This window comes from Mangifera indica, chromosome 2 (assembly GCF_011075055.1).
Source record: "Mangifera indica cultivar Alphonso chromosome 2, CATAS_Mindica_2.1, whole genome shotgun sequence".
NCBI classification, from domain to species: Eukaryota; Viridiplantae; Streptophyta; class Magnoliopsida; order Sapindales; family Anacardiaceae; genus Mangifera; species Mangifera indica.
In genome coordinates this window covers 3779687-3923428 of record NC_058138.1, presented here as the reverse complement: position 1 = coordinate 3923428, position 143742 = coordinate 3779687, and the positions used below count along the sequence as shown (strand labels likewise).

The window sequence follows — 143742 nt, the reverse complement described above, 5'->3', positions numbered from 1 at the left end:
CGGATGCTCATAAAGTATTTGCCACTGTCATACCATCAGGTACTTCTCCAACTTAGTGAGAGAATTGGCAGAGACTTAATGTGTTATTCTTACATTATTTCTTCTTTTTCTTCATCCTAAATCTAGGACCAGGGTGGTCCATTGGCAATAATGTTAAAGTCAACGTGGATGCTGGACTTCTAACAGAAAAAGTTGCTTGCCTATTTGACTCTCTCCTTGAGTACAGGTTGGCATGTGAGCATGACTGTTGATCTTCATAAAATCTATTTAATCTTGCTGTATGGTCTATAATTTCGAGTACTCAATTAAAATCCTCTATTAATATTCCTTTAATCTGTTCCAGCTCATAAGAGTGCTGATATTCTAACATGTATGTAAAAATATTGAGGACCTTAACATAATGAAGATCTGGAGATGTTTTTCACAACAATTCTTTTGTCTGATTATCTATACAAATGACATAGACAGTGGAAATAGAACAGATAACGGAAAACCAAGAAGTGATAGGTGCACAATGCATGCTCTAAATTGGTAATTTGAGTCAACTTGGGGTGAATCCTAGTTGTTGCCAAGTCTCACCTCAGGAATTAAAAATTTAATGAAGATATTGCAATTTTTCTGGTAAGTCTTTTCCAAGAGTGTTAAAATTTTTGGTCTGTTGTTTATTTCAAGTTGAGGCAAGAAAAAAATTAAGTGACATTCTGTTGGAGAACCATATGAAAGCACCTCTAAAAGTATACATGCTAACTAAATCTATGCTGTGTAGGAATTCTTTTCGGAACAACCCTGGAAGTTTTTTTGTTTACTGTTTCCTTTGCTAGGAAAAATGCTATATTACATTTGGCATGGTAGAGTGTTGACCTGATGATTGTGTGTCTCAATGCCTTTATTAGATTGCTTGACCAAGTTTACTAAACCTGTATTATTTAAGTTGTAAAATTTGCAATATGTTAGCAATCTTGAAGTCATTCTGGATGATTGAAATGATTGGATATGATATAATTTTTTCTTTTTGTGTAAAGGAGAATGCGTTGCTGAGGTTGCTTATCTCTAATATAAATGCAGGGCTTTGCAGGACATAAGATGCATAATTTTTGTGCAAAGGGTCATTACAGCTATTGTGCTTGAACCTCTACTAAATGAGTTGCTTCCACAATACTGCAGCTGGAAGACAAAATATATTGCTGGAAATAATTCTGGGCTGCAATGCCAATCCAAGAAAAAACAAAATGAAATTGTGGAAGAATTCCGTCAAGGCCTTGTATGTTAATATGTAATTTCGTTCAAAGTATTCTTTGTTATGCATGTTTTGAATGTGAGAATGACTTGTTTGTAGGTGAACATCATTATTGCAACATCAATACTTGAAGAGGGTTTAGATGTTCAAAGCTGCAACTTGGTTATTAGATTCGACCCTTCAGCTACTGTATGCAGTTTCATACAGTCCCGAGGTCGTGCTAGAATGCAAAATTCAGATTATTTATTAATGGTGAAGAGGTAAGACATTTATTTATTTCATTTCTCGTAGAAACCGAGATATATAATACTGCTGTCGGAAGAGTTTGATGGTGCCCCTAAATGTTTTATATATTGAATTTATCCACCGATGATAGATTAGTATGTTTCTGACTTGCCATAATTTTATAGTGGGGATCATACTACTCGTTCCCGGCTGGAGAATTATCTTGCCAGTGGAGAAATAATGAGAAAAGAGTCCCTGCATCATGCTTCGCATCTTTGCTCTCATCTTGGAAATGGTAAGCATGATGAGGACTATTATTGTGTTGAAAGCACTGGAGCAATCGTGACACTCAGTTCAAGTGTTGGTTTGATACACTTCTATTGCTCACGACTTCCTTCTGATGGGTTAGTCATTTCTAGTTCATATTGCAAATGCTCCTAAACTCTTCATTTATGAGCTTATTGTTAAAAAAAACTGGTATTATGGCTTAATGCAGTAATTTGTATCTCTTTGTTGGCTTTATTTTTCTGTAGATATTTTAAACCTTCTCCAAGGTTTGTTATAGACAAGGAGATGGAGATTTGCACACTGTATCTTCCCAAGAGCTGCCCTATACAGATTGTTCAAGTTCGAGGTAACGTTAAAACTCTAAAGCAAACTGCATGTCTCAAAGCGTGCAAGCAACTCCATCAAATTGGTGAGTTAACAGGTAATCTTGTTCCTGAAATGGTTGTGGAAGAAGCCGAGGCACAAAAATCTGGTAATTTTTGTTGCAACCTATAATATGAGTAACTTTAAACTTCATTATTTCCTTTATTTAACTTTTTAATCTACAGAGAACGATCCATATAATGACAAGCAACCCATTTACTTCCCACCTGAACTTGTCAATGAGCAAGCTTACATAGCCAAGACAATGTATCAGTGCTACTTAATTGAGTTGAAACAGAACTTCAATTATGATGTTCCACTTCATGATATTATCCTTGCCATGAGGACTGAGCTTGAGGATGATATTTTGAATGTGAATTTTGATATGGAAGTTGATAGGGGTACATTGACAGTCAGCTTGAAGTATGTTGGATTTATTGAGCTTACCAGAGAGCAGGTGTGGTATCTGGTTTTATTCAATTAAGCATGTAAATGTGTCCTTTTTCTTTTGTCTTTTGTTTTGTAAATTTAATCTTCCCTTTTTTTGTTTGCAGGTCCTTAATTGTAGGAGGTTTCAGATTACTATTTTCAGAGTTCTTCTGGATCATAATGTAAAAAAATTGGCAAAAATTTTGGATGGATTTCAACTAGGGAAGAGTCCTGAGGCAGATTATCTTCTGCTCCCATCCACTAACTCACATCAGCCGTTGATTGATTGGACCTCTGTCGCTTCTGTTTTATTTCCTTGTAACTATGGTCCAAAGGATCACACAAACTGTCCATCGGAGGGAAATGCTCATTTTGTGGAGACCAAAAGTGGCCGATTTTGCGTTTGTATGATTCGAAATTCTTTGGTCTACACCCCGCACAATGGTTACATCTATTGTATCACGGGTATTTTAGATCATTTGAATGCAAATTCACTTCTAACAATGAAAGATGGAGCTGTTATCACATACAAGGAGTACTATAAACAAAAGTATGTAGTTATTAAATGTGGGAATATGCAATAGTCTATTCTCTTTTCATTCCACATTTTAATGTAGATACGCAACCTGAATCTTACACAATACATTGCAGGCATGGTGTCCATTTATGTTTTAACGAAGCAATATTGCTGAACGGGAGACACCTTTTTACTGTGAAGAACTACCTTAATAACAACAGAAACAAAGAGAGAGGTATAATTTTTTCACTTTTGGGTTTTATAGAGGTAAAGTGTGCATGAAATGATCTGGATTTTCTGACATACTCAATCTCTGAGTTACATTACTTGTAGTCAAATCTTTTTTTGTCAGAAAGTATGGTTTTCCTTGTTTGATCGACATTAGATTGATGAGTGTCAGTCTTTTTGGTTTCGTGAGTTTGCTGTCCAAATGTCTTAGAAAAATAAACCCTCTTTGTTCATTTTTTTCTTGCAAAGCATAAGTATGCTTTTCTGGATAGGCAAGGTTGACCCCCGAGTTTTGTTCAGGATTTGACTAGGGTAAATTTTGTTCTATATTGCTCACTCTAAGTATTATCTACCAGATGTTTGTCTGGTACTAAACCAAAATTATAATCTTCAGGAGTTTTTAGTGATTCCAAAAAACATGAATTGCCTGGATTGCACTTCAAACCTGTCTGGAATAAATTAAAATTTGAATCGCATTATTGGGATTGGAAATCTTTGGTTTATGTGCTTTTGATACACTAAAAACTACTGCAGAGAAATGTGCTTGATGAGTTTACTTGAACAGTCAGCGCACCGGATAACACAGTTGATCCTAGATATTTTTGGCATGTTCAGAACGATAATATCACTTGTGGAGTCAAGTTAAATCTTATTGACCAACCTACTATTTTATCTATTACTTTTCAAAATATCAATTTATTTTATGTAATTAATTCTTGTGTATGATGTCTTAGCAGAACTAATAGAGCTATCAAAATTTTGGAATAATCATATTTGTTGACATAAATTGATCCTTTGTTTGTTGTCTTTGCAGATCCAAGTCATTTAACTGTTGAATTGCCTCCTGAACTATGTAAAGTAATCATGTCTCCTATATCCTGGAGTACATTTTATTCTTTCAATTTTGTTCCGTCTATTATGCATCGTTTTCAGTCTTTGCTCCTCGCTATCAACTTGAAGAAGATGCTTTTGGATGATTGTGTGCAAAATGTTACTATTCCAACTATGAAGGTACTTTGCTCTACTTATGTGTACAAAATTTGTGGCATATACAAAATCTTGGGTAGAATTAACTCAATTATGTGGCCTTCTAAGAAAAAATGCAATTCAACGAAGTTATTCTTAAAATCATTGATGACGAATTCATATTGATATTGAGAAGCCCTTTGTTGACTATCTGTACGAGTTGAGTACTCCATTTTAGAACTTACTATAATATGAATCATATTTCAGCATGGATGTTTTACAATTTTTGGTTGGTATAGGCACTGCAAAACTAAACCACTATCCATTAACATCAAACCGAAGACTGTCTATTCAATAATCTAATGTGTGTGGATTGAATAAATTTATGTTGTTTATTGAATCTCTATATGAAATATTTTATTTATAGACTCTTGTTTCAGCTGGGCTAACTCTGGTGTTGTTTCAAATTTTTGTTTGAATTTGTGCTAACCCAACTCTGCATGGTAGGTTTTGGAAGCAATCACAACCAAAAAGTGCGTAGAGAGTTTTCATCTAGAATCACTTGAAACTCTTGGAGACTCCTTTTTGAAATATGCGGCTAGTAATTATTTATTCATAAAACATCAAAATAATCATGAAGGCCTTCTGAGTGTTAAAAAGGACAGGATAATTTCGAATGCATCATTGTGCAAGCTAGGGTGTGACCACAAAATTCCGGTAATTTTTTCCTCAGATTTGTCCAAAGTTTTCATGTGCATCGATGTTAGCTATTTTCTTATTGCTTTTTTCCATGTGAGCTGTATATGCCCCAATTATAATAAGCTGTGGCTCCCTGAGCTAGCCCAAAAGCTTTGTAGGGTTTATTTGAACATAGACCGCGAATTTTATATTGGGTGTTAAGGGTTTGGATGGCTGTGAGCTTGAGAAGTTTGATAATTATTGTGTTTATTTTCATTTATAGTTGATTTGATTTGCATCTCCTCCATACACATGGATTCTTCATGGAATGCAGGGATTTATTCGCACTGAACCCTTTGATCCGAAGAGTTGGATAATTCCTGGTGATAATTCTGGGAGTTATTCATTACAGGAGGAGTTACTTTCTGATGCAAGAAAAATTTACGTAAGCAGTAAAAAGACGGTAAAAGGTAAGACTATAGCTGATGCAGTGGAGGCACTAATTGGTGCATTCATCAGCACGGCCGGTGAAAGTGCAGGAATACTATTTCTTAGTAGAATAGGCATAGATGTAGATTTTGTAAATAGACCATATCAGAGACATTTCCAAATTCGGGCAGAGAAGCTTATTAATCGCGCCCATTTAGAGTCTCTGCTGAACTACAAATTCCATGATTCATCTCTATTGGTGGAAGCCCTAACCCATGGTTCTTACATGCTTCCTGAGATCCCAAGTTGTTATCAGGTACTTCTACATCACAGTAACTTTTCTACCTCTCATACATAAGAGTGCGACTGCTTTTGTGAACAATATTTTGTTTTCTGATGAATGTTTTGTTTTCTTAGATAACTTTGGGCTTAACTACTTGTATTATCTTCTCTGCAGCGGCTGGAGTTTCTTGGAGATGCTGTGTTGGACTATATTATTACGATTCATTTATACAACAAATATCCAGGAATGCGTCCTGGTTTAATTACTGACATGAGATCTGCTTCTGTAAATAATGATTGTTATGCACAATCGTCGGTGAAGCATGGATTACATAAACATATTCTCCATTGTTCACATGAACTGCACAAGCAAATACATGCAACAGTGGAGAGTTTTGAGAAATCACCTTTAGGGTCTACATTCGGCTGGGAATCTGAATCGTCTTTTCCCAAGGTTAGTCATTTGCACTGATATGTAATTTTTTTGTTCATTTTTATTCTGCAATTTTGTTCATCTTTGTTTGTGTTATCATGGATGTTTGAACCGTAGAGCTTTAACATTGATCGGTGGAGTCTTAACAAAACAGGTTGTAACATAGACTGCCAAATTGTATACCGAGTCAGCTATGTATTTTCTACTGTACTTTTGACGTTCATCGAACAATTTTCATAATTGTTAATAGGTACTCGGAGATGTCATTGAATCTCTGGCGGGGGCAATATATATTGATTCGGGGTACGACAAGGAGAAGGTCTTTGAGAGTGTAAGACCACTTTTGGAGCCTTTGGTTACTCCTGAGACGGTGAGGCTTCAGCCAGCAAGGGAGTTGAATGAACTCTGTCAAAAACAACATTTTGACTTGAAAAAACTCATCCATACTGGAATTAACGTTGTCGCTACTGTCACTGTAGAGGTTGAAGCCAATGGGAGAGTATTTAAATATACTTCTACTGCTGATGACAAGAAGACATCTAAGAAATTAGCTTGCAAAGAAGTTTTAAAGTCATTAAAGGAAAACATTTCCATAATGTAAAGTCATGGAAATGGTTTTGGGTGATTGTTACTAGAATAGAAGAACAAAATATTGATGTATAGCACAAGAACAGGTTAAATTCCCAAATGAGAGTTACTTGTTTTCTTTTGCTTTAATGAAAACAACACCCTTGAACATTTTTTCGCATGGGCACCAATATGCGAAGAACGTATGAGGGTGTTGGTTTCTTGGTGAAATCAAGGGTGAAGAGTTGTTGAACACTTTTTTCATGTCGGTGTCCATGTTATGATGATTTTGCATTGAGCAGTGAAAATATAATAAATAATGTTGTTGGAAGAACAAATGATTCGATTTTATATCGAACAATCAATTTAAAGCTCTAATTTGAGATTGCCTCTTTTGAGTTGATTCGTGAATTCTAGTTAGACTATAATTAGATCCATCTTTGTTGATAACTCTTGAGCAAACATAACTCATCAAAGAAAGTTCAAACCAATTTGCCGAATCATGATCACTAAAAAATTTATAAGTTACCTAACGTTAAATCGAGTAATAATATTTCCCACAATAATAGTTGGGCACTAATGGATTAACGAGTATAAACATTTGAGTGATTTTAAATTAAATATTTAAACCATCAAATCATATAATGATATGTTAATTTTTTATATTCATTATATTATACTCTATGGTTTTAAATAGTAGATCTAACCGGTCAGTTTGATCTATTTAACTCTTTCCTATTAGTAAGAACGGTTTTGATTTGTTTAAAAATAGTTTTTTTAGTTAGATCACATTGAGCTAGATAGTTTGAACAATATAAAAACCAATTTAAAAAAATTAATTATTGGGACTTGAAGAAGATCTTATTTATCAATTTTGAATATGCCTACCATTAAAGTAAGTGTATATTAATGTTAAAATAATTCAAATTATATATTTAATAATAAATTATATAAAATTGTTTTGAATTTTATTTTTAACCCGTCAATTGATCCGACCACCAATTAATTAGTTCCATCAATTGAATAATAAATTATACAAAATTATCTTAAATATTATATTTAAACGATTAACCAATTTAACCATCGATCATGTAGTTTGATTGTCGATTAGATCAAACCACCCTCTCCAGCAGATTGACATTCAATCCAGCTCAAAAACCATTGTTATACCCTACATTCTAATTAACTTCACTTTAAGTACAATGTATGTTAGGTACATCATACATTACCACGTAACTTGCCTAACAAACTTACGGTTGTTTAGTTGGAGTATTTTAAAATTAATTTGATAACCTATTTAAATAAATAATAAAATTATGTACGTAAATAATAATATATCACTATATGATTGAATGTTGTTCGATCTCTAATTTAAAATTATCCAATCATATAATGATATGTTATAATTTACGTATATAATAGTACTCTTAAGTAAAACCATATGTTAATAATTTTTTATTAAATCTAATTCAACAAAGTAATTATTTATATTTATAAATTTTTTTAATTATAATAATAATAATTTATTAACTATAATCTTCTATATAATTTTATGATAATTTTTCGTAATAAAATATTATCTGAACAAAGACAGCCTTGGGGTTAACTTTACAAACTCATCCAGTTACAATTTGGCGGGTAAATCTTTGTTTCACCTCAATGCTCAATCCCACCGCTTTTCTTTCTTTTCTATCCATTTGGGTGTTGTTTTTTGTGGGCTAAAAAGCAAAGGCCATGGACGTTCTTGCACGACCTTTCTTCAATTTAACCTCCATAGTAACTGCTTCCAAAACTTCTCACACCCATTTCAATAATAGATCAATTTTTCTCCTTCCTCAATTCTCAGCTCTCCCCTCCTTCACTTTCTCCACTTCTTCTCGTTCCCTTTCTCCTGGTACGTCAACTTCAAACTCAAACCTTTATGTTTTGGCTTAAGCTTTGCTTGTTCTTTCTAATTCATCTTTAACGTGGTTAATTGTTTATCCTTTTGCTTTTTTTTTTTTTTTTTGGTGGATTCGAGTTTGGGTTTTTTTAGTTTGTGCAAATTATTACTGTGTTCTAGTTTTGTTTTCCTTTGAGTTTTGGCTTAAGATTTGTAGGTTCTTTGCAATTTACCTTTAGCTTCAGCGGATTGTTTTAATTTTTTGATTTTATATATCTAATTTTTTGGTGTATGAAATTTTGGGTTTTGTTTGATTGAGATAATTACTAATGGGTTCTTTTTGTTTTGTTTCGGTGTTGAACTAGTTAGACATGCAACGCCAGAGAGCCAATTGAGTTCTGATACAAGAGAATGGGTAATGCAAGGTATGTTATGAAAGTTCGAAGTAATGTTCTTGCTGCTAAACATTTTAAAAGTAATTAGATTGTGTTAGGTTTTAAACTTATGGAAAGGAGAGTTATTATTGCGCATACTGCACAGGGATGCATTTTGGTAGGAGTGAACTTGTTACCATGTCAATTCTGAGATCCATTTAAAGATTTTGGGACTGAAATGAGTGCTTACTGGGGCTTCAAGTTTAGTTTTTGTCTGCCTTATTTTTTGAGGACAGTCCAAATGCAATAACTTTGAGGTGATTCATTGCTCCAATGCTGTGTAGAATAGGATTCCGTGGAATTCTTTTTTTTTTTTTAAAAAGAGACTGTCACATGGCCTTTTTGGCTTTTTCCTTCTTAAAAAATCATGTTAAGCAATAAAATATTGGTTTTTAATCTAATAAGACTTGTGTAGAGCAGTCTTTGACTATCTTATCTGGTTATAATTTTCTCATCTTCTGGTATTGCTGACAGATTTTTATAACTTAAGAAGGGATGTAGAGGCTGTCTCAGCACGTGTTGAAGAGATTAGAGCTTCTGCTGGTTTGCAGCAGTTAGAACGAGAACTTGCAGATTTGGAGTTGAGGACAGCTGATAGTTCATTTTGGGATGATCGTGCTAAAGCTCAAGAAACCCTGCAGGCCTTGACTGATGTCAAAGACAGGATAAACTTGCTAACTGAGTTCAAAACCAAGGTCCCATGAGTTTTTTTATTTGTGCTTTGGTTTATTGTTCCATCCTTTTTCTAACTTCATCACTTTTATTGCTTTTAGACTTGTTGAGATTCAGTATGATTTCATTTGTTTTGCACTACAAGGAAAGGCTAATAATTGAAATAAGAGTTGTGACAGGGGAACTGGATTCTTTTCTAAAAGGAGATAATTTAGTTTTGCCTGGTATTTAATTTTAAGTTGGTAGCAAATTGACCATAATGAAGAGTCTTTGTTTTGGTATTCTCAAGTCCCTGCTGGTCAATTGATCAACTGGGGTAATGAGAATGCTACTTCTACTCAGATTAGATCTTGTTGCGTAGCCGATATTTATTTATGATTTTGCATGCAGTTTTGTTTTAGTTGCAGATATTTTTCTATGATTGTATGAAAATGAATCTTCCATATCAATTCACTGAATTCTCTTCCCTTCATGCACATTTTGGATATGACATTTAGATATTATGCAATAAATGCAGGTTGATGATGCTGTAACTATTGTTAATCTAACAGAGGAGATGGACTCAATAGATGCTGGACTTCTTGAAGAAGCAGCTGGTATCATTGAAGAATTGAGCAAGGCTTTGGACCGATTTGAGTTGACCCAACTTCTTTCCAGCCCCTATGACAAAGAAGGTGCTGTTATCTCTATCACTGCTGGTGCTGGGGGAACTGATGCACAGGTAAATAGTTTTTGATCTTTGCGGTAATTACCAAATCTATTTTGTCATTTTTTTATGTCAGATGGAAGTATTAATCTGTGTGCAACGCAGCACATGGGGGCTTGAGCATTGCCCCTAATTTCTTTCAGTTTGTCATTAGTCAATTGGGGTCCCTTCTCAGAATTTTAGAAACTTGAAAGGCTAAAAATATGATTTAAACTTCTCCCTTTTTGGTTACCACCTACGTTTTGAATTGGTTCTTTTAATTTTCAAGAAATCTGAATAGTTGAGGGTTTTGTTTTTTTTCTTGTGTAAAAATATTTGATTATTTTCAGTGCAGGATTGGGCTGATATGCTTCTCAGGATGTATGTGAGGTGGGGTGAGAAGCAACGATATAAGACAAGGGTAGTTGAGAAATCTCCTGGAGAAGAAGCTGGGATTAAGTCAGCTACAGTTGAAGTGGAAGGCCGCTATGCTTATGGTTATCTGTCTGGGGAGAAAGGAACGCATCGGATTGTCCGGCAGTCTCCTTTCAATGCTAAAGGTCTTCGTCAGGTAGTTTAATCATGTAAAGTTTCTTTTGGTTTTATCTACTCAACAAAATAACGGAAGCTTGAAATGATACATGCTTTTTAGGATTCACTAGTGTTTGAAATTGAACTTCTATTAGAAACTGACTGCCATTGGTTGGGAGTTGGCATGTATTATTAGTACCTTGCAGCGGATTTAGAATTGGCTGTTTTGGCTTCTATCTCAATTTTCATTGAGAAGGAATTTGGCTGAGTAACATTAATTACCGGTCTGCAAATCTAATTTAAAATTGGCTGTTTTTGGCTTCCTCATACTGGACTAAATCATACTTTTACCAGTTTTGCCTTCTCTTCTTCAAGGGTTACTTTTAGTTATAGCCCTGAGACCCTGTCTGTGTATGCATACTTTTCATGGTCTTGTTGAAACCTTGAATTGTTTTCACTGTGAAGTATCCCAGAAAATAATCATATTTCTGCATGATGGAGGTGTATATAGTTCAACACTCTATAAAAGGATTATCATTCAAGGGATCAATGTTTCATCGTATGTTTCAACCTGAACTTACACGCAGACAAGCTTCTCTGGCGTTGAAGTAATGCCTCTTCTTCGTGAAGAGTCGCTTGATGTTGAAATTCCTGAGGAGGACCTAGAAATTAGTTTTTCAAGGGCGGGTGGGAAGGGGGGTCAGAATGTGAACAAGGTTGAAACTGCTGTTCGGATTACACACATTCCCACTGGCGTTAATGTTCGCTGCACAGGTATTCTTTGCTATGACCCCCTCTTTTTTATGCCATATTTTAGAAACTTTTCATGCTTTGATTTTTCCTTCTTAAATTTCCCAGGCACCATTTAAATTTTTAAGTTTATATGAACAATGTGAGATATTCATTGTTTGTATTTATATTCTTAACATCGTTGCAGAGGAGAGATCCCAGTTAGCAAACAAGATAAAGGCTCTCAGTAGGTTGAAGGCGAAGCTGTTGGTCATAGCCGAGGAGCAACGAGCATCTGAAATCAAGCAAATAAGGGGAGACACAGTGAAGGCTGAATGGGGGCAGCAAATAAGGAACTATGTGTTTCATCCATACAAACTTGTCAAAGATGTACGGACCGGTTTTGAGACATCGGATATATCTTCTGTAATGGATGGTGAATTGGATTCCTTCATCAAAGCATACCTCAAACACAAATACAGTATGTCAGTTTCTCTCACCGCTAGTGATGGTAACTAACATTTTACTGATTCTCAGTTGCTCATTTCGCTCATCTTTATATCGGCGCAAATTGTTTAGGCGATAGTAAATTTAGTAAATTTCATTGTTATTCTAAGTTGTTTTCATCTCTCTGATGCTATCAAGTAAATTCTTTAGCTGCATTTTCGAAGGGTTTGAAATTATGAATTACTCTTCAGAAATTCTAATATCTCTAAGGTTATGTTCTTATGTAAGGATGTAGACTCCTTTCTGTAAGTTGTTGCATATGTTAAACTGTAAGTAGAGGTGGATTTAAGCTGAACAAAGCTCAAGTAGGCCCATAAGGGTAGTTGAGCTCAATCTTGATGAGTTTTGAAGGACATGCTATTAAGTTGCTTGGGTGCGCATAACATTGTTTTAAGATTTATTTATACAATCAGTTAATTATAGGACAGAGTTCTGAATTAAACTTGATGCAATGAGTGAATTGCCAAACAAATAACAAGAAAATCAAGTTTCATGTCGAAAATACTTCACGATTCATAAGATGTATCTGTTTATGACTTGTTTCTGAATTTTTATCGGATTCAATAGATGAGAAACTTGAGAATAATTCTCTTGTTGAAATATTTCCTGGGAAGATTCTGAGACAAGTTCAAGCCTTAAATTATCGTCATGTGAAATTATTTGTTCATCCAAGAAACGTGAGGAAGTGGGGGGTGGGGGGGGGGAGGGGAAGAGGGAGAGGGAGAGAGAAAGGCTTTTTTTTTTTTTATGTGAAATTATTTGTTCATCCAAGAAACGTGAGGCCAAGAGGGGGGGGGGGGGGGGGGGGGGGGGGGGGGGTGGGGGGGGGGAGAGAGAGAGATAGAGAGGCATTTTTTTTGGCGCGAGTGACAATCCAAAGTCTAAGTTCCGCCTGGGTTTCTGTTCCAGGACAAGTAAGCTGGATCCCCAAGTGGCCTGCACAACAAAGGAAAACATCTCATTACAATCAATAGATGCGGTCTTCTAGCAAGAAGAAAGTAGAAGGGGTGGATTTGGTCCAAGTTGGCTTGACTTGAATACGCAACTTAGTCTGAAAGAGTTGATCTCGAGCTAGAATGTCAATTAGGCAGCTCGGATCGATATCAATTTTTATCTATTGAGTGATACTATTTCATTTTGCAGATGATATTATTAACCCTTATAACAATATTGTTATTGACCCTATCAATAACCCTATGAAGATATTATACATCAACTCGATTGAGCTTAATCATAATACCTCTAGTATTATGATTTCAATCCGAGCTCAAGTTATAGCTCTAAACTAGATGTTGCTCGGTTTGGAGCGAAATCACCCCACTTATATCGTCATTCTATTACACTGACTTATTATGACATAATACAACAATCTTACCTAGAGGTAACAATGGGTTGGCATGACCCAAATTTGGTATGGTTCGCAAATTTGTGAGTCGTGCCAAGACCTTGTGAATAAAGTGGGTCATGTTGGGCCCTCCTGTAGACCCATTGGTCGGCATGATATGGCCCACAAAAATTAAATAATATGAAAATATTAATAACAATTGAAAAAATTATTTTTGTAGGGTCATTGTAGAAAAAGGCTAACACAATCAATTTTGTCATGGATCTTGAGATTTGATGGGTCAATACAAACATACACGACACAGTCCATAACATGTTGAGTCTTTCCATTTTTAGTTCAGCATGATTTGACCCAACTCACTTTCACCTCAAGTCATACCCAAGATTTTCTCCTTAAAAAAGGATTTAGATGAACCTTAAAAACCATTTGGACATACTTTGTTTTCACCAAAACACAAATGAAAGCAGTAACTAAGAGTCAAAGAAGAAAAAAGCTCACCTTGGCTTGATAACATACAAAAGAATGAAGAATATAGCCAAGAGCAAGCAAATTGCCCCCACGGTAATATAAGCCAAGCCGATGAAATTGTTTTTCCCACCAATCCAACTTGTAGTTGAGAGCACAAGGCTCTTTGTGCCTTTAAAACCATATGTGTTATAATTGTTTTCTATCACAACAGTAACCATGTCGTTAGCTTGAAGGTCCTGCTCTATTCTCCCGTACAGTTTTCTGAATGTCGGTAATGTTGCCGTGCGCATCCAGACAATAAGATCCTCTTGCTCACTCAACTGTTATGAGAAAAATAGTCATTAAGAACTTAAAAAAAATATATATATAAAATTTAGCAATTTACGGTTGGTTGGACCCAACCAAGTTGGCTCGGTTTGGTTTAAATTTGAACTGAGAGCATTGGTTCGTTTTTTAAACTAAGCCTAATTCAAGATAAAGAGAGTTCGGTTCAATTTGACTTGCAAACTAAGTGGATGACTTGATTTAGTTTGAGTTTGACTTATGGTTTGATTGGAATCATGTCAAATAATTGTCAAAACGACATCGTTTTACTCATTATTAGATAAAACAATGTTATTTTATTAATAAATCGCAAACTTGAGTTATGAATCTAAGCTATAAATTCAAATTACAAATTTAAGCTCTCTTGTGACATTGTGTGCCAGTTCAAATTGAGTTCGAACTCGACATTATGACTTCAATCCGAGCATGAATCAACCCCAGACTCAAGTTTGAATCCCCCCCTACATGTTACTTTATTCTCGATAATAATGAATTATGCCCGATAAAGAAACAAGAGTACTTACAGGTTTGCTTGAATCAAGTTTGGCACCTCCAACCTGATCGGTTTTCTGGAAATTTTCAGGAAACACATTGTGTCCGAATTTATAATTCTTGTCACTTCCCCAAGCAATGTCCTTTTTGTTAACTTGTAAGGACTTGCCTTTCACTGAGAAGCCATAAGTGTCATTGAACAGACTCCAAGCTACCAGGCCACAGGGAACAATCGGAGATTTATCAGTCGATTGGGCTACCGGTGCGCAAGCTGATATCGCGTTCTTGTCTCCATAGTGCAACTGCTTGTCGCTTCGGCTTTTCACAAATCTGTCAGCAGTTAAAACATCGATTTGATCTCAAACAGTTCAAATCGAATCTGCCCTTATAATGGTCCTTTTTACAAGTAGAACTTACCGGCGATGATTTTGGTAGAAGTTTTCAAGCTGATAATAGATGAAAACAGGACTTTTCATCTGCTTAGGAACCTGGAAATATCTACTTAATCTAGGTTAGCAGAAATAAATCATACTGGATTAGAATAAATAATATTTTGCAATGCTATTTACACTTAGAGAGTATCCAGATGATGTTTTATTATATAATTAGATATTACGTTATCCTTAATTCAAAATCAAATAATCACATGATAATACATCATCTGAATACCCAATTGGGTACCTAAAACTTGGTGTACATAGTTTTATTGAACTTGAAATTGGAGAAATGATTATAGAATGTTGAAGACTAATACTATTTGTACTAACGGATGAACACTGACAACTGATGTATCATTATGTGATTGAGTGATCTAATTGTTTATTCATTTTTAATTCAAAAATATTTAATCACATGATAAGGGGTGGATTCAATCTAAGCTGAGCCTGGGCTAGCTCGAGCTTGCTTCAAAGCCATAATACCCAAGTTGAGCTCGCTTGAGTTGATGCATAATGTCGTTAAATGGCTATCGACTGGTTCAACAGTATCGTTAGAGGGGTAAACAATGGTACCGATATGATAAACACCGTATCACTAGATAAATAAACGAGTTAATCTAGAATTGAGCTGCCAAATTAAAGCTCCAACTTAAAGATCGACTAGTTTGAGCTAAGCCAGCCCGGATTATATTTATCTCTACACATGATAACATGTCATCTCATTAATACTCGTCTGTTAGTATATGAAGTATTACTTGAAGCAGAAGTTTTTAGGATTAGATTAATAAATTAAAGAAAATTTATTTGAATGTCTTACAGTTAAACTCTTAGTACAGGTCTTCTTAGTTGAGCTACTTTGAATGAATTCAACCATTTTGTTCTGGTATTCTGAAGGAAGACAATCAACATCATATCTGTGGATAATTTCCACCACCTGAAAGTAAAAGGAGAGCAGTTTTATTAAAAGAAGACATAACTATGATTCATTCATACTTTGTATACAAATATAAGTAAAAATATTAATATATTATTATGTGTTTGACTTATTTTAAATTAAAGATAAAATAATATCTAACTATATAATGACTAGTCAATATTTATACCCATATTTGCTAAATTATTGTTCTTTTACAAACGTTTAGCCAACTTTCTTAAGGTATATTTTAAGACCATACAGGTTAGCACTAAAATTGTGAAACTACTTGATGTCAGAAAGTGTAAGACTATATGCGCTACAATGAGTACTAATTTACGTACAACTAATGACGTATCACTATGTGTTGAGTTTTATTTTATCCATAATTCAAAATTATATAATCACACAGTTACGTTTTACACATTATTGGTGCACATAATTTGATTGTGTCAGAAAACATAAAATTTCATTTTTTTTTATTGATCTTGACTCAAATAAATTAATTTGGCTTACGCTATCTGACACAAACAATGAAACACGACCTAGAGGGAAGACGACTAATCCCACAATGACACTTTCGTTACATTCCATCAAGTTCTATTAGTGACACTTACATTCTATTAGGGTTTTTTGTACACTAACAACAAGTACAAACACTAACATATTTTTTATGTGATTGAATTTCTTTAAATGATTAATAAATTAACATCTAATCACGTAATGACACATCAGTATTTATACCTGTGTTTATACCTATTCTAACATGAAAAAGCAAATATTATTGTACTTTCACAAACCTTTAGTCAACCTTTCTTAAGGTAAATTTTAAAAGCACATATGTTACTGCCAAAATTATGAAACAACATTACGTCTAAAATAGTAAGACTATATATACTACAATAACAAAAAAATTTATGTACAGACAATAATATGTTAATATGTGATTGTGTGCATGTCGATAAAATATCTAATTTGGCTTACGCTATCGGATGCAAACAAAGAAACAAGGCCAAGAGGGATAAAGATTAATCCCACAGCGATAAATGCTGTGATAATCTGAAACCATAAAAGACATAAATTAGAAAAAAAAAAAGAATTAAGAATTAAATACCACAAATTAAGGAAAAAGGGCGATGTTGATTATATTATTAAAAAAATTAATTTTGAAGCTACATACAGATGCTGGCGTTAGAATTAGCCTGTTTGCAGGAAGCTCTTGCTGGGAAAACCTTGAATCTGCAATAAATTATGGAACATTTGTTCATAATTTGTTTGTTAAATCTCAAAAAATCTCGAAGTATTATATCTTATGATTCTTCTGAATATATGTTACAACCAGAAACAATCCTTCAATATCTTCGTATTTGTTTATTACATGTAAATCAAACAAGGGAAGAAAATTCGAAGAATTTGATCTGAGAATTGTGTTAATTTCAGAGAAAAATTTTATGATACCTTTGAAATTTATTCCAGGAAAAAGAAACACACATTGTAATAAATATATATTGTGAATTGTTATTAGAAAAAATAAAGGAAAAAAAAAAATTAAATAAGAGACTTACATACTGGTTTCTTGGATTTGGCTGCAGAAGAAGAAGAAGATGAATCAGTGCTCGTGGCTCCTTTCATCTTCGAGATCGCCACCCTGATCTCTCCTCTGGGGAAACAGAATATATATTTTATGGAAAATTATTATATTTTTTAGAAGACAAAGTCAAGAAACAAAAAGAAAAGAAAAAATAAAAAAGATATTTAAGGGAATGTTTGCTTCTAATTTGGTTCTGTTATTTTAAATTAGGACTTTCCAAAATAGTAACTAAAAGCATATAATAAAACAATTCCAAATTAATAATAGAATAAATAATAAGGAATTAAGGATCGAGGAAGTTTTATCAAAAAAAAAAAATGAGAACGATATTTCTCACCTGTTTTTTGTTCCAATGACACTTTCACACCTTTGAATTTTAAAATTGACACTTTCCCATATTTAGTTAGATTTTATTAGTGAAATTCATTAATTTTTAAGATAGACAATAAAAGGACGCAAATATACTTTTTATAACCTTTGACCATTATTAAAGCTGTAAAACACATTGTCCTTAAAACTTTATTAAAAAATGAATGTAAAATTGTAAAACAGTCGACAAGGATGTATGTTGCCAACGACAGTTAAGATAGTATGATTACAGTCAGAATCGCATCATGTCAATGCAAGTATGATTAAAATCGAATAATGCCAATGTGATTCTTTTTGAATTGTGCCATGTCAATGCAATTCTAGTTGAATTGCACCATCTCGTTGCAATAGTTAGAATTGCGTTGACATAGTGCGATATCAATCAGAATCACATGAGAAATGCATCAAGATGGTGTAAATTCAATTGGAATCGCACCATCCAGATGTGATTTTGATTGAATCACATCATTTAGTGTGATTGTAATCGTAAGTTCAACGATAATCTGTGTGATTATGTGTTTGGGACTGGTTTGAATTATAAGTAGGGTTTGGATGTTTTTAATTGGAGAGGGGTATAAGTGATATTTTTCTAAGTCAGTAAACATGTAATTTGTTTGCATTTTAAGGGTGTAAATGATATTAATTATATAATATTTATATATTTTACAAATTAATGAAAATAACTTTAACTATCAAAGCTAACGCTCGACTTTTGATGAGACATGAAAGGTATAAAAGTGTTGTTTTTGAAGTTTCAGAGTGGGAAAGTGTCATTGAGACAAAAAAGCAGGTGGGAAATTGTCCAATCCCCAACCAAAAAAAAAAAGAAAAGAATTACATTCCTTTAAAATTAGGCAAAAATTTAATATCTCGGATGGAATTTAAAATTATATTTTTCATGATTTAAGAATATATTTATTTTCTTAAAATATAAAGGGGCAATCTGACGGTTCGATTTGAACTTGCCAGTTTTTTGGAAGGAAAGATTTTCTAATGTTGTTCGATCTGACTGTTGAAATAATAGTTTTAGGATTTATCTTAGAAATAACAATTTTTAATTGTTCATTTTACGGTTTTGCCGTGAAATAATTTTCTTGTTTATGTTGGAACTGACGACCATTTCGTCTATAGGAGTGGGTTGGGGATATAGAGTGCCAATCTATAAGAGGTTTAGGCTCAACCCCATTTTAAGTTTTCTTTTACAAACAAGAATTTATTATGGTGTTTTTTTTTTTTTTTAATATAGGGTTTGTGAAGAAATAATTGTCTTATCTCAGTTTGAAATGATGATCATTTCTATTATAAGAGCGGGTGAAGGTGTCAGCCCGTAAGCTGTTTGGACTTAACCCTGCTTTATGATTTCTCTTAGAAAAAGAAAAAAAGTCCTGATAAGTTGCTTCTGGCATTTGTGTTAAGGATAAAAATCCGAGTATATTGCAATAATATTGATCTTAGCGGACATAGTTTTGTTTGTTTTGGGTGAATCATAGTTAAAAAACGCTTTCTTTCTTCTTGTTTTATATTGATTTGAGTGCAGTTGTTTACTTTATTGATTCCACATTATCTCTTATTCATCGAATCTTTGTATAGACAAATTTTGTGTTTTCAAGTTCAGAATACGATCATTATCATTTTGATTTTCCGAGTTTAGGGCGAAACGATTTTTTGATTATGGTGTAGGGAATAGATGAGCAAATACTGGCCTTGGATTACCAGAATTATTTGACAGAGATAGTGACTGTTGATCCTCAAAGTTCCTATGGGAGGAGTGATTGTTTTGGTCACCGGATATTTGATTGGAAAGGATTCCGATAAGAGAACATTTGCTCAGTCATTTTTTCTAGCTCCACAGGAGAATGGTTTCTTTGTTTTAAATGATGTTTTAGGTATGTTGATGACAAGGAACCATTAGGGATGGCCATAACCGTTGCCATTGACGATATTGTTGCTGAAAATACTGCCTCTCATCTTGGTAATCATCTCATCCTATCCTTTTGTGTTCATTTTAATTTATTTCGAAAAATGGGTCATTTGTATGTGCACTTATAATGGATGTAATGATGTAAAACTATGTGGTTTAGTATTACTTTATTTTTAGTTCAAAATCACTCAAATACCCAATTACATAGTAATATGTCATTATGGTACCCAATTTAGTACTTATTATATAAGTGCACATAATTTTATTGAACAAATTAAGATACAATATGAAATGAGTAGTATTATAAAACCCAAAAAATGTAAACAATAAAAATGCACAAAATATTCAAAATAGGAACACAAGTGATTACACGGGAAACCCAATACAAAAAAAACTACGGGCAACTGATGGATAAAATTTACTCTATAAGTAAAGATGATAAGATAAAGAAGAGAATACTTTGTTATCTCTAGCTAAGCTCCTAATATTTTAGCTTACTCTATTTTGTGGCATACACTCTTTCTTTACATTCACTTTAATACAACAAGTCCAGCAGCAGGTGTGATTAAAGAGGTAATGCTAAAATGTCTATTCTTATTACTTTTCTAGCTTTTTGCAGAGTGGTTACTTTTTCCCCCATCTCTGCTGTGATTAGATTTATTAATGTTGATGCTAGCTTCTGTGTTTTAATTTCTTGTAGCTTGTAGCCAAAGAAAGAGAAACTGTGGAACCAGGTTTCAAAATTGCTATCGTTTCAAAGTCTGGTGAAGGTGTAGCTTATGTGGCTCCTTTGGAGAAAATACCAGAGGGGGCTGCTCCTAAGCCATCTCTTGCTGAAAAAATAGAAGAGGAGAAGCCGGAACTGGTCAGTTCCTCAAAATTAGAATTGGAACCTACCCAAGTTTGAGTATTCTTCCAGGATTTTGAGTACATAAATAGATAAAGTAACATTTAATCACATGATGACATATCGTATGTATACTCATTTATGTATACAAAAGTGGATACACATAACATTGCTCTAAAATGAATAATACTACATTTACAAAATTTTACATTCATACCAATTTTTGTTTTCAAATTGATTTGATATAAAATAAACAAGGCCAAAAGACTATGCCCCATCCAAGGTTTGTTGACATGACTAAAATCTACTTTTAAGTTTCAAAAAGTCACATTCCCACCTGTGATCTTCAATTTCGTTAAATAAAATTGTAAGAAGTTCATTTTGCATGGACTTTTTCTATTTTATTTTTCCTTTTCAAAATAAAATATATTTGAGGTAAAATGTAATTTTAAAAAATATTAGGATTTTTAATAAAAAATTTCAGGAGTTTTCTGAAAATTTGAAAAAACATTCTGCGGTGTTTTTAAAATTTCAATATGTCGATTATTTGGCCAATAAATAAATATAAAAGGTTAATGCTAACATGAATCAGTGAAAAAACAACAACAGAGTAATGAGTAACGAGAAGAGACATAAATTCTGCAAATGTTAAATCATTAATCCGATTTAAAAGTATGTAAATGCTTTCCTTAATTTCAAAGATTTCGCTGATTAATGGAACCTCCGCTTTCCTCAATTTCAAAGATTTCGCTGATTAACAGAACCTCTGCTCTCAAGTCTTATAAATCCATGATTGTAGCCACATGGGAGTCGAATCTGATAAATTTGCATTTAACACAACAAAACCTTTGTCTTCATCATAGCATTGACGACTGTCGACAGGAACTCATCTTCTCTCTGGCATCTCTCCCATCCTGTGTTCGTCTTTGACTCTTTTATGATTTTCAGTTTTTCACTTTATACTGAAGTTATTTCGTTATTGTCCATAGAAGTTATTTTGCCTAAGTGGCGTTGCTTCTCCCCTGGATTGAAAAAATAAGTATAATGAAAAGAATTGGAGTGTTTACATCTCAAACTTCCTCAACTTAGTTGATAAAAAATCAGAGCTTTTGTTTTTGCTAGAGTGGTTTTGCTTATCCTGTTGCAGTTCCTCTTTGTGTTTTTGCTTGGAACGGAATGGTTTGTGGCTGCTGGGTTGGCTTCTCCCGGCCTTGAGTTTTTTCAGTGTCTATAACATTCTTTTTGCAGTGTGTTTGCTTTTGTAAGTTGCATTTCTCTGTATTTTTTTGGCTTAGTGTTCCATTTATTGTGACTCTTTGTTACAGGCCTAACGTGTGTATGGCTTATTTTTAGCATGTTTTGACTCATTCAATAACTAGTTTACTTAAATCTTGGCTAGTTAGGATAATAATAAGCTAGATAAGTTGAGTAGTCTTCGGATAGCTTAGTCTACGTGTGCTATTAACATGCATTACAGTTGTGATGAAAGCTATACAAAGGCTAATTGATCAGGAAATAAGACATCATATTCTCATTTATCAATCCATTGTAGAGTCTATTTTTGCTTTTATTAATCTTTAATTGGTCTCCTTGAGAGCTTCTCCATTTCGACAACAATTCCGCGAAAAGGCAGAGGCCGAGCGAGAGCTCAACATCATCCAGAACCTAACACTCTCCCTCTCTCTTTTTGTGAAATATTTCAGATTTTAACTCATTTTTTAATCTTAAATTTTCAGCCAGCAAAAAATCTTTATTGAGTACATCATACTGGATAAGGTGAATGATGAAGAGCCACATGCTCACCAGCTTGGCAAACTGCTAGAGACATCTCAACTGGTAAGCTCTTAAATTTTAAAGTTGGAGCATGGGGAATAATTTTGTTATTTTGTCCTTGTAACAGCCTTTTTTACATCTGTGCTAATCTATGGATAAACTTCGTTGGTGATTTTGGAAGGCCTGGAAATTTCCTTGTTTTTCTTGGGAGAAGTTGTTTCATTGGCATTTCATTTTCTTCCAATAACCTTTGTGGTTTGATTCTTTTCATATCTACTAGGCTTTAGTTTGAGTTAGTCTGTGCTCAGGGTGAATGAATTTTTTAATCCCTTCCATGGAGGTTGAATTCTGTGGTAATGTTTGTTTGCTGCTTCTTGCAGTAGATTGTTGAAAGTTGAATTGTAATGGTTTGTCAAGCCAAGACCTGGTTTTGTGCGTCTGATCTAGGATTTCCTTTGCCTTTTAGCAGTGAATTAGAAAACTGGGATATTTCTGAACACTTGTAATGTTAATCTCCTGTCAGGTAACAATTAATGTTGCAAGCAAGGTTTTCAAAACCGGATCGGGATAAAAACCGTTTTAAGTACTGGTTTGGATTAGACTGGTTGGACCGTTTAGACTGGTCAGTTGGACCGGAATTATAGTTTTATGTAAAAACATAAAAAAAATTATGTTTAATTAGTAATTACTTATGCTTTACACAATAAATTTTATATTGTGCATACTTTTCAATTTTTACAATTAACAAAATATATGCATTATTGAACATAAATATAATAAGTAATAATAATTAATTTTGCATCAAAAGAAAACATATACATAAAACAAATCCAATTCCACAAACACATGCACTATTAATTACTGAACACTAAAATAAATCAGAAATATAATATATACATTAAATAAAATATAAAATCAACCAATCAACATAACCATTATTAAACAAATAATATTCAATTCAACATTTAACAAAATATATCAAAAATATAATTTGTTTAACATAAAGTTTAATAAACGAATAATTACTTATTCTTTATTATCACTAATGATAAAAGATCCTGTCATTGTTTCTGTTGCACTCTCTATCAATTGTTTATCTTCTATACCATTTTCTTCAATAGTATTATCTACAAAATTTATAATTGAACATTTTATTTTCTTTCAGCCTAAAAAATCAATCATTTATATAAGTGTGTAAATATTTGTGTAAGTACTAAAAAAATGTTTTTACCTGAGAAATTATGTGACAAATCATAAATTGTTGAATCATTATTGATAGGAATAGATCCCTTTCCATAAAGCATTTGATCCAATTCATCTGCATTAAATTCACCGAACTCCTCTTCCTCATCTACTATCTAGAAGTCTGTTTTATCGATACTTTCATAATCAATTGGATCAAAATTTGATTTCTTATAACATAACCTAAATATGATAAAAAGTAAAGATTAAAGAGCATTAAGTAGGGTACATGTAAAGTTGGAAATAATCATTAAACATGATAAAATAGTTTAAATAAAAATATTTATAAATGTAATGATGCATAATTATAATTGTGTTTACCTATTTTGCAACCGTAAGTTATGTTGAATAAAAACAAGATCATTTACACATTGATGCTTCAATCTATTTCTCTTCTTAGTATGTATGAGTTCAAAAACACTCCAATTACGCTCACAGCCTGAAGATGTTGAAGTTTGACTAAAAATTTTAATTGCAAACTTCTGTAAATTGGGAGTATTGTATCCATAAGTTCTCCACCATTCATATAATACAAAATAACATGTAAATAATAATGTAATAGAATTTTATATATTAGAAAAAGAATCGAGACATAAGAAACATATAAATTAAATTCATATCAGATTGTGTAGTTTTGCATGTTTCAATAGCAAATTGACGTGGAAAACAACACGAAACATTCTACTCTCTTCTTCTAACTTCGCCTTACTAACATTAAACATACATATTTTACTCTCATCAACATCCAGAAAACCTTGTAATACCTCTGGTTTTGTGCAAAAAGATTCATGATCATATTGAAATGCAAGATTCAAGTAATACGCAACTGCATGAATACCTCGACGCAATGTCCTATCCCACCTCAACTTGATTATTTGAGTATAAGGCTTGTAGAATTTCTATTTATTCTTAAACAACTTCTTTATCCCTAACCTAACTCTATACATTCCATCATAGACATATCCCAATAAAGGTCTTTCATCTGAATCTACAATACGAAGCAAATGCATCAATGGTCCCACAACTTTTACAATTATACCTATTTCGTTCTAAAAATCATTATTCAGAATCATGATCACAACTTTTTTGCCTTGATTACTCTTTGCATATCTAGAATCAATAAAAAACATGTCAGTGACTATTGCTTGTAAGTCATGCTTATGCTCAAAAAGACTTTGCAATGTGATAAAAGTCGTAGCAAATCGGGTTGCACCAGGCCGTATAATTTCTCTCCATCATTCTCTCTTCCTCAACCAAGCTATCAATAATGTATGATTATAAATAAACTTTGTCACAAGAGATGCACATTTGGAAATTCTAATAATGTGATCCATTTTACCAATATTTTTCAAAATCAAATTGATACAATATGCTGCACAAGGTGACCAAGCAATATTTTTATATTTTTCAGACAATAATCCTCCAACTGCTTTATAATTAGCTCCATTATTAGTCACAAAATGGACAATGCTCTTAGGCCCAACCCATAATACTATTTCCTCAAACAACCCAAATAATGTGTCCGCCCCCTTTACAACACCAGATGCATCCACTGATTTGATAAAACAAATCCCTTTTGGACAATATACTAAAAAATTTATTAGCGACCTACTAGAAATGTCTGTCCAACCATCAGCCATAAGTGTACAACCAACTTCTTACCAATTTTTTTTGTAACTATCAATAAATAATTGCACTTTCTTTTTTGAATTGTTCAACAAATTCACTCGTGCTTCATAATATGTCGATTGTTTATATCTAGACCCAATTGCAGTAATGACATCTAACATAGGTTGGAAATAAATAGAATTTGATGCATTAAGAGGGATGCAAGCATCATATAAGAACCTCACAACAACCATGTCAACTCTCCATTTGGCTTCTTTTCCAGCCAAAACACTTTTTATTAAAGGTTGAGCCCTACTAGTAGTCCTTGGAGCAAAAAAATCCCCAACCCCAATCGGTCTTTTTCTTTTTGAATCATTTGTAAGTCTAATTTGTTTTCTAGAAGACCCAATACCAATATTGCCTTCAGTCATATTCATAGGAGGAGACAACCCTTCAAATTCTTCAACTGTAATATCACCTTCAAATTGAGGTATAGTAGCACCAAAAGGAGTTGCATGCCTACGAAATTCTTGTTTTTCTTTATTTTTTGCTGTAATCTCATCTAATGCATTCACCATTTGATATCTAACATCATGAGGAACTTTAGTGCATGGACCAACATCCTTTTTTTTCCAGCCAAATATTGTTTCATTTTATAAACACCATCTCCTTTAGTTGTTTTACCACAATATAAACACTTCAACATATTCCTCCCATTCTCATCTACACTCTTAGAAATATGTGCCCAAGTAATATCACCTTTTACTCGACATGGTGTTGAAGAAACCCCAGATCCAGATGAAGACATACTTCCATTTTATTTATCTGTTGCATATAAGAATAACAATAAAATCAGAATACCAATTAATATATATATATTCATTAAATATATATTGAACATTAAAAATAAAAATGTTTATAATTAGGTTTTTAAAGTATAACTTTCAATTTTAAAATTTAATATCATCAATACTTGTTATGTGAAAGTCAAAGACTCAAAAACTCATAATCAATTTTATTATTTAATTCAACTATGGAATTTCAACATGCATAACTCCATACATTCATTATAAATAACAATATTCATAATTTGGGCACAATACATAACTTCATACATTCATAATCCAAATTTCAATATTCTTTATTTACATCAATATTTGTTATAAATTGTCATATATTGAGTTATTATATGTAAATAGGGTATCATAGAAAATTGATATTTAACTTTCAAATTCTTAGAAATTAATCACGTTACGAATGAAATACATTCAATCTAGACATTCAATATAGATACATAATAAAATTACAAATTAATAATAAATCAATTAATATTTACTAATCTATATATTTTCAAATTAAGAATTGTTATTTGTTTATATAAATTGACATATTATTTATATATTTTCTAATTTGTTTAAACTTTGAAGTTTCAATAAATACGGTTTCAAATTCAAGTGATAATATACTGTTTCAATATTGTTAATTCAAACAAACAAAACATCGTTTTTTCCAAACATTGGTGAATAGTAATTCAAAAAATCGAGAATAGTTCATTTGAATTGTTTTTTTCCAAGCATTGTTTATTTATGTAATATACTGTTTCAATATTATTTTTTCAATGCTGTTTCAAAGCCTTGGATACACACTAGCTTTCTGTCATTGCCTAAAAAGTCGTCGGTCATAACAGCAACGAAACCTTGTTGTCGTCAACGACTGTCTAAGCCTAAGAAGTCGTCATGAAACTGCTGTCTTGTGAGCCTACAAACCCCTTTTGCGTCTGCGTGCACTGCAAGAAACAGGAAAGAAATAATAAAACTGTTACTTTTATACATAGCTTTTGAAATGAGGACTGCTTTGACCGGGTTGGACCGTCGTTCAACCGTAGTCCAACTCGATTTTAATCTTATAACAATTCTGTGTAATAGCAGCCGACTACAGTACCGGTTCACGGTCCGATCGGTCCAACCGACTGGTCTGGTCTGACTTTAAATCCTTGGTTGCAAGTCTAGAAGCAATTGTGATTAAAGAGGTAACAATTGATGTTCCTCAAAATTGGAACCAGAACCTACCCAGGGTAGGCCAGTTCCGTGTAGGAACTGGAACCGAAAGCTGGTTATCCGATAGTTCCAATTCTGGATCAGTTTTTTGCTCATCCCTCCGTATATATATTTGTTAAATACTAACCAAATTGTAATCACTTTTATGAGTTTATCTACTTTTCAAGAATCAGGGATAAAATGTTCAATTTCTTGTGAATTCAACTGAAATGCGTACGGAAGGGGTAGAAACATGTAAAATAATATATAAATTTAATAAAACACTATAACATCATTTAAATACTCAAATCTAGTTGCATATAATATAAGAATAAGTATAAACATAAATTAAATGTGCAACAACAATTATTTAAAAGGTCAGTTACATGATAAAATGAACAATAAAGTTATATATATAGTTATTTTAAATACACAAATGAGTATATATTTTATATATGTCATCAAATAATTAGGTGATTTTGAATTAAAAATAAAATAATATTTAATCATACGATGATATATCATATATGTGTTTATTTATGTATACAAAAATTGATACATATAATGTTGCTCTAAAACTAAAATGAATAATACTACATCTACAAAATTTTACATTCATACCAATTTATGTTTTCAAATTGATTTGATATAAAATAAACAAGGCCTAGAGGATATTTCCCATCCAAGGTTTGTTGAAATGACTAAAATATACTTTTAAGTTTCAAAAAGTCACGTTCCCACCTGTTGTCCACTTTTATTAGTCAATTTTATTAAATAAAATTGTAAGAAGTTTATTTTGCATAGACTTTTTCTATTTTATTTTTCCTTTTCAAAATGAAATATATTTAGTGTTAATTATAAATTTTAAAAATATTAGGATTATTAATAAAAAATTTCAACGGTTTTCTAAAAATTTGAAAAAACGTTCTACGCTGTTTTTAAAATTTCGTTTTGTCAATAGATATAATTATTTGGCCAATAAATAAATATAAAAGGTTAATGCTTACATGAATCAGTTAAAAAAACAACAACAGAGTAATGAGTAACGAGAAGAGACATAAATTCTGCAAACGTTAAACCTCTGCTTTCCTCAATTTCAAAGATTTCGCTGGTTAATAGAACCTCTGCTCTCAAGTCTTATAAATCCATGATTGTAGCCACATGGGAGTCAAATCTGATAAATTTGCATTAAACCCAACAAAAACTTGCGTTTACAACATCAATGGCGATTCTCGAGATTTTGTTTTGTTACAGTGTTGATTTACACTGTTTCATCATGTCTACTCCAGTCTGCAACTGGGTTGGAGTCTCTTATGATGGCCGCCATGGAAGAGTCACAGCATTGGGCCTTTCATCAATGCATCTTCGAGGCACCATTTCTCCACACCTGGGAAACCTCTCTTTTCTATCATATCTCAATCTCAGAGACAATAACTTCCATGGCAATCTGCCAAATGAACTTGGAAAATTACACTATTTGGACTCGAAAGAGCACAATTAGGTTGACAAAACAGCTATTACTGCTTCCATAAGTGAAATACCAACACTACGAAAATAAGGCACTGAGTTAGCAAGAAGAGATATGATGCCAATTTCTGATCTCTTAATTAATTGTGAGAATTATTAATTAATATAGTTTTTGCTCTAGGAAAATCCCATTGACAACAGAATTAGACAAAGATCTTCAATGCACAGCTCCAATACTGTGAAATTAGAGTGGAAGATTGCCTCATAATTCATTTCCACAAATTCCACCTCCAAGTCGTGAGCCCGCTTCAATACTTGGATGCAATTACTTTTGCAGTTTTCCTTGGATGATTTGATTAATTCATTTTAACTGATTAATTGATTAATTCAAAAGGAATTTTATATTTAATATATATATGCATGATCTTTTGGAATGATATTGAAAATAAAATTCCCTAGATATTCTATAGGTAATCACTTTTTTTTGTTGATAACGAGAAATTCCACCCAAGCTGAACTGCTTTCAAAAGGGTGGAACCAACCACACTGAATAGATTAAGCCTCGAATCTAATGAAATGAGTTTCATTTATGAAGTTTCTCATTAAGTGGTTGATTAATAATATCAATAGCAACAATAATAATAATATTATTGTGTGGGTAAACCTTATCCCTCGATAATTGTATTATAAACAACATATATTAGCGTATGACAAGTATCCTTGCAGGTTTATTGGAATATTTCTCAAAACCAACTATCATTTTGAAGGGGAAGCGTATTTTTTATTGTGAAATCTGTTGATTTAACTTTCTGTGCGTTTCCTTAGGGAATCAGACTAGGATTCGTCGGCGTCTTTCAGGTAATTGATAAGAATGATGATTTCTTTTTAGTCTGATCACTATCAAATTAATTGGAATTTGGGTAAATCACTGTATCAAACTAATGGTATTGTAGCTGGGTCAAATTAGACTCTTCCTTCTTTCACGCCTAATTAGACTAGGTTGCTTGACTTTTGGTGTTTTCCACTTATGTTTTAATCAAATTGGTAGCTACAACAAATTAGCAAATGTAGCTTCGGCCCTACCATTAACTATTGTTGGAAGGAGCATGTTTGTGGGTTCTTGTCTGTCCTTGAGCTGTGTTTGTTCTCAGTCTTCCTGATGGAATAATTTTGGAAAGACTTGAGAAAAGAGGAAGAAGTGGCAGAAATTTACGTAGGAAATGAAAGTCGCCTGCTCTCTTTTCATGAACTTATGGAGTTAAGACTAATTTTGTGCCTAATTTCTCTGTTTCTATCTAGTCATAGCTACGCTGAATTTTCGTCGTTATAAGTTCTTATCCCTTTCTTTTATCCCACTTCATACTTCTACCTCACAATTAAATGGGCAATATGTTGTGCATCTATTTGTTTTTGCATTACTGTTTCATGGCTACCTTGTCTATGACAGCCAAAAATTTAACAACCGATCAATCTGCCTTCTTCAATTCAAAGCACATATCATTTCCGATCCTTACAGTGTACTGGCGTATAACTGGTCCATTTCTAATCCAATTTGCAGCTAGGTTGGAATTTCCTGTGGTGCTCGCCATGAAAGAGTCACGGCCTTGAACCTTTCATTCATGGATCTCGGTGGCAACATCTCTCCCCACTTGGGCAATCCCTCATTCCTGGTGAATCTTGATCTTAGTTACAACCATTTCCATGGCTATCTGTCGAATGAACTGGGGCAATTACGCCGATTGAGAGTCTTTTCTGTCGGTAACAATAGAATAAGTGGAGGCATTCTAGGATTTATCGGTCTCTTATCCAAACTCCAAATCCTTAAACTTGAATTTAATAATTTCTCAGGTACCATCCCAGATGCTCTCTACAATGTAACTACGCTAGAGTCTTTGTGGTCACGCGACAATAAAATCCAAGGAAGCATTTCACCAAAGATCGCGAAGCTCACCAGGCTGAAAATTTTTCATATGGCAAATAACTTCCTCTCGGGCTCCATACCTTGGAGCAGCATCTACAACAGTTCGTCACTACAACAGTTTCGTTTAGCCAACAATTTTATGTCTGGCAGTCTGCCGGATGATCTCTGTAATTGCCTTCCAAAACTTGAATGGCTAACTCTATCTTTTAATAGACTTTTCGGCCAGCTTCCAAGAAGTTTAGGCAACTGCAGCGAGGCTAATATTTATTCAATGTCGTACAATAAATTCACAGGGCTCATACCACAAAATATTGGAAATTCGAGTAAGATTACGTGGTTGACTCTTAGTGGTAACAACTTAGAAGGTATGATTCCACCATATTTTCTAAGCATAATTTACTTTTAACAAGCATGTGTATTCATTATTAATAAATCTATGTGGATATATTTTTTAGTATACATATGTTGTGTTATGATTCATCCTGGCATAATTTGGCTGTCAATAAGGCTATAAAATCTAATCTCCATGTTTATTTTATTTAATCTCTAATAACTATATGTTTTTGCAAATTGTTGTTGTTAGGATTGAGACACTTGTCATCAATCCAATGATTCATTTTTATTATAAATGTATGTTTTGAGTTTTGAAAAAAGGGGAGAGAAGAAAAATATTAGTGTTTGGGTTTGAGGGCAGCCACCTTTGGCTGATTTAGGGAGGTCTCCGACGCCTCGAATGGCTGGAAAATGGGAGGTCTCCGGCGCCTCGAATGGCCGGAAAATGGGAGGTCTCCGGCGCCTCGAATGGCCGGAAAATGGGAGGTCCCGAACTCCTCGAATTGTTCGGTTTATCTTGTAATGTTTTAATTAATGAAATATTTTAGTTTATTATGTTTTTGTGTTTTGATTTTGTGTTTTGGTTGAATAAGAGCTGGGTTCCTAACAAATGGTATCAGAGCGCGTTCGATCCAACGGAGAAGATAGATGATGGTCGGAAAAGTGATGAATCGCCGGAAAATGTTCATGGAGGAGGCTGACTTGAAGAAAAATCATCACAGGGAGAAATGAGTCCGAAAGCGCAAAAATAGAAGAAGAAGAAGAAAATGAAACGCCGGCGGAAGCGAAAAAAAAAAAAACAAAAACAGAGAAAGCAGAAGGAAGAAGAAAGAAGGACGAAGGAGAAGGAGAAGAAAGAAGAAAGGAAAAAGACAAGTAGAAGGAAAGAGAAAGGAGAGAAAAAATAAATAAAAAAAAATAGAAAAAAAGGTGGAGGCCAGGCGTTGGTTTATTGGAAAAAGGGAAAGAGAAATGTGGTTGAGTTGCAGGGGAATAAAAAAGAAGGCAGTAGCTTTGGGAAGAGAAACGCAGAAAAGAGAAGGCAAAACTTTTTGGGAAGAGAAAAGAAAGATCTGGCGCGTTTGAAAAAAAAAATAAAAAAAAAATTTAAAAAAAAAAATCAGAAAAGGAAAATTTAAAAAAAAAATCATCTTGAGGACAAGATGATTTTGAAGGGGAGGGAAATGTTAGGATTGAGACACTTGTCATCAATCCAATGATTCATTTTTATTATAAATGTATGTTTTGAGTTTTGAAAAAAGGGGAGAGAAGAAAAATATTAGTGTTTGGGTTTGAGGGCAGCCACCTTTGGCTGATTTAGGGAGGTCTCCGGCGCCTCGAATGGCCGGAAAATGGGAGGTCTCCGGCACCTCGAATGACCGGAAAATGGGAGGTCCCGAACTCCTCGAATTGTTCGATTTATCTTGTAATGTTTTAATTAATGAAATATTTTAGTTTATTATGTTTTTGTGTTTTGATTTTGTGTTTTGGTTGAATAAGAGCTGGGTTCCTAACAGTTGTCCTCAAGCAGGTGACATTCCACAAGGGATTGGCAAGTTGAAGAATCTACAGATTTTAGCTCTTGGTTACAATAATTTAGCTGGTATAATCCCTTCTAAAATTCAATAAATCTTTAGCAATAAAACTATGTGTATATACTTTTGAGTATACAATTAGGTTTAGTGATTTTAAATTAAAGATAAAGTAACACGTAATTACATAATGACAAATTATGTGTGATCCAATTGTGTATTTAAAAATATGTATACATAACATATATTGATATGCCATGTGGCACTAAAAGTAAAATGTGAATATTACTTGAAGAGGTCAAGATTTGGTGCTAAAAATAGTTACGAATATTACTTGATGAGGACAAGATTGCCTACTAACTCTGCATCTTTGTTGAAAAAAAAAAAAAAATAGCCCTTCTGTAACTTTTATCCTGTTGGAATTACATTATCAATGTTTGAAATTTTAATGTATTTACACGTTTTCGTTTCTTATATTTTTTTTAAGAAAATATGTTTCAACATTTCTGTTTTGGCAGGCAAAATTCCAGAGGAGTTAGGCAATTTGCAAAATCTACAAGGTCTATATCTAAGTTTCAGTAGCTTGAGTGGTGTAATTCCAGATCCAGTCTCAATATTCAATGTTTCAACCATAATAAATATTAGTCTAGTTGGGAATAACCTTTCAGGCTATCTACCATCAACCATTGGCCAGGGGGTTGCCAACTTGAAAAATCTTGTCTTAGGGTCAAATGAACTTACCGGAACAATCCCCACCTCCATCACCAATGCTTCCAAGCTCGCTATGCTAGATCTGGCTGTGAACTCATTTTCTGGGCTTGTTCCAAATATGTTTGGCAACTTGAAGTTCCTTGAATCGCTTAACCTTGGGTCCAATAACTTCACCACTGAATCACCTTCTGCTAAATGGAGCTTTCTGTCTTCTTTGACAAATTGCAGGAAACTAAAGAGTCTATATTTGGATCATAATCCACTGTATGGCGTCATACCACTTTCAATCGGCAATTTATCTGCAAATCTTGAGGACTTTGTTGCAAGTAATTGCAAGATCAGGGGCAGCATTCCTACGAAGGTGGGTAACTTGCATAGCTTGATAAGGTTAGATCTTTTGGAAAATGATTTGAACGGATTTATTCCAACATCGATGGGAAATTTGCGGAATCTACAAGGTCTGTGGCTAAATAAAAATAATTTTTTGGGATTCATTCCTTACGAGCTTTGCCAATTACACAAGTTAAATAAACTGCTGTTGAATGATAATATGCTCTCTGGGGCAATACCAACATGTTTGGCGAATTTGACTTCTGTGAGAGATCTACAGTTAGGCTCCAACAAATTTAACTCTAGCATACCCCCATCTTTATGGACTCTTCAGTATATCTTGCAGTTAAACTTGTCATCGAATTCATTGAGTGGTTTTTTATCTCCAGGTATATAGAGTTTGAAGGTCTTGAGAGATCTAGATTTGTCAAAAAATCTATTGTCAAGAAACATTCCCACCACCCTTGGGGGCCTTCAATCTCTTGAAACTCTATCTTTGGCAGACAATAGATTTGAAGATGCCATCCCCAACACATTTGGGGCACTGATAAGCTTGGTATCCTTGGATCTCTCAAACAATAGTCTTTTAGGTGAAATTCCCAAATCATTAGAGGCGCTCACCTATCTCAAAAACTTTAATGTCTTTGTAAATAATTTACAAGGGGAAATTCCTAGCAATGGTCTTTTCAAAACATTTTTTGCTCAATCCTTTTTGTTAAATCATGCATTGTGTGGTTTGCCTAGGCAAGAGGTTCCTCGTTGCAAGGCTGACATGACCAAACGATCAAAAGTACTGGTAATGAAATACATTTTTCCTTCAGTTATGCCAATTTTAATTCTAAATCTCAAATGGAATATTATTATTTGTTATGATGAATTTAATGTAAATTTGTAGAGTATGGATCAATGAGAATTGTGTCCACAAGGGGAGATGTCTACAGTTTTGGGATTTTATTGATGGAAACTTTCACAAGAAAGAAGCCCACTGATGAGATTTTCTCTGGGGAGATGAGTTTAAAGAGCTTGGTGAAGGCATCACTGCCTGATGCAGTAACTGAAGTTGTGGATGGTAATTTGTTAAGAGAGGAAGATGGTTTTGCTACAAAAGTGAATTGCATGTTAAGCATCATGAATTTGGCTTTGAATTGTTCCATGGAGTCACCGGAACAGAGGATCAATATGAAAGATGCCTTGACAGAACTCAAGAAGATCAAATTGCAGTTTCAACAAGATGTGGGAGGTCCCTAAATAAATGGTGTTGTGATGTATGTTATTTATGCTCTTAGTTTGTTGTTTATGATCTTTCTAGTTGATGATTATTTATCTAGTCAAACTTTGAATAATGGATTCGACAGATAACAGTATTACTTACAAAAAGAAATACAAAAGAAGGCTTCATCTTTTTTATTTAAACAACGTCAATGAAGAAACATGAACAAGATATATATAATCCCTTACTGTTAAATCTACTAAAGCTATACCATAACATAAATGAAAAATAAAAATAAACCCTAAATAATTAGATTATTTATATTCTCGTTAAAACTAAACAAAACTATACTTTTCATAATAGATTTTTGAATTTCTTGTTAAAAAACTTATAAACCTATCATTATTAGTTTTATAGGTTTATAAAAAACTAGGAATGAATACGAATTGAACTGAATTTGAGCACCCCATGATTCAAGTTTAATAGTTTGAATAAAAAATAGTTTATATTGAGTTTGTCGAGCTAAAACTAAGGTTGACTTGAGTTTAATTTAAATAAAAAATAGTTTGACTTAAATTCATAATTTGAATAGATATGTCAAGTTTATATCTCATTAATAAACGATGTTGTTTTACTTAAATAATCAGTAAAATGTTATCGTTTTGTAAACAAGTTACGAACTTAAAGAATTTAAACCACCAATTTGTGTAATAAATTATAACTAAACTCAAGTTATGAATCTAAATTATAAATTCAAATAGAAGTTTAGTAATGCGTTGAACATCCCATAACTTAAATTTGACTCAGTTTTAAAACTTTTTATCTAAATTTGGCTTGAATTAAAACTAAACAAATTTGAGCTTAGTCTAACCAAACTGAGTCGGCTTTTGAGACTTAACCAACTCGGTTCAGATCCACTTCAACAAAAAATATCCAAACTATAAAATTGACCCAAATATTTTTATCAAAATTAAATAATATTTAATAGAAAATAAAATTTAATACTCAAATTCTCTGGGACTTGTCAAAATCCCTAACCCAAGGAACTGGTCAAATGTTGGCTTCTTCTGTTCATGAGTCCGACGTCAAAAGTCGTCCCCTTTCTGGCGTCTCAAATTTCTCCTGTCCAACATCTCAAATGTCTCCTCTCCGGTGCCCAAAATCTTGGCGAACTCTCTAGAACTCATCTTCGAATTGTTAGTGCATCGAACTATTTGTCTTCATCATTGCATTGACAATGGTCCACACGAACTCTTCTTCTCTCCGGCGTCTCTTGTATCTTGTGTTCGTCTTCGGCTCTTTTATGATTTTCCATTTTTCAATTTATACTGAAGTTATTTCATTATTGTCAATAGAAGTTATTCTGCTTGAATGGAGTTGCTTCTCCTCCCCTGGATTGAAACATAAGTATAATGAAAAGCACTGGAGTGTTTACATCTTAAACTTCCTCAAATTAGTTGATAAAAACCTTTTTTTTTGCTAGAGTGGTGTTGCTGCTCCTGTTGTAGTTCCTCATTGTGTTTTTCCCCTGCTGGGTTGGATTCTCCTGGCCTTGAGGTTTTCAGTGTCTATAACATTCTTTTTGTAGTGTGTTTGTTTTTGTAAGTTGCTTTCTCTGTATTTTTTTTGGCTTAGTGTTCCATTTATTGTGGCTTATTTGATGGACAAGATACTGCAGGTGAATTTTGTCAATAGCTTTTTGTTTTTTTTCCCATATTTATTAACAACACAATCTTTGATTTGAATCCTATGTGATCATAATGTTTAATTATATGCCATTGTCTTGAGTTTACTTGACTCGGGTAATATCACTTCACTAGTTTGTTACTTGAATTGATCGCTCAATATTCATTAATATTACCACTTAGATTAATTTAGTTAATTATGTCAGGCTTAATTTGTACGTATACATGAATTTCAAGTGATTAGTTTTTAATGTTGTATTCATTTTAGGCTAGTGTTAGAGAATGTTTGTCGAGTTCATTAGAGGAGGACATTATTCCATCACTGTCTGGAGCTACTGTCAAAGCTTATCTCTAAGAAATATTACATTATGTTAAAATGGCGTGATGGCTTATGAATGCAGGATACACTTGACTTACAAGCCTACCAATTGCATCTAATCTTTCAGCATTGTTCAAGCTATCAATAAGCTTCATAATGATCTACCAGCTTGAACTTAGCTGTATCCCTTTGTGGACCAGTTCAAGAGTTTGTTGCCAGATAATGCCTGCAGCTCGAGCTTTTCCTCTGGAAAAACTTATGAATGCACTTCATTTATATCAAAAGAATAGGTAGCAATTGATTCACAATGTTTCTTGAAAAATAATTTGCAATTCTCTCTTGGTGACTCTCTCCCTCTCTTTTTGCTAAATATTTCAGATTTTAACTCATTTTTTAATCTTAAACTTTCAGTCTGCAAAAAATATTTATTGAGTACATCATGCTGGATATGGTGAATGATGAAGAGCCACATGCTTACCAGCTTGGCACACTGCTAGAGACATCTCAAGTGGTAAGCTCTTAAATTTTAAAGTTGGAGCATGGGGAATAATTTTGTTATTTTGTCCTGATAACAGCCTTTTTTACATCTGTGCTAATCTATGGATAAACTTCATTGGTGATTTTGGAAGGCCTAGAAATTTCCTTTTATTTCTTGGGAAAAGTTGTTTCATTGGTATTTAATTTTCTTCCAATAACCTTTGTGGTTTGATTCTTTTCATATCTACTAGGCTTTAGTTTGAGTTTGTTTGTGCTCAGGGGGAATGAATTTTTTAATCGCTTCCATGGAGGTTGACTTCTGTGGTAACGTTTGTTTGCTGCTTCTTGCATAAGATTGGTGAAAGTTGAATTGCAATGGTTTGTAATGGTTCGTCAAGCCAGGACTTGGTTTTGTGCATCTGATCTTGGATTTCCTTTGCCTTTTACCAGTGAATTAGAAAACTGGGATATTTCTTAATACTTGTAATGTTAAACTCCTGCTAGGTAACAATTGACGTTGCAAGTCCAGAAGCAGGTGTGATTAAAGAGGGAATGCTGAAATGTCTATTCTTATTACTTTTCTAGTTCTTTGCACAATGGTTATTTTTTCCCCCATCTCTGCTGTGATTAGATTTATTAATGTTGATGCTAGCTTCTGTGTTTTAATTTCTCGTAGCTTGTAGCCAAAGTAGAAACTGTGGAACGAGGTTTCAAAATTGCTATCATTTCAATGTCTGGTGAAGGTGTAGCTCAGGTAGCTTCCTTGGGGAAAATACCAGAGAGGGCTGCTCCTAAGCCATCTCTTGCTGAAAAGATAGAAGAGGAGGAGCCAAAACCTAAAGTTGCAACAGCAACTGTCTTGGATAAGCAGCCTAAAGCACTCTCTCTGCCACCTCATATTTATACTACTCAGATATTATGATTTTCTTTTTTCTCATTTTGTACATCTGGTGTGCATGTCTTCTTGCCAACAAATGTAGAAGGCTGTCTTAATTTTTATATTCATGCAAACATATTACCCTTGTTTTTCTGATCCAACACCACCTTGTAATTAGATATATCACTTACCTTGTGCTTCTACTGCTATATAAATTCATCTATGTCTCTTGCAATTTCTAGATGATTTCTTTTATTATGCTTTTAATCTTTTTTCCAAATTAAAACAAAGAGAAGCTCTCCATACGTCCATGTATTCCCTGTTTTTTAAGCTCTGCTGTCTTGCACAGGGCATGGCATCTTGTTAGGAGTGTTTCTGCAACATCAATTGCAATGGTTTGTAATTCAGGCTGAAAGGTTCTATTATTTTTTCCTTTGGTTAAAAAAAAAGAAATACAAAAATAGAAACTCTCAGTTGAAATAGTTCAATAGCCCTTAAATTTGGTGGAACATTATTCAGTTGCAGCTCTGCAAATAGTTTCCTTGCATATTGATCTTTACATGTAAGAAAAAGACTTAATAACAATGTGTTATGAGTAGGGTTGGATTCGAGCTTGAACTTGAGTTCGGCTTGGTTTGTATATAGTAGAGCTCGAGCTCATGGAAACTAAGTTTGAACTAGGCTTGAATTCAGTTCAGCTTGTTTCGAATTCGAGCTTTTAACTAACTCGTTATTAAAACGATGTCGTTTTAATATATATTGGTCAAAATGATGTCGTTTTGTATCAAAATTTTTAATTCACAAATTTGATGAGTAACTCAAGCTTGAACTCATTCGAGCTCGTATAAGGCTGAGTTGAGCTCGAACTTCAACTCGAATGGACTTAGTTTGAATCTAGCTGTAGTTATGAGTAACAATATGTGGCCTGGCCGATTCCCTTTTGAATAAAGACTCATAGCTAGCATAACTTTTCGATTCTTGCAATACCAATTCATTAAAGTAGTACATATAGCTATATTCATTAGGCCTGCATTCTTTACTTATCATTGCATCAAACAACTCCTTTCAACCCATTGACTTCCTCATCTTGCAAAGCTCATTTAGAAGCACACTAAATGTCAAGACATCAAGACACACGCCTTCATCCAACATGTCAATAAACAATGTTTTCTTCTTTTATTTTTGATTCATTGGTTACATTAGGCCAAGATTTTTGGTTTAAGAGTCAGTGAGCTTCTTATAGGTCATAATTCCAAGAAGCAGGGATAAGAAGAGTGATTTACTTGTTACAAGTCGTGACGGGAACTCCTTCAAATCTTTCGAAAAATGACTTGAACAGATTTATTCCAACAACAATGGGAAATTTGTGGCATCTCCAAGGTCTGTGGCTAAATAAAAATATTTTTTTGGGATCCCTTCCTTACAAGCTTTGCCAATTACACATGTTAAATAAACTATTGTTGAATGATAATATGCTCTCTAGAGCAATACCAACATGCATGGCGAGTTTGACTTCTTTGAGAGATCTGTAGTTAGGCTCCAACAAATTTAACTCTAGCATACCCCCATCCTTACGGACTCTTCAGTATATCTTGCAGGTAAACTTGTCATCGAACTCATTGAGTGGTAAAATTTGCTAAAATTTTTATTTTTTTACAAAACATTTGTCGTGTTCGGTTTATGAAAAGCCAACCCAAACACAACCTCATTCACAGATAAGCTGATCTAAACACGATTCGAATTAGAACTCGTGTGAAAAATACTCAACAAGTATGTGTCATGTCAGGTTAATGGATTATATGGAAAATCGTTAGCTCTAAGTTCATTCAAATTTAGGATAAAAGACAAATTTCTTTTATTTATAGTTTCACAAATTTATCATTTTTTTTATTCTTTTGATATTAGGTAGTTTCTAAATTAGATGAATCCCCTTACAAAGGCGTGCTGGAACAATCCCCACCTCCATTACCAATGCTTCCAAGCTTGCTGTGCTGGATCTGTACTTCAACTCATTTTTTGGGCTTGTTCCAAATACATTTGGCAACTTGAAATTCCTCAAAAGGCTTAACCTTGGGTTCAATGACTTCACCACTGAATGACCTACTGCAGAATGGAGTTTTCTGTCTTCTTTGACAAACTGCAGGAAACTAAAGGCTCTAATCTTGGATTATAATCCACTGTATGGCGTCAAACCACATTCAATTGGCAATTTATGTGCAACTCTTTAGAGTTTTGTTGCAAGTAATTGCAAGATCAAGGGCAGAATTCCTACTGAGGTGGGTAACTTGCATAGCTTGAAATTTCCAACAAAGGTCCTTTTAAAACATTTTATGCTCAATCTTTTTTGTTAAATCATGCATTGTGCAGTTTGCTAAGGCATGGGGTTCTTCTTTGCCATAAGAATCCCAATGTTGTTTTACCTAAAAAATCGGTAAAAAGATGTCTTTTGTAAATAAGTTGTGAACTTGAAGAATCTGAGCCATGAATTTAAATCGGCGATTTGAGTAATAAATTATAACTGAACTTGAGCTATAAATCCAAACTATAAATTCGAATCAAAGTTGGTAATGTGCTGAACATCTCATAGTTTGAATTTGGCTTAGTTTCAAAACTTTTTATTCAAATTTAGCTCGAATTGAAACTAAACGAATTTTAGCTTAGTCGAACCAAAGAGAGGTTGCTTATGAGACTTAACCTACTTGGTTTGGATCCACTCTTACAAAAAAAAATATATAAACTACAAGACTGACCCAAATATAAATAATATTTAACAGAAAATAAAATTTAATATTGAAATTTCTACAGAACTTGTCAAAATCCCTAACCTACAGAACTTGTCGAATGTTGGCTTCCTCTGTTCATGAGTCCACTGTCGAAAGTCGTCTCCTCTCCAGCATCTCAAATTTCTCCTCTCCAACGTCTGAAATGTCTCCTCTCTGGCGCTCAAAATCTCAGTGAACTCTCCAGAAGTCGTCTTCGAATCGTTAGTGCATCGAACTTTTTGTCTTCATAATTTAATTGACGACGGTCGATGGGAACTTGGAAAATTACACCATTTGGACTTGAAAGAGCACATCTAGGTTGACAAAACAGCCATTGCTGCTTCCTTAAGTGAAATACCAACACTACGAAAATAAGGCAATGAGTTAGAAAGAAGAGATATGATGCCAATTTCTGATCTCTTAATTAATTGTGAGAATTATTAATTAATATAGTTTTTGCTCTAGGAAAATCACATTGACAATAGAATTAGACAAAGATCTTCAATGCACAGCTCCAATACTGTGAAATTAGAGTGGAAGATTACCTTATAATCCATTTCCACAAATTCCACCTCCAAGTCCTGTAAGTGGAAGTAAAGACAAATTTGCAGACAATGATAAAAATAAAATTCATGTACAAATATAATCATATGGCGAAATATAAATTTCTTATATATTTTCCTGTAAGATGGCCTGTGTCTTATATATTTTCCTCACCTCTTATTTATTGCCACGGGAAGCCATGGCGAAAGGGCTGCTTTGCTCATATAAAACTACTATACAAGAGTGCCATCCTTGCACCAGAAAATAGTTTGAGTGATAAGAATAGAGACACTCAAATAAAAGAGTTTATCTTCAAAATTCTTTAAAAAAATTTTAAAATTAAATTTTTGGCTTAAGTAATATAATGATTGTAAAGTTTTCTTTTATTTGGTATAATAATTGAGATCTGATTAAAAATGATCCAACTTTATAAGTATTTGTTTGTATTATGCACTATTTTTTTTTTGGGTTATGGACCACCAAATTTCTTTACATTTTTATCTTCCTCTTTATATATTATTTAATTTTCTTTAAGAAATATAAATTTCTAAGAGAATCATAAAAGCTCAAACACTTCATTCTTCTGTTAGCTCAGCCTCTGTGATGGGAAAGCATATCAAGATAAAGAACATTGATGCTGATGGCCATAATCATCAACACAGTTTATTTATCTCATCTTCCTCCTCCACTTCTTGCTCACCCACCATTACTTCTTCCCTCTCCAAACACAATTCAAAAGCTCCTTCTTGGACTTGTATTGCTAAAAAACCTTCAAGAAAAGCAGAAGATGATGAAACCAGATATGAAGCTGACCAGAAACTACTCAAGAGTGATGACAATGTGAGACGCCCGCCCACCTACAGAGGAGTACGTATGCGTAGTTGGAGCAAATGGGTTTCTGAAATAAGGGAACCAAGAATAAAATCCAGAATATGGCTTGGAACTTACCCTACTGCCGAAATGGCAGCTCGAGCTCACGATGTTGCCGCTCTAACTATCAAAGGCCGCTCAGCTTTTCTCAATTTCCCTGAATTTGTCCATCAACTTCCTCGCCCGCTCACCACCTGTCCCAAAGACATCCAAGCTGCCGCCGCCAAAGCAGCCGCTCTCACATTTCAAGACTCAGTGACCCCTTCATGTACTCAAACTGAAGCTCGAGGTGAAGCCCGACCGAGCCAACCTCAGGTTCCTTCTGTTTCTCCTTCCATTGATATCGATGACGACACGTTGTTTGACCTGCCTGATCTCTTCATCAATGGCGCCTCTGATCGAAGCGACGATGGATTTGGCAATTACTTATCATCAACATGGCAACTTTGTGCAGTCGATACAGGGTTCCGTCTTGACGAGCCATTCTTGTGGGAGTATCAGTAGAGAACCAGAAAAAAGATTGAACCCTAGTTGGAATCATATTTGGTTTGTCAATTTCTACCTTTTTAATATTATGAAATAATTTTCGATCATCATCTGGCCGTATATATACATAGTAACTCATTCCTTTTTACAATTATATATTTTCTTTGAATTTATTTTACAGGGTTTTCATGGGGTATTGACTTAAAGTTAAAAAGCTTGCCAAATTACTAAATCTAGCTTAGATAGCCACCACATTTTGATGAAACAATCTCTATTGTGATATGATTGACCTTCAGATATAAAGCCAGCTCTTTGGCCCTCCGGTGATATTGGGATACAAGTTTCTTTCACTTTATTTGTATGTCTACCTGCAGGTAAAAAGAAGTTACTTCTGGTGCATTGCATGCAGGGTTGGACTTCATTTGAATTCGAATATAAAAGAATCTATTTTAACTTAACTTTGAACAAGCTTGAACTCACATGTTTAGATTTGATCAACTTAGGTTGTTTCATGAAAACAAACCCAATCATTGGTTCCAATTTGATTAGAGTTTGAATTCAAACTAAAACAGCTTGGATCGAATGGTGGAATATTTTCGGCAATATCGTCACTCTGTCTAGTGACTCCCATATGATTGAATAACTTTATTCCATAGCAGCTTGGATCGAATGGTGGAATATAATCTTTTGGAATGATATTGAAAATAAAATTCCTTAGATATTCTATAGGTAATTGCTTATTATTATTATTTTTTTAATAATAAGAAACTAGACCTGTGCTGAACCGCTTCCAAAGGGGTGGAACCAACCATACCGAATAAGTTAAATCTCGAATCTAGTAAAACAACATACATTTATCGTATGATGAGTATCTGCTAACCACCGACTACTATCCTAACAACTTGGCATATTATAGGGGTATGTAAACAACTCACATCAAAGACGTGACGATAACTTTTCACGGGGGAGTGTAAACAACGTATATTTTCTTAAAAGAACGGCTCAAAACCAAATTCCCACAAGTTTGTTGTTTGGCTTCTCCAACTTCAATCCTACAAATTCATCTTCTCCAACTTCAATCTTTAACCTTTTTAATCAAATTTCTATTCTCTCAAGGTTCAATTGAAATCATTCTTATTTTTTTTGCCAAATTTTCTCAATTTTTAATAAGAAATATGTTTTTCTTTTTAATTTGATTAGTATCAAATTAATCAATTCTCTTCTTTGAGCCTCATTCCCTCCATTGCTGATTTTTCTTCACACCTTCTTTCCATGGCCAATTTGACTATTTTTGACCTCGATCGATGATTGTAATATGTTTATAAAGATTTAAATGATAAGTGTTTTAAGTTACTATTTTGATTAGCACCGGATTTGGACTGAGCGAAATTTGAGCTTGACTGAGCGTGAGTTTGACTCAAATTCAGCTAAAATATTGAGCCGACTTGGGTATCGTAGCTGTGTGAAATTAGACTAGATTAATTCTTCTTTCACACTTAATTAGATTTGGTTACTTGACTTTTGGTGTTTTCCACTTATGTTTCAATCAAATTGGTAGCTACAAAAACTTAGCAAATGGAGCTAGGCCCCTACCTTTACTTGGAAGGAGCACGTTTGTGGGTCCTTGTCCATTCTTGAGCTTCATTTGTTCTCAGTCTTCCTGATGGAAAAATTGTGTAAAGAAGTGAGAATATTTGTGAGTCTTTGTCTATCTTTGACCTGCGTATTTTCTTAGTCTTCCTGATGGAAAAATTGTGTAAAGAAGTGAGAACATTTGTGGGTCCTTGTTTATCTTTGACCTGCGTCTTTTCTTAGTCTTCCTAATGGAAAAATTGTGTAAAGAGATGAGAACGTTTGTAGGTCCTTATCTATCCTTGAGTTGCCTCTGTACTTAGTCTTCCTGATGGAAAAATTATATAAATAAGTGAGAACGTTTGTAGGTCCTTGTTTATCTTTGACCTATGTCTTTTCTTAGTCTTCCTGATGAAAAATTGTGTATAGAAGTGAAAATGTTTGTGGGTCCTTGTCTATCCTTGACTTGTGTCTTTTCCCAATCTTCCTGATGGAAAAATTTTGTAAAGATCTGAGACAAGGGGAAGAGTTGAAGAAATTTATGTAAGAAACGGAAGTGGAATGAAAGTGTATGGTCCCTCTCTTTTGTCCCACTTCATACTCATACATAAGTTCACTTTGATACACAGTCATATATAAGTTCATTTTCTACAATATCCCAATCTCAGAGACAATAACTTCCATGGCAATCTGCCAAATGAACTTGGAAAATTACACTATTTGGACTTGAAAGAGCACATTTAGGTTGACAAAACAGAGACAGGCCTTAGCTAGTGGATGGACTTCATCACAGCATGCCATTGCTGCTTCCTTATGTGGAATACCAAAACTACAAAAATAAGGCAATGAGTTAGAAAGAAGAGATGCCAATTTCTGATCTCCTAATTAACTGTGAGAATTATTAATATAGTTTTTGCCCCAGAAAAATCACATTGACAATGAACCATTTCCACAAATTCGACCTCCAAGTCGAGAGCCCGCTTCAATACTTGGATGCAATTACTATTGCAGTCTCCCTTGGATGATTTGAGCCTGCCAATTGCATTTAGATTTATTACTATCAATCCATTGCATGTTTTCTTTTTAAGTGCCTACGCATCAACTTATTAAAAACCCATTTTTAATTGATTAATTTAAAAAGATTTTTATATTAAATAATAAGTTTAAAAGTGATTAAAAATATAATTGCATGGAATAATCAACATTTTTGGAATTTTTTATATGCATAATCTTTTGGAATAATATTGAAAATAAAATTCCCTAGATATTCTATAGGTAATCTCTTTTTTTTTTTTTTTATAACAAAAAACTCCGTCCAAGTTGTTCACCTGAGCTGAACCACTTATAAAAAGGCAAAACCAACTACACCAAATAGGTCAAAGCTCGAATCTAGTACAATGAGTTTTGTTCACAAAGTTTCTCATTAGGTGGTGGAATAATAATAATAATAATAATAATATTATTATTATTATTATTGTGTGGGTGAACCTTATACCTTGATAATTGTATTATAAACAACATATATTTGTCTGACACTAAAAAAACATATAATTAACAATTAAGTTTTAATTACTAATTAAAAATAGTAGCAAAAATTGATTTATAGCCAAAAATTAATTCCATTTTTCAATCCACACTTTTTCGTTGGAAGGAAATTATGGGCAGCTAAAATTAATTTTATGCAATTAACATTTTAGTTGTGAGTAATTTTGTTTTGGCAAGTGTTTAGTTGTAAAACAAAATGAAATTTTTGGTGCCAAAATGAAATTTTTAGCAATTAAATTGTTATTTTGACGACTTAAGTTTTAGTTCTAGATAAATTTGTTTGACAACATCTCATTAGTAGTCAAAATTTCTTTGGAGTCTATTTTCCTTGAAAGCAGTGGCCTATTCGGCAGTCTCCCAGCGGATATCTGCAAACACATTCCAACACTTGAGGAGATTAATCTTCATGGCAATGTGATAAGTGGCAATATTCCTAAGAATATCAAGAATTGTGCTTTTCTTAGAGAGTTGGAGCTCGGGTATAACAACTTCACAGGTATTTACACTTCTGAAGACTTGCAATTTTAATAGAGCAATATTATAATTTGAATCTGTGACTCGAATTCAGCTCAAATAAAAATGATTTAACTCGAGCATGCCTTGGGCTTATAATTTGAATCTGTGACTCGAATTTATAGTTTAAATTTATGACCCGTTAATAAAACGTTGTCGTTTTATGTAATAATAGATAAAACTATATCGTTTTAATAATTTTTTAATATAATTCAAATCGAATCACAAACCAAGTTTGAATCAAATCAAATCATCTATCCGAATCCAACTTTTTTTTAGATGAAATTCGATTTGAATTTGAGTTAAATAAATTTAAACCAAATTGAACTGAAATAAGCTGATTTTCAAAGCGGCTGGAATCCAACCATACCCTTTAGTATTTAAGGGACTGATTCTAAACATTGTCATATTAATTATTTATCAAACTATGATTTATAAAATAACTCACATTTATTAAGTAATGGAACTAAAATTCACTTAAAAAATACCTAAATCGAAATTTTTTTAAAAGCACTACTCAAAACCAAATTCCCAGAATTTTTTTCTCTCTCTAGATTCTTCTTCCTCTATTTCATTGCTAGCTTGCTTCTCACTCCGAAACACATCACAATCTTTAACCTTCTTAATCAAATATCGATTCTCTCAAGGTTCAATCGAAATCGTTCTTATTTTCCTGGTCGATTTTTCTCAGTTGTGGTATTTTCAATTGAATGATATTCGTATATTATTAATTATTATCATAAATTTATAATAATTATACATACATACGAATTGAAAGGTTTTGAAATATCAGAAAATAATCAGTGTCTTTGTAGGTTTATTGGAATATTGCTCAAAACCAACTATCGTTTTGAAGGGGAAGCGTTTTTTTTATTGTGAAATCTGTTGATTTAACTTTCTGTGCGTTTCCTTAGGGAATCAGACTAAGATTCGTAGGCGTCTTTCAGGTAATTAATAAGAATTATGATTTCTTTTTATTCTGATCACTATCAAATTAATTGGAATTTGGGTGAATCGCTGTATCAAACTAATGGTATCGTAGCTGGGTCAAATTAGACTCTTCCTTCTTTCACGCCTAATTAGACTAGGTTGCTTGACTTTTGATGTTTTCCACTTATGTTTCAATCAAATTGGTAGCTACAACAAATTAGCAAATGTAGCTTCGGCCCTACCATTAACTATTGTTGGAAGGAGCATGTTTGTGGGTTCTTGCCTGTCCTTGAGCTGTGTTTGTTCTCAGTCTTCCTGATGGAATAATTGTGGAAAGACTTGAGAAAAGTGGAAGAAGTGGCAGAAATTTACGTAGGAAATGAAAGTCGCCTGTTCTTTTTTCACGAACTTATGGAGTTGACTAATTTTGCGCCTAATTTCTCTGTTTCTATCTAGTCATAGCTACGCTGAATTTTTGTCGTTATAAGTTCTTATCCCTTTCTTTTATCCCACTTCATACTTCTGCCTCACAATTAAATGGGCAATATGTTGTGCATCTATTTGTTTTTGCATTACTGTTTCATGGCTACCTTGTCTATGACAGCCAAAAATTTAACAACCGATCAATCTGCCCTTCTTCAATTCAAAGCACATATCACTTCCGATCCTTACAGTGTACTGGCGTATAACTGGTCCATTTCTAATCCAATTTGCAGCTGGGTTGGTATTTCTTGTGGTGCTCGCCATGAAAGAGTCAGAGCCTTGAACCTTTCATTCATGGATCTCGGTGGTACCGTCTCTCCACACCTGGGCAATCTCTCATTCCTAGTGAATCTCGATCTTAGTTACAACAATTTCCATGGCCATCTGCCAAATGAACTGGGACAATTACGCCGATTGAGAGTCTTTTCTGTCGGTAATAATAGAATAAGTGGAGGTATTCCGGGATTTATCGGTCTCTTATCCAGACTCCAAATCCTGAAACTCGAATATAATAATTTCACAGGTACCATCCCGGATGTTCTCTTCAATGTAACTACGCTAGAGGTCTTGTGGGCAATCGACAATAATATTCAAGGAAGCATTTCACCAGAGATTGCAAAGCTCACCAGGCTGAGAGTTTTCTATATGGCAATTAACTTCCTCTCGGGCTCCATACCTTGGAGTAGCATCTTCAACAGTTCCTCGCTACAAGGGTTTAGTTTAACCTACAATTTTATGTCTGGCAGTGTGCCGGATGGTCTCTGTAATCGTCTTCCAAAACTTGAATGGCTAACTCTATCTTATAATGGACTTTCTGGCCAGCTTCCAAGAAGTTTAGGCAACTGCAGCGAGGCTAATGGTTATTCATTGTCGTACAATAAATTCACAGGGCTCATACCACAAAATATTGGAAATTTGAGTAAGATTATGTGGTTGCTTCTTAATGATAACAACTTAGAAGGTATGATTCCATCATATTTTATAAACATAGTTTACTTTTAACAGGCATGTGTATCCATTATCAATAAAACTATGTGGATATATTTTTTAAAATATATATATTATATTATCACGTGATTAGGTATGATTCTCATTTTAGCATAATTTGGCTGTCAAGAAGGTTGTAAAATGTAATCTCGATGCCATTTTATTTAATCTCTAATAACTACTTGTTTTGGCAAATTTTTGCCCTCAAGCAGGTGGCATTCCACAAGGGATTGGCAAGCTGAAGAATCTACAACATTTAGCTCTTGGTCACAATAATTTAGATGGTATAATTCCTTCCAAAATTCAATATATAATTAGCAATAAAACTATGTATACATACTTTTGTATACACAATTGGGTATAAAGATGATTTATAATTATGTGGTTCAGTGATTTTATATGAATGATAAAATAACACGTAATCACATAATCAAATATCATGTATATACCTGATTGTGTACATAGAAGTGTGTACACATAACATTTCTCTTTATTTAGATTGAGGAGGAATATTATATGTAAACACTTTTGGTACATACTTAGGGTATACAGATGATGTGTCATTATATGAATGAGTGTTACTTTAAATTTAATTCAAAATAATCTAATCACATGATGACACATCATTAATATATTTAAATTATGTATCAAAGTTGTATATACATAATATATTGTATAGCAAGTGGTCTTGTTAGAAAATGCGCATCAACATACCTTGAGTTGAAAAAGTTAAAAGCGTGTTAATTTAGCTGATGCCAAAACCAAATATCAAAATAATTAAAGTAACACTAAATAATCAATACAAGAGTAAAAAAATACAAGAATTTACGAGGATAGCCCAAAATAAGATGACAAAGAATGTAAAACTCATGAACATAAAGAATTTTTATCCACAACAGAACATTCACTCTGAGACTTTAAGTTGTGGCTGGTAAAAAAAGAATGAGACCATTCTTCTAATTGTTTGACATTCTACCATGATTAAAAGTTTCATATCAAGTGCCCATGCTTCAAATTGGAACACCAGTTCTATTATTAGAACTCTCATTTTACACCTGGAATGCCAATTTTAGATTTCGAGCCACATATCCAACAATCTTCACCTTGACACGAAATGACAAACTTGCTAGTAGGCAAAGGATTGGTGAGCATGCTAGCTGGCTTGTTTGCAATATTGATCTTTTTGATAAAAACATCTCCTTTTGCACCTGATATTTGGTTAAATGAATCGCATTTTGATTGCCAAAATGAACAACGATAAAAGTAGACTCGTCAATGAAGGCGAGTTTGTATCTAGCTTTACCTCCTTTAGAAGGAATTTAAGATAACCCTTATAGGTCTGAATGGAGGTAGTCTAGACTTCCTCTGGTCTTATGTATGGTTGTGCTGAAACTTTATATCATTTGTTTCCTAAACACACAATGCTCATAAAATTCTAGCTACCTTGTATGTTGTCCACACAACAAACCACTTTTCTTCAATTCTAGAATTTGTTTAACTCGTGAAAGAGTTCAGATCACCCCATCATGCATTTTACTTTATATCTTGCCTATTCAAACCACCTTACATACGTAATCAGTGCCCAAAAGCACACCACCATTAAACAATTCATGAGTGTTAAACTAATCTCTATTAGGAGTTATATGTTGTGAGGCTTCTTATCCATAACCTAACTCATCCCAAATTTGTGCTTAACATCACTAACACAAATAGTTTACTAATTTCATCATTTGTAATGTTTGCTTCCTCTCACTTAACTTCTTCAAAGAAAAGTTCACCTCTTCCATATATCAAGTGTCTTTAAAATTCTTATAGGAAGAAAGAAATGAACACAACAATAAAAGCACTTGATCGTTATCCTCAATTTTCAGATCAGTCTTACTCAAATATGTAATAATTGAAGAAAATTCTACTAGTTGTGAATTTAGTAATATACTTTCTGACTTTCGTATAACATAGAGGCATTGCATCAATTGTTGCTTGGTGGTGAGAGATTTATTCATATATTTATCCTCCAATTTCGTGTATGCTCTTGCAACAGTCTCTTCCTTCATAATTTATAGGAGTTTGTTGGTGCTCAAAGTCAACTGGATCCATAAAAGGGCTTTCTCATCCATATCGCCCCATTTGATCATATCATCGTCTATAATCTCAGGTTGCTTTGCTTTTCCATGCAGCCTGTTCTTGGTGCCTACCTTGGCCAAGACTCTCATCATTTTGACTTGCCAGATGACAAAGCTTGTTGTACCATCAAACAATTAACGCAGCACGAAACAATTAATGAAAGAGCAAAAGAGCACAAGGATTTATGTGGAAAACACAAAACAGAAGAAGAACCATGGATAGAGAAAAGAGAAATCACTAATGTTGAAATTTTAGTATAAGGAGAGTAAGAGACATAAAAAAACTCTCTAATATCAAGTGCTGAAAACATAAAAACCTATCCTCTTTCTTAAGCCTCTAACAAACCATGTAAAACCCACAAATATAACGAATTTATATCCGCAATGTAACAACCTTTTCATTCGATGAAACACCTGTAATGGGACTTTAAGTCCTGGTCGTTCAAAAGGAAATGAGACGGTTCCATTGGTCGTTCGATATTCTACTACAATTCAGAGTTTCAGGTGTAGTGCCTTTGCTTCAAATTGGAAGATATGTTATTCTACCGGAACTCCCAATCTATTCTCAGGACACCCAATATTGAATTTGGGTCACTGTATCCAACCGTTAACAATCCCAAACTTAAAACATATATGTCCCAACCCAACATTACGAATAATTGGCAGTATATATAAAGAGTTACCCTGTCACACTCTTAAAAATAGCCAGCAGTACAAGTTTTCGCTGTATCTCAAAACGATGTTCAAAATTACATATCATTTAGGCAATTTAGTAGTCAAAATTTCACGATAAATTAGTGAACTAAAATTTTTTGTTAGTCTATTTTGATTGGATCTTGAATTTACAGTTGGTCTCTTCCCGTCAAGCATCTTAAACATATCTTCTCTGGAGTCTATTTTCCTTGAAAGCAGTGGCCTATTCGGCAATCTCCCAGCGGATATCTGCAAATACATTCCAACACTTGAACAGATTAATCTTGATGGCAATGCGATAAGCGGCAATATTCCTAAGAATATCAAGAACTGTACTTCTCTTACAGCGTTATCTCTCAGGTTTAACAGCTTAACAGGTATTTACACTTTTGAAGACTTGCGATTTTAATGGAGAAATGGTCTGCTCACGCACTTTTTAGTATATAGTTAGATAAACAAATGATATTTTTATCATGTGACTGGACGTATTATTCTTTATTTAAAATCATCTAATCACATCTGTATATCAAATTGTATATTTTAACGTGTATAAAAATAGTTTTATTAATTTTAAAATTATATTGTAGGTGCACACTTTGATTTGTTTGACATATCAACTTGATTGCTTAACTTGTGTATTATATAGCCTTGTCTTCATTTCAGTTTTATGCATGAATGTTTGCCTTGGAAGCACATAAACACACCATGGGGTGAGTCTCTACGTGTCTGAAATATTTCGGTTTCTAAAACACCTTGAAATTGGTACGAAATATTTTGGGGGCATTTAAGATATTTTAAAAAAAATTGAAACTCTTTTTAGATTTTAAAACAGGTTTCTTTGGTAGAAAGATCGAAATCTATAAACAACTTTTTACAAATACTCTAGATGTTTACAAACAATTTATTATACATGTTTTATTATACAACTCATATTCTTGTCTTTGACTGAACCAAATTACGATGTTAAAGCTACATGTATCGTATCATGCTAAAAATAAATTGTGAATATTACCTGATGAGGATAAGATTGTCTACTAACTCTGTAATTTTTATCCCGTTGGAATCACATTGTCAATGTTTAAAATTTTAATATATTTTCACATTTCTGTTTCTTATATTTTTGAGAATGTGTTTCAGCGTTTCTGTTTCCATTTTACTTAGATGTTTGCCTTTTGGCAGGTGAAATTGTAGAGGAGATAGGCCATTTGCAAAATCTTCAGATCCTAATTCTAGATTCCAATAGCTTAAGTGGTGTAATTCCAGCCTCAATCTTCAATATTTCAAGCATGGTAAATATTAGTTTAACTGGCAATAAACTTTCAGGCTATCTACCATCAACCATTGGCAATGGGGTTCCCAACTTGATGGGTCTTGCCGTAGGGAATAATAAACTTACTGGAACAATCCCCACCTCCATTACCAATGCTTCCAAGCTTGCTGTGCTAGATCTGGCCGTCAACTCATTTTCTGGGCCTGTTCCAAATACATTAGGCAACTTGAAATTCCTTGAACGGCTTAACCTTAAGACCAATAACTTCACCACAGAATCTCCCTCTGCAGAATGGAGCTTTCTGTCTTCTTTGACAAAGTGCAGGAAACTGAAGAGTCTATTCTTGGATCTTAATCCACTGTATGGAGTCATACCACTTTCAATTGGCAATTTATCTGAAACTCTTGAAATTTTTGTTGCAAGTAATTGCAAGATCAAGGGCAGCATTCCTACAGAGGTGGGTAACTTGCATAGCTTGATAAGGTTAGATCTTTCGGAAAATGATTTGAGTGGATTTATTCCAACATCGATGGGAAATTTGCAGAATCTCCAAGGTCTGTGGCTAAATAAAAATAATTTTTTGGGATTCATTCCTTACGAGCTTTGCCAATTACACATGTTAAATAAACTGCTGTTGAATGATAATATGCTCTTTGGGGCAATACCAACATGTTTGGCGAATTTGACTTCTCTGAGAGATCTGCAGTTAGGCTCCAACAAATTTAACTCTAGCATTCCCCCATCATTATGGACTCTTCAGTATATATTGCAGGTAAACTTGTCATCGAATTCATTGAGTGGCCTTTTATCTCCAAGTATACAGAGTTTGAAGGTCTTGAGAGATCTAGATTTGTCAAAAAATCTCTTGTCAGGAAACATTCCCACTACTGTTGGGGGCCTTCAAGCTCTTGAAACTCTATCTTTGGAAGACAATAGATTTGAAGGTGTCATCCCCAACACATTTGGGGCATTGATAAGCTTGGTATCCTTGGATCTTTCAAACAACAGTCTTTCCGGTGAAATTCCCAAATCATTGGAGGCGCTCACCTATCTCAAAAACTTCAATGTCTCTGTAAATAATTTACAAGGGGAAATTCCAAGCAAAGGTCCTTTCAAAACATTTTCTGCTCGATCCTTTTTATTAAATCATGCATTGTGCGGTTTGCCAAGGCAAGGGGTTCCTCTTTGCAATGTTGACACCATTAACCAATCAAAAATACTAGTAATGAAATACATTTTGCCTTCAGTCCTACCAATTTTATTGGTAGTGATTGTAACTTTTGTCTTCATAAGGTATCATTATAAAAGAAAACATTCTCCAGTTGATCAAGTTGATTCGTTACCTTTAGCAACATGGAGAAGAACATCATATCTAGAAATTCAACGAGCCACCGATGATTTTAGTGAGTGTAACCTGCTTGGTTTTGGCAGCTTCGGTTCAGTATTCAAAGGGATACTTTCAGATGGAACTATAGTTGCAATAAAGGTCTTTAATTTGCAAGTAGAAAGAGTACTTAAAAGCTTTGATTCTGAATGTGAAGTATTGCGCAACATTCGTCATCGAAATCTCATAAAAATCGTGAGCAGTTGTTGTAATACCGATTTTAAGGCCTTGATACTTGAATTCATGCCCAATGGTAGTCTTGAGAAGTGGTTGTATTCTCACAACTATTTTCTGGATATGCTACAAAGGTTGAACATAATGATAGATGTTGCATCGGCTCTTGAATATCTCCATCATGATTATTCAACACCAGTCATCCATTGTGATTTGAAGCCTCAGAACATCTTATTGGATGAAGATATGGTTGCCCATGTGGGTGATTTTGGCATTGCCAAGCTCTTAGACGAAGGAGATTCGAAGACACAAACCCTTACACTAGCGACTATGGGGTATATGGCACCAGGTGAAGTTTCAATTATAAATCTTGGTTAGAATGTTATTTACTTTTAATGATGAATATAATGTAAATTTGCAGAGTATGGATCAACGGGGATTGTGTCCACAAGAGGAGATGTCTACAGTTTTGGGATTTTGTTGATGGAAGCTTTCACAAGAAAGAAGCCCACAGATGAGATGTTTGCTAGAGAAATAAGTTTAAAGAGCTCGGTGGAGGCATCATTGCCTGATGCAGTAACAGAAGTTGTGGATGCTAATCTATTAAGAGATGAGAATGGTTTTGGTGCCAAAGTGAATTGCATGTTAAGCATCATGAATTTGGCTTTGAATTGTTCCATGGAGTCACCCGAACAGAGGATCAATATGAAAGATGCCTTGGCAAAACTCAAAAAGATCAAATTGCAATTTCAGCAAGATATTTGAGGCACCTAAATAAAAGGTGTAGTGATGTGTGTTATTTATGCTCTTAGTTTGTTGTTTATGATCTTTCTAATTGATGATTATCTATCTAGTTAAGCTGTGAATAATGGATTCTGCACAAGATACAGAAGAATGACTTTTATCTTTTTTATTTAAACAACATCAATGATAAAGCAAGAACCACACACACACACACACACACACACACACACACACATATATATATATATATATATATATATATATATATATATATATATATATATATATATATATATATATATATATATATATATATAATCCCTTATTGGTAAATCTACTAAAGCTATGCCATAACATAAATGAAAAATTAAAATAAACAAATTTATATTATTTACAAAACTAAACAAATTTATACTTTCACTGACGTATTTTTTAATTTCTTACTAAAAAATTCATAAATTCATTGTTATTGGTTTAATAGGTTTATAAAAACTAGGGATAAATATGAATTAAACTGAGTCTGAACACCTCATAGTTTGAGTTAACTTAAATAAAAAATAATTTAGCTTGAGTTCATCGAGCCAAAATTGACATTGGTTTGAGTTAGATTCAAATAAAAAATAATTCAGATTGAATTCATAATTTGAATATATAGTTCGAGTTTGTAGCTCATTAACAAATGATGTTTTTTACCAAAATAATTGATAAAATGATATCGTTTTGAAAACAAGTTCTAAACTTAAAGAATCTGAATCATAAATTCAAACTATCGATTCGAGTAATAAATTATAGGTGAACTCGAACTATAAATTCAAATCGAAGTCTAATAATAATCTGAACATCCCGTAGCTTGAATTCGACTCAATTTTGAAAACTTCTTATACAAATTTGGCTCAAACTGAAACTAAACGAATGTACGCTTAGTTGAACCAAATCGAATGGGTTTTGAGGCTAAACCAATTCAAGAATCCACTGCTAGAAAAATATCTAAACTATAAAACCGAAGCAAATATTTTTATCAAAATTAAATAATATTTAAGGGAAATTATTAAAAATAGGCAAAATTAAAGGGGTCTAAGCGAAATTACCCAAAAAATTCAGGTTTAAGCAAAAATGCCCAGGTTTTGTGAAATGACGAAACTGCCCCCGTATATAAACACAGTAAATTTTCACTGTGCAATTCAAAGAAAATTCCAAATCTTCCCACCTCCCACGGCAATCCCACGGTGAACGTTATTTCCGTCGATTTTCTTGCTTTCTGGCAACCGCAAATGGAAAAGAAGGTTAGTATATCTCCCGTAATCTTGTTTGGATCAAGTTATTGCTCATATTATTGAGATTTGATTGAGATTTTTGGGTTTGAAATTTTAGGGTTTACGGTTTGAATAATGCTTAAAATGTTTTGATTCTTGGTTGTTTTCGTTGAATTGATTGAGGGGTTTTGTGATATACAACGTGTAGATTTGATTTTTGTGAAAATCAGAGGCCGAAACGACCAAAATTTGGCCGAAAATGGCTGCCGAAAGGATCGGTAGTCTTGCCGTGGGAACAGCGTTTCCCACAGCAAACGATTTATCCCACGGCAGCTGCATTGACCATGGGTTGGGGGGGTAAAGTGGCTTTTTTAACATATTGGGGTGTCGGGGAAATCCTTAGCCCACATTGGGTTTTTATAAAATTTTACACGTGGTCGTGGGAAAGGAGAAATTACGAAACTGCCCCTCTTTATAAGCACAACAAAATTTCCACGGCAATCTTGCGTTTTCACTGTGCATTTCAAAGAAAATTCCAAAGCTTCCCATGTCCCACGTCAATCCCACGGCGAACGTCATTTCCACCGATTTTCTTGCTTTCCGGCAATCGCAAATGGCAAAGAAGGTTAGTATATCTCTCGTAATCTTGTTTGGATCAAGTTATTGCTCATATTATTGAGATTTGATTGAGATTTTTGGGTTTGAAATTTTAGGATTTACGGTTTGAACAATGCTTAAAATATTTCGATTTTTGGTTGTTTTCGTTGAATTGATCGAGGGGTTTTCTGTTATACAATGTGTAGATTTGATTTATGTGAAAATCGGAGGTCGAAACGACCAAAATTTAACCGAAAATGGTTGTCGAATGGATCAGCAGTCTTGCCATGGGAACAACGTTTCCCACGGCAAACGAATTATCCCACGGCAGCGTATTAAGCATGGGTTAGTGGGGGGGGGGGGGGGGGGGGGGTAAAGTGGCTTTTTTAAAATGTTGGGGAGCCGCATGAGATTCATTAGAACACAACGGTTTTTTTGGAATTTTGTCATATAACAGTGGACCTTTTGAATTAAGGAATTTTCATGAGGGGGTAAATTGAGAATTTTCTTATCTAGGGTTTCTGATCGTGTAGTTTTCGAATTTTATATCTGTTTTTTTTGTTTTAGGGTTTTTCCATATGTATTTTTCAAATTTGAAATTCGAGTTTTCGAATTTTGGTGCTTTTTGACACAATTTACAATGTAATGACGTAATTTCAACTAATAGTTTGATTTTTTCGTTTATAGGATATATTGATTCGTGTTTTTGAATTTCAGTTGCGTTTTTCCATATTTTGTCTTTTTATGATATATCGATTTGTTTTTTTCAATGTATAGAATTCGAATTTTAGTTTCGTTTTTTCGAATTTCACCATTTTAGGATATGTCAATTCGTATTTTCAAGATTTCTGATCGATTTTTCGATTATCGTCACTTTAAGGTATTTCAACGTATAGAATTCGAATTTCAGTTTCGTTTTTTCGAATTTCACCATTTTAGGATATATCGATTTGTATTTTTAAGATTTTCGAACGATTTTTCAATTATCGTCACTTTAAGGTATTTCAACGTATAGAATTCAAATTTCAATTCTGTTTTTCTGAATTTCACCATTTCAAGATATATCGATTCGTATTTTCAAGATCTCCGAATGATTTTTCCATTATCATCATTTTAAGGTATTTCAACGTATAGAATTCGAATTTCAGTTCCGTTTTTTCGAATTTCACTATTTTAGAATATATCGATTCGTATTTTCAAGATTTCCAAGCGATTTTTTGATTATCGTCACTTTAAGGTATTTCAACGTATAGAATTCGAATCTTAGTTTCGTTTTTCTGAATTTCACCATTTTAGGATATATCGATTCGTATTTTCAAGATTTCCATCAGGGATTTTCCGATTATCATCACTTTAAGGTATTTCAACGTATAGAATTCGAATTTCAGTTTCGTTTCTTCAAATTTCACCATTTTAGGATATATCGATTCATATTTTGTTATTTTCGATCGATTTTTTGATTGTTAACATTTTAGGGTATTTGAACGTATAGAACTCGAATTTCAGTTCTTATTTGTTAAGTTTTGTCATTTCCTTTTTGATTATTTGATATTTCTCATCTTTTTATGTTTTTTCCACTAATACATTTGTTTACATATTTATTTTTATGAATGTCTAACAAATTTTTAAAATTGTTACAGGATATTTCTAACAAAAGAAGACGGGTTGATAGCGAGCTGCGCATTCCCGATGAGTCCAGACACTTCCGGGCAGATGCGATATCTCGTGCACAGCGTACCGTATTATCTCGGATTTCTTCTACATTGACCCCGGGTCAGCTGCCACTATTTGAGAGGACATGTCTACAATTATTTCTTTAGGTCGATAAATTCGATTAATCATCACAAACTTTGATCTCATTAATTGACCTAAAGCTCGAGCCCCAGCTTGTCTGTGATGTGGCATGATTTGATCAACTAAACATGTGTGGGTAGGATTCATAGAGTTGATCCCCCACACATCACTGACAGTGGACTTGGTTGCATGTATGTACCACTTACAATTTTTAGCCTTGTACTTAATTTCCCACCGTTTCTTGTCAGACTTTTTAACACCAAATTGAAATCCTTTTAGTAAGGCGAATTGCATCATGGCGTCTTTCAGTTGGACTTTATTATGAAAAATATCACCAATCTTGACACCATTCTCCTCTCGGATCGATCTAGAACCACTTGATGATGTTGATGGCTGTGGAGGAAAATCAGGAAGCCACCTAAATGGATCAGTGGGGACATTGTCAAAAAATGGCCCAGAATAATTTCCACCACCGGAAATAGGATCTTCAAGCTGTAAACTATTCATACCCTCGGTAACTGATGCCAAATACTCAAGCTCTACATCTTCTGAAGGAATGTCGGGCATATCATTTCCATTAAAGTCACCCCAATAGGGAACTATATCTTTTTCTCCATGAGCCCATGAGTTTGCAATATACAACGGGTCATTACTGAAATCAATCAATTTTTCCAAATCGTATTCTTTTTTGACCCAACTACTTTCTTTTTCATCTTCATCTTCATCTTCTTCCTCCTGCCCTTCAATTGGGGTACATGTAACAAAAACAGGAATACATTCCTGAAAGTACTGGGACATATCAAGAAGACCCTGGACATCTTCATCATTTTGGATCTGGATGGGGCAGTCCAGCTCAATTTTTCTTGGCTTCATTGAAACTTGAATATAGTTTTTCATTGGATCAATACTACAAGACTCCGTCAAAAGCTCAATAAATCTCTCGAATGTTGTTCCATAAGAGATTTTAATCAATTGTTTGGCTCCTCCAACATATTTCATTGTGTTGTTGCCACCTTGAATCCATTCTCCCTGGTAACGAACCGATGCATAACCATCCATTTTAATTATCAATCCTGCAATGACCAGTTTTTGAAGATAATTATTCATTTATAATAAAAAAATCAATAATAATTATGTAAAACAGTCGTACAATTATTAATAATTAAAAAAAAACTCATCATATTTTTCTAATATTTTATTTATCCCCCTATAATTATTTAACAATTTATATAACACTTTCGTATGTTATCTTATATCAAAATGCATCTATCTGTTTGTAATGTTCCATTTAAAACATTTTTGTAATATCTATACTTTGAAATAGATATTCAAATTCTATACTTTGAAATACTTTAAAATGTCAATAATAAAAAATTATTCAAAAATCTGGAAAATACTAACGGATATAACCTAAAACGATAAAATTCAAAAAAACAAAACTGAAATTCGAATTCTAAAAGTTGAAATACCCTAGAATAGTAATAATCGAACAATTCTTCGAAAATCTGAAAAATACGAGTTAATATATCCTAAAACGGTGAAATTCAAAAAAACAGAACTGAAATTTAAATTCTAAAAGTTGAAATACCCTAGAATGACAATAATCGAAAAATTCTTCAGAAATATGAAAAATACGAATTGATATATCCTAAAGCAGTGAAATTCGAAAAAACGGAACTGAAATTCGGAATCTAAAAGTTGAAATACCCTAGTATGACAACAATCGAAAAATTCTTCAGAAATCTGAAAAATACGAGTCGATATATCCTAAAACGGTGAAATTTGAAAAAACCTAAAATTTCATTTATAATACTCCTACAATGTTTACTATCAAAATGCCTGCCAATTTTAATAATATTTCATTTGATCCCTCAATTATCTCTTTCTTTATTTAACACCTTTGTATGTTGTCTTGTATCAAAGCAATACCTATCTATTTTTAACATGTTATATAAATTCTGTATATATTGTAAAATATCTAAAAACCCCCCATATTTATCTAAAATTATTTAACCCCCCATATTTATCCTAAATTACTTTAACCCCCCATACTAGTCAATCATTGCATTTAACCCCCATATTATGACATAAAAACTATACTTAACAAATAAAATTAAGTTTTAGGCTAAGATTGACATAAATACCTTTTTTTGATGAATAGTATTTTTTCGAGTCGAATTTAGAAATGTGAACTTCTTCCGTCCGAACGAATCCCTACTAATTGATCTCGAATAAAAATGAAAGTGAGAGTGAGTGTAATAAAAGTAAGTGAGGAGGGTTTATATAGATGAGGGGAGAGGTAATTTTGACATTTTAGAAAAAGTAATGAAATAAATAAATAAATATGAAAATGCCTTTACAATGTAAAATATATAAAAACCCCCACATTTATCCTAAATTTTATTTAACCCCCCATACTAGTCAATCATTGCATTTAACCCCCATATTATGACATAAAAACTATACTTAACAAATAAAATTAAGTTTTCGGCTAAGATTGACATAAATACCTTTTTTTGATAAATAGTATTTTTTAAAGTCGAATTTAGAAATGTGAACTTCTTCCGTCCGAACGAATCCCTACTAATTGATCTTGAATAATAATGAAAGTGAGAGTGAGTGTTTGAGTGATATGAGAAGTGTGTATAATAAAATTGAGTGAGGAGAGTTTATATAGATGAGGGGAAGGGTAATTTTGACATTTTAGAAAAAGTAATGAAATAAATAAATAAATATGAAAATGCCTTTACAATGTAAAATATCCAAAAACTCCCCATATTTATCCTAAATTTCATTTAACCCCCCATAGTGAGTGAGGAGAGTTATATAAATGAGGGGAATGGTAATTTTGACATTTTAGAAAAAGTTTGAAATAAATAAATAAATATCAAAATGCCTTTACAATGTAAAATATCTAAAAACCCCTCATATTTATCTAAAATTACATTTAACCCCTATAGTGAGTGAGAAGAGTTATATAAATGAGGGGAAGGATAATTTTGGTATTTTAAAAAAAGTCATGGGCATTTTTGTTTAAGAATAGTGAATTTGGGCATTTTGGCTTGGAAATAGTGATTTTGGTCATTTTTGCTTAATGGGAGGATATTTTGGCCATGTTTTAAAGTTTCCCAATATTTAATAGAAAATAAAATTCCATACTCAAATTTGTAGAGAACTTGTCAAAATCCCTAACCCACAGAATTTGTCAAATGTTGGCTTCCTCTGTTGATGAGTCCGCCGTCTCAAATTTCTCCCCTCCAACGTCTCAAATGTCACCTCACCGGCGCTCAAAATCTCGGTGAACTCTTCTTCGAATCGTTTGTGCATCGAACTGTTTGTCTTCATCATTGCATTGACGACGGTCGACGGGAACTCGTCTTCTCTCCGGCGTCTCTCCTATCATGTGTTCGTCTTTGACTCTTTTATGATTTTCCATTTTTCAGTTTATACTGAAGTTATTTCATTATTGTCAATAGCAGTTATTTTGCTTTAGTGGTGTAGCTTCTCCTCCCCTGGATTGAAAAATAAGTATTATGAAAAGAACTGGTGTGTTTACATCTCAAACTTCCTCAAATTAGTTGATAAAAAACCCTTTTTTTTTTTTTGGCTAGAGTGGTGTTGCTTCTCCTGTTGTAGTTCCTCATTGTGTTTTTGCCTGGAAGGGAATAGTTTGTTGCTGCTGGGTTGGCTCCTCCCGGCCTTGAGTTTTTCAGTGTCTATAACATTCTTTTTGTAGTGTGTTTGTTTTTGTAAGTTGCCTTTCTCTGTATTTTTTTGGCTTAGTGTTGTTCGTTCCATTTATTGTGGCTTATTTGATGGACAAGATATTGCAGGTGAATTTTGTTTTTTTTTTTTTCCATTGTTGTTAACAACCCAATCTTTGATTTGAATCCTATGTGATCATAATGTTTAATTATAGGCGATTGTCTTGAATTTACTTGACTTGGGTAATATCATTTCACTAGTTTGTTACTTGCATTAATCGCACAATATTCATTAATATTACTACTTAGATTAATTTAGTTAATTACGTAATGTTTAATTTGTACGTATACATGAACTTCAAGGGATTAGTTTTTCATGTCTTATTCATTTTAGGCTAGTGTTAGAGAATGTTTCTCGAGTTCATTAGAGGAGGACATTATTCCATCACTGTCCATTGCTAGGAGTAATTGGCTGTTGCTACTGTCAAAGCCTATCTCTAAGAAATATTACATTGATTATGTTAAAATGGCGTAATGGCTTATGAATGCAGGAGACACTTGACTTACAAGCCTGCCAATTGCATCTAACCTTTGTGTAGGTTGGCATTGTTCATGCTATCAATAAGCTTCATAGTGATCCACCAGGTTTGAACTTAGCTGTATCCCTTCACGCACCAGTTCGAGAGTTTGCTGCCAGATAATGCCTGCAGCTCGAGCTTTTCCTCTGGAAAATCTTATGAATGCACTTCATGTATATCAAAAGAATAAGTTGCAATTGATTCACAAATGTTTCTTGAAAATTAATTTGCAATTCTCTCTCTGTGACTCCCCCTGTCTTTTTGTGAAATATTTCAGATTTTAGCTCATTTTTTAATCTTAAACTTTCAGTCAGCAGAAAATATTTATTGAGTACATCATGGTGGATAAGGTGAATGATGAAGAGCCACATGCTCACCAGCTTGGCAAACTGCTAGAGACATATCAAGTGGTAAGCTCTTAAATTTCAAAGTTGGAGCATGGGGAATAATTTTGTTATTTTGTCCTTGTAACAGCCTTTTTTACATCTGTGCTAACCTATGGATAATTTAATTGGTGATTTTGGAAGGCTCAGAAATTTCCTTGTATTTCTTGGGAAAATTGTTTTCATTGGTATTTCATTTTCTTCCAGTAACCTCTGTGGTTTGATTCTTTTCATATCTACTAGGTTTTAGTTTGAATTTGTTTGTGCTCAGGTTGAATGAATTTTTTTAATTGCTTCCTTGGACTTGAAGAAGATGACCCCAAGGATGAAGTAGTTTCTAGAACTGGTGAATCTGACATAGAATAGTGCACATCATGCGCCACATTTTTCACCTCTCTGTTGTGATTGGCCTCAGGTTGAGACTCCAAATCATTGTCACTATCAAGATTCAGTAAGCAATCCATGGTGGTGTCAGAAAGCCTTCTTGGAAATAGCACAGAGCGATTGAGAACATCAACAAACCAAGTTTCTGATTTTGCATCATCAAGAAGCAATCCCATAGAGGCTGCTGTTTCAGGCTTGTTGAAGAAAAGAAACAAACAAATCAGTGTAGAAGATAAAGAAGTTGACGCTGATGTTATCCGGTCATATTCTTTGAGACAAGAGAATCAAGGTCTTCATTAGCAAGCTGGTATTTTATTGAGAAGCTTCGGCCATGGAGAAGAGAGAGAGGTGGGTGCAAAGAGAGGATCGTGATGAGTGGCGGTGAACCACCACAAGACTGTTAGCCCAAATGGTAATTATAAAACAATAATTTTATTAATACTCAAGAATTACAAAACCACACCTACATGCATCACAATACTTCTCTACACGTTTGCCATATTTAAAACACTCAAACACACACACTCACTAACCTTGAGCTCTCTATTTAATTTACACTAGCTCACAGCACAACACCTAAGCACTCATACCATTCACTATCACTGGCCCTCTTTATTTTTTGCACTCACACCTTTTATATTTGTGCACACTTGCAACTCCTTATCAAACATTCACTCCCAAACTCTTCAACTCACACACTCACAGCTCTTGCACACACTCACTCTACTAATTTTTGCGCACACATATTGCTGGGCATCAAGCCTATGTATAGTTGTTGATGTTGGTTAGTTAGCTGACTTTAATTTTTCTTCATCCTTCTTTTGAGTAGTGGTTTGCTGCGAGTTTAGAAGGAGAATTTTAGATAGGCGGTGTGCATGTTTTTTGATTCTTAGAGAGGCGGCTGCAACTTGTATAAGGCTGGAGCAAAATTGTGGAATCTTTTGGAGGTAGATTTCTAGAGAGATAGACGGTGCATTTACTCAACAGAGATGTGTGTTGCTGACTATGTAGCTGAGGGATTTGTCGTGGGGGCCGGGGATAATATGATCGCCAAAGCTGCACATTAGTAGGAGTTTGGCACCAGGGACTGGTGGCAAAGGGTCATCCCTTGCCTGCCCTTTGCCATCTCTAGTTCCACTCTGCTCACATAATCTGCCTTTTTGGAAGACTGATGATAACTGCTAGAGAAGCTTGGAGGGCATGTTGCCTGCAAATTATATCCTAATAACTGCAAGAGATCTCTCCTCTTGGGTTCTGGGATTTAGCAACAAGCCTTTATGCTCCAAAACCTTTATTCAGAGTGAAATAGCATCAGCTTGTGCTTTATTTGCTGCATCTGAAAGTCAGAGTGAAACCAATGAAAGGCTGTTGAAAATAATGAAAGTCAGAGTAAAATAACATTCACAGAATGAACAAGAAATAAATAATAATAAAAATAAGTGAAATTTTACAGAAGAAGGGAAGATCAAGGAAATGAATAAGAAAATCGGAAGAAAGTGGAGGAAACGTTCAAGTACATAAAGTAAAATAGTTAATCAAATAAAAGTCAGACCTATAAATAAAAAAGGTCAAAGTTTTCTATTAGACTTGCCCAGTACAATTTCCGCCAAACAATTCATATTAATTAATTTAGACGTATTAACCTGATAATATGTAATTAAGTAATGAATAATGCTACATACATAAAATTTTACATTCATACCAATTTTTATTTTCAAATTGATTTGATATAAAATAAATAAGGCCAAAAGACTATTTTCCACCCAAGCTTTGTTGAAATGATTACTTTCTAAAGTTTCAAAAAGCCATGTTCTCACTTATTATTCACTTTTATTAGTGAATTCTGTTAAATAAACTGTATGAAGTTCAGTTTGCATAAACTTTTTCTATTATATTTTTCCTTTTTAAAATGAAGTATATTTGGGGGGTAAATTATAATTTTTAAAAATGTTAGGAGTTTTACTAAAAACTTTATAAGATTCTTTGAAAATTTGAAAAAAGTTCTAGGGTGTTTTTAAGTTTTAATATGTTGATTGATAGCTTAAAAAATAACATACCCTTAGAGAATTGAATAAAACACATTATTTTAAAGTTAATTAAAGTTTCAATATTTTTAAGGATCTAACTGATAAACTTTTAAATTAGTAATAATAAATTAATAATTTAATATTTATATTAAATGTTAATGATAGTTTTGTGATTTTAATAAAAGAGTAAGATAATCATATCTACTTATCTACGAAAACTAAAAAATAAAGAGCAATGTTATGTGTACCTATTTTTTGTATATAATTCATGTACACAGTGATATATCATGATGTAATTAGGTAATTTTAAAACATGTGTCATCATATGATAAAGAAACATCCAATTACATGATAATATCTTATCTGTATACATAAATTGTGTATCAAAAATGGGTATATATAGTTTTATTGAAAAATAAATTTACTAACGGTAATAACATTCACCAAACCCTGGGTGGGAAACAGTTATTTGGCCAATAAATAAGTATAAAAGGTTAATGCTTAGATGAATAAGTGAAAAAAACAAGAGAGTAATGAGTAAGGAGAAGAGACATAAATTTTGCAAATGTTAAACCATTAATCCGATTTAAAAGTATGTAAATGCTTTCCTCAATTTCAAAGATTTCACTAATTAATGGAAGCTCTGCTTTCCTCAATTTCAAATATCTCGCTGATTAATGGAAGCTCTGTTCTCAAGTCTTATAAATCCATGATTGTAGCCACATGGAAGTCCAATCTGATAAATTTGCATTAAACTCAACAAAACCTTTCGTTTACAACATCAATGGCGATTCTCAAGAGATTTTGTTTTGTTTCAGTGTTCCTTGTACACTGTTTCGTCATGTCAAGCCCCGCTATCTGTGCCAGAAACTTAACAACCGATCAATCTGCGCTTCTTCAGTTCAAAGCACACATCACTTCCCGATCCTCAGAGTCTCCTGTCATATAGCTGGTCCATCTCTACTCCAGTCCGCAACTGGGTTGGAGTCTCTTGTGATGGCCACATGGAAGAGTCACAGCGTTGGACCTTTCATCCATGCATCTTCGAGGCACCATTTGTCCACACCTGGGAAATCTCTCTTTTCTACCATATCTCAATCTCAGAGAAAACAACTTCCATGGCAATCTGTCAAATGAACTTGGAAAATTACACCATTTGGACTTGAAAGAGTACATTTAGGTTGACAAAACAGAGACAGACCTTAGCCAGTGGATGGACTTCATCACAGCATGCCATTGCTGCTTCCTTTTGTGGAATACCAACATTACAAAAATAAGGCAATGAGTTAGAAAGAAGAGATATGATGCCAATTTCTGATCTCTTAATTAATAGTGAGAATTATTAATATAGTTTTTGCTCCAGTAAAATCACATTGACAATAAAATTCGACAAAGATCTTCAATGCACAGCTCCAATACTGTGAAATTAGAATGGAAGATTACCTCATAATCCATTTCCACAAACTCCACTCCAGGTGGAGAGCCTGCTTCAATACTTGGATGCAATTACTTTTGCAGTCTCTCTTGGATGAATTGAGCCTGCCAATTGCATTTAGATTTATTATCATCAATCCATTGCATGGTTTTTTTTTTTTAAGTGCCTACGCATCAACTTATTAAAAACCCATTTTTAGTTTATTAATTCAAAAGGAATTTTATATTAAATGAAGTTTAAAAGTGATTATAAATATCATTGCATGGAATAATCAAAATTTTTGGAATTTTATAGACGCTTCATCTTTTGGAGTAATACTGAAAATAAAATTCCCTAGAAAATAAAATTCCCTGTACACTAAAAAAAATATACAATTAACAACTAAGTTTTAATTACTGATTAAAAATAGAAGTAAAAATTGATTTATAACAACAAAAATAAATTTAATTGCTAAAAATTAATTCCATTTTTTCAATCCATACTTTTTCCCTGGATGGAAATAATGGGTGATTAAAATTAATTTTATGCAAGTAACATTTAGTTGCAAGTAAATTTTCTTTTTTTTTTTGCAAGTGTTTAATTACAAAATAAAGGTAAATTTATTCCACCATTTTGGAGCCCCATATTCCTGCCAAAATGCAATTTTTAATAATTAAATTGTCATATTCCTGCCAATTTATTCTTATTTGACAATACAATTCATCTTACTAGATAGGATTGGATTTGAACCGAACTGACTCAGTCTTGAAATTTAGTTCAACTTAGTTTGATTCAACTCAAATTCGTTTAACTCAAATTTGATCTAAGTGGGTTAGTTCATTTTAAAAAAATTAATATACTTTTCATGATAAGTTTTTTAAATTTCTCACTATAAACAAATAAGTTTGTCGTCAGTAGATTGTCAAAATTGGCTCTATTAAATAATAGTTCGATTTGAGCTCAGCTTGAGTTTATCAAGCTAAAATTAAGAGTGATTTGAGTTCAGCACGAATGAAAATGATTCAATTAGAGTATGACTTAAGTTTATAATTTGAATCTGTAGCTTGGACTGTAGATTCAAATTTGTAACTCATTGATGAAATTATATCATTTTATCTAACATTTGACAAAATGATATTGTTTTAACATTTTTAATATAATTTGATTCGAGTCACAAACTAATTTTGAACCAAATCAAATCATCCACCTGAATTACAAGTCAGACCGAGTTAAACTCTCTCTAGCTTGAACTCGACACAAATTTGAGCTAAGTAAATTCAAATCAAATTGAATTGAACTAAGCCGACTTTCGAACCTGAGCTAGCTTAGTTCTAATCCAACCCTACCCTTTAGTATTTAAGGGACTATTTTTAAAAATTGTTATATTAATTATTTATCAAATTATTATTTTTAAAATAAATCACATTTATTAAATAATGAAACTAAAATTCACTAAACAAATAGCTAAAGAGCAATGCTATGCATACCAATTTTTTAGTGTACAAATGAGTACACATTTGATGTGTCATAATGTAATTAAATATTATTATATCTTTTATTCAAGATACCTATCACACACATTAAGTGTATACTCATTTGTATACTCAAAGTAATTATGCATAGTTTCATTGATACCTAAGTTGAAATTTCTTAAAAATATGACTCAAAAGCAAATTCCCACAAGTTCCTAGTTCAACTGCTTCAACTTCAATCTTGCAAATTCATCTTCTCCGACTTCAATCTTGAACCTTTTTTTTTTTAAATCAAATTTATTCTCACTAATTTATGATTTTGTACAAAAATATTATAATTGTTCTTAGAGGTGTCAATAGGTGGTGCCTAGGCTTGTTACAGTGCAATCCTAGCAGGGTGGTCTAAACCACTAGCAGATGAAGGCTCACACATAGCCTAACGCTAATTGGATCGTGTTGTATCAAGCCCTTGACGGGCTAACCTCAATGCTTTTGGTGAGCTAGTACACAAAATAAAATTTTCTATTTTCAAAATATGTAAAATTAATTATATAGTTTTATTGGTTACATTTCTTATTCGAATCAAAAGAAATTCTAGAATTTTATTGAAAAAACTTCACTTATGGTAGAGATAAGAATAATACTATGTGTATACATTTTTTATACAAAAGTTAGATACACAAATAATGTATCATTATATGATTATATGTTATTTTATTTTTAATTTAAAATTATCTAATTATCTAATTATATAATGACATATCATCTGTGTATATAAATTATGTGCATTATTGTTACATGATAAAAAAATAGCATAAATCAAATATAACATATATTAAGAGCAATACTATATGTACCCACTTTGGATACACAAATGTATACACACTCATATGTGTCATCATATGATTGGTTATTGTTTTATTTTTAATTTAAAATCATTCAATCACATGATGACACATATAAATGTGTATAACTTTGTGTACCCAAAATGGGTACACATAGTTTTATTGTAATATTAAAGTATTAAAATATCAATCTATGATACTTTTTTACTCATTTTCAACATCACATTCTTTATCAATTTCATTATATTTTAAATTTAAAAAAAGTCAAATAATTGAAATGAATTTATTTTTATAGGCTCAAATGAGAAGAAAATGACTCACTATAAATATTGTAAAAGAGACCTTATAAGAATAAGTAATAGTAAAATTATACTTTTTATTCTCATATATCATTTTAAAGATGTGCTAGTTCGAGAAATCTAAATGAAATAACAAATAAAGCAAAAGAGAACAATGTCACTTTCCACTCTTGTTTAATCTGTCATTCTACCTGAATTTTTTAAACCATAACATCTTTATAACGGTATATGAGAATAAGAGTTTTGACTTCACTTTTGCTTATTCTTACAAAGTTTCTTTTAAACCATAACATCTTTATAATGCTATTGGGACACGTCGGTCAAACACGAGTCTTGTTGGTTTTTTTTTTAGATTTTTTTTTGAACTGTTAGAGTAACGAACAATGTTAGTCGGACTCACTATAAGCCAAGTCTTAGGCCGACACATGCCTCTTCTAATTCTCTCACTTGATAGGATGACCATTCTGTGACATATGATATGGCCTATGACTTCTCTTTGTAGCAGCCCAAAAATTTTCAAATTTGTGTTCATATACTTGTGTTAGAACTGATCAATTTTACCTTCGGTAGTAAATATAAGAATTAAAAAAATGATATGAGAATTATATAGGTATAATATGATAAATAATAAAAAATTATATTTATATAATTTTAATATTAAATGTGTATATATATATTTAATACGATATACCATCAATAATATATTTTTAAAAATATAACAATATTAATAATAATTTTAAAATTTTTTATATATCTCTTTATTAAAATCAATATAACAATTTGAATATAAAATATATAATTGACTATTAAATCAAATATAACATAATATATAATTAAGATTCAATAATTATAAAAAATATATCATTTTATAAATTTTTTTTATCAAATATAAAATATCTACTCAACTATTAAACAAACTTTAAATTATCATTTTGTAAATTTTTTATCAAATCATTATTAAAATATTATGATTTATTAATGTTTGAGCTAAACAAATTAAACATTTATGAGAGCTCTATGGAATACCTTCGTAATGTCATTAAAAATGTAAAATGCACATTAGAGATTTGGATGATAACAGTTTGAATTTTTTTTTAATATAATTATGGTATAATAATAATTAATTAAAAATATAAAAAATATCTTTGTACTTTAAAAATTTATAAAAAAACTAAAAATGTATAAAATAATAAAAATACACATTTAATATGAAAAATATATAAAATACATATTTGATATGTTTTAAATATACTTTTGCAATTTTAAATATACTTTTGCAATTTAAGCCATTAATCACATTCACCATCACAATCAACAATTTGATCAAAAATTAAGGGATGGATAAGATCTTTTTTCCATAAATAAAAAAAAGAGGACACCGCTCAAAACCCTGTTTCAAAGTCCAACAGAGCGGGACAAAGATTTCTCAATAATCCGAGGTGGCAAGAATTCAGATATCTGGGACCCGCAAGTTTGGAGATACTCCGAGGGAGCATGTGGATGTCCGACAAGACACATGTTCGACCGACGTGTCTATTGCTACTGCTGCTGTTCTGTCTCTTCCAATCTCGCTGTGTAGACCATCAACACTAAAAAGGTTTTTACTTTGTCTTTTTTTATTGGTTTGTTTAAATGGGTAGTTTTTATTCTCGGAGAAGAACGTAGTTTTGGTGGTTAATTTGTTAGTTGAATTCGCTGCTTGTTAAGGTGTTCAACGTTAAAAAGATGTATGTCTGTTTTTATTTGTTTGTGGCTTTCTGGTGATTTTCTTTTCTAATCTGGGTAGTTTGGAGAGGAACTTAGTTTGGGCGTCCAATATGATAGTTGAATTCGCTGCTTGCTTTTTGGTGTTGAAAGTCAAAAGATTCGAATTTGATTTGTTTACATGATAGGTTTATCTAGGTTGCTGCTAGATTTGTTGGAATGTAACTAGACCATAGTATAATGCAGTCTTGATAGGTTTACTTGCTGGTTTTTATTTGGCCATTTGTTGAATCTGGACCAAGGTTAAGCTTATTGAATAGTTGTTCCAGTTGTGGCTTAGAAGTGGCACAATATTGGAAACGTATGAATCCCTCCTTTTGCTCTTGCTGTTATTCTATTAAGTTATATGCATTATTGCGAGTCCTAAAGATGCTTATGTTTTTGAGCAAATCATGCATTTATCAAAAAGAGAAAGGAGCTCTCAAAATTTTATTAGCTTAAAGTTTACCATAATAAGAGAAATCTCTATGTTTGCTGATAGAGTTCCTATGCGGTTACTGGAAATAACATTTTTTGTTTGCTTATATTAAAATTGGTGTGGGTTTATAGTTTGTTCAAGAGGATTCAGGGTATTAGCTGTAATTGGGGAGGACAGTGGTTTAGTAGATAATAAGAATGGATGGAGCACATTCTTTGATGCGGAGGATCCAAGGTCTAAAGTCCCTCAATGTAACCGAAAGTTTTTGCATGTGAACCAATTGCTTGAAGTTGCTAGGTACGATATTCAATACTGTGATTGGAAGGCTCGACAAGATGTGCTCACAATTATGCTTCTCCATCAGAAGGTCTCTGCTATTCTTGGCCTTTCTTGACTAATTAGAGTTTTTCTATTTCTGTTTGATTCTTAACATTATGCGGGCATTATATTTCTTCATCATCGTAAATTATGGATATAAGCATTACATCTGAATGATCTAGACAAACAAAAGCAGCATATTATCAGAACGAGAATAACAGTGATCGCTGGGCTGATTTTGTCCTGACACTGTAATGAACATTTGGGAGTTCTGATTACTTCCTTCAGATGATATGCACTTTCATTGACAATGATGTAGGTTGTTGAAGTTCTAAATCCTTTAGCACGTGATTACAAGTCCATTGGCACAATGAGGAAAGAGCTTGCTGAGTCACAGGAAGAATTATCTCTGGCTCATAATCAGGTCTTGAAAGTTAGCAATTGCTGATATGCCATGTGACTTAAATATACTCTCTATTAATCTAAATTCTGTGATTTTGGTAGATTGAAATTCTTTCGATTTATTAATCAAGATCTAGATGAAACAATTAAAGACTAAAATACACCCAATATATATGGAATTTATAACTGCCATCTCATAGCCAATTTTCCATGAACAAAAACAGGTTCATTTATCTGAAGCAAAGGCTGCCACTGCTTTGGATAAACTAGCTCACATGGAAGCATTAGTTAATGATAGGCTGTTACAAGATTGTAACACCTCGGACTCTGATCAAAGTTGCTCGTCTGCTTGTACTTCTACGCGGTCACTGGATACCATTAATGCTAAGTTGCCCCGGAAAAGCTTGAATGTCTCCGGTCCAGTTCAATCATATCACCCCCAATTGAAAAACTTCTGGTATCCAGTTGCTTTCTCCTTCGATCTTAAGGATGATACCATGGTAAGTCCTTCAAAATTATTATTTTAAGGGAATTAAATACTTGATCTGCAAATTTCATGTGCTAAAACTACCAAGATTGTCTTCTAGTGAACTGAAGCAAGTTGAATAACTGGGGTTCCACTGTCTCTGTTTTATTTCATTAAAAATTTAATTTTTACAGCAGCAGTGTTACTTCACTATCAAATATATTGATGTGCTTTCACAAATTTCATACTTGATGCTTTTGAACTGGGGCAGGGTGGTTGTGATGTATCATCCAAAACTTCTACCTGCGGATATTTTGACATGTATCTTACCATCTCTTTTTCAGATTCCAATTGAATGTTTTGAGGAACCGTGGGTTATCTTTCGTGGCAAAGATGGGAAACCTGGTTGTATCCAGGATACATGTGCGCATAGAGCATGACCTCTTCACCTTGGTTCACTAAATGAGGGTCGCATTCAATGTCCATACCATGGTTAGTTAGATCTATTAAAGATACTCAAATATTATGCACAGTTTTTATTATGGACTTTATGTGCCTATAGTGACTGATACAGCTAGAAAATGAATATTGCTGACTCTTGAAAAAATGTTTTGCTAGTAAATATCAGGGTGGCAATACACGATAGATGGAAAATGTGAGAAAATGCCATCTACAAGATTGCTTAATTTGAAGATAAAATCAGTGCCATGTTCCAAAAAAGAGGGAATGATATGGATTTGGCCTGGTGATGATGCTCCAACAGCCAGCCTTAATTCTTTATTACCTCCTTCAGGATTTGAAATTCATGCCGAGGTATGCTTTAATGGGATTGAAATTGTTTCATATATTGTGGTTAAAAGATTTACATCAATCATGCTTGCATGATCTTTTATAACAGTTTGAATCTTCTATTATCTCTCATGTCCTTCAATGACAGATTGTTATGGAACTTCCAATTGAATACGGGCTACTTCTGGATAACCTTTTAGATCTAGCACATGCTTCATTTACCCACACTTCTACCTTTGCCAAGGGTTGAAGTGTTCCCAGGTTAGTTCTTTTAAATTTAAATCAAATGATCTTCAATTTAACAAAAAAAAAAGTTTATTCATTTGGAGATATATGCCCAAATTTCTGAACTTTGTAAGGACGGAGTAACAGATAGTGTTCAACACTTCTTCATCATCTTCATGTTTGCTTACCTTCATCAACGAAGAAAATAAGGTTGTTATATAGAATGTCACTGGACTACGGTTCTGTTTTAAAGCACATTCCCTTACTGCAATACTTGTGGAGTGTAAGCGAAAATAACACAAATCTAGGATTATAGGAAAAACATACATGATTTAGAAATCTGACAATGTGATGATGATTGGTGATTTAATACACTCCTGGGAGTATCTACAACACACTTTGCTCGATTTACTTCTTTGTTTCTACAAAATTTTTTTTAGAGTATTGATGAGAAAAGTGTACTGTAAATTCTTTTTAGCATGAGTGTTATTCGTCCCCAATGGGAGTTACGATAATTTAAATAAAGAGGGAGAGTGACAGTTATCTTTAATAACTGTCAAAGGCAAAATTGGAATTATCGCATATTATGGGTTAACATTGCTTTTATAGCCCTAATAGATCGGGTCAACCCATCATGGATAGACCAGATTCAATATCTCTCACTCACATATGATAGGGTGATCTGAATCACAATACTCTTCCACAAAAATCTTATAAACAGAGCAATGCATATTGGTAAATGTGTCGTGCAACCTTGCGAGCAACCTACACTTGGGAGCTAATTTACTATGCATCTGTTAGGAATAACATAGTCACTTCAACCCAAAATAAAAACAAAGCATTAGTCTCGCAATACCCCAGACTTACTCGATAACACTAGCTAGCTTTAATCCCTCATTTATTATTATGTTATATTTCTATGTATCCATGATCAAGTCCAATCTCCTATATGAGTGACATGATTGGCCGGCCAATGAACACACGTAATATATAAGTCTTCCTCTTCTACTAAAAATTTTTAATTTAAACTTAGCTGTTTTTCTAGTCATGTTCCATAGACCGAATCATTCATGGTCATATGTTCCAAGCTAAGATAGCAACACTAAGAATAAACATCAAATAATAGCAAAAAGTCAAAGGGTACCATCATGAGGTAATCATCATAAAGTCTCACACAATGAAGGAACAACGATTTATCCTTCCACTACTTTAAACGATTGTTTTATTTATGCACACATAATATGAATCATGTGCTACAATGTGTATCTTTTCAAAATGTCATTACCAACATTGTACAGATCTTAGTTCAGTCGTTGCACTCAGCGCCTAACCTGAGTTCTTAATCATTTTTCTAATCTTGCAGGTATCTTTATCAATTAAGAACTCATATCTGACATTCATAAGTTATTTGGATGTGGGGAATCCAAATCGGTCATTTTCAAATTTATCAAAACATGACCTCATCTTGATTAATCATCAAGGCAACATATCTAATAACTTGTTTCTTGAGCAATTCTTATATTCTAAGTACACTCTTTTAGCGGCATCAATCTCAAGAAACATGTCTCATCTTTTCACGCTCTCCTTAGCATCAAAGGTAATTGCTCGTGTGAGAGAGCCAATCAAACTTATGTGGCATTATCATCTTGTTGAGTTTTTCAAAAATAATGTGTATATCTATAAACACCAAGAATTCAAACACATAAATACAATAAATTCAAATTTTTTGATGTTTTAACGTTGTGTCACAAATACAATATATATTCAACAAGTCATTTATTATATTCTACGCAAGCCAAGAGACTTAACATGTGCAAGATATACATCTCTTGAGATCAGTTTAGTTAGAGGATCAGTAATCATGTTACGCATAGAAATATATTGTACCATCATTTCCTTCTTCGAAATGATGTCTTTGACAAAGTTATATCTAGTGTCGATATATTTGGTTCTATTGTGAAATTTGAGATCTTTTGTGAAAGCTATCGCAGTTTAATTATCACAATGCATAACTATAGGGCCACCTGTTGCATCCAATACACCCAAATTCTTAATAAATCTTTTCAACCAAACTTTTTGTGGTGCAGCAGAACATGCTATAAATTTTGCTTCCATTGTAGATAAGCCTATGCACGTTTGTTTCTTACTGCTCTAAGATATGACCCCATTTTGGAGTAAGAAAACATAACCAGAAGTTGATTTGCGTTGGTCCAAATCACCACCCCAGTTGGCATCCGAATATCCAACAATACGTAAATCTTTTCCTTGATAACATAAACAATAATCCACAATGTCTTTCATATATCTCAATATCCTTTTGACAGTCTTCTAGTGTTCCCTTCTTGGATTCGATTGATATCGACTAACCAGTCCGATAGCGAAGCATATATCGGAGCGAGTACACATCATTGCATATATGAGACTTCCAACTGCACTTGAATAAGTTACTAGGGACATTTCATTTATTTCGTTTTGAGTCTTTGGACACAAATCTTGGTTCAACAAATCGCCTTTTGACATAGGATTATCCATGTAGATTTCTTCGTCAAGCTCTCCATTAAGAAAAACAATTTTGACATCCATCTGATACAATTCTAGATCTAAGTGTGCTACTATAGCTAGAATGACATAGATTGAAGTAAACCTCATAATAGGCGAAAATGTTTATTCATAATTTATACCTTCTTATTGGGTATAGTCTTTTGCCACTAGACGAGCTTTGTATCTATCTATTGAACCATCCGCCTTTTGTTTAATTTTAAGAATCCATTTATTCGCAATGGGTTTTCAATCCGTCAGTAAGTCCACTAGACTCCAAACTCGGTTAAGTTCCATGGATTTTATTTCTTCCTCTAACATTTTTTGCCACTTTTCCTTATTGAGGGATGATAGAGCTTCTTTGATATTTTTAGGCTCATCGTCTTCAGAAGGAATAGTTATGAAAACTTCATTTTCAATTTCAAAACATCTCTTAGGGATTTGAGAACGTTCGCTCCTACGCAATTGAGGATCTTCTCTCCCATATATTCAAAATAGGTTAGAACATAACCTCATTGCTCTCACTATCTGTAATATGTAAAAACATCATCTCTTGTGACACAACTAATGGTCGTTGAGATGAACCTTCTCCATATTCCTGTTCTGTCTCATACAGATGAAGACTTTGATCAATATCACCATTTTTAGGAAATTCATCTTCTATGAATGTCACATCTTTAGATTCTCTATTTCAGTTATTTTCTCATCAGAGTCCTCTCTTATGAATACATACATTTGGAATGTCCAGAGTATCTTATAAAGATACATTTCTTACCTCTTGGTCATAATTTTTTGAATTTATGGAATATGTCATGGATATATGCAGTAGACCCCAAAGGGTGCATCATATTCAATTCAGGTTTCCTATCTGTTCATAACTCATAAGGTGTGAAAATTACTGACTTAGTGGACACACGGTTAAGTATATAAGTCGCAACCAATAAAACATCTCCTAAATATAAAATTGGAAGATTCGTTTGCCCTATCATAGACCTAACTATTTCCAATAGAGTTTGATTCCATCTCTTCGCTACACCATTTTGTTGCGGAGTTCTAGGAATTGTTAATTGCCTCATAATTCCTTTTTCACTACATTATTCCTTAAATTCGGTAGATAAATATTCACAACCTTGATCAGCTCTCAAAACTTTTATTCTTTTGTCTAACTAATTCTCAATCTCATTCATATAATGTCTAAAGCAATTTATTGCTTCTGACTTATAAGAGATCAAATAAACATAATCAAAATGTGAATAATCATTTATGAAAGTGATGAAATAGAATGCTCTTTTTCTAACTCTAACATTCATAGGGCCACAAATATCTGAATGTACAAGTTGCAGAGGAACTTCAACTTTAACAACTTTGCCAAAAAGTTTTCTAGTAGTTTTTCCTGTTAGACAATGCTCACAAATAGGTAGATCTAATTTAGTGATAGGTCATAATAAACCTTCACAGGCCAATTTGTTCATTCTCTCTTGGCCAATATGCCCTAGTCTAACATGTCATTTATTTGCATCCACATCTAGACTATTGGGAGTCACAAATAACGAAAAACTAACAAAATTATCATTAATACAATACAAGGTGTCCAACATCATAAAACCTTCAGATAGAAATTCAGATCCATAAAACACATTATCATAATAAAGTTTAACCAAGTTTTCAGAGAAAATAAAACAATATCATAGTTTTAACAGAACCATTGCAGAGACCAAATTTCGTCAAATTTTTAGAGCATATAAAACATCATGTAGGTACAAGGTTTGACCACTGCGCAAAACCAATTTGCTTGTGCCCATTCCTTTTACTTCAATTTTGATATTATTATCTACATATATCCACTGTGTTTCCCTTAGTGTTTGATGAAATTCTACAAAAGGGTCTCTGTTACAAGCTACATAGTTTGTGGCTCCTAAGTTTACAATTCACATATGATGAGATTCAGTTAAGAAAACGGTATTGGAAACATAAATCTCACCATTTGAGACAAAATAAGGTAATACTTTTTTCAACTTCGTGCATTCACGAACGAAATGACCCTTGTTACCACAGTTATAACAGGCCAGTTTTGATTTATCTCTGTTCCTAGAGTGCTTGCCTCTTTTGCGCTTAAACCGTTCATACTTGTTTACAGGTCCTTGAACGATCTCTTTTCCTTTTTTTGATTTTGTCGTTTTCTTTTATAATCAGAAAACTTCTTTGAACTGACCTCAACAACATATGCATGAGCATTTAGTCTAGTAGCCTCTAGGGGCTCCACTTCTAGTTCAAGATGGCAAGCAATGTCATCAAAATTCCTAATGTTGTCGTTATAAGTCATTTATTTTCATGTGCCCCCAACTATCAGACATAGATCATATAACAGTCTGCATTTTCTATTCATCAGTCAGTTCATGCCCAACTTTCTTCAGCTCAGTTATCATATTCGACATTTCCCTCAGATGTGAATTTGATGTAATTTTTCCACTGAAACATGGGCCACTGAAATTTGTCCAATTTCATGCGAATTTGATGTAATTTTTTCTAATTATACATGCATCTCATATCCAGAATTTATCCTAACATGATTCTAGACATTAATTTCACAAAATTGCAAGGAATTCATTAATAATCAAAATACGTCCATACGCATTATTTAAAAAAAAAATTACTGTTTACGCAAATTAATTTCTAAACATGCTTCCTAATCATGTTTATATCACCAACATCACAATTGCACAGATATAATAAGGCTCTGATATCAATGTAAGTGAAAATAACACAAATCCAAGATCATAGGAAAAACATACCCAACTTAAAAATCTAACAATTTGATGATGATTGGTGATTTGATGCATTCTTGAGAGTATTCACAACATACTTTACTGGATTTGCTTCCTTGTTTCTATAAAATTTCTTCCAGAGTATTGATGAGAAAAGTGTATTGTAAATTCTTTTTAGCGTGAGTGTTATTCGTCCCTAATGGAAGTTATGCTAATTTAAATAAAGAGAGAGAGTGACAGTTATTTTAATATCTGTCAAGGGCAAAATTAGAATTATCACATATTATAGGTTAACATTATTTTTGTTACCCTAATGGATCGGATCAACCCATCATGGGTGGACCGGATCCAGTATGGAGGAATCTGGCAGAACAGGTAAAAACTTGCTTTTTGTGGCCTATCCTGTCGCCCTCAAGAATGAAAAGATAAAAAATAAAAACAATATATATATATATATATATATATATATATATATATATATATATATATATATATATATATATATATATATATATGTGTGTGTGTGTGTGTGTGTGCGTGTGTGTGTGAAAAGAAAAACTAATTTGTTCCTGAAACGGAAGTGACAGGAAGGGGGAAGAAGAGAGAGCGGTATTAACAAAGAGAGGGTTCCGAGAGACCGCAAATCGGACGACCCAGTTGGACAATTGGAAAAGCAAGCACCATAGACGGTCCAGAGAAGCTCTTTGCGCTTGTTGAACACTATTTCGAACAAAATGGAGACCATCCACAGAAGCACAGTGGCCAAAAAGAAGACACCAGCCTTGTTGTTATGACTTTGATTATAGCTCGTTCTTGCCATTGAAAAACCTCTCCAATCTAACCAAAATTAAGAAAGGGAACACCTGATAGTTAATGGTGGCTTTTATTCGAATCTGTTGGGAAGGGATGGGAGTTATGGTGAGAAGACGAGCGTTGGAAGATGGATTAATTTTTTTCTTATTTTGACCTCTGGTCTGTTAGTCGCCCGTAAAGTTACACCCACCTGTGATTTATGATGGATCCGACCCGAATGTATGAGAATCCGTTTTGATCCGGAGAGAAATTTTATTTCTTAAGAAAAGCATAACTCAAAAGATAATATTTGTTTATTCTTTTCTTGCGGCGAAAAGGGCCTCAAAGATAAAATTTTTGTGTAATGGTTTCCGTTTTCGAAAAACAATATTTGAAAATAATAACAGTAAAAAATGTGTTTATTATTATTTTTTATAATAAATATGAAATATTGTGGTATAATAGACAATCATAATATATAAATTTTATAGTTTTAAAAATTAAATTAGATTAATCGATCTAATCAGTTAAACTATTAATTGTTAACCGAACTAATTAGAGCATGTATAAAATAAAGTTTGAGTCGGTCAATATTAAAAATTAATTTTTTTCAAAAATTCATTATAAAAGCTTGAACCAAAACTTTATTTATCATATTTGAATATATATACCATCAAAATAAACTTATTTTAATGTTAAATAAGTTAAATTATATAATTAATTTGAAGTTATATAAATTTTTTTAATATTATTTTTAAATAGTTAACCGATATAATCACCGATTAATTGATTCAATCATGGATTGGACTAAATCGTCTTCTCTACCAGAGACATACCCAATCCAGTTTTAAAAACATTGACCTATTTTTTTTATATTTTATGTTTTTAAGTATTAGTTATTTATGAGATTTTTGGTTGTTTTAATTGTATTAAAAAATAAAAATAATGTGAATAAGTATTACATATTTTTACAAAATGAAATAGAATAAAAACTTTAGGTGAACAACATATCGTAAATGAATTGAAATCATTTAGTACTCAAATTTTAGTTTTGGTTTTTACCTTAAACCAATTAACTTAAGTTACGTTCTGACTCTAATTTTTGTGGTAAATAATCCAAGGGTTGTTGAAACACATTTAATTAATATTCCTCATGACAAGGTCTTATACTCCAACACCAAAATAAAAATTTTGAGTACTTAAGATTGTTATCAACTAAGAAGCACGAAAACATTAGTAGGGGATGGTTTTCAGGTTTTTGAAAGATTTCATAAACGAAAACGCACCAACACTTGTACAAAACATGTTGGGCATGTTTCCAAAAATATATAAAATTTTGAAGCGTGTTTCTTTGAAATGAAAAAGAAAACTAGAACATTTTTCTTTTCCAATATATGTTATCTTTTCTAATTCTTTGCAATTTTCTTTACAATTTCTTGGATTTCCACTTCTTTCAAGATCATTTCGTTGAATTTCATAGGTATTTTGTTAAACCCCTTTTTACGAACATTTTAGGGACGTTTGGTTCAAATACTCAAAAATTTCTTTAATACTCTATCTTTTATTATTGATATTACTTTTGTTTGATTTATTAGATAATAAAAATAATGTGACGGTTAATATAATGAATAATCTTATTTTATTATAATTTTATCTAAATTTATTAATTTTTAGGATAAAAGTACTTTAACTCTCACTTAATATAACAGTAAATATAATGAATATTTTAGAATAATTATACTCAAAATATTTAAGAAAAATAATAATTTAGTATTTTTTTCATTAAGTCAAACAAAACAAAATAGTTATTTATATCAAATATAATAATAATTTATACCCAATAATATTTTAAATAATCTATTTTTATGATAATATTTTATTTTTTATATATTGATAAAGTTTTACATGCTAAATTTCGACCCAAATATCCACCCTGAGCTATTATTGTTAGTTTAGAGTTTAAATGACCGATTTACCCTTTTTAGTGTAATAACTAAAATACCCTCATTAATTAATTTAGTTAAAAGTATTAATTTCAACTATTTAATTTAGTAATTGAGTGTAAATTACTGATTTACCATTAATAATGTAATGTCCAAATTATATAAAGGGACTCAGCATTATGTTATTTTCTTAAATTCATTATCCCAAGTGATTTTTGAAATCAAGTGAGCAGAACACCAGGCGAAATAAGCTAACAAGAAACACAACAGTAGCATGTAAATGCTTCTGTGCATAATCTATAAATTAAAACATTATATATGTACTTACCACAACAAAACCAAACTATGGGAAATGTTGTGCTTTGATGCAGCGGAATTGATTTTGATTTGGAAGGGAATTTGAAAGGGTTTTGGATTTGGTACGAAAGTTGGTGGGAGATTTGATTTTGATTCAGAAATAAAAATTTTAAATTTTAAATTTTGAAAGGTAATGAGATTTGTATTATAATAATATATATTAAAAATTATATTTTTATTATTGTATAACTTATCTATTTTACCCTTATTTCTAACGAAAATTATTGATAATAACAATTTACGGATAAATATTTGAGTTTTTAAAATTTAGCAAGTGAAATTTTATTAATACATCAAACCTTGTGAGAATAAGTCTTTATGGCCAACTTTTTATGATAAAAGATTTTTCAAATCAATCTCACCCTTAATCTATAAAAAAAAAAAAAAAATGCTACTTCCTTTGATGAGGAAGTTGGTGTAGAGAGGTGGTGGGGGTTACATAAGATTACAGGCGAACCCTCCATTTCTTCTTGCTGGACCTTCAATTCCTCCTGCATGTGTTTACATATTCAGGCAGCTGTAAAATTCTTCACAAATATGAGTGTCTGATTTTATTTATTTTTTAATTAAATTTTTATACTTAAGTTTATTTCTGTATCTTTATAGATATATTTATGTCAAATTACTCATCATGTTTTTTTTAAAATTAATTTAATAATTAATATAAAAGATCACATGCGTGTGAAAATATGAAGTGGACAATTTCAAGTCTCCCAATCTTTTCAAAAGAAAACAAGTCATCTGAAAGAGTCTCTTTACCACTCAGAGCCCTAACTTATTCTTGGTGAACTAAGTTAACATGAACTTTACTTTACATATTAAAGTCACATTTTCCATCAAATCTTTCAATATAAATCCTTGTTTGACCCATTGTTTCAATCATAATAATATATAAGTTCTTTTCTAAAAGCAAAAAAACCAAGATAACAAAGAAAACAAGAAATGACATAATAACAAAAAAAGAAAATATCCACAATTGTTATGGTACCATTTGTTGGTTTCTTTAAAGATCAATAAATTCATATTCTAGTAATTACATCATGCAAAAATTTATTTAAATCATAAAGAAATATTGCACAAAGGATATTTAGTTAGTTCAAAATTTTTAAACAAAGTCCTACATCCAAGACATAGGAGATCTTTTAATTGAATCTACTAGAAAAACAAAATATTATAATTTATAGTATAAGAAAACATAAAATTTTCTAATAAGTAAACAATTGGTAGAATTCTATCTTATTGAAATTTTAGTGCAAGATTTGGTGAATCAAACAACTTTAATAAGATAATAACACAAATCAAAACACAACAGTATTTATTTGGTTTAGATTTCGTAAATGAAATCCTACATCTAAGACAGAGATATTTCTTTGGTCAATCCACTAATATAATGTCCAAGTACAAAGTTTTATATAATAGTTTATCTAAATCGACAAGATTACTAAGCCATTAACCCTTATAAAGAAGGAACTAGTAAAGAGAAGTCAGAAATTTCTCATCAAAGAAACCAAAATCAACAAGCCGAAAAACCAAACAAAACTCTAACAACACCTTGAGAGATAACTAAACTCAAAAGAAAAGATCTTATCGAATGCACAAAAAGCAAAATACTTAAGGTAAAACGTTACTTTTATATACTTGGTTAAAAATATCATAATCGAGAATGTCCATGACTTATTCACAATATTACAAGACCGCCATTAAAGCCAAAAGGACTCATTTACCCTCAAAATGTCTCAAACAATACACCTAACATATCAAAATCCATTGACTCAAACAACTCTGGTTTTTTAATACTCAAGGTTAGAAAAATATCTAAGCCACTAAATGACTATTTTGACCCCACCAAGAAATGAAATATCAACCCTATTCTAATGAATTACGATTATGCCCTTCAAGTAAAAGTTTAAGACATACAAATCCCACATATGTGTTGGATAGTGGAATTAAGGTCACCCTTCCAAATATATTTTGCATCAATAATCTCTGTTAGTTGTACCTTCTTCAATTTTGGTGTGCTTAAACCTCCATGAGAAAAAATCTTCAAATTGGGGCATTGACTCACAATCACTTGTTCTAAGCATGGGAATCGAAAAGTGTAACTGGCAGAGCAGAAGCATGTGAGGCTTTTTAAACAATGAAATTCTAACATTTCCAATTGGTTAAAAACAATCTCCTCTTCTGTTGTCTCTATCTCAGACTCAGTTGCTATAACCTCTGTTACCGACTCACATTCTCTGATTTTGATTATTGTGATTTGGACAAGAGTTCTTGCTGTTGAACATGCTAGTATATTTGCCAATCCGTTACAACGTTCAACTTCCAAATGTTTTATGTTTTTGAAGCAAATGTATGAGAATGACATCAAAGATGTTAAACGATGACATTCGTCTACCATCAAAGTTTGAAGATTTTGGAGAAACGTTTTCATCTGAGAATTTTCTTTCCTTGTACATCCTTCATATGGGAGTAGTTCTTGGAATGTACAATCATATAGATAGAGTCCTTCCAAATTGTGCAATTTTTGAAGGAGACCAAACTGAAATCCTATTGAATAATCATCCAAGCTTTGCAGTCCAAGAACTTTAAGTTTCCCAAAGCTCCTAGCTGGAATACGATCAAGACATGAGGATATTTCGTTATCGACATTTAAACCCAATGTTTCCAAATTGGGTATGACCTGAAAATCGATGAACAAGTAAATACAAGTGACCAATAAGTAGCGGTCTGTTTCATTAGTTACTTTAAATAAAATCATAAGCACATGAAATTAACAATTTGAAAAGCTATGAAATGAAAAAATATGAGGCAACAAATCCTATCTACTCTTAAAGAAGAAAGGTGACACTTCTACCCATTTATCTTTTTTCAATTAATTATATATATGTTTTCAATAAATTTAATTTGCAATTTGACTGTAAACATGACAAATTGCCACTCTATTAATAATTAACAAAAATAAATTATTTTTCAATGAAACATGACAAATTTCAACTCGACTAATTTAAAGAGAAAAGAAAAAACTTAAACAAATTAAACTTAAATGACTATGCTGCAGTTTTCAGGGGCGACAGGAGAAGTCATACCTTTTCAAACCAAAATAGGGCAGGTTGGCTCTTTCCCTCTAAAGCATATACTTTTATCTTCTTACAACCGTACACAAGCAATTCCTTAAGCATTGGCCACTCTGCCGTATAGGACCCCATGTAGAAGTATTTGAGCTCTGGTAACATGGAAAGTTTAAGCCGCGTTAATTGAGGAAACAAAAATCTTGGAGTGCCTTCTACTTCCTGCTTGCCAACAATTTCCTCCAGGCCACAATAGCGTAGCGTGAGTCGTTTGAGTTGCAAAAGACTAGTAGCTATGGAAACTGGAAACAGACTTTTTATATTCCAACAGTTGTCAACAGTTAATGTTTCTAGATTCTGAAAGGTAAGAAGTCCTTGAGTACTACTAGATGGACCAATAGTCACCAAATTTTCACAGAATTCAACTCTCACTTCTTTTAATTTGCAAAAGGAGTCTCCACGGAGTTCATTGTGCCAGATCAACTGTAAGTTATCCAAGTGTAAGAGTATCAGCTTCTCCAAGCCTGGCAAATCAGCCTACAAAAAAGGCAATGAATCTAATAATAATTATACTGATAATGATAATTACAATTATAGTTTTAAGACAAGTATTGGTAATTAAATGCATATAATGGTCACCCTAATATCTATAAAGAATGTTAAAAGTTTGACAATGACAGGCCACAAAAATTTCAATAAGAAATTAATTCACCTTTTCATCAAACAAGGGCTCTATGTTAGTAGCAAGAATGTTCTCCAAGCTCACTTCTACACTAGAGGAATTGGGGAAGAATGTCTTTAAACTAGAGCAACTCTCAATGTGAAGTTCATTCAAGGTAGGGAATTGAACTAGATTTCCAATACCAAATCTTGTGAGTTTTGGAAGCCCTTGTAGCTTCAGGTAGAATAGTTTAGGAAAATTCATTTGAATTATCTTATCTGCTCCTTCTAATTCTCCTGACTCAAACATCACTGCTTCCATTGACTTGCAGTTGCATATCACAAGCTTTTGGAGTTGCACAAAACTTTTGACCATAGAAGATGAAAACAAAAACTTCAAACCGTTACACTCTTCCACTGTTAAGCTTTTTAAGCACTGAATATTGGAAGACATTGGTTGGAGTAGATTAACCCATATGTTCTCAATCTTAATTGAGGACAGTTTCAAGTTCTCCAATCTTGGTAACACAACCTGTAGACACAAATATTATTCCTCCATAAACAACTTATATATTAAAAGAAAATAAACTAAAAAAGAAAAAAAAAGGCAAAGAGATACAGACCTCCAAGCCAAATCTTATGAGCTCCGGCAGGCCTTGTAGTATTACGGAGTGCAATTGTTTAAACTCAATCTTACAAACCTTTTTGTTTTCATCAGCATGGCGTTCACTTTCTTCACCAAAAATCTCCTTTAGCATCTTGCAATTAGTTACATCGATTTCTTCAAGCAGCGGTATGTTTTTGGCCATGGAGGATGAGAAGAGATACCTCAAATTGTCACAATCAGCTACTTTTAATATTCTTAATTGGCTGAAAGATTTTTCATTATCTAGGCCGCAACATATCTTCTCCATATGACCTAGATTAATAAGAAACATTGATTCTAAGATTGGAAAGGCATCATCAGAATGAATGCACTCCATCGAGTTGACAATATACAAAATTTCAGAACTATTTTGTACAGAGAGATGCTTTAATTCTGGGAAACCTTCTCTGTCGAGTTCCCAAAGTATATCCTTAACACCATCCAGCTGATCTAGATAGAGATATTTTGCTTTCTCCATCAAAATTTCGATCCCATACCTCATATGACTGCTTCCATTGAACTTTAGCCTCAAAGTTCTCGAGGTTTCATATTCATAAGACCAGTCCCATACATCTCCAATATGTACTTTATACTTTTCTAAGTTCACTGGAATGAAGTCTTGCTGTATCATCTGCACATTCGGAATATGCATGCATAAAGTGTTCAATTGAGGCAATTCCTTCAACTCTGCAAGACTAGCGTTATTTTGTCCTTCAACTTCCCATTGATCAAAGCTATTAATTATATATAGCTCTTCTAATCGATGCAAGCTGGCTATGACATTTGGTGGGATTACTTTAAGCTTTGGACAATCTCTCAATTGTAATAACTTAAGTACCGTCAGTTGTTTAAATCTTTCAGGCAACTGTTCAAAATCACAACTTAGAAATTCAAGAGTCTCTAATTTCCTTAGCTCCCCCAAAATTGTTATATCTCCCAAAGAGCAATTCCACAGATACAATCTTTTAAGGTTTATAAGGCAAACAAATGATGGTGGTGGTGGCAATAAATGAACTCCTCCCAATTCTAGTACTTTGAGTTCTTTCATTCCTTCAAAAAAGTGATCTGGGATTTGTAAACAAAGATCTTTTTTAATATAGTAAGTAAATAACTTTAGTTTTGGACACTCTACCCTTTCAGGAAGCTCATGAATGTCTGTAATAGACAGAGAAATTGCAATTGAATCTTTGTACATTCTGTTCATCAACACCTCTTCAATGCCCTCGACATCCCGAATATCAAACATACATTTCTCTTTGGCAATTGATACAACAACAGTATGAACAACATCATGCATTTTGACCATCTCTTTGTCGCTACCTTTCAACAACAAACACGAATCTCCGAGATAATCAATCAGCGACTTTATTCTATTCCTTCCATCATTAACTGAGTAAACATTTTCAAACAAACCCAACCCCATACCTCTGAACAAGAAGTGAGCGACATGGGTATCATTATATAGAGCACAAAGTAGAAGTATCCATTTGGCTTCTTCACTGTTCAACAATTTGTAACTCAATTCAATAGTTGAGTATAAAGTGTTATCCATTTCTGGAATGCATCTATGATTATAACTTTTTAACTGATGTAGGGCATCCTTCCAAACATAATTACTTTTACCTTTCAAAGCATTTGCAATTGTTGTAATTGCAAGTGGTAAGCCTGCACATTTTTCTACTATTTCCGCTGCTATACCACATTTTTCTGATAAATCACCAACGATTTTCCCAAACAAACTTCTTGCATCATCACCGGCTAAAGGCTCAACTGATATATTCTTCTCAGTATTCATTTTATTTAAGACAGCTAATGTTCTAGCTGTTAACAATATTGCACACCGCTCTTGCTCATTTTTGCTTTCTTTCCTGTCTTGCGGGATGCCACCTTTATCATCATAGCTTAAAGGAATTCCAACCTTCTTCAGGTCAAGCTTCTCCCAGATATTATCCACTATTACAAGGATTCTCTTGGAAATCTTTAACCTGTGGCGTAATTGATCAGCTCTTCCAGATAGACTTTCCTGGTCCTTAAATACCATGCCCAATTGACCCGCAATCTCGGCTTGAATTTGTATAAGATCTGGAGTTTGTGTTACCTCAGCAATAACCACCTCATCAAATATCTTATCTTCCTTGGCTTTCCAAGCAACTTTTTTGACCAGTGCGGTTTTACCCACACCACCCATCCCGTGCACGCCAATCATATTAACAGTAGAATCTTTCAATGCATCCATAAGATCCTGGAAATTTGACTCTCTAGAGTCAAAGTGTTCGTACTCCTTACCGACGAATATGGATTCCGTCCTCCGTAGAAGGGTCGGGTGTGAAATTCTACTGAATTTTCCTTTTTCCAAGACCTTGACACACGCATCCGCGACCTCCTCTGCTTCTTTGCTGAGGATGTAACGTTTAATCAAATCAGGACACAACCCTTTGAAACAGCGCTTCTTTGCTTTATCTTCATCATCAACGAGCTTTGCTACCCGTTCCATGAACTCTTCCACACTCTTCAGCCACTCGGTAACTTCATTATAAATCTGTTCACCTTGTCTTTCAGCCATTTCTACATCTTCTTTCACATCTTCTCTTCTAATTTCAAGCTCCTTAACTTGCTCCTTCAGCTTCTTCATGTAGCTCTGGTACTTAAACACATAGTTAATCTGCCGACAACCGAATTCACACACTGTCTCTGTAACTCTCTCTGCTGCTTTGGAAACAACAGCAGTAGCAGTAGCAGCAGCCAGTTCAGCCATTACGTATCTCTTGCAATTTACTTTTTATCTTTTCCTTCTTTTTGGTTTAAAGAAGTAAAGCCACTGACAAACTCTCAATGAACAAAATCTACCGACCAGAGAACTTCAGGATTAATTCTTGGATAATTAAAACTAGACATAAGAGAAACAATAAGATCAAAACCTAATTGAGGACATGTTTTTCTTTTTTTTTTCTAACAATAAGATACAAAACAGACCTTTTTTTTTTTTGGATTTTTGGTTTAAAGCTGAATATATGAGAGAAAAAGCTTTAAGGAAACAGAGAAGAAAAGGGAGTGATTTTTGGATAATTAAAATGGGGAAAAAGGCTTCTTTTTTTTTCTTTTTGGGTTTGAAGAAGTAACTCTGGATAAGCAAATATATAAGAGAAAAAGCTGAACGATAAAAAATCTAGTTTCCAGTAAACAGATAAATGATAGAAATAGGAGGAATAACAATTAAAGCAAAGCTAATTAAATACTAGAAAATTAAGAGACTGAAAATGAAAACAATAGGAAGTGATGATTATGGAAGGCTTAGAACAAGTGCACCTGAATCGCTATCTTTCTGAGACTTGTTTTGGAGAACCAGAGAGCTGTAATGGCTTTTCTTCTGCTTGAGGAAGATTGACCCAACAATTATTAGTGTGTTTGACTGCAAACGAGAAAGAAAGCGTGTGTTCCCCGCTAAGCTCAATCATGTTGTCGCTCTCAATAATGCAAAGAAGGCCTATATTCCCCACTAAGCAAAGAAGCCTGTATTCCCCACTAAGCTCAATCATGCTTTCGTCCTCGATAATGCGATATCTGTGCATAGAACAAATTATAGAGTAAAAAAAATGAGACGGTATATTAATTAAAATCAGTAAAATTTTTTCCGAGTAAACTTTGCTAGGCAAATATACAATGGTTTTACTTTTATAAACAAATTTATTTGTAGTTCTAAAAATACCCTCCTGACTTATTACGTTACTTTCAACAATTCCGTGTGTGGGATGTGAAGGGCCGTACAGGGTGCATAGGTGCGCATAAGATGCATGAGTGCATTGACAGTGTGTGGGTGTGTGCGGGTGTGTATAGAATGCGTGGATGCGTGTAGAGTGCGTACAAGATATGTGGATACGTGCAGAGTGCATACAAGGTATGTGAATACATACGGGTGTATGGGTGCGTAAAAATATAAATAAATAAATATATATATATATATATATACTCACATATACATATATATACATATATTTATATATAATAATATTATATTATATATAAATATATAGCACGCAACCTGTTATATATAAATAAATAAATATATATATATATAATAATATTATTATATTATATATAAATTATTATTATTTTTATATATTATATTAAATATTATAATATTATTAATTTAATATAATATATATAAATAATAATAATTTTTAAATATATTTATTATATTTTTTAAATATTATTATATATAAAAATATATATTTATATATTTATATATAACAGGGTGTGCGTGAGTGCGTGAGTGCGCACACCCTGTATGTATGTATATATATATATGTATATGTGTATATATATATATATATATATGTATATATATATATTTATATTTATATTTTTTACGCACCTGTATGCACTTTGCACGTATCCACGGACCCTACGTATCCGTACACACCTTGCACGCACTCTGTACTCACCCTATCCACCTTGCATGCACCCACATACCCTATACGCACCTACACACCCTATATGCAACCATGCACTGTGATACGCACACATAAATTGCTAAAAGTCACGTAATAAGTCGAGAAGAGTATTTTTGAAATTAAAATAAATTTGTTTATAAAAGTAAAATTGCTATACATTTACCTAAAAAGATTAATGTGAAAATTTTTTTGTCAATTTTAATTAATATCCCTAATGAGACCAAATTGATATTCAAAATACTTACTCTTCGTTCACGGTGTATCAATAAAACAATATTTACACATTGCAAAGTCCGTTGGTACATGCAGAGACTATAATAATAATTTATCATAGTATTTTTATCATAAAAAGCCCCCTATTTTGCTGTCTACCACTCCACCCCTTGTCATTGCCTGGTAGGTAACTTTTGCTAATTCTATTTTTTTATTTTTATTAAAAATAAAATAATAATAATTTCATATATTTATGTTTAATATTTACACTTCCACAACTTTATCTGTCAAAATGCAATTTACGTCTTCTAAAAAAATAGATTTCATGTATAAAAGAATAAATATTCAGAGTCTATTAAAGGATTGATTTAGATGATACAATGATTGTGTATTGATTATTAGAATCGAAATTTTATCTATTTAATGTAATCAATCTACCCCTTAAAAACACGACTTTGGAATTGGCAACAGTGGCCATGGCAATTAAACGAAACTTTATATTATAAAAAAAACGGAGCTTTATTTTCTCATCATTAAAGTCATAATTTTTTTAAAATTTAAATTTAAATTTATTTTTTCTGTTCATTCTCGTTAAAGGCTAGTTCTTTTAAATTTAAATTAAATGATCTTCAATTAAAGAAAAAAGAAGTTAATTCATTTAGAGATATATGCCCAAATTTCTGAACTTACTCTCCTGCTTTTATGTCATCCACGGCATTGGATGCATTTTCGGCTTGGTGAAGTTTTTAACACCTGCATCTGGCCTCCAAGGATACTGGGACCCTTACCCAAATAGATATGGAATTTCGACCTCCATGTATGGTGATATCAAAACCTGGAAAATTGGAAGGACGGAGTAACAGACAGTGTTCAACACTTCTTCATGATCTTCACGTCTGCTTACCTTCATCAACGAAGAAAACAAGGTTGTTACATGGAATGTCACTGGCCTTCGCTTCTGTTTTAAAGCACATCGCCTTACTGCAATACTTGTGGAGGCATTTCGCAGAACAGGTAAAAACTTGCTTTTTGTGAGCTATCCTGTTGGCCGGGGCTTTGGGTTGGTTTAGCAAGAATAAAACTCACCCACATGTATCTGGATAGTGATTGACTAATTTCTTGATATGTGCTAAAAACAGGTGTTGAATGAGGATCTAAGGCTAAAATCATTAATTATCAACAAAACCATCTCAAGATTGAAAAAAATAAAAACAATATATATATATATATATATATATATATATATATATATATGGTATATTGAAGAGAAAAACTAATTGGTTCCTGAAGCGGAAGTGACAGGTAGGGGAAAGAAGAGAGACAGCGGTGTTAACAAAGAGAGGGTCCCGAGAGACTGCAAATCGGACAACTCAGTTGGAAAATTGGAAAAGCAAGCACCATAGACGATCCAAAGCAGCCCTATGCGCTTGTTGAACACTATTTCGAACAAAACGGAGACCATCCACAGTAGCAGAGTGGCCAAAAAGAAGACACCAGCCTTGTTGTTATGACTTTGATTATAGCTCGTTCTTGCCATTGAAAAACCTCTCCAATCTAACCAAAATTAAGAAAGGGAGCACCTGATAGTTAATGGTGGCTTTTATTCGAATCTGTTGGGAAGGGATGGGAGTCTGTTCGTCGCCTGTAAAGTTATACCCACCCATGCATTATGATTGATCCGACTTGGACACCTGAGCATCCGTCGGAAAAATTATAATATATAAATTTCATAGTTTTAAAAATCAAATTAGACCAATCAGTCTAACTAGTTGAACTATCGATTAATAACCAAATTGATTAGAGCATAAATATAAAATCGGGTTTGATTCGGTCGATGTTAAAAATTAATTTTCTTTTTCAAAAATTTATTATAAAAACTTGAACCAGAACATTATTTATCACATATGAATATATATATATCGTCAAATTAAACTTATTTTAATAGTAAATAAGTCAAATTATATAATTAATTATAAGTTATATAATTCTTTTAATATTATTTTTGAATAGTTAATCGATTTAACCATGGATTAATTGATCTGATCATAGATTGAATCAGATTATCTTCTCCACTAGATCAATATCCAATCTAATTCTAAAAATATTGATAAATTTTTTCTATATTTTATGTGTTTAATATCTTAGTTATTTATGAGATTTTTGGTTTTTAATTGTATTAGAAAATAAAAATAATTTGAATAAGTATTACATATTTTTACAAAATGAAATAGAATAAAAATTTTGGGTGAACAACATACAGTAAAGGAATTGAAATCATTTAGTACTCAAATTTTAGTTTTGGCTTTTACCTTAAACCAATTAACGCAAGGTACGTTCTGACTCCAATTTTTGTGATAAACAATCTAAGGGTTGTTAAAACACCTTTAACTAATATTCTTTATTGACAAGGTCCTATACTCCCAACACCAAATTAGAAATTTTGAATACTTAGAGGGTGTTTGGTTTCTGTATTTAAAGATTACCTTGATAATCTATCTTTTATTCATTTATTTGGTTTATCAGTAATAAAATATTACAGTAATCTTCTATTACCAATACTGACGTGGTAAGTAATATAAGTGGTAATTTGATTATCACCTTCATCTTAAGTATTTAAAGATTACCAAGGTAATATTGATTTTATTATAATTATATTATTATTTATTAATATTTTAAGACAAAAATAAATTTATTTTTAATTAATATGACAAATAATATAAAAAATATTTAAAAATAATTATATTCAAGAGAATTTAAGTAAAATAATTTACTAGTAATCTTTTATTACCTTTAACCAAACATAATAATTATTTATACCTACCAAATTTTATTAAACATAGTAATTATTTATACCCAGTAATCTTCTAAGTAATCTTTCTATTTTGGTAATAAAATATTACTCAAACCAAATGTCCATTTAAGATTGTTGTCAACTAAGAAGCACGAAAACATTAGTAGGGGATGGTTTCCAGGTTTTTGAAAGATTTCAGAAATGAAAAAGGCTCCAACACTTGTACAAAACATGTTGGGAATGTTTCAAAAAATATATAAAATTTTGAAGCGCATTTTTGTTTTAGAAACATATTTCTTCGAGTTGAAAAAACCTAGAACATTTTTCTTTTCCGATATAAGTTATCTTTTCTAATTATGCCACACACTTTTCTTTACAATCTCTTGGATTTCCACTGCTTTCAAGATACTTTCTTTGAATTTCATAGGTACGTTATTAAACCCCTTTTTACTAACTTTTTAGGGATGTTTGATTCAAATACTCAAAAATTTCTTAAGTATTATATATTTTATTATAAACATTACTTTTGTTTGATTTACTAAATAATAAAAATGATGTGACGGTTAATATAAAAAATAATTTAATTAACATCTTTATATGAGATTAAAAAATTATCATGATAATCTTATTTTGTTATAATTTTATCTGAATTTATTAATTTTTAGAACAAAAATACTTTAATTTTCACTTAATATAACAATAAATATGAAAAATATTTTAGAATAATTATGCTCAAAAACATTTAAGTAAAAAAATAATTTAGTATTATTTTATTAAGTCAAACAAAACACAACAATTATATATATATATATATATATATATATATATATATATATATATATATATATATATATATATATATATATATATATATATATATATATATATATATATATCAAATAGAGTAATAACTTATATCCAATAATATTTTAAATAATTTATTTTTGATGTATTAACAAAACCTATCCGAAAAACCTTTTTGGCCATATATATATATCAATAAAACTATGTGTACCCATTTTTTATACACAATTTATATATACAGATAAGGTGTTATGATGTGATTGGATGTTTCTTTATCATATGATGACATATGTTTTAAAATTACCTAATTACGTAATAACACATCATTGTGTACATGAGTTGTGTACCAAAAATAGGTACATATAGCATTACTCTATATATATACACACACACTCACATTGAACAAATCAAATTTCAGATATAATAATTAGTTTTCTAATCACTATTTTAAATAAATGAAAATTTTAATTTTAAAATACCCTACCCTATAAGAGATTTAAATCTATATCTTCTTATGTGCAAAACTTAAACTCCTCCATGGTCACTCTCAAACAACTCCTTGCAGGCCATTTCTATTAGTATGGACTAAACAATGAATCCACCCTGATCGTTAGAATTGGTTATCATTACAGGATAGACAGCACTCGTTACATTTTCAATTTACTAAGCAGAGGGCCGTTGCATCCTCCAGTCATCTTAGATAGCAACTGCCTGCTAAAATATAAAAGATAATTTGGTATGTAATGAAGGCCAAAAGCTAGCAATAAGAGGTGTGAGCTTAAGTAACACAATTTTGTTGTCAAGACAGGTTTTGCAATATATTTTTCGCCATCTGTATAAACTAAATTGTCTGAAATAAATCAATATATTCATGGGTAATGACTTCTTGTTATTATACAGAGCACTATTCCTTTCACCATAAGCTGAAGTGTTCTTCCTTTACAAAAACAATGAAAGAAATGGAATATCTATGATACAATTACTAACTCTTTTTTGGGGCCTTCATTGTATCAGTCAATCAGCATGATGATTATTCATCTGTGCTGGTGTTTTCTCTTCCTGAATGCCTTGAAGAGATCAATGGCAAGGAAAAAATTAAGCAAGTTCATGCCAAACATCCCAAACAAAGCAAGTGGCAACTCAATGCCCTTTTCAAACTTGGAAGCATCTTTAATCAGCTTGACAGTGATCAGAACATGAGATGCAAACCTCGCAAGAACAAACATGGTCCAATTGAGAATCCACTCCACTCTAACAATTCTACTCTTGGCATCACGAATCCCAGCCATCTGTCTTACTTTCCTCACATGTAAAAATATGGGATGTAGCTGTATAGACATAATGAGTTCATCATCAGTGTAATACATAACTGGCAGCTAATGCAAGAACAAAAAGTAGGATTTAAACAAGCACAAAGATAATACTGCAGATGGAAACAACTTCGGGAAGACACTGAAACACACCTCACAAATGAGAGTAAGAATAAGGTAGTTGATAGTAATATTTCGGTATAAAGCAAGAGTGAAGCAAACCAATAGCAACAGATGATGCACAAGGATGGAAGGAATCAATCCACTGTATAACCGGTAGTGCAGCATATCCCACTGATCATATGCAAAGTAACCACATGAGAAGCATAAAGCTGGGTATGCCCACGGCCAAGTACCACCAACCAACTGTGAGTGCTCAAACATTGTTTTTGAACCATTTCTTATCCACTGATTAACTAAAATCAATACCACTGCAGTATGCCACTCTGTAAATTGAATTTTGTAAACATAAATTTTGTGTGCCCGAATTCTATTCGTTTGTCAAAACGAGAAATTGACGTGAGTCAATTTAACAACACAGTTTGCTCCATGTACTGCCATTCTGATATAGTGTTTTTTGGGAGACTATATTCTGTTATGTGTTTTTTGAGTTTGTATAAGTAGGACAGACAAAGAACAAAAAAATGGTGTAATCATATGGGGAGTCAGTTTTTGGACATATTTGTTAAGTGTTTAACTGCCCTCTCAACTGCTTTCTAACTGTCCTTTGGCAGTTTATGTATCGGGATCAGATCGATCTATCATGTGTAGACTCAAACCCAATAAAAACCTAAACCCTCTTGATGAAAATTCTTGCCTATTTTTAAAGACGATATCTTATGAGAGATCGATGATATTTTCCAAGTTTCAAATGATCAAGTTTTTATTTTTTATTCATTGTTGCTTTGTTTCAGAACTACAAATTCTACTAAGCAGAACAAGGCTACCCGGACAGCGAAACAGTAAAAGCCATATTTTGGTGATATGATCCAATTGTTGCCTTCAATTTTGTATTTATGTAGAAGTCATTTTGTATTTTGTATTCAACTTAAGGTTATCATTGCATTTCTTTACACTAAAATTCCATCTTTCTTTCTTTTTGTTTCTCTTTCTTGTTTAGGAGGTTAATTACTTCTAAAAAAAATTGATAAATTCCCTATTTCAAAATTAAAAGCTTGGCTGTGGTTATAGTCAGCTCAGTCAAGTAATTCCTCGTCTTACGCTTGGGTTGAAGAACAGAAAGAAGAGGAGAATGACATTAACAACATTGCAAGTCTGTTAATAGGTAAAGATGGCTTGTATTGAAAAATACATCAACTTAAACTTCTGGGATGTACAAAATATGTATTCCATCAAAAGGGAACGAGTGTACCATATGACAGAATCAAAACAGGATTCTTCCAATTATGGAAGTCCATTCTAGGCATGTATAGTGCAGAATAATCACTACAGAAAATTTGTTGTGGCCTATTCAAAAAATGTTTTAGTCGTTCCACGGAGAACAAGATTCTTGCAAACACAAAGATTTACAGGATGTTAGAAACAATTAAACATGCCAAATTGAATTCTGTGAATTATAGTAAACGTTAAATTGGGCATACCCGAATTCAAATTTGTGATGAAGCCCATTCCAACACGTTACAAGGTGTTGACGTTAGTCGTTTCTAAAAAGCTATTTCCACATGTACTGTTTTTCTTTGGGAGACTTAATCTCTATGTTTTTGGTTTTGTTTATGTGTTTTTGAAGAAGAGGAAGAGTAAAACCTCTTATGTAAACCAAAAAAAAAATGCATATTGTTATATTCTTGGGAGGAGACAGTTTTTGGATAATTTATAAGTGTTTAACTGCCCTTCAACTCTCTATTAATAACTGTCTTTGACAATTAAATTAAACTGGATCAGATCGACCCATCATGGATGAACTTAAACCCAATACAGGAAGCAAAAAAAGAAAGGGAACGAGCTCATTCCATACAGAACGAGCAAAATGAAAAGCTTGGAACGAGTGTTCCATCATTTGGAATGCCCGTTTTGTTAGACAAGACTGAAAAGTTTTAGTCAAGGTAAAATTGCATTTTAGGTTCCTTATATAAAAGAAACCCTAAATTTTACAATGCAAGTAGTGTAATTAATTTAGATTTTTTTAAGAGATTAATAAAAGAATGATGACTGTTGATGTAGGCACGTTGTCGAACAATGTAAATTTTTTATTTCTTTGAGTGATTGATTGATTGATCTTTTGACATAAGTTTTTTCTTAATTATAGTAGCATTCAATTAAAGTTTCTCTGAGGGCAGAAATTTCACAACAATTGGGCCCAAAGCTAGGCAAAGTTGAGTGAATTGAGTAGTTGAGGGTTTCAGACATATTAACATAGAATAGGGTACACAAGACAATGAGAGGTACGAAGCCAACCAACATAGATGGGGAAGAATAGTAGGACATAGGAGTTGTTGTCTTCGGTACTATCTGAGGGTGTCTGACATATTCAATAATTTATGATGTGGTCAATGAGAAGACCATACGGTTTATGGTTGAAATTGTAGATCTTGTTCGTGTCCAAGAATGTCACTAAAAAGTTGTTCATAAAACGCAACTTGTCCAAGTTTAAAATGGAAGAAGGTAGAGACCTAGGAGAATACATAGCTCAGTTCAATCAAGACGTCAGTGATCTATTCTGTATGGATGTTAAATTGGATGACGAGGACAAGGTCATTATGCTTATAAGCTATCTAATTGATGTTTGGAAAGGAAACACTAGACTATAAAGAAGTTTTTTCAGCTTTGAGATCCCACCAAATATTGCAGAAGTTAGAAACAAGAACTCTCAGGGAGAGAGTTTGTTAGCAAGTTCAGAATGTGGCAGGATTAGAGGAAGAGATAAAGGACAAGGAGGTGGAAACTCTAAAGGAAAAACAAAGTCAAAGGTGAAGAAGGGAGAATGTTATAAGTGTCATCAAAAGGGACAGTGGAAGAAGAATTGTCCATTATTGCAGAGTCAGAATATTGATAAGCATAAAAACATTGCTTCTAGTTCTGCTGGTATTACATTAGAGACCTCAAATGAAAAATTTTTGGTGGTTCAAAGATAGTGATCAAATCTCCAGTCAACAACTAGATTTTAGATTCAACTTGCTCTCCACTATATACTGCACATGGAGAGTTATTCCATAGTTACAAATTGTGTGATGCTGATAATGTTATTCTGGGAGATAATCATGTTAGATCGCATGGTAAAAAAACATTTGAAAATGTTCAACATGTTCCAGAATTGAAGAAGAATCTGATTAATCTGGGTAGTTAGAGTGGGCATTGCATGGATTTTTTGCAGCTCCAGACAGTGGGATAGGAAGGGTGTCAGTATGACCATGACAGTGATGAAAGTAAGGCGGATTGATAACAATTCATACAGGTTCTTAGGTAGTACAGTTAGTGGCTAGAGAATCTGCATACTCTTCTTTAGAGTCTATAGATTGTAGTATACGCAGCTACATCATTTTAATGAGCAAGGTCTATATGACTTCCCCATGGGTTTCCGCAAATTTTATAATTAAAAATTTTAAGAATCAACACCAATTTTTTTTTTTTTTCTGAGAAATACATGAAATTGAGCAAGGAAAATGCTCAATCAAGCAAAATTGAAAATACATTTCATGAATAAGTACTGATTAAGAGAAAATCATATTGTAATTCATTCAACTGAAATATGATACAAACGTATGTTTGGTTGGCGAGAAAATATTTTCCTTCACTTCTCATTATAGGATCCCAATGCATGGACCTGATATTATAAACCGTAATTTAAAGCAGAATATATAATAGATAATGATAAATCTACAACTCAACAAAACTTTCTTTAACGAGAAATGTTTTTTATTTTCAAAAGTGCTTTTGAAAACCGAAAATTCTGGAAAGAGAGCAAGAAATCAGAATAGGGAAAGGTCTGTGGTTTGGGTAACAAAGAGTAGGGCTGGATTCGAGCCGAGCCGAACTCAAGCTCGGCTCGGTTCATATATAGGTGGCTCGAGTTCGAGTTCGAGCTCGAGCTCGACTGAGCTCTGTTAAGACTGGTTCGTTTCGGGATCGACCCGAGTCCAGCCCTAACAAAGAGAAAGGCAATGAGGGTTTTTTTGTGTTGATGTAAATAGTTGGAAAGGATCCAATTGGAGGTAGAGTTTAATTAAAAAGGATAGATAATGCAAGAGGGGGAAGAGTTTTGTAGCCTCTGGAAGTATGTTAGAATATTAATACAAATTTTAATAATTGTTTTTCAAGTTATTTTTAATTAAAAAATATTGAATCGATATTTTATAAAATCTTTTATATTGATTAATTGTTGCCATATAAAGATATTGATAAATTATTGAAGATGATTTAAAGTATAACTTTTTTCTAAAAAAGAAATCGGGGATTTGCCCATATTTATTGGATGAGTAAATTTGAGATATAGTGATTGAATCTATAATTATTGTACTAAATAAGTCAAAGTTTTACTGGTGTGATAGAGACTCGAACTTAGACTTTCATTTTAAAAATTCTAATGTTTTATTAGTTTTGTTAACCCTTGGGTCAAAGTAAGTGTAACCTTTGCATGTATGATTCACTTTAAAATTCATTCATTAAGAAATACTAACTTGGTGCAATTCATTAGTAATTCATGTACAGTTAAACATAGTTTAAAATTACTATACCACATTTTTCGATTTTAATTTTTTAAAAATTTAGGGTTAAATGTAAAACTATTATTTACTAAAAATATTTAAAAAATTAAAATTTTATCATATTATCTTTCTAGATTTAAAAAACTAACAATTTCTCTTCACCAAAAATTTGAAAAGTGACAATTTCTCTTATAGGGTTTTGAAACTGTCATTGGAGATAACGAAATTTGTTGTCTTCAACCACGTTTTCTCTCTCTCGTTGCTAATCAAACCCCTCCCTCTGACGAAGAAGATTACCCTCAACAAAAATGAAATTGTCTTCGTTTGAGATCTCAGACAAAGACAAAATTGTCTTCGTCTGAGACCTCAAACAATGACACTCCAATGAAGACGATTCCATCTTTTTTAGAGGGAGGGATTTGATCAACAGGGAAAAATAAGTCGGGAGGGCGAGAAAACAGAATCAAAGATGATGAAGTTTATTGTTTCCGATAATGATTTTAAAACTCTAAGAGAAAATACTCATTTTTCAAATTTTAGGAGAGAAAATTATTAATTTTTCAAACTTAAAAAGGAATATATGGTGAAATTTTACTTTTTAAAAATAATTTTAATAAATAATATTTTTACTTTTAATTGTAACTAAAATTTTTAATAGGTATTTATTTATAAGTAGATGCTTTGATTTTAAAAAATTACCGAAAGGGGGTTGGCTAACTTAAATTGGATATTAAGGGTTGACCCAAACTAACTCAACTAGGCTCTAACTGAATCCACCGCTAGAAATGGCCTTTTTAATTCCAGCATTGATCATGATGCCACACCTAATAGGTAACCGGCTTCCTCTCCCATCCGTCCCCTCCAATTCCAATCAAAACCCTTTTCCTGATCCTGAAGCCCACCATGAATCACCAAAATTCATTTCTAATTCTCCTCTCAATCGCCCTCACTTTTCTCATCATCAAGCTCGACGCATCGGAACCATCCATATACGACCGCCTGAAATCCAACGGTCTTCCTATGGGCCTTTTCCCCAAGGGCATCACTGATTATTACGTGGACCCTGCTTCGGGCTTCTTTCAAATCAACTTGACTCAGCCCTGTCACGCCAAGTTCGAGAATCAACTCCACTACGATTTTAATGTGTCGGGGCAGTTGAGTGTTGGGAAGATCGGAGAATTATCAGGTGTGATGCAGCAAGAACTGTTTTTGTGGTTCCCCGTCAAGGGGATACGTGTCGATGTCCCGAGCTCTGGGTTAATTTACTTCGATGTTGGGGTTGTTCACAAGCAGTTCTCGCTTTCGTTGTTTGAGAATCCGCGTGATTGTACGGCCGTTGATCCTGATGATCATCACGATGATGATAATGATCACGGTGCTAAGGTTGGTGAGTCTGAAGTTTTGTGATTTGTTGAAATGGGTTGATGTAATGTGGGTCAATCGCATGAAATTTTGTGGTGGATTGAAATTTAGGGCTTGATTGGTGTGAGTATTGAGGATTTTATTTCACATTTAGAGTTTTGTAATTCTGTTTTTACGGAAATGGGTTGGTAGGATGTTGGTTAATTGCATGAAATTCAGATGAATATGCAATGTTAGGTGTTTTTTTTTATTAAATTGTTAAGTGATGAGGATTTTATTTGACAATTAGGGTTTTCAGACCCACATTGTGTTCATTGTATGTGATTTCATGGGAGGCATGATAGATAGGTGTAGAGGTTTGTAGGGAAATATATCGATACTGAAAAACTAGAAATGTTAAAATACATTAGACTTTAAAAATCTTGAAAAGTTTAATCTGAAAATGTGAATTATAGCATAGAACTTAGGATTGTGATAAATAATTGCACATAGACACAGAATTGTGATGAATATATTATATTAGGCTCTGATTAGTGTTGGTGATGAGGATTTTATTTCACAAAGCATATCAAGGCTGAGATTATGTGTATTGTATATGATGTCTCGTTCAGGGAGCATAATAGATGTATGGGGTTTATGGGGAAATATGGAGTACTGGAAAGAAAACATGAAATTTGGAATGCAAAACGTTGAATTGTAGCATAGAATGGAAGACTGGTAAATCCAATTGTGAGGCTTGTCATGTATCAATACCTAGTGGTATTGGTGCCCAGAAGCATGTAGAGTTTTGCGTTGTGTTTTTTAATTTTAAATTGCTTCATTATTTCAAAGTTGTGGCCTGTGCTTTGGTGTCTTAAAATTAACTGGGATGTGACGGAGTATATGTTATCACTAAGTTTGCCTTCTTCAATTTGTTTTTTGAGGTTGTTATGAACTAGGATATATGATAATAATAGTGATTTCATTAGTTTATTGTGTTGATATGTAGATTATATTTGATTATGAAAACATTGCTTGTTTAAACAGAGGAATGTATTTGAAGTTCTACGTTGCAATATGTTGATGTTCTTATGAGTTTCTAGGATCTCTAGTATCATGTTTCAAGGATTCAAGGAATAGTGGTGGAACTCAATAAAACTTGTTAACAAATTCAGATTCAAAGTATTTGTGGTTTTCACATGTATTTGTTTCTAGGATTTTTGTTTAACGTTTCCACTTTTATTTTGGTTTTGGAATTTGATTTGGTGATATGATAATTGTGTGAGAAATGTTGGCAACCTCTATTATTGATTGATGATTGCCGTTGATCTCTCCTGTTGACTTTGATCTGGTCCCTCTTAAGTGGTGCTGAAATTTGTCATTTTGCAATTTCAGGATAATAACATGAGTCTTGGGTCTGAAGGTCGATTGGGAGACAAACTAAATGCGGTTTTGTAGATGTCGAAGGCTGAGGAATTATTCATGATCCTGTGGATTACCTAAACAGACTGCTGGAGTCACTTTGGCAGCAGTTATATGCTTCCTATGTGTGTGCTTGTTTGCTTTGTTGTACAGACCTTTTGGCCCAAAGTTCTATCCTTGCCGGCTAAAAGTACTACAATTTTGCTAAACGAAGAGGAAACATTATAAGGTAATGTAAATAGGGATGAGGTTTCAATGGGGTAAAATTGGCTGGGCCTAGTTCTGGCTATAAAAGAGTCACTAGAAATCAGTATTGTCTGTTGTTATTTGTTCTCATAGCATGTGCATATAAATGGAAGAATTTGGCAATGTCTTTGTATTTTCACTTTTTTGATCTTGTTAAATGATTTTGGTGATAAAAGAAGCTATAAATATTGTCATGTTTCAATGCATTTATTCGTGTGCTTGTGTGGTTTCATGGATTCTGTTTAGTAGATTGAGTAATATTAAGGTATTTATAAGGAATGCTAATTTGAGTATAAATGATATGTATAGTGGGAAGTATTTTATTTTTAATTTAAAATCATTAAATTACATTATTATATATTGTATTTTTATTATAGTGACATATTATCATTAGTATTTAATCGCACAGATTATTCTACTCCACATATTGTACTAACAAGCACACAAGGTCATAATCATGGTTATTAGTATATTTCGATATGTTATCCTACAATGTGATATATTATGGGTAGAAAATGATATATACTTTAAAATGCATCGAAAATTGTTGACATGGTGGGAGTATTCCATAATATGATAAGTATTCTATAATATGATATGCATTTTATGATATGATACATATTATTGATGTAAATCGATATACCTTTCAGAAAATTAATGATATAGTAGAGGTGTATCTAAATATTTTAGAATTTGAGAGGGGGGTGTTCGTGATATTTTCAAGATGATGATGTAGTAATTAAAATTTTTTATTATTTTATTATTATTTTTTTATTATGATACTGTATGTGATACATGATAAAAAAACAGTAAAATTATGTATATATACACTTTTGAATATTTATTTGAAGTATTGATGTGTAATTAAGTAACTTTGAATTAAAAATAAAATAAAATAAAATTATATAATGATATATTAACTGTATATTTAATTATGCACTAAAAAAGAAATACATATAATATTATTTTATAAAAAAATTAGATCTTCCATAAATGATACCATACACAGTAGACTAAATGTTATAATTCCCCAATCAATGGGTGACCTTGTCGTTGGTAAACATGTGGGTCGTATTTGATAAAAAATTTATCATTCTTTTTAATTTTAACCCAAACTTTCTGCCTGCAATTATTATACAATACAAAAAGATCCAAAAAACTCCTCAAGTTTAATTTGACTCCCTACAGACTAGGGATGGGTACAAGCCAAATCGAACTCGAATAAGGTTTGGCTTATTTTTGGCTCAGTTCAGGCTTGTCAAGCTCGTTGAAACACATATTTGCGTTTAGCTTGCTTTATAATTTAAGTGTTCGTGTTCGGTCGCACCTAACTCGGGTTTGCTAAGCTCGACTTTAGACTCGTGTTTCAGGCTCAGGTTCGGGCTTACATTTCAGGCTCGTGTCAAATTCAGGATTATTCTTAATACTCTTTATGAAAAATATATACTACATATATACAAATAAGAATATCAAATTTAAAAGTTAATATACATATGTAAAGCATATTATTAATCTAAAATATATATTGCATCCTGTGATCATCATTCATCATAAATTTTAGATTTCTCCTCAATATTTGATTCGAAAGACATGAATACAAAATAAAGTAGTTTACATTACACATTAATTGCATAATTTTAACATATTTACAGATTACTTAAACATGAACAAATGGCCACAATGAAGTTGCCTCTTGTCAAACCTGAATCAACCATATTCCATGTCATGGTTTTCGAACTTCCATGCCTCTTGTCAAACCTCAATCAACCCTGCATACTTATAATATGTCATGGTTTCAGTCAAACCTCAACAAGTATTTTCACAAACTATAGCCAGTTTATTCTATTCATCACACTTGCAAAATATAAAAGCAATAACTCTAGCATTTTTGTTATCCCCAAATATTTCTTTGGAGTATCTATATTCAAAGCATACATAATTCATGAATGATTAGTTTATTACACTCAAATCACATTTCCCCACCTATGTTAATAGTTTATAACATTAAAAATGTTAATTATGTCAATGGAAAAGTTCAAAGCCAAACTTTGGTTTAAATTGTAAAGAAAAGATCACTTAATTAAAGACACTGTTATTGTCCATTATCAATAATCATGTTTATATATTTTAAGGCTTGTTACTTTGCAAGTTATTAGTTTGGAATTTAAGAAATCGTCATTGTTTTTCTATTATCAGATAACACAACAAATTAGAACTATCTACTTTCAAGAGAGCACCCGAATACATGTTTTAGGTAGTAGATTTAGACTTCAGCATTTTCTACTCTATTCTATTGTTATTTTCAATAACATAATCAACATTACCTAATTTATGTGAAAGAAAAAAAGGCTCTTAAATTTACAGCTATGTTTTTTTTTCCCAAATTAATTTAGATCTAATAATCCTATCAATTTCGATCATAATATTGGTTGAAGGAACCTTTTCACTGATGCAAATTATAACTTCAATAGAGCAAGTCATATGAAGTTTGATGCCTACATCATGTAATTCATTAAAAGAAGGGTAACACACCTTAGCTCATAATTTGCATATCATCAAGTGTCAAGTAAGGTGCATAGTTCAACAAGTTTATGAGAAATTTGAACAACCCATAAGATGAATAGTGAAAAATTAAAGATGAGAAATTTGACTTACAAAAAAGTTACCTTGTTCACGTCACCGAGTTATCTTGCTGGAGTGGAGAACCACCAGAGAAATGACAAAGAAGAAAGCCAAAAGTTGCTGTGTAGTGGAGAAAACAGAATACGGAGAAAAATATTAGAACTGCATTGAAGTTGCGGGGCTTAATGGCATTGAAGTCATGCTGATTGAATAACGTTTGAATTGTGAGAGAATAGAAGAGTCAGAGAGAGTCTAAACGATAACAGAACTTCTAGAGAAACGGCACCCTTACACACAAGAAGAAAAGCAAAAGAATCGAGGTTTTTTTTTTTTTGGGCATAGTTTAGTCAGTTGCTCCCCAAAGGGTGACATTTTTATGTAGGAGGAGGCTGGCAGCCTATGCTTTAAGTTAAGCAAGCCCAACTTGGCTCGCTGAGTTGAGCAAGCTGAGTATTACCCTATTCAGGTTTGAACTCGTGTTCGTTTTCTGGTTTTTGCTTAGACTTGTGGTTATTTCTAACCGACTTGTTTCAGGTTTATTCAAGCAAAACTCGTTTTAAGGGTGAGAATCCAACCCTATTGCAAACCATTAATCATCATGATACCCTCTAAAATCGGAAAAACCCCAAGTTCTCTCAACCTTAAACCCACAATATCCATCTCACTTCCATCTTACCATGGCATCTCTTTCTTTCTCCTCGCTCCATTCTTCCCCCAAACCCTTCATTTCCAGTTTTACCCTGCACTTATCAACGACCTAGATCTTTCCTGCCCAAAAAGATGGGCCCAAACCTGCTGCCCCACAAATGTCCTACAAAAACAATCCCCCTTCCTCTTCCACAACCGCAGCACCAGAATGCCTTATCTCTGTTGTCACCTACACTTTCCCTTTTTCAACTCCCTCCAGTACGATCATTACCTCTTGATGCAGTACTCACAGTTGGGCCTGCTTTTTGACCTATTTATCCCCTTGTTGGGCCTCTACCAGGCCGTCCCGTATGCCAACTTTGTCGCCTTCTTTGCACTCTATTTGGGCATCGTTAGAAACCCTAGTTTCAGTTACTATGTGAGGTTCAATGCAATGCATACCCTCACTTTGGACGTCCTCCTAGTTGTGTCGTTGCTCTTGACCCAAATATTCAATCTGGGTCAGGTCGAAATCGGGTTCAAGTTGATGATTTGGGGCCACAATGCTATGTTTGTTTTTAGTTGTTTTTGTCTTGTTTATAGGTTGATTTTTTCTATGTTGGGTAAAGCTCCGTATTTGCCCTTTGTAGCGGATGCTACTAGGAGGCAACTTTAGGTTATACGTTTGGGGTGTTTTTGACCTTTATGAGAGATTTGTACAAGTTGTTGAAGCAAGTCTATTAGGATTTTGTGATTTGTTAGGAAGTGCTTTCATAGCAATGGTGATTTTTGCCAGAGGAGGTTGTACTTTTTTCAGTGTTTATTGAAGTTTTTTGGAATGAGAGGTACAAGTGGGTGAAGCGGGTCTAATTAGGGTTTATGGAATATGTGAAAAGCTTTGATTTGTAAAAAATTTTGATCACTCAAATGTAATAACAATATTGAAGGAATTCAATTTTAGTTTATCTTTCATATTTTATGATAATATGTTGTTTAGTATCAAATTGGCTTAATCAAGGTGGTTAGTTTAGTTTGGATCAATGTTTAAAATTTAATTAGGTTAATTCTAAGTTAAGTCGGATCTTGATTGAAGTTTAAGGTTCAATTAATCAATAAATTAGATTGATCTAATTAGACATTTGTAATCATTCATATAACGTATACCTTTTACCTCTTCTTGTTGTCAGTTCTAGCAATCCACCTTTTAAACTAATCGGTGATTGTGTCTTGTCTCTCTCTTCTAGTTATAATTGTGTTCTCTAACTTTGTTGCAATTCTTTAATTTTCGTCAAAGACAATCTCCTTTTTGCCCATGGCCGTTTCATTCACTTTTGCTCTACGAATTGTTTTTTTTTTTTTCAAGGGTTTACGTGTCAAGTTGATTTGGTTTTTAGTTTTCAAGGATTTAAGTTATAAATTGTAATATTGGTAAAGACATATTGGTAATTGTAAAATGGGTAAGACGGACGACGATGGGAAATTAAGAGGGTAGAAAGTGATTTCATCAAAGTTCAGGGGGAAACAGGTTTTGACCAAACAAAAATTTTAAGATCGCTGCACAGAGGAACTGAACTGAACTAAACTCGCACTGAAGAAATCGCGCCCAGCTTTCCGCTTCTGTAATAATTGACATTCGCCGAGCAGGGCGGTGGGCCGCCGCCCGAGTAACCAAGGATTCCGTACACCACTCTGTCACGCACGTAAAGATTAGCCATCGCTTTATGCTGTGTGCCGTATACAAAAGTTAGAACTGCTCTACTGCGAAAAAATCCGCCACAAACTCAGCCTTGACGCCGGCAAGTTTCCCGGCAGTTTTTTCAAACTTCAACAGGTTTTTATTTATTTTCCTTTATTTTCATTTTTCGAATTCACAAACAAAAAATGGATGAAAATTGGTTTATTTTCTAAAATTTTGCAAGTTCTTTTCAATCATTGAAGCTTTATTTAGTTTTTTTTTTTTAACTGTGTCTGGAACAAAAAATTTTCGTCCTTGTTATTATTATTGTCATTACAAATCATGTGATAAAATATAGCATTTTATCGGATTTAATTTTTCATTTTATTCATTATCGCTATATTTTTTAAGAATATATCCTGTTAATTATTCATATAAAATTATTCAGATTATATTTTCTTTTTAACAGATTCTTTGCAGTTTGAACTTTCATAATTTTAGTTCTGGGTAAGTTTGTTTGATACAGTTATGGAAGATAAGCTTCTGGGTTCCTTTTTTGGTCTTGAAAAGCTAGAAATTAATTGAAATAACGTGAATTCTTTGTTGATTTTAGGTTTTGGGAATGGGGTTAGTGGGACTCGTGGTTTTGATGTAATGATGGTGTGTCTCAATGGCATTAACATTGGCAAGAAAGAGATTGGTGCAATCCTGGTTTCTGATGAGTTGTTCTCTGGGATTAATTTCGACGAAACTGGTGCTTGTTAACAATGGGTGTGGAAGGTCTCTAGCATTGACTGGATTGTGTAAATATGTTTGGAGTGCCCGATGCTTTTGCGCTGGTAGTGTTGTGCCTGAAAAATTATGTTGGGAAGGTACATCTCGAGAAGTTTTACTGAGAAAACTTGAATTAACACTGAAGAGTCATAAAGTTGATGAAGCTTGGGAAACTTTTGATAACTTAAAGAGATTGCATGGTTTTCCTGAGAATTCACTTGTTAATAAGTTTGTTGCCGAGTTGTCTTACTCATCTGAGTCACAGTGGTTAAAAAAAGCTTGTGTTTTGGTTTTTAAAATCTTGAAAGAGAAACCGAATTTGCTTCAGCTTGACGTCCTAGCAAAGCTGACTCTCTCTCTGGCAAGAGCTCAGATGCCTATCCCTGCCTCGATGATTCTTAGACTGATTTTGGAGAATAAAAATCTACCAGCTATGAATGTGTTGCAGTTGGTTTTTCTGCATATGGTGAAGACTGAAATTGGGACATGTATTGCATCAAATCTCTTGATTCAGATGTGTGATTGTTTCCTACTTTTAAGTGCTGAAAGAAGTAATTATGCAAAGTTGATCAAACCTGATACAATGATCTTTAACCTTGTGTTGGATGCTTGTGTGAAATTTGGATCATCTCTTAAAGGCCAACATATTATGGAACTTATGTCACAGACTGGGGTCATTGCTGATGCTCACACAATTGTTATTATTGCCCAGATTCACAAAATGAATGGTCAGAGGGATGAGCTGAAAAAATTCAAAGACTACATTGATAGAGTATCATTTCCATTTCTGCAGCATTACAGGCAGTTTTATGATTGTCTTTTGAGTTTGTATTTTAAGTTTGATGATATCGATGCAGCTTCTGAGCTTGTATTTGATATGAATAGATATCGAAACTCTCTTCCGGATCAAAAAATTATGAAAGGCTTTCAAAAACCTTGCCTTGTTCCAATAGGTTCTCCCAACCTGAGGAATGGATTGAAGATACAGATTATGCCTGAGCTACTAGAGAAGGATTCCATCCTCAAAATAGAAGGTCACCAGGAGCTCGTTCTCTTCAGAAATGGGAAACTTCTCCTTAGTAACCGGGCTCTAGCCAAGCTCATTAATGGTTACAAGAAGTATGGGAAGATTAGTGAGTTTTCAAAGCTCTTGTTAAGCATTCAGAAGGAAAATAATTCATTGGAGGGATTTACTCTGTGTTCCGATGTGATTGGTGCTTTTATTCAAATAGGTTTGCCAGAGACTGCTCACGACATCTTGGATGACATGAAATCAGCTGGTTATCCGATGGGTTCTACAACATACATATCACTCCTAAGAGCTTATTACAAGTTAAAAATGTTTAGGGAGGCAGAGGCACTATCTACCCAAATGAAGGCGGCTGGTTTGGCTGTAAACTTTTCTGATGAAGGGGCCATCTCAAGCACAAATCCATCAGTAGGTAGATCACGTCTAGCTCAGTCTTTAGTTCGAGAAATGAGGGAGAAGGAAAAGGCAGTTCCTTGTATGGTTTATGAACTCAATTCTTCTATCTTCTTTTTCTGCAAGGGCAAAATGATAGACGATGTTTTGAAGATATACCGAAGAATGCAGGAAATGAAAATCCAACCGACAGTAGAGACATTTGCTTATTTAGCTTATGGATACTCTTCTTTGGAAATGTATCGTGATATTACAATCTTGTGGGGTGACATTAAAAGGAACATGGCAACTGGCTCTTTAGCATTGAACAGTGATCTCCTCGAGATTCTGCTGCTTAACTTTCTTCAAGGTGGTTACTTTGAGAGAGTGATGGAGGTCATAGATTACATGAAAGAGCATAACATGTTCATAGACAAGTGGATGTATAAAAGCGAGTTCTTAAAGCACCATAAGAATCTTTATCAGAGCTTCAAGGCGTCAAGCGCCCGAACTGAAGCTCAGAGCAAGAGGTTTGAATATGTCAAGACATTCCGGAAATTCATTGGCATCAGTTGAAATTCAGCCAGAAGTTCATGGCATTGCTTCCGGAGATCGATTTGTATTATGGGGTGTAAAAACTGCCTGAGCTTTAAGAATGGTGAAAGCCATTGAGCTCTGTGTAATCACAGAATTATGGTATCATATTCTATTTCAATTTAATGAAGGCGGCAAAGAGCCAATTATTCCTACACAGTTTCTTATATTTCCCCAGTTTATATATAAAACTTGCAGTATAATGGAATATAATAGTTAAGAACAGATGTGTCATGAAATTGACCTTCTTCATTCAGAATTGTTGTTGTGTATTCGAGTTCTGATTATGACTGGGAACCACAGGAAAATCAGTGAGAGACGGACTGACACAGGACAAATGTAGTGGGTTTATGCTTTGATACCGTTTAATATAGGAAAATCATAGATGAGGCTGTAATAAATATTGTTTATAAGAAACGAGTAAGAGTTGATACCATTCAATTGGCAGGGGGATAATAAACAGATTGTGATAAATCTTTGTTTCTCTTTTATTTATCTTTTTTAATAATTAATGCAATTCACTGTAAAATTTAATATCAATACCATGTAGAATCTCGTTAGCTTTATGCAGCTTATGCTTATTTAATGTTGTTTACTACAAATGTCCAAGTAATAATTTATATACTAATTACGGGCATAAATACAAATACAAATATTGATAATAATATATTATTATTATATAATTAAAATATTATTTTATTTCTAACGACAATTCAAGTATTGGTGTGATTTATTATAATGCACCGTGTTTGGATTAAAATATTATAATGTAGATTTTCCCGTGTTTGGATTTCTACGTAAATGTTTTGAGTATTTATAAATTTTGCTGTTTGTTTTCCTTTCATTTTTCTTTTTATCATAATAATAAGCATATACAAATCCATATGTTATTATATAATTAATAATTTTTAATTAAAGAAAATAATCAATTAAATTACCATATCAAATGATGATATGTCATTTTATTAATACCTATAGATATTCATAGATATCCATTATTTTGTACATGTAATATTTTATCTTCGTAAGATAATGTGCGACAAAATCGATAATTGTTTATATAATGATTACAAAAATAATGTTTTGAGTAAGTAAAGTGTTTTTGTTTTTTTTTAAATTTAAGTATTTCTCACCTGTCTTATTCATACCCACTTTAAATATACAAATGAGTAAACAATAATATATATATTATCATATGATTGAATAATTTTGAATTAATGATAAAATAATATTCAATTATATAATAATAATAAATATAAATATATACTCTTTTATATATTCAAAATAAATATACGTAATATTACTTCATCTTAATAATGTATCACTTGGATATTGATTCCTCTCATCTTCTACTAAATGATACTTATAACAAAAAGTACATAGGATATATAAAGAGGGCAACTAATCTGACATTGTATCCATTATTACCTTAAAAGCTATTAAAATTAGGGACGAGGAATAAAATAGAGTTCAAATTAAATTATAAATTAATTTCGATCCCAAAACCTTTTCCCTTTATAAAATTGTAGCATGACCCAATGTAAATGATTCAAGCTCAATTAGGGGTATCTTCAAATCAAAACCCCGCCAAGCCCACTCAACTCGAATTGAATGGCTGGAACACAACTGACAAATTTATCTTATTCAAAGACTTTTCATCTCCAACAATTTTTCTTTTTCTATGACAACTTTCTGACTTCTACAAGCTCATCTTGCATTAGTCATTTTATGCTCAGGCTAAACTTAAGATGGCTCTGCTCAAACTCAACTCATTCCATACCACTCCTAACTAAAACAATTTCCTTCTTGAATAAAGAATGAAACAAGTGAGTTGAATTGAATTCAAAGGCTTGGTCAAAACAATTACCAAGGTCGGTCTTCACTAGGCCTACCCAATTTCATCTCAAATCATCACCTGAATTGAAACAAACATTTTCTATCCTATCCAATCCCTTGATCACTCTGCCGTCTACCATCTACAAATTAATATTCATTATTAATCCAAGTATAATCTTAATGCCTGACTTTTTAAAACAAAACTCAAATTAAAACATTTTAAACAGTCATCGATATCATTTTTTAAGAGTAAGAGAATATATACAAACAATGAATAAACATTTATATACTAATAATGATGTGTTTCATATAAATGTTATTTTTAAATTAAATAGAAATCTCATAATCATATAATAACATATCATCATTAGTATACAAATTAATACTCTGCGATAGTAATCACAGTCTTATTGGTTTTAAAGAACATGTAATCGATAATAGTAACAATTTATATAGAAATAAACAATTATATTCTTTCTATCCAAAGGGCAGACCTTTCCAAAACCAGCACATTAACAACTTAATTTCATCCAATTCAATATTTATTCCACTAGAGCAGTATACCAAGTTCAATGACTAAGTAACGTTAAGAAAAATGAGATCCCAAACAAAGCTCATCACGTTCACAACTTACTCTACCCTCATTGACTGTTAACAATGACGACATAACGTTAATATTTTTCGTAGTCTGACCTTCAACTTAACATTTTGTTTTTGTTTTTTTTAATTTTTTCTCCTCTCACTTAATGAGATCAAAAGAATTCTAGCATTTTTCCAAAAAATTTATTCTACCAAAAAGGCCTGTCGGCTGCACAAAGAGATTCTACCCAAGCATAAAATGCATGAATTCATATTTCATTTTCAAAGTTAATTTACTTACACGAGAGTGAAGAGATCACACTTTTGCCTTCACAAGTTGGAAACAGACCACTGCCAACAGTAAGCAACTAGAGGGAACCTGGTAACTACCAGCTCATTCCAAAGTTCACAATAAACTTAAAACGCCTTCTGTTCAGTGGGATTCAAAGAGTTCTGTGAATTTAATCTTACCCGCAGAGCTAGAAATGAGACGTTTAATCCAACTTAATCGCAAAGAGATGATGGACCCCCAGCATACCAGTTAAATAATGGGAAAGTTGAAATTTCCCAAAGTGAAATATAATATTTCGAAAATTCAAGGAAACTCTGAGACATAAAGTAATAGTAAAACAGTTGTAAATGCATACCTCTCAAACATAATTCAACAAAATCTTCGAAGCAGTTGTTAGTCCACCATAACATTAGAACTGTCAAACTCACTAAAAGTATCAGAAAAATCACACAAAGATCATCATACTTTTGCCTACATAAGTTCACTGACCTAGACCAGAACACAGATCCATATCCATCTGCTGCTCAAGCACGATCACCTAGTACCGGTCATGTCGCCTGGTAACGATAAGCAAAAGAATAATTAATATCAGAAAAATCACTTAAAATTTCACATAAATGCATCAATTCAATTAGTCAGTCAATATGCAAGATACCCTGTCCTTAGATTAAACATGGAGCTAAATACTTTTAGTACTGCACCAAAAGCTAGTGTTTAAAACATAAAAACAAGGCTGAAAACAAAAGGATAGATATGGGGAACGGAGGACATTTGACAAAGGTTTAGGGCAAGGAAGATTTTATAGTAGCAGTTATCCAGAATTATTCTCTGCTTTAATATATGAAAATGCTAAAAGAATCAAAATATTGCTTCAGTGATGTCTCCAATTGGGTGTCCGACTCTTGTGCATAACCAACATTTTTCTTTTACCATTATATAGCAGAAACCTCTAGTTTAGCTCCCTATATGTAACAGATCAAAAAATTTACACGGAAAGATAGAAGCCAAATATCTGGTTAGAATCTGATATGAAAGGAAGCAAGCACCTGCGACGATCATAATCTCTTGAACGTTCTGTTGACCGAGAGCGTGATCTTCGCCGACTTCTTGAATCATAACTGCGGTGGCGATCTGAATCCCGGTCACGCTCTCGATCATATCCACGGTCTCGTTCATAATACCTATCGTGATCTCGGCTACTCCGGTCATAATCCCTTACCCGGTCACGGCTGTCTCCTCGGTCACGATCACGATCACGATCACGATCCCGACTCACAGCCATTTCCCTTTCACGATCCTTGCTTGCTGCCCTGTCATGATCTTTACTTTGTTCTTTTGATCTATACAATAAAAACAGCATTTTAAGGACTGGTTAAGGAAAATAAATAAGGAAAAACTATAATAATTCCCCCAGATTACCTTCTATCATCATATCGATCTTTGCGACTCTTGTTTCTCTCTTCCTGACAAAATAATTACCCATAAAGTACCACTGAAAACTATTTATATGACATAAGATACAGCTTAATAATCGTTTGCTATGATATCAACCTTTTCTTTTTTGGAAACCGAACTATGATAATATCCTTTAAACACAATCAAGAAACTCTTAAAAATTCACATAACCAGACAGTGAAAAGCTATTGAACTTATTGTGGAAGTAGTTTGAAGAGTACTGTGGTTTAACACATTGGAATACTCCTGACAAAAAGCCTACTAGCAATTATGATCTGAAAGTGCACCCCCTTCAAAACACACCAGAACTAGAACCCTAACTGATGGAGGATCAAGCCAGCAGCCAGATCATGGAGAGGAACCAAGGCAAGAAAAAAGCATGCCCCAGACCATTCAATCAGCCTTGACTATTTTTTCATGATCAAGATGCATGAGGCACATTTCTGATCCATGTCAGACCCAAATATGTGATGCATCTTTCAAGTTCAATACGTATCGAGCAAAGACACATCTACATTGACTCATCCACACTATGAAACTGGAGAGAAATTAAAAACAAAAGCAATCATTCTCCAAGATAAGTAAAACTCACAGATGGTATACCAACTGAGAGTCTATAGAAGAATTTGATACATTATACCAGCACCTGAACCAACATATTCACAATACCAGCTCAGGGACATCCCAAAGACACGACACATAAACATAAAACATCCCACTAAACACATTGACAATAATTTGACTTTTGTTTATTATGTCCAATTTGCATGCAAATTCAGAATAACTCAACAAAAGGAGTAACCAACAATGGATTGAAAACAGGTAAGTTGAAATCCAATTCGCCAACTAACTCCTCCATAACAACTTCAACTCATTTAATATCTAATTATCAGAAATTAAGTGAAAACTTACATCAGCTTCCAAATGATAACAGAGAGAACTGATATTAAAAAAATGTAATACACAAAGTATGGTCCATTCAGACAAGGAACATAACACTATACACATAGCATAAACATAAAAGGGCTTTGCTAAAACGGCCTACAAGGGATGTTTAGCATGCTTAGAATCCCAAAAAGTCCTAGAAGAACTTTGTCCATTATAAAGCAACATAAACTAGCAACAAACAGGACTAACATAACAGTGGTAGCACAAAAAACTTTTAAATTGTGAGATTCATCTTACCTGAAGCTCTGCCAGTTTATCACGGATCTGCATATAACCTAAATGAAGCTTCCCTCCAAAATGATCTGCTAAGCGACGATCACTGAAGGTAACAAGGAAAATCAATATGTTTCACTATATATATTGAAAACTTTCAACAAGTAGGACACTTTTATGGCAAAGTTTGCCCATAAAGTTCTATCTAACAATAGCATGATCACAAGCATATAAAACAGAAAAATGACGCACATTATTTAGCTGCAAAAGTTATCCTCGTAAAACTGGGCCCAAAAGCCTGCTGGTGACAAGGAGGTATAATAGTCGGGTCAAAAGCTGAAGCACTTGAAACCCCAAAATACTGATTCTTTCTTGCCCTCAGAAAAGCTAAAATAACAGAGTAGTGATTTGGAAAGACAAGATCAATATTTTTACCTGTCATAAACGCTCAAAAATGCTCCACAAATGTCACAAACACGTAGCTTCTGATCAGTCTGAAACATCATTGGATTTAATAATGGTAAGAAATGACAGATAGCAAAATCAAACAAACACATAACACCTTTTGTAAAGTAGCAGCTCAAACTTAATTATCCAGAAAGCAAAAATGCAACATTTGACTAGAGTCTTGTCACTAACCAGTTTAGCATGCAAGAACAATAATAAAATTTTACCTTTTTGTATCTTATGGGAAGCTTAAGTGTATATGGAACTAGAACTAGACTATATATATATATATATATATATATATATATATATTACCAAACAGAATTACAAAATGTTCTAATCACAATTAAACTATTAAAAAAATGAATTAAATAATCAATTTTTATTAAAGACAAACATAGATAAAAAAAATATTACATTACATTATTAATTAGAATTGAAGTTTAAATATTAGTGATATTTTTTTAATATCAAAAACTGTATTACATTTAATCTAACTGCTTGTAAATTCTCAGCTCATTGAACAAAGCAGCAAAAACTAAAGTGACCCAACTCCCCTTAGATCGTGCTAATTAGCTGAACATCATACTAAAGAAAAATTAAGACTAGTCCACCTCAGAGATTATCACGCTATCTTGATTTCTGTATTTAAATTGTTCACTTCAGTAGTAAGATGCCAAATATAATAAAAGAAACAAGAATAGTGATATGCAAATATCATGAAAAAAAATGAACTCACAATGCGCACGTCCGCAGCAGTGTACTTGGTGGAATCTAGAACAGGCTCCTGTCTTGCAGGAAGCTGAAAAAAAACAAAAACAAAAATACACATAAAAACTTTGAGACATGGATATAAATACTGATATGAACCAAAACAGGAAAAAATAGACCAATAATCTTAAAAATCAACCAAGATTTTGGAGATTAATACCTTTTTAAGTGCTTCAGCTTCTTCCAAAGCTTTTTGTGCCTCATCTACCATTCCTTGCTCACCTGATCAAAGAACAAGTAGTTAGACAACTGCAAATAAATAGCGATCCACAATAACCAAAACTGTCGGAAATATATATTGCGCATACAAGTGTGAAGATTGAAACTCATATTACACAAAACCAATTGGCTTGTGTTAAGGTCCAATTTACAACACTTATATACCACACATTTTACTTAAGTTTATTAGATGTGGGACTCTTCTTTATTTGAGTCTCCAACACCCCCGCTTAAGTGCAAACACCTAGACTGTTAAACCTGTCTTTCGGCTTAGCCGATTTTTTGGCTGGGTGCATTGTCACTTGTATCTAGAAACACTTAAGTTGTTAAACCCGCCATTTGGTTCGTGGCTCAGATACCATGTCATACCATGTCGGAAATATATATTGAGCTTACAAGTATGAAGAATAAAACCCATATCACACAAAACCAATTGGCTTGTTTATTAGATGTGGGACTCATATTTATTTGAGTCTCTAACACCCCCGCTTAAGTGCAAACACCTAGGTTGTTAGACCTGCCTTTCGGCTCAGCTGATTTTTGGCTAAGTGCATTGTCACTTATATCCAAGAACACTTAGGCTGTTAAACCCGCCGTTTGGCTCGTGCTCTGATACCATGTCGGAAATATATATTGGGCTTATTGAAACTCATATTACACAAAACCAATTAGTTTGTGTTAAGGTCCAATTTACAACACTTATATACCACACATTTTACTTAAGTTTATTAGATGTGGGACTCTTCTTTATTTGAGTCTCCAACAAAAACCAAAGTTGTCCAGCCTATAAAAAAAAAAAAGTTCAGTTTTATATGGACAAAAATAATTATTAATAGAATACAGCCTTACGTCCAAGAAACTGCCATGCATGCCAACAAGCACTATCAATTCTCAAAAGCATTATACGAAATATTAGCCACTCCTATCTACCCATGGTAGCTCATATCAACCATGAGTTATATAAATATAAAATTTCACACTGATGGCAGTTTACGAATATAATAGGAGATTAGTGATCTCCCTGCAGTGTTACAAAGAAGCTAACTGATCAAAACAAAAAGTTAAAAGAATGTGTACATTAAATTACCTTTAAAAGGTAAAGAATTTGGCAAAAATTTGATAGTAAGCCATGCTTAGAAGTGTAAAAATGCAGTTTAAAAAATCCCAGCATTAATCCATGCCCATAACAATCAACCATGATTAATGAACGAGTGACTCACCAAGATCTTCTGCCTTCTTCAGCTTCTCATTTATCATTTCTTGTGTACGAGCATCAGGCGCAGGTATAGGCAAGGGTGCCAATGGTGGTGGGTTTTGGAGGGGTTGAGGCAAAGATGCTCTGTCTTTGTTGAAGGCATCCAAAAGCAGCATAGACTGTCAAATAAGCAAAACCACACATGGATGAACATCAAGACATTGTTCTATAAATATATAGATGAAACCTTTAAACATCTTTACAGGCTCCAAATCATATGGCATTACAATTGAATAGGAAACAACATGATGAGATAAAACCAATATTATTTATCCCAAGAAGCTGTTACATACCTGTTTGTCCGCTCTTTTTGTTCTGAGTTCTTCTACCACTTCCAAAGCTCGGATCTTAAAATCTGTCTTGCCTTCAAAATCTGCAATAAAGAATCAAATCAGTGTGTTTTGGTCCATTATAAGATTTATTTTTTTATATATTAAAATCATATTTTATTGAAGGTCTCTGCTATACATAGCAATTAATAAATATATAAACAAAGTTTAAAGGCAACCGATATATTATACAATTCATACAAATTCTCACAGCCAAAGTCGCAATACTGGAAAGATTAATTCAACAGATCTACATAAGGTTGCATGCTACACATGATACTTCCTACAGCTAATTTAAATCCTGATGTAGGATGTTAGCACCTGTCCAAGTCATCTTCGTTGTTAATGCATGGTTTAACACACCTCACGTGGCAAGTAAATGCAAAATTTTGCCACCTAGTGTACAGTAATCCACAAAACACAAAGATGGGGAACTTTAACCAAGAAGTAAGCAAGACATTACAAAACAACAAGCAAATGGAGAAAGAGCCAATTCCTAGAGCTATCTTCAATTGAAACAATCCAACAAGTTCTAAAACACTCAACAGAAAAGAAAAATTCATAGATAAGAAACATGTGTTACCATATTGATCTGCTTCTTTCAACTTCTCCTTAATTTGCTTTGACAACTCAAGCACCTCTGGTGTCTGCAATGCAATGTCAATAAAGAAAATCAAGTTCCCTACCACGAAAATAGTCACCAGATAAGAGTTAAGGAAATACATGAAACAACTAAATCATCACCTGGGTCACCTCAGAGACTGATATTGCAATTGCAGCCTTTGCATCATCATCCTCAAGACGCTTAAGAGCTCTACCAATTTTCCTATCACACTCAACAATAAGTCTGTCAATAGCATCTTCTAATTCTCTGTCATAATTATCGGTGCCCTTTGCCTTGGCTTCTTCATATCTGGAAACGGTGAAGGCAACACAGAAATATTTTCCCAAAAACTAGCATCCCATCCAATAGCACTCAATAATAAGGCTCCACCAACTAAAGTAAGCAACCATATCTTAACCTTAAAAGGAACACTTTTTGTGGTAGCAATCTTCCTAAACCATGCCAAAATCACCTTGTTGTGTGCACCTTATAATATAAACCTAACAACCCAAGAAATCCAATGTAAAACAACCTTAATTCCTCTAGGAGAAGGAAAAGGACAATTTTAACTCAAAGTCTAGACTAAAAATTGCAAAAAGTATGATTCAGTATACTTCAGGCTGATAGCCACTAACAGAATTATGAAAAAATATTCTCCAATCATAACTTCACAAATATGATGAACAAGAATTTCATTAGCAAATTCAGAGCAAGGCACACCTCTTAACACAAATTGAAATTCAATAATTCAATAAAGTAAAAACTTATAAGTTAACAAGAGTGATGAGATAGTTCAAATACCAGTGCATCGACCATGCAAAAATGCTAGCATTTACAACTCAATATAGCTAAACAATTTCGGGCTACAGTTCATCTTTCGTTGCCAAATTAACATTGAATTCAGAGATTTTACAAAAAGGATACTCTTTTCTCAGCTGCAATGAATGAACTTTCGGGCATGGTCCCATATCCATTTTCTTTCACCAAAAAAAAGGGAACTCAGATAAAAAAAAAAAATTAGGGTTTCAAAGTCGAAACAAACAAAAAACAAAACTTAGTACCGTCAATTGAAAGAGCTCGTGGGGGCATAGTCCGGCCAAAAAGAGACGGCAAACATCGCGATCGTAGTACTTACGATTGACTTCTCGAACGTCGCCGTTTCGATTAGCGCCCATCAACACGTCGAGTTGCTTCCTCATGGCGTCCATCGCGGTAGTCTCTCTCTGAGTTCGAGAGTCTCCTCCTCGATAGCGTGAGAATGTCCGAAGACTGCTGGAGCCAAGCGAGTTAGGGTTTGAATTTTAAGAGGCTTTTTTTAGAGTGCGTGTTCTAGTGAAGACTGCTGTGATCCTGATTAGTGATTAAGATTAACACCCGGTTTCGGTGGTTTACTTTTTTACCCTTGGAGTTCAATGAATTTGCAAATAGATCCTTTTTTAAAAGCTCCAAATTTTGAGTCAACAAAATAAGGGATATTAATTAAAATAAACAACCACTTTCCCTCCTAAACCTTTTTCAGTAAAAATATTTATGTTTTACTTTTTTAAGCAAACTGTTTTTTTCATTCCAAAAATATCCCTCATCTAATTTCTCAACATTATCGTAACATTTCGTCGATTAATTACTTATCTTTAACGAAAAACATTACGATTAAATTATTTGTAATGAATAAAATTTATAAATTAAAAGACAGATTAATTTTTTATAAAATTATTGATTCTTATATATTGAAAATGGTACGTTTTTCTCTAAAATATCTGTAATGAATAAAATTTATAAATTGAAAAACAGAATAATTTTTTATAAAATAATTGATTCATTTATATCGAAAATAATGGATATATCGAAAACGGTATGTTTTTCTTAAAATGGTACATTTTCTTCTCAAACAAGTTGCGTGAAGAGATGTGGGAATTTGGAAAGGGGTGCGGGAAGGGAATGGGTGCGTTAAGAGGTGCGCAAATTTGAGAAAGGGTGCGAAAACCTTGGAAAGGGGTATGGGTGCAAGAATCTGGAAAAGAGTGCGGGAATTTGGAAAGGGGTGCGGGACTTTCTAAAAGGGTGCGACAAGCATTGCGGGTGCATGGAAGGGTGCGACAATTGCTGAAAGGGTGCGTGAAAGGTGCGACAATTGCAGAAAGGGTGCGACAGTTTTTGAAAGGGTGTGGCAATTGCGGAAAGGGTGCGGGAATAGCTGAAAGGGTGTGGAAGGGTGTGTGGAAGGTGTGGCAATTGTGGAAAGGGTGCGGTAGTTTCTGAAAGGGTGCGAGAGTTTCTGAAAGGGTGCGAGAATTGTTGAAAGGGTGCGGCAAGAGTTGCGGGTGCGTGGAAAGGTGCGACAATTAATGAAAGGGTGCGTGGAAGGTGCGACAATTGCGGAAAGGGTGCGACAATTGCTGAAAGGGTGCATGGAAGGTACGACAATTGTAGAAAGGGTGCAGCAGTTTCTGAAAGGGTGCGGGAATTGCTAAAAGGGTGCAGCAAGCGTGGCGGGTGTGTTACAGGGTGCGTGGATTGCTGAAAAGGTGCAACAAGCGTTGCGGGTGCGTGGAAGGGTGCGACAATTAATGAAATGGTGCATGGAAGGTGTGACAATTGTGGAAAAGGTGCGACAATTTCTGAAAGGGTACGACAAGCGTGCATTAAAGGTGCGACAATTACAAAAAGGGTATGACAACTTCTGAAAGGGTGCAAGGGTTTTTGAAAGGGTGCGAGAATTACTGAAAGAGTACGACAATTACGGAAAGGATGTGGGAGTTTCTGAAAGGGTGTGAAAGGGTGCGACAATTGCAGAAAAGGTGCAGAAGGGTGAGTGGAAGGTGCGACAATTGCAAAAAGGGTGCGACAGTTTCTAAAAGGGTGCAAGAATTGCTGAAAGGGTGCGGCAAGTGTGGCGGGTGCGTGGATTTGCTGAAAGGGTATGACAAGCATTGCGGGTGCGTGAAAAGGTGCGACAATTTCTGAAAAGGTGTATGGACTTGTGCGACAACTCACTGTAGGGTGCGTGGCATGGTGCATTGAGTGAGAAAATTATCCCTAAGTTTTCGTAATAACTGTCATATTATAAATCAAAACGACAACCAAACCAAGAAGATCGACAACTCGTAGAAACCAAAATTACTCACACTCGATTTACTGTCAAGAAACCGTCGTCGGAAAACTACGGCAATGTCGTTCGAGTTGTCTTAAGTACATATTTATTGTTAACATGGATTCGACTTTGGCACATTAGATGAGAATTAGATTTTCATTTCGTTGGATGTATATATGTCAATTGGTTGATTATAGTTTATATGATGCGATTGATTTTATCAGTTTGACTGTGTTGGTTTTGGATATGTGATTTTGCCGGATTTATTGTGTTGGTTCGTCGTTATTGGAGGAGGAGATGTTAACACATTTACGCACTCAAACTACCATTGACACCTTTCTGGCCACTCCCCTTCGTATGCACCCCATAATATTTTCCCTTACCCTTTCGCGTATCGACACACCCCTTAGCAGTTCCACGCACCTTTTAGTAGCACTTCCACCCACCCTTCACTCATCTATGCACCCCTTAACACTTTGTTGCACCTATTCACACCTTTCCGCACCCTTTTGCAGTTCCACGCACCCTTTAACATTTTCACGCACACCTTCACACTTTCCCGCACCCCTTTACACATCCACGCACCCTTTAACATTTTGCCGCACCTTTTTGCACTTCCACGCACCCCTTAACATTTTCCCGCACTTCTTCACACTTTCCCACACCTATTCACACTTTCCCGCACCCCTTTACACATCCACGCACCCTTTAACATTTTGCCGCATCCCTTTGCACTTCCACGCACCCCTTAACATTTTCCCGCACACTTTCCCGTACCCCTTTACACATCCGCGCACCCTTTAACATTTTGTCACACCCCTTTGCAGTTCTATGCACCCCTTAACATTTTCCCACACCCCTTCACACTCCCAAACACCCTTTAACATTTTCCCGCACCCCTATGCACTTCCACGCACCCTTTAACATTTTGTCGCACCTCTTCACACTTTCCCGCACCCATTCACACTTTCCCATACTCATTTACACTTCCATGCGCCCTTTAACATTTTCTCATACCCATTCACATATTTTCTCACTTGTTTGCAATTTGTTGGATTATTTTAGTTGTATTACCTTAACCATTTAACATTTTCCTAATTTTTTGAACATGTTTCTGGCTTTTTAGGAAATTGGAGTTAATGAACGTCCTAGGGAAAGGAGATATAACGACAGCCATTATTTTTTTGCGAAGTTAAAAGTTAAAGGTCATGTGGAAACTGTCAAAGAAATTAGAAATACTCTTACTCATGCATAGAAAAAATTGTTTAACACATGTTGTTTCGGGTGATTTTTAAAGATGGAGACTTTGAAGCATAGCTCCAGTTTATTGTATTCTGTGCTATTTCGACAAATCAACAAAGGAGTGATGGGATTTGGTATATACAGGTTGGAAATTGTTGAAATTACAGAGGCGATGCTATCGAAATTTTTACGTAATAGTGTAAATGATTGCTTAAATGATTCTATTAATTTGCTAAATTTGCATTCCTAATCTTTATTGACAAAGTAATGAATTATTTTCAGGATGAGAATAATGAAAAGGGAAAAAAATAACAGGTCAAACGGTGCGATTTATTTTCTGCTGAAGAAACAGAATTTGCAATCATTCACAAGATATTCAACATATATACCATATGCGCAAAAACAGTTTAATATACCCATTCAACATTATCTGAATTTATATTCTTCCTGACAAACTCATACCTGCTAAAGATGTTGTAGCCTCAGTTAAGGGATTTGTACAAACTAAATGTGTGTGCCCTTTTTGATGACATCTGCTGCATTCAACTTGACGTATTTCTTTTCCTTCTGACGGTCTTCTATTATGTTCTGAGGGACGACCAGAATGTCGCTGTTGCATTTGTGGTGGATTAACTATACGAATATCTTCAAGTTGCACCTATTCGGAAGAATCACCTAAAGGTTCAACAACCTCACAATAAACAGCTTTCCAATATTCAGTTGAGTAATATTTATTTACCTAAGGATAACAATTTGAGAGGTTTTGAAATCTGGCAATTGCCGTAACATGTGTGCATGTTATTTGTGATAGTTGAAATTTTTTACAACTACATTCTTTTGTTGCAAGATTGACTATAACAACAAGTCTACCGAAAACTATGCATTCATATCTATAAATGGTTATTGGTTTGACAATCATATTAGCTGATTTGCGAATATGATTGGCTAACTTTTCTTTAACCCACAGAGTCAGAGGATGAGTGCAAGTATCTGAAAGATATTATAACCATTGAAAAATTAGAAAAAATTAAATTGATGGTTTGTACCTGTCATATTGCGAAGAGTAACAAATGTATTATGGTTTGTACTTGTCATATTGCAACGAGTATAAAACCATTTTTGTAAGGTCGAACGTAGGAATTCAATGAGCATCACCATTGGCAATTTACGTGCATGTCATGCCAAAGCATTAAACGATTCAATAATATTTGTGGTCATAATGTTATATCGGATACCGGGAAAGTGAGCATGAGCCCACCATGCGTAGTCAATTCCTTCCAAATAAGCAGCTGTAGTGGGGTTTTCAGCTTTAATCATATGCAAAGCTTCCTCAAAATCTTCTGTTCGATAAGCCTTCGTCATTCTCCAAAATAATCTCTTTATATGTTTTGTTTGCTTGCATCAAGCACGCATATTTCCTTTTATATGATAGTTACACCAGTTATGATGCGTATTCGGAAACACTTCTCTCATAGAACGAGTGATGGCATGGTGCCTATCTGAGATGATTGCTAGATTTGTGAGATCGCCGATACATCTGTGTAATGCTCGAAGAAACAAGGTCCAAGTCATCGTTTCCTCCCTTCCGCCAACTCTGAAAGCAATTGGATAAATTTGATTGTTTTCATTCTTGCCCACAGTAATAAAAAGTGTACCCCCCCTCAAATCAATACAAATAACAAGACGACAATACTCACGGAATGCTCTAATAGTGCATCCTAAAGATTTGAAAACAAATTGGAATCGATTATCCGAATTAGTTTCAATTTGTGTAATAGTATCAGGGTTTCGTTGTTGAAGGGTATAACAAAATATCGATAATAATCTAAATGACTCTTCGGATGACCTCTAATCTCGTTCAACGCCCAATTCTTTACACGCCAAGCTTGTGCATAAGATATATCAATTTGAAACTTATCTGTCATATCTGTTATAATTTCTTTCGACCTATACACATGATCACCAGCAGTAAATAAGGTCTGTAAGATTTTTCCAAGGGTTCTTTTACCTGTTTGCCTGTGGTGAGGTCTTATGATATCGCGAGGATAAGTATGTGTTCCTAATTTATGTAACACAAATATATTGTTATTACTTAACTTGACCCCTCCCGCTTTCCATTTGCATTGTTGATGTAAACACTTTATATCCCATATCTTCTTATTTGAGCTCAAGACCTTAAATTGATAACCATTTTCTATTGCATCTCTATATAATGTATCTTTTAAAACTTGTTTATATGCAAATTGGTTTGTCACTTTGAATTTGTCATCTGATGGTGCAACAGTATAAACTTTAATTCCTTCATTTTCAACATCTCTATAGGGTTTTGGACCACCAAAAAATGGATTGCAACTATGATGTATTGAAGCAATGTCAACTAAACTTTCAGGTGTTGTCACTGATGTACCAACCCCTGCATCATCAACAACATCATCACACATTTTCATACCATTATAATCTTTATCGCCCTCATCATCACAACCACAATATTCATCTTCTTCTTGAAGGTTAATATCATTTATTAGTAAATCATTTGTTTGATAACAGCCTTCAGGTGTATCCCATATTGGTTCTGGGCCTCTTTCACCATGTGTCAAGTCTTGAGAAAAAGGGTTCCAACCAATATCGTTCTCAATACCATCTATATTTATCCTATTACTTTTTGGTACACTTTCTGGTACACTTTCTAGTTGTATATATATGTTATCCATGAAATGAACTTCAGTTGATAGATTTTGTTGAATCCCTTGATGAATCTCTTGATGAATCTCTCGATCTGATTGTGAATATTGCTGATAATTATCTCGAAATTCATTTTGCTGTAAAACCACTTCAAGAAAAAAAGGAGACTTTTTGCGAGACTTACATTGCTGCATCATCATTCGAATATCATAATCATATTTCAATAAATAAGGCGAATTGCTAAACTTTGTTCGATTTGGCATATAAATTTTAATTTCATTAAAACTTTGATTGATACCTAAACGAGAACATACTTCTTCCATAAATCCTTTGTAATTGATTCTTCTATTGGCCAAAATAAATCCACTGATATATTTGAGGTTATTAACCTCTTCGATGTGCCATTCTCCACCGAATCCAAGCATAAACATCACTCCTGTCATTCTTTCTGATGGATGGATTCAAGAACAAAAAGATGAGATTGGAGTTATAACGCAGATTTGGACTATTAAAAATAAGTGAAGAAAGAAAGAGATCTTTGTGAAATAACAATAAAGATTTCTTTCTGGAGGAAGTAAATAATCGTAGTTTTATTAATATTGCAGTAAATACTTTCGTTTGCCACAAATCTACCATAACTAAATATTAATGAAGAATTGAATTCTCTTCTTATTAAAATTAATCATTAAATTCTTTTAAATTTTCTTAATAAAAGGGTTTTCATTAAAGATGATAAGTTGTGCATGCATGCACACATCCACACATTAGGGTTTTCATGCACCCGTTAGATTATAATGTAATGCACCCATCCACGCACCACCGCACTCGTTGCCGCACCCTTCAGCAATTCCCGCACCTTCCACGCACCCGCAATGCTTGCCATACCCTTTTAGCAATTCCAACACCTTTTCGGTACTTGCAGCACCCTTTCAGTAATTGCCACACCCTTTCAGAAATTTATGCACTATTTCAGAAATTTTTGTACCATTTCAGTAATTCTCGCACCTTTTCAAAAATTTCTACACCCTTTCAGTAATTATCGCACCTTTTCGGCACTTCCTACACCCTTTTGGCAATCGTCACACACTTTCAAAAATTTTCGCACCCTTTCAGAAATTTTCGCACCCTTTCAACAATTCCCACACCCTATAATATCCCTCCCTAGAAGTACTACCCAACGAAGGAGAAATGTTACGAATTAATATTTGGAGCGTCTACTTTTTTTTTTCTTTTTAAAATACTTTAAAATAAATGCATCATTAAAAGTGTTTAGGAAGTATTCCAAGAAAACTGAAAATCTGGAAGCGAACAAAAGATGTATATACTCATATGAAAACTCATCTGAAAGCCTCCGAAAATAAGGAGTAATCATATGCAACTATACCATAATCTCAAAAAGTCAAAAGTCGACAAGAACATGCCACTATATGCATGTAATATAAATCAGAGATAACCTGCTCCAGCCGGATCTACCTACGCTAACCTAGCCCTGCCTCACAGCTACCTCAATCACCTATACCTGCAATCAGGAAAGAAAAGGAAGTGAGTGATAAGAATACTCAATAAGAGGAAAGAATCAAATAAACTATCTCGTTTCCTATTCTAACTCATTTTCGGGACTCAACCTTACATCCTAACCTCTATAAGAGATTGAAGGCGTAATTTAGTTCATTCTTTACTATTTGGGTCATACTTTGTCCCATATGGTGTCTATTTGATACTTTTTAGAAGTTAACTATAGGGATTTGACACTTTTTTAAGCTCGAGCTCTCTTTCTTTCTTTCACTACACTATTTCTGAATTTGAATTGAGCTCTACTGCGAGCATGCTTTATTGCGAGCAGACCTTGCTAGGGGTCTATGTCCTACTACGGACATGTCCTACTGCGGACGTGCCCTACTGTAGGCGGTGTAGTGTAAAGTGTCCCCTCATACTTTATAGTATGCATGTGGGTCTTGTATCTTACTAATTTTGCTTCCATCTAAATTTATTCATAACTCACCAGACATTACTCTTGAGACGACCCCTAAATCTTGAGCCCCAAATTTCTTTTTTTGCGTTTCTTTCTTTTTATTTTCTTCTTTTCTTTCCTTTCCTTTGCTTTCTTTTCTTTCTTCTTCCTTTCTTTTTTCTCCTCTTTTTCTTTCCTTCTTTCTTGCCCAAAACTACGAAATACTATTCACAGAACAGTCATTTAGCATGACAGCCTTCGTTTTTATACAATTTAACAACCCAAACAGTTTCTAATTCATACAAATTATATATCATTGAAAAGAGGATTCAAAGATCTTTCCAACAAGCTATAATAGCACTCATAATTCAATAGATAAGACAGTCAAAACATGAGATAAAATCAGTGGCAAAAACTGTCTCCTCTGTTTATTTGGTAAAATAGTCATTGTGGTTCATACAATATTTAACAATCCAAATGATCTCTAATTCATACAAGCTATATATCATTGGAAACAATATTCAAAGAGCTTTCTAACAAGATATAATAGCACTCATAAATCCTTAGATAAGACAGTCAAAACATGAGATGAAATCAGTGGCAAAATTGTCTCCTCTGTTTATTTGGTAAAATAGTCTTTTTGGTTTATACAAATTTAACAGTCCAAATGATCTTGAATTCATACAAGTTATATATCATTGGAAAGAGGATTCAAAGAGCTTTCCAACAAGATATAATAGCACTCATAATTCATCAGATAAGACAGCCAAAACATGGGGTGAACTCAGTGGCAAAAACTATAAATATTATGCAACTTTCTGCCATGAACAAAATCACACACATAGACATCCCAAATGGAAAAACAACATTTCTCAACTTCAAAATCATCATTTATAACATAGATCCAAGGAACCAAAAGCCTAAAACATATAACATATCAAGGATGATTCCCCTTACCTTATTTCAAGCTAAATCTTTGCAAGTTGACTTTCTTCTCTTTGTTTTGCTTCCTTTATCACCAAGACCACTTTAAATCAATACCAAAACACACTAATATATTCACATAACATGCATATAAACATAGATAAAAGGGAAAGGAAGGAGATCTTTGGTTACCAAAGCTTTCAAGTGCTTCATTTTCTTTTCTTTTCTTTTCTTTCTTGTCTTCCAAACTCCTTCAAATCTTTTCTTTTTCTCCAAGAAAACAAAGAAAAAGCTTGAAGAATGGTGGCTGCTACAATATGGACGGGAAATGATGGAAAAAAGGGTATGAGTTGCCCTTTTTGACTTTCTCTCCATTTATATGCAATTTTTATCTCTTTTCTCTTTATCTCTTTTTTTCTTTTTTCTTTTTTCTTTTTCTTTTTGTATTTATATATATATATATATATATATATATATATATATATATATATATATATATATATATATATATATATATATATATATTTATATAAACACCCCCATACATGTTACTATATATATCTATATTTAAAATTGAAAATATTTTCAAATAGGGTCAAAAGACGTAATTATCCCTGAAACATACCTGAGGGTATTACATACCCTTTCAACACTTGCTGCACCCTTTCAGAAATTACTGCACCCTTTCAGCAATTCCCGCACCCTTTCGGCAATTATCGCACCCTTTCAGAAACTGTCACACCCTTTTCGCAATTGCCGCACCTTCCATGCACCCGTAATGCTTGTCGCGCCCTTTCAGAAATTCCTGCACCCCTTTCCAGATTCCCACACCTACACCCCTTTCCAAGGTTTCCGCACCCCTTTCCAAATTATCGACCATTTCTGCACCCTTTCTCAAATTTTCGCACCTCTTAAAACACCCATTCCCTTCCCGCACCCCTTTTCAAATTCCCGGATCTTTTCACTGCAACCTGTTTGAAAACAAAATGTACCATTTCAAGAAAAATGTACCGTTTTCGATATATCCATTATTTTCGATATATAAAAATAAATTATTTTATAAAAATTTAATCTGTTTTTTAATTTATAAATTTTATTCATTACAGATAATTTAAAGAAAAACATATTATTTTTTATATATCAATTATTTTCGATATATAAGAATTTCAATTTATAAATTTTATTCATTGCAGGTAATTTAATCTTAATGCTTTTCATGAAAGGTGATCAATTAATCAGCGAAAGACAAATGTTGTGTTTGAGAAATTAGACGAGGGGTATTTTTGGAATGAAAAAAACGGTTTGCTTAAAAAAGTAAAACGTAAAAATTGTTGCCAAAAAAGGTTTAGGCGAGAATGCTGCTGTCTATTTTAATTAATATCCCACAAAATAGTCACAGAGGTAATGTGCTTAATTTAAAATGGCCAAATGACAAATTCCCACCCAAGGTTTAATGCAAACCTATTTTTCACCAGTTAATTATCAAAAATTGAAATATCTATTATTTATTAAATTTTATTGTTATTGTTAGAAGTAAAATTATTATTTATTAATATATTTAAAAATCTAAATGTCTATTGCATTCCCCCCCCCCCCCCCAAGTTTAAAAAATCTAACAAAGTTTCCGCATTTAAAATTTGAAAAATCAATATTTTTCTCTAGAGTTTTCCTACCCACCATGCCAATAGTTGGAGAAGGGGATGACAACATTCTCTCTCCCTCCTGGCTTCTTTCTTAATCGTGCTCCATTTTCAGCTATCATCAATTGACAAAATTGGCTAATAAAGATGAATTGTTCATCTCTATAAGAGGACATTTCAAATCATCAGTCAATGATGTTTGGAAATGAAACTTGATTGAAAGAGAACCTAGGAGGGAGGGAGAATACAGTCGTTGCCGTCTCTGACCACCAACAGTGGTGGCTAGAAAAACTCTTAGAAAAAAAGTTGATTTTTCAAAGGGAGAAAGACTATTTCCTACCCAACTTTTGATGCGTTTTCAAAATGCTACCCACGCCAGATGAAAATCCAGTTTTCCCACCCATGACCAAACTACCATCCATTTTTTCAGTTAGGAACAGGGGCAAAATCGTCATTTACTATTTAAAACATTAAAACTTTAAAATTTTACCGTTTCCCCCTTCAGGTTTTAAAAAGTAATAACTAACCCATCCTCAAAGTTTGAAAAGTTTAATTTCACTCCCTAGGGTTTGCTTCCTTCTCCGGCCACCACGGACGGTCGCTGCAATCGATCGATGGGAGATCTCCGACTACAAAGGATGACGAAGGACGACCCTTCGTCGCCCAGATTTGGACGATGAAGCGTCGTCCAGATCTGGAAGAACAGACGAAGGACGACGCTTCGTCGTCCTTCGCATAGCGTCTAGACGACGCGACGAGCGACGAAGAGTCATCTTTCGTCGTCTGGGTGGAGCGACAAAGAGAGACCTATGGTGTACGAAGAGATCTCTGTCTCTTCGTCGCATTGTGTGACGAAGAGATCTCCGTCTCTTCGTCGCATCGTGCACCAGGAGAAGGAGATCTCCGTCTCTTCCTTCTTCGGCCACCACCGCCGTCACACCAGGAGAAGGAGGAGGCAGGTGACTACGCCGGAGACGACGTCGGGAGATGAAGTTGAAGAATGAGGGTGAAACTGCTAGTTTTGAAAGTTATGGGGGGCGGCTGTTTTTTTGAAAAATTTGGAAACCCTAGGTTTGGGGGTGAAAATGTTAGTTTTCAAAGTTTAAAAACTTTAGGTAAGGTAAAATGTTAGTTTCTAAAACCTAAGGGGGGTGAAGGAAAACCCTTACATCAATTTTGGGATGAATTTTACAGAGAGGTATTTTTGTCATTTCATCTAACAAGGGTAAAATGGACATTTTATCCTTAAGCAAACAGAAACCATCCACATTAACGGCTCATGGGTGGGAAAACTAGATTTTTATCTAGCGTGTGTAGCATTTTGAGAACGCATCAAAAGTTGGGTGGGAAATAGTCCTTCTCCCTTTTTCAAACTTTAGGTGAGAAAAATTTTGTTAGATTTTTAAACTTAGTAAGAAAATTTAATAAATTTTTAGTTTTTTTAAATATATTGATAAATAACAATTTTACCCTTAATAATAACAACAAAATTTACTAGACGGTGGGTATTTAGATTTTTGATAATTAATAGCAGGCAATTGAGTTTGCATTAAACCTTGGGTGGGAAATACTCATTTGACCATTTAAAATTATCGAATCACATGATAGACATATCATTTGTCTACTCAAATTATATATGCATAATTTTATTGTTTTTTAGGTGTTATAGGTAGAGGTGGATACAATTGTAATTGAGTTTAAACATTTATTGGTGTGAGTTTAACTCAATCAAAAAATAGTTTGACTTAAATTTGATTCAAATAAAAAATAGTTTCACTTGAGTTTGATTTAAGTTTGTTGAGTTAAAACTAATAACTATTCGAGTTCGACTTGAATAAAAAAAAAGTCAAAAGACTTGTTCCCACCCAAGGTATAGTAGAATCCTAAAATTTACTTTTCAACTTTTAAAAACTTAAATACCCATTTATGAAACAATTTTTATTAAGGAAAATTATATTAAATGGCTGAATTACCCATCCATTAAGCAAAAATGTCCAATTTCCCTATTCATAAGCAAAAATGCCCAATTTTCTTATTTCTAAGCAAAAATGCCCTAAACTTTTTTTAAAATACTAAAATTACATTTTACCATATCTATATAAACCCTCTCTCTCACTCTTATTACACACATCTATACCAAAATTACCCTTCACTATATCTATATAAAAATCTCAGTTAGTGTTAGGGGTAAAATTGTTATTTAACTAAAAAAATTTTAAAAACTAAACTTTTATCACATTTCCCCCCTCAATTTGAAAACCTCACAATTTCCCCCCAAATTTTCTTCTAAAGCTTCGAAAGTGGCAATTTTCTTCCTACAGTTTTTTTCTCTTTTCTCCAGTGAGCCTTCCTCCCTCCCACCTTATCTATCCTTCCAGTCTCTCTCCTTTTCTTTGGCCATGGATCAACGAAAATTATCTAAAAATCCAAATGATTTTTGTCTAGATGATGATGCTTCCAGACGAGTCCTCTAGATGAAAATCGTCTAGATTTTTAAACAAAAGTTGTCTAGACGACAAAAATCATGTAGATTTTCATATGAAAGTCGCTTGGATTTCTCTTTGTCTGGACGCCGATTCGTGGTTGGAGAGAAAAGGCAAAGAGATTGGGAGGGAGAGATAAGACAGGAGAAGGACAATTGACGATCGGAGATGGCATATTGTCGTTAGAGAAAAGAGGAAAAAATCTAAGGGAAAAATTGTCATTTTTTAAACTTTGGGTGGGAAAATTTTGAGTTTTTTAAACTTAAGGAAAGAAAATATAATAAAACTCTAATTTTTTAACTAAATAACGGTTTTATTCTTAATCTTAACTAAAATTTTTTAATAGAAATTATCTTATGGATGAGTTTTTAGGTTTTTTAAAAGTTAGAAGGTAGAATTTTCAGTTTTTACTATACCTTAAGTGAGAACAAGTTTTTTGGCCTAAAAAATAATTCAACTCTTAGTTTGAATTTGATATGAATTTATGGTTTGAATCGGTTGTTCAAATTTATAACTTACTTCAATTTGAATTTGTGGTTCAAATAGATGATTCATAGCTCAGAATTATGGTCCATTGACAAAATATTATTTTATCTAAATAATAAATAAAACCATCGATTCAAAATATAAATTCAAGTTAAACTTAATCACAAATTTGACCCATAAATATGACCTACTAGTTGAGCAAGCCTCCATTTGACTGTGACAATGTCAAAGTAAGTGAAATTCCAATAATGCCCTCCCCTCACTAAGGCCATCAAGTCTAAGGGATTGTATAAAAGACAGGCACATTCTCTTAAACGAAGCTAATAAAAGAGCAAAACAATGACGAAGCTCTCTCTCTTGGCCTTTTTCTTAACTCTTTTGTTCCTTTCTTCTTCGGCTTTCGAATCCGACGAGCTTCTCGTCGATGACGAGGAGTTCGGCATTGAAGGCGGGGCCCAGCCCGTCCAGCCTCAGGTCGCCAAGCCCCAAGAGCCGGCCGCCACTCGATTCACTACCACCGCGACCAGGAAACGATTTTCCGATTCGGATTCGGACTCCAAGATCCAATTCTCCCTTGAACATGCTCTTGGTGACTCCGATTTCGCACCTGCTGGTACTTTCTCTGCTCGCCTCAAGACTTCCAGCCACGGTGGCCAGGTTTGTCTCGCGCGCTACGTCTTTTTATTCTGTTTCCTTTGTGGTTTTTTGCTCACTGTAGTTGTCGTGCTGGTATAGAGAGAAATTGCTGTGGTAATTGAATTAATCACGATACCGTTACTGGGATCCTGATTTTAGTAACATAGAAATGTCAACTTAATTAATAAATTTAGTAGTAGGAAATATGGAGGCGATGCTATGTTGTTTTTGGCTTGCTTAAGTTACTGGTTAAAAAAATTTACCTTGATGCAACGGTTATAATTGGGCTGGTAAGGTTACTTAGGTCAAATGTTACTGTTTTTGCAGTAAAATTGTGAGTAAAATTTGACAACAGATGTACAATTTAAGCTAGGTTTTGTTCTGGGTTTTGAAAATTAGACCCTTGGAGTCCTACAATAATATGTAGTTTTAATGAAGAGACAATGGTCAGTGATTTGGGTATTTGGGAGGGAGAGTGAGAGGTAAAAAAAAGTTAGATCAGGCCTTGTAATAGTGTTTTTAGGTAAACGTACAGAGGTTAATGGGGTGGTTGGCATATGGTTTGATCCCATGGGGTTTAGGTTTCTATTCTTCATTGTTATCTACCATGTTGAAATCCATGAATTTCCTGCTTCCTCAAAGCGCTTCCATGTGAGAGGATAGAGGGAAAGAGAGACTGGAGATATTGTAGGTGTGGCTCTTCATGAAATGTTAGTGATGCTGTCCTTTGTTTCTTCCTTTATTGATAAGAAATTATCTTAAGTGAATTATTTGAAATGAGCATGTCCGGCTTTAATGCTCTTTTATTATTGACTGTTACAAATCTGTAATTTCTCTTATTAGATTAAAAAAAGTGGATGTTTCTGATTGATGTGGAAATTATTGTGACAGACTCTAACAAAGCTGCGGTTTTCAAGAAATCAGTTTTCAGAAGTGGAGAAGGAGAAATTTGAAGTAATTTAACTTTCTCCAAATTTGTGATTTTCTTTCTTTGCTTCTTGACAGGCTGGCATCCTATAATGTTGAAACATATTTGTACTGTTTTTGCAGAAGCTATTGCAAGATGATGACTTCTATAGGATAAGATTACCATCCAATGCTTTGAGCCCTCCTGGTAGGGATTACATTATTTCTTCTGTGAAGGCGGTAAGTTGACAATTAATTTTCGTTGCTCTATCTTCAAATACTTTAACTTTTGTTAGCCAATTAAGTTTTACTATGATTTCATGTGCTTGCATTAATTTACAAGATGTTTTGCTGGTGACGTTGTTGTTTCATTTGTCTTTTGGCACTGGCATCTTCTGATTTGTCAGTTGTTTTCCTAATTTGTCTGTCCAAGAAATGTAGTAGTCTACGGGATAGATTTTTTTATATGTATTTATTTGATACTGATTTCATATGTTATGAGAAAAGAAGAACAGTTTAAGGGATGTATTCCTTAAAAGATATTGTGCAGGTGGTCGCTCGAAGTTATGCTCTATCTAAAGGCAGATGATGCTTCTTGTTTCACACTCTTCCATGTCAACACTCCAACAAAATGATAATACTTCTTTGATGGCATTATCCATTCTATGTTTTATGGCTATTCTTGTTTTTTGTCTTGGTTCAATCTTAAAAATTTTTCATGTTTCCAACAGTTCAATATGTGATTAAAGAACCTTAAGATTTTTCTTGCTTTCCCACCAATGAAGGTCTAAATATTTTGTTTGGGGTTGTGATAATAAAGTTCTGATAGCAAATTAACCTGGGATGATATATCAATTTTGACACTGTTAACCTTATTTTACATTTATGCTCATTCTACTTTTATTGTATTCTTGTGGTGGCTGTGTTCTTTTTTCTCCCGTTTGGCCACCCACTCCTTGAAAGAGAAAGGAAAATGAAAATCTTCATATGCTTATCGCAGTTATGATACAGCTCTAACTTCCCTTTTCTTTTATTTCAGAGATGTCTTCCACGGGAAGGTTTGGATGAGCTTTTCGTTATACACATGGTAATGGTTAATTTGCATTTTACTATTCTTTTTCCGTACTTTTGATGATTATATTCCATGATTCCCTTATTTTGGAAAGTTTGATTGCTTTTGGAAGTCTGATGTTTGACGACCTGAAGCAATGAAGAATATATTGATAAAGGAGTCAGAAATTTTCTTAAAACACCAAAAAAATATGACCTTTACTGACTAGGATGGTAAGAGACCTCCTAATATCAGTGTTTTCTTTTCTATCAAATGCTTTTGTAAGTTTGATTTAGATAGACTTTGTTTCTAACTTTATTTGGTAAGAAACTATTAGACTATATTAAAGTAGAGATTGAGATGCATCAGTTGGTGGACTAAAATCCACAAAAATATGTCATAGAATAGGGGGGACTTTGTTTTCAACTCTTGATTTACCTAGGTATTTTCTATATACTTGTATATATGGGCTGTATACCCTAAAATAATACACTTATTTTCATAAGCAAACTATTTGTGTGGCTATCGTTAGTATCTTTTTCATCTATTTTGAAATTGTAAATCAGTTTTATTTTCTTTGTATTTTCCCTCTTTCTGAAGGAAAATTTAAATAATAAATATAGTGTTGCTTGTATAGTTTCAAACTGTATATTTGTGTTTTTAATGTGCATTGTACTGTACAAAAGTTCCATATTTTACTTATTAATTACTATTACAATTGGATGATATTATAATTTCCATAACTGTTTGCATGCTTTCTCTTTTCAAAACTTTTCTGTGGCAGGAAGGTGTTAATATCTTGGCTGTTAATTATGGTTCCTTTGGGGCTTGCTCATATCCTCGTCAGTTGAAACTTGTAAGCAAATCCCCACTTGTTTCTCAAATGAGTGAATTAGAACTGCTTAAATTTCCTCTCTTTTTAGCTGTGATTCTTGTTGAAGATTTTCATCATGAGTTCATTCTTACCTTCATTTTGTTGTCTATATTTCAGCCTGCAAAGTGGTCTTTTAGCTCACACACAGTACTGAAGAATGCTGAGCAGGCGCCAAGGTATTATATTTTTATAGCACAATCTTTATTTCCACATTCCAGCTAACTTACACTGTGGCGTTATTAAATGAATTAGCAAAAGAACCTGGAAAGCTGTTGCTTTAATCAATTTACTCTTCGGGGGTGTCCAATTGAAATTATTGAGATCAGATAAAATGCATACATATAAATGGTGGTTATCTATTTCTTTATGTCATTGTGTTGAATGCTACTTCAGTATGCTGTACTTCATTTGTTGCAGAGCTCCAATATTCACTGAAGATATACTTGGTGGGGAGAATGCAGAGGGTGAAGTTCTGCCGCCACCTGAAAGGTCTTTCTGGGCCAAATATGTGAGTATTCAGAGGCTTGATTGTTTTCTTCAAATTTCCAACCAACCTATTGACTGTGCTCTTGAACTGATTGAACGGATGGACTGAACGAAATAAGTCTCTACTGGTATGGAATTTTAGGCAAATTGGATTAACCAACATCAAAATATTCATCATCATGTATTATACACACAAAATTTGAGAAAATTCCACATGAATATTCTACCATAGCAGGTATACAAGAATCAGTACATGAAATTTTAATGAAATTGAAAAAAACTGTATTGAGAAGTGATATGTATGGCATTAGTAACGCGCTTATGTAACTGCTCAAGATATCCTCTTACCTATGCAACATATAGCTAGTCTAACGAAACCGATTGATTTGTGTATATAGGTTAGAGTGTACTATTAATTACTTCAACGGCATGATCCTGATATCATATGGTTCCTGAACTGATCAAATGTCATTTTCATGCAGATTTTTGTCAAATGTGTCTGTGAAAGCTTTGTATTCTCACTCTCATTTAATTTCTTTTCAGTGGATGTACTTGATTCCTCTTGGACTCATAGTCATGAATGCTGTGACGCAAGCCATGAATATGCCTGAAGAACAGGCTGCAGGTCAGTCAGGTGGCCAAGGACAGCAGCCAGCAGCTGCTGTTCCACGTGGGCCAAATTCTGCCGTAAGAAGAAGATAAGTTTGTTCACATGTATTATTTCTGATATAACCGATTGTTAGCCTGGGGGTATGAATGACCAATAGATGGGATTATAGTTTCATTCATGTGTTCTACATGGCCTAGCGTTTTATCACATTTTCAAACAAAATCGAATGCCATTAGCAATTGTGTTCAAAACTTTCTCAAGAGCAAAGCTTTGGAAAAATTTGCAGAATTTTGATGTTTGTTGTAATTTCTCAAGAACAACTTCATATGGGACATCTCCACATTTGAAATTAAAATGAAGTTCAAAAGGTAAGGTAAAGCTTTGGCCTTGTTCCTCTATCTTATTCCAACGAATATTTTTATTTATATCCTAATTAATGGCCACCACAATGCACCAGAGGCTCATCTATTAATTTCCTCATGCCCCTGTTGCTTCTGGTGGACTAGTATTCTCATCCACCCCAATTCTTCCACTCGTCGATGGCTGAGAGCTGCAGCCAGTGTTTCTGATCAGCTCCTGCTCAGGTTCTGGATCCATAGTATCCATTGGCTCTGGCGCCAGCTCTGGCTCCGGCTCCAGCAGCTGCTGCAGCGGTTGCTGAGCATCCTGGGCAAGCAGCACCCGTAGCTCCCTGATTTCGTCTTGCAGTGCGAGGTTCACAGCTGTCAAGCCAATGCAGTATTTATATAATAAGAATATTAAATGATTAAATTAGAAGAGGATCAGTTTTGGTTGGGGTTCCGAACGTTTGAATGAATTGAGTTTAAACCGATTGGATACTCGGGTTCTGGCCACCTCAAATAAAATCTTAGGTTAAATTATTTTTTAAGTCAAGTTAAAGTCTTAATTTATCAGTCTTAAGCTGATTCTTATACAGGCTTGGTTTAAATGGAATCCAACCCTATATATCACTTTATAATTTAATAGAAAATTTAATTCTTACCATCCTGAATCCGAACTTCCTCTTCAATGTCCTGCTGTAGAACCCTAAGACCATCATTTTCAGCAATTAACATATCCACATCAGCCTGATTAATTTACAAAGAAGAAAAGATTAATTTTAGTGATCAAACACTCAAAATTAACTTTAACAATGGCAATTATTTGATATATCAATAATATTTCATACACAAACGATTGGGTACTAATAGGTACGAACAAATTAACTTGCTGTTATATGATTGAATGATTTTAAATTATAAAAAAATTTAATGATTAGACCACCCAATCACATGATAACACATCAATTTATTTGTATCTGTTCGTACCCACCGTTTGTACATATAATATTATTGTTGATAGACATACCATTAGCACGTTCAATGTTTGAGACAACTCAATTGCTTCTTGCTCCAATTCTCGGATCCTTCTTCTTAATTGATTGATGTAACGCACGTTACTTCGAATTGATATAGAAATCGAACAAGATAAATTTGTCCTGTTACAATTACAAGTATATATTGTTACATAAATTACGAAGAATAGTAATATCAATACGAAACTTATGACATAAAACACAATGATCTATAAAAAAGATGTATGATAACAAGAACTAAAGTATTTGGTTTTCAATAATATTTTAGTGATGCACATGTGGTGTTGTGAAAAAATAATTTTTGTGGGACAAAGAAGTGATGATAACGGAGAGATCTTGGATGAATCGAAAAATCTTAAGGGGTTTTTTAAGTATTGAAGAAGGTTTATTTTCATATATCTTAAAATTCCTTTTTATTATTTTGAATGATGTTGTTACAAATTAGCTTATTAAAAAAATTTGTGATACGTATACAAATGCTTTATATAATAATAAGATTATGTGTATACACTTTTAATATATAATTTGTATACACAGAGGATATGTTATTATATGATTGGATGATTTTAAATTAAAAATAAAATTACTCAATCTTATGATGACACATTATTTGTGTATTAAAATTATATAAACATAATATTGCTTTTAATATAAAGAGAAAAATAAAATTATATTTCGGCTCTCTAAAAGGGTTTTCTTTTGTATTTAGTATTCTTATTTAACATTAAATATAAACTATGTATAGATGTTAGTCATTAATAATGGTTGGTTAACTTTCAATTTTTGTAATGTGCAAACTCAAGGAATTTTGGTAAAATGTTAAAAATTAATAAATAGGTTTTTAGTCTTGCAAGGAATCATATTTGGTGGAACTGGCCATCAAACCTGTAAATTTCGTAGAGACTAGCCAAACAATCCATTGGTTAGAGTATGTCAATTCAATATAGACATATCAAGAATATTAATGTATGCACTTAAGTTCATTTGCAGGAGTGTGAAGTCGGGTTTGGGTTTTCTCGCTTCATGTTTTAGATTTCATAACTTAACTGGTTGTTGGGTCATTTTGCAAAAATCAGAAGTTCAAAAATGTATGAACATAATAGAAAACTAGTAAAAAGTTTGATGAGGAAAGGTACGAAAATTAAAACAAATTACTTACGAATCAATGAAACAAGTGCATCTACGATATGTATGGTAATAAAAGACTAACCTCCTTTGATCCATTATGCTGGTTATTGTACGAATCGCAGCCTTAATAAGAAATCGGAAATGCTTTTGTCTTTCCTTTGCTCGCTCGATTTTTTCTTCTTCTATGTTTCTCTCACTATGTCGGATATCCTTTTTGTACTCGTATAAAAAGAAACAAAATTACTTTTTAGCCCTTTAAAAGGTTTTCACTTATTTGGTTACTTTTTTCATTCTATAAAAAAGCTTTCCCCTTTTTAAAAATATTATATATCAAGTAGAAAAATCAAATCAGGCTAAAAAATATTTGCTTTTATGCTAAATATAAACATTAAAAAAACAATTACTATCATTTTTTTTTCTAAAAATATATAATTAAAAAAAAAGCTTTGAGTTCTTAATCACATCCCAATAATAAAAGATATTAATATTAACAAATGTCTAAATTATTTAGAAATATATATTTCTATATAAACTTGAAAAAATAATATAAAACATATAAATATGGCAAAAAGAATGTCAAATAGAAACATTAATATGATTTAATTGAGTAATATGTGGCTTTGTCATTTATAGCAAAGTCTTAATAATGAGTAATAATGTAAATAGCTTATTTTAAGTAAAAGTACAAAAAATATAAATAAAAATACTTTATAAGATGGTGATAAATATGGTATAAACAACATAATATTTAGTGTTTACAACTTAATAAGGGTTTTTATACTAAATAAATAAATAAAATTTACTGTCTAATCCATATTTGGTAGGATTGAGGTTTATATAACAAGAATAAAATGACATTTTTGACCATTTCCTTGGAACTTATCCACACAAACAAACATGATAATATGTGATTAAACGATGTCGTTGGTTACTTTTTCTTTTACTTTAAAATCATATTATCATATGATGTGATGTCATTTTGTATAAATAAATTAGTAAAAAATAT

General features: G+C 33.2%; 12 protein-coding genes, 4 long non-coding RNA genes and 1 pseudogene across 26 annotated transcripts in view; 11 read left to right on the top strand and 6 right to left on the bottom strand.

Annotated features, from left to right (window-relative positions):
* Positions 1-7032, top strand: part of LOC123199368 (endoribonuclease Dicer homolog 2-like) — a 12290-nt gene extending 5258 nt beyond the window's left edge. Inside the window, exons 10-23 of the mRNA XM_044614342.1 lie at positions 1-39; positions 127-226; positions 1066-1261; positions 1337-1497; positions 1648-1866; positions 1996-2222; positions 2299-2570; positions 2668-3092; positions 3194-3294; positions 4102-4298; positions 4761-4970; positions 5266-5676; positions 5818-6096; positions 6326-7032. The exon at positions 1-39 is cut by the window's left edge and continues 91 nt beyond it. Of these exons, the coding sequence (XP_044470277.1) occupies positions 1-39; positions 127-226; positions 1066-1261; positions 1337-1497; positions 1648-1866; positions 1996-2222; positions 2299-2570; positions 2668-3092; positions 3194-3294; positions 4102-4298; positions 4761-4970; positions 5266-5676; positions 5818-6096; positions 6326-6676 (3188 nt within the window). The 3' untranslated portion in view covers positions 6677-7032. The remainder of the gene's footprint in view (positions 40-126; positions 227-1065; positions 1262-1336; positions 1498-1647; positions 1867-1995; positions 2223-2298; positions 2571-2667; positions 3093-3193; positions 3295-4101; positions 4299-4760; positions 4971-5265; positions 5677-5817; positions 6097-6325) is intronic.
* A 1232-nt stretch (positions 7033-8264) lies between these two features.
* On the top strand, positions 8265-12509 carry LOC123201549 (peptide chain release factor PrfB1, chloroplastic-like). 2 transcript variants are annotated; one of them, XM_044617109.1, is made up of 7 exons: positions 8265-8536; positions 8890-8949; positions 9433-9653; positions 10148-10351; positions 10671-10886; positions 11434-11620; positions 11784-12509. In XM_044617109.1, exons 1-7 carry the CDS (start codon positions 8377-8379, stop codon positions 12092-12094), a joined length of 1359 nt encoding a protein of 452 aa, XP_044473044.1. In that variant the 5' UTR covers positions 8265-8376; the 3' UTR covers positions 12095-12509. The 2 variants fall into 2 exon arrangements, with proteins under 2 accessions (XP_044473044.1, XP_044473053.1); XM_044617118.1 differs by having other exon boundaries at positions 8396-8536; positions 8894-8949.
* A 433-nt stretch (positions 12510-12942) lies between these two features.
* Positions 12943-17747, bottom strand: LOC123209654 (ALA-interacting subunit 5-like). Its single transcript, XM_044627780.1, has 8 exons — positions 17627-17747; positions 17242-17300; positions 17046-17120; positions 15966-16082; positions 15129-15199; positions 14744-15041; positions 13926-14215; positions 12943-13018 (listed from the first exon to the last, which is right to left on the bottom strand). Exons 1-8 carry the CDS (start codon positions 17691-17693, stop codon positions 12964-12966), a joined length of 1032 nt encoding a protein of 343 aa, XP_044483715.1. The 5' UTR covers positions 17694-17747; the 3' UTR covers positions 12943-12963.
* Positions 17748-22523: 4776 nt separating this feature from the next.
* Positions 22524-38541, top strand: LOC123208101. The gene is made up of 2 exons (XR_006500671.1): positions 22524-22625; positions 38110-38541. It is a non-coding gene; the product is annotated as an uncharacterized LOC123208101 (long non-coding RNA).
* Positions 36092-38096, top strand: LOC123209529. The gene is made up of 3 exons (XR_006501083.1): positions 36092-36236; positions 37039-37246; positions 37368-38096. It is a non-coding gene; the product is annotated as an uncharacterized LOC123209529 (long non-coding RNA).
* A 3634-nt stretch (positions 38542-42175) lies between the features above and the next one.
* Positions 42176-43151, top strand: LOC123209623 (ethylene-responsive transcription factor ERF039-like). The gene has a single exon (XM_044627741.1). The coding sequence runs from the start codon at positions 42219-42221 to the stop codon at positions 42987-42989; it is 771 nt and encodes a 256-aa protein (XP_044483676.1). The 5' UTR covers positions 42176-42218; the 3' UTR covers positions 42990-43151.
* A 4962-nt stretch (positions 43152-48113) lies between these two features.
* LOC123208454 (probable LRR receptor-like serine/threonine-protein kinase At3g47570) lies at positions 48114-55410 on the top strand. Its single transcript, XM_044625991.1, has 5 exons — positions 48114-48975; positions 49214-49285; positions 51973-52194; positions 52997-54994; positions 55067-55410. Exons 1-5 carry the CDS (start codon positions 48114-48116, stop codon positions 55408-55410), a joined length of 3498 nt encoding a protein of 1165 aa, XP_044481926.1.
* A 6762-nt stretch (positions 55411-62172) lies between these two features.
* LOC123200947 lies at positions 62173-65318 on the top strand. 4 transcript variants are annotated; one of them, XR_006498686.1, is made up of 5 exons: positions 62173-62438; positions 63337-63488; positions 63626-63725; positions 64114-64494; positions 64912-65318. It is a non-coding gene; the product is annotated as an uncharacterized LOC123200947 (long non-coding RNA). The 4 variants fall into 4 exon arrangements; XR_006498683.1 differs by having other exon boundaries at positions 63289-63488; XR_006498684.1 differs by having other exon boundaries at positions 62174-63488.
* Positions 65319-72448: 7130 nt separating this feature from the next.
* LOC123208453 lies at positions 72449-75915 on the top strand (annotated as a pseudogene).
* An 8612-nt stretch (positions 75916-84527) lies between these two features.
* On the bottom strand, positions 84528-90860 carry LOC123199227 (probable disease resistance protein At4g27220). Its single transcript, XM_044614160.1, has 4 exons — positions 87268-90860; positions 86697-87176; positions 86003-86521; positions 84528-85596 (listed from the first exon to the last, which is right to left on the bottom strand). The coding sequence occupies exons 1-4, from the start codon at positions 90043-90045 to the stop codon at positions 84823-84825; spliced, it is 4551 nt and encodes a 1516-aa protein (XP_044470095.1). The 5' UTR covers positions 90046-90860; the 3' UTR covers positions 84528-84822.
* A 5723-nt stretch (positions 90861-96583) lies between these two features.
* LOC123208452 lies at positions 96584-97243 on the bottom strand. The gene is made up of 2 exons (XM_044625990.1): positions 97013-97243; positions 96584-96925 (listed from the first exon to the last, which is right to left on the bottom strand). The coding sequence occupies exons 1-2, from the start codon at positions 97241-97243 to the stop codon at positions 96584-96586; spliced, it is 573 nt and encodes a 190-aa protein (XP_044481925.1).
* A 5055-nt stretch (positions 97244-102298) lies between these two features.
* Positions 102299-104735, top strand: LOC123201464. 2 transcript variants are annotated; one of them, XM_044616992.1, is made up of 2 exons: positions 102299-102907; positions 104257-104735. In XM_044616992.1, exons 1-2 carry the CDS (start codon positions 102424-102426, stop codon positions 104259-104261), a joined length of 489 nt encoding a protein of 162 aa, XP_044472927.1. In that variant the 5' UTR covers positions 102299-102423; the 3' UTR covers positions 104262-104735. The 2 variants fall into 2 exon arrangements, with proteins under 2 accessions (XP_044472927.1, XP_044472919.1); XM_044616984.1 differs by having other exon boundaries at positions 102308-102903.
* A 1337-nt stretch (positions 104736-106072) lies between these two features.
* Positions 106073-108267, bottom strand: LOC123209699. The gene is made up of 2 exons (XR_006501110.1): positions 107196-108267; positions 106073-106298 (listed from the first exon to the last, which is right to left on the bottom strand). It is a non-coding gene; the product is annotated as an uncharacterized LOC123209699 (long non-coding RNA).
* A 1030-nt stretch (positions 108268-109297) lies between these two features.
* LOC123207274 (pentatricopeptide repeat-containing protein At4g17616) lies at positions 109298-112378 on the top strand. 4 transcript variants are annotated; one of them, XM_044624645.1, is made up of 3 exons: positions 109298-109609; positions 110067-112225; positions 112295-112378. In XM_044624645.1, exon 2 carries the CDS (start codon positions 110124-110126, stop codon positions 112203-112205), a length of 2082 nt encoding a protein of 693 aa, XP_044480580.1. In that variant the 5' UTR covers positions 109298-109609; positions 110067-110123; the 3' UTR covers positions 112206-112225; positions 112295-112378. The 4 variants fall into 4 exon arrangements, with proteins under 4 accessions (XP_044480580.1, XP_044480564.1, XP_044480573.1 ...); XM_044624629.1 differs by having other exon boundaries at positions 110067-112378; XM_044624638.1 differs by having other exon boundaries at positions 109980-112378.
* Positions 112379-115173: 2795 nt separating this feature from the next.
* On the bottom strand, positions 115174-122517 carry LOC123207291 (luc7-like protein). Of its 3 annotated transcripts, XM_044624654.1 has the most exons (13): positions 122233-122516; positions 122096-122148; positions 121312-121480; positions 121151-121214; positions 120532-120611; positions 120204-120357; positions 118925-118986; positions 118733-118795; positions 117982-118040; positions 117571-117652; positions 116350-116393; positions 115977-116270; positions 115174-115487 (listed from the first exon to the last, which is right to left on the bottom strand). In XM_044624654.1, the coding sequence occupies exons 1-13, from the start codon at positions 122377-122379 to the stop codon at positions 115469-115471; spliced, it is 1290 nt and encodes a 429-aa protein (XP_044480589.1). In that variant the 5' UTR covers positions 122380-122516; the 3' UTR covers positions 115174-115468. The 3 variants fall into 3 exon arrangements, 1 of the variants encoding a protein (XP_044480589.1); XR_006500308.1 differs by lacking the exons at positions 115174-115487; positions 115977-116270 and adding an exon at positions 117799-117847 and having other exon boundaries at positions 122233-122517; XR_006500309.1 differs by lacking the exons at positions 115174-115487; positions 115977-116270 and adding an exon at positions 117799-117844 and having other exon boundaries at positions 122233-122517.
* A 13460-nt stretch (positions 122518-135977) lies between these two features.
* Positions 135978-140521, top strand: LOC123209645 (ER membrane protein complex subunit 10-like). Its single transcript, XM_044627771.1, has 8 exons — positions 135978-136327; positions 137198-137260; positions 137357-137452; positions 138252-138299; positions 139048-139119; positions 139255-139313; positions 139555-139645; positions 140167-140521. Exons 1-8 carry the CDS (start codon positions 136010-136012, stop codon positions 140323-140325), a joined length of 906 nt encoding a protein of 301 aa, XP_044483706.1. The 5' UTR covers positions 135978-136009; the 3' UTR covers positions 140326-140521.
* A 137-nt stretch (positions 140522-140658) lies between these two features.
* On the bottom strand, positions 140659-141314 carry LOC123209646. Its single transcript, XM_044627772.1, has 2 exons — positions 141237-141314; positions 140659-140955 (listed from the first exon to the last, which is right to left on the bottom strand). Exons 1-2 carry the CDS (start codon positions 141307-141309, stop codon positions 140711-140713), a joined length of 318 nt encoding a protein of 105 aa, XP_044483707.1. The 5' UTR covers positions 141310-141314; the 3' UTR covers positions 140659-140710.
* Between the last annotated feature and the right edge of the window lie 2428 nt (positions 141315-143742).

Excerpts from the sequence above, each read along its gene's own strand:
- LOC123201549 (XM_044617109.1), top strand. The coding sequence starts at position 8,377 with ATGGACGTTCTTGCACGACCTTTCTTCAATTTAACCTCCATAGTAACT. Across the intron at positions 8,537-8,889 it reads TTCTCGTTCCCTTTCTCCTG|TTAGACATGCAACGCCAGAG; the intron begins GTACGTCAACTT and ends GTGTTGAACTAG. Across the intron at positions 11,621-11,783 it reads CGTTAATGTTCGCTGCACAG|AGGAGAGATCCCAGTTAGCA; the intron begins GTATTCTTTGCT and ends ACATCGTTGCAG.
- LOC123209654 (XM_044627780.1), bottom strand. The coding sequence starts at position 17,693 with ATGAAAGGAGCCACGAGCACTGATTCATCTTCTTCTTCTTCTGCAGCC. Across the intron at positions 17,301-17,626 it reads CAAATCCAAGAAACCAGTAT|ATTCAAGGTTTTCCCAGCAA; the intron begins GTAAGTCTCTTA and ends AATTTATTGCAG. Across the intron at positions 13,019-13,925 it reads TTGTATGTTATCAAGCCAAG|GCCACTTGGGGATCCAGCTT; the intron begins GTGAGCTTTTTT and ends TTTGTTGTGCAG.
- LOC123209623 (XM_044627741.1), top strand. The coding sequence starts at position 42,219 with ATGGGAAAGCATATCAAGATAAAGAACATTGATGCTGATGGCCATAAT.
- LOC123208454 (XM_044625991.1), top strand. The coding sequence starts at position 48,114 with ATGGCTACCTTGTCTATGACAGCCAAAAATTTAACAACCGATCAATCT. Across the intron at positions 48,976-49,213 it reads TAATGATAACAACTTAGAAG|GTGGCATTCCACAAGGGATT; the intron begins GTATGATTCCAT and ends GCCCTCAAGCAG. Across the intron at positions 54,995-55,066 it reads TATGGGGTATATGGCACCAG|AGTATGGATCAACGGGGATT; the intron begins GTGAAGTTTCAA and ends GTAAATTTGCAG.
- LOC123199227 (XM_044614160.1), bottom strand. The coding sequence starts at position 90,045 with ATGGCTGAACTGGCTGCTGCTACTGCTACTGCTGTTGTTTCCAAAGCA. Across the intron at positions 87,177-87,267 it reads TCATAAGATTTGGCTTGGAG|GTTGTGTTACCAAGATTGGA; the intron begins GTCTGTATCTCT and ends TTGTGTCTACAG. Across the intron at positions 85,597-86,002 it reads CCCTATTTTGGTTTGAAAAG|GTCATACCCAATTTGGAAAC; the intron begins GTATGACTTCTC and ends ATCGATTTTCAG.
- LOC123208452 (XM_044625990.1), bottom strand. The coding sequence starts at position 97,243 with ATGTTTGAGCACTCACAGTTGGTTGGTGGTACTTGGCCGTGGGCATAC. Across the intron at positions 96,926-97,012 it reads TTCTTACTCTCATTTGTGAG|CTGCCAGTTATGTATTACAC; the intron begins GTGTGTTTCAGT and ends TTCTTGCATTAG.
- LOC123201464 (XM_044616984.1), top strand. The coding sequence starts at position 102,424 with ATGAATCACCAAAATTCATTTCTAATTCTCCTCTCAATCGCCCTCACT. Across the intron at positions 102,904-104,256 it reads ATAATGATCACGGTGCTAAG|GATAATAACATGAGTCTTGG; the intron begins GTTGGTGAGTCT and ends TTGCAATTTCAG.
- LOC123207274 (XM_044624645.1), top strand. The coding sequence starts at position 110,124 with ATGGCATTAACATTGGCAAGAAAGAGATTGGTGCAATCCTGGTTTCTG.
- LOC123207291 (XM_044624654.1), bottom strand. The coding sequence starts at position 122,379 with ATGGACGCCATGAGGAAGCAACTCGACGTGTTGATGGGCGCTAATCGA. Across the intron at positions 122,149-122,232 it reads ACGAGCTCTTTCAATTGACG|AAAATGGATATGGGACCATG; the intron begins GTACTAAGTTTT and ends TTTTGGTGAAAG. Across the intron at positions 117,653-117,981 it reads TTTTTGAGCGTTTATGACAG|TGATCGTCGCTTAGCAGATC; the intron begins GTAAAAATATTG and ends TGTTACCTTCAG.
- LOC123209645 (XM_044627771.1), top strand. The coding sequence starts at position 136,010 with ATGACGAAGCTCTCTCTCTTGGCCTTTTTCTTAACTCTTTTGTTCCTT. Across the intron at positions 137,261-137,356 it reads TGGAGAAGGAGAAATTTGAA|AAGCTATTGCAAGATGATGA; the intron begins GTAATTTAACTT and ends CTGTTTTTGCAG. Across the intron at positions 139,646-140,166 it reads GGTCTTTCTGGGCCAAATAT|TGGATGTACTTGATTCCTCT; the intron begins GTGAGTATTCAG and ends ATTTCTTTTCAG.
- LOC123209646 (XM_044627772.1), bottom strand. The coding sequence starts at position 141,309 with ATGTTAATTGCTGAAAATGATGGTCTTAGGGTTCTACAGCAGGACATT. Across the intron at positions 140,956-141,236 it reads GGAAGTTCGGATTCAGGATG|CTGTGAACCTCGCACTGCAA; the intron begins GTAAGAATTAAA and ends TTGGCTTGACAG.